This window comes from Taudactylus pleione, unplaced genomic scaffold (genome assembly GCF_031769625.1).
Source record: "Taudactylus pleione unplaced genomic scaffold, aTauple2 ptg000019l, whole genome shotgun sequence".
Taxonomy (NCBI): Eukaryota; Metazoa; Chordata; class Amphibia; order Anura; family Myobatrachidae; genus Taudactylus; species Taudactylus pleione.
Window position 1 is genome coordinate 36,337,874 of NW_028284421.1, and position 144,179 is coordinate 36,482,052.

At 43.3% G+C, this 144,179-nt stretch overlaps 1 protein-coding gene and 1 pseudogene across 1 annotated transcript; one reads left to right on the forward strand and one right to left on the reverse strand.

Moving 5' to 3' along the window:
- Nucleotides 1–36,327: 36,327 nt before the first annotated feature.
- LOC148540545 (TRPM8 channel-associated factor homolog) lies at nucleotides 36,328–108,333 on the reverse strand. Its single transcript, XM_088444296.1, has 8 exons — nucleotides 108,246–108,333; nucleotides 65,348–65,969; nucleotides 63,918–64,861; nucleotides 63,288–63,382; nucleotides 49,715–49,928; nucleotides 40,233–40,472; nucleotides 39,721–40,055; nucleotides 36,328–37,129 (listed from the first exon to the last, which is right to left on the reverse strand). The coding sequence occupies exons 2-8, from the start codon at nucleotides 65,962–65,964 to the stop codon at nucleotides 36,878–36,880; spliced, it is 2,697 nt and encodes an 898-aa protein (XP_088300422.1). The 5' UTR covers nucleotides 65,965–65,969; nucleotides 108,246–108,333; the 3' UTR covers nucleotides 36,328–36,877.
- Nucleotides 108,334–118,118: 9,785 nt separating this feature from the next.
- On the forward strand, nucleotides 118,119–118,237 carry LOC148540546 (5S ribosomal RNA; annotated as a pseudogene).
- Nucleotides 118,238–144,179: the final 25,942 nt, after the last annotated feature.

Consider the following 144,179-nt stretch of genomic DNA (forward strand, 5'->3'; position numbering starts at 1 on the left):
TGTGTGTGGGATGTGCTAGTCTCTAAGTGTGCCCAATGTAGCATGTGTGTGCGATGTGCTAGTCTGTAGGTGCGTCCAATGTAGCATGTGTGTGTGATGTGCTAGTCTGTAGGTGTGCCCAATATAGCATGTGTGTGGAATGTGCTAGTCTGTAGATGCGCCCAATGTAGCATGTGTGTGCGATGTGCTAGTCTCTAGGTGTGCCTAATGTAGCATGTGTGTGATGTTCTAGTCTGTAGGTGTGCCCAATGTAGCATGTGTGTGTGATGTGCTAGTCTCTAAGTGTGCCCAATGTAGCATGTGTGTGCGATGTGCTAGTCTGTAGGTGCGTCCAATGTAGCATGTGTGTGTGATGTGCTAGTCTGTAGGTGGGTCCAATGTAGCATATGTGTGTGATGTGCTAGTCTGTAGGTGTGCCCAATGTAGCATATGTGTGTGATGTGCTAATCTGTAGGTGTGCCCAATGTAGCATATGTGTGTGATGTGCTAGTCTGTAGGTGTGCCCAATGTAGCATATGTGTGTGATGTGCTAGTCTGTAGTGTGCCCAATGTAGCATATGTGTGTGATGTGCTAATCTGTAGGTGTGCCCAATGTAGCATATGTGTGTGATGTGCTAGTCTGTAGGTGTGCCCAATGTAGCATATGTGTGTGATGTGCTAGTCTGTAGGTGCGCCCAATGTAGCATGTGTGTACTGTATATCAGGTTACAGCCAAGACTGTTGCTATACCCTCCTCCAGCGCCAGAGATATTCTTTTTTTTTAATTGTTCTCAACTTCTTACATCTATATCTGTCTGTTAATAGTTATTATCGAGTCTCATCTTATTACTATTTTGTTTCCAAGTTTACAGATTGCCACAAAATATGCTTAGTTCTGAAAGGTCCTGTATGGCCAACTGTTGTATAGTAGATATAAGCAGTGGTTACCTTCACAATAATGGCTCTTGTATCTCTCTTTGCTGTGTAACCAAAGGTGTGCACATTCAGCACGGCACAGACATGAATTTGGAAGATCCTAGCATTGTATTCCGAGCCTTCACGGACTGTGAGTACTCACCACAGTTTATGGTCTTTATATTCAGTGTATACACTGCATTCCCTAAATATAATCCATAGTTGTAGTGTTGGTGCTCCGAAAACTTTTTTTTCACTAGTTTGTATCTGATTGTATCTGATTAGAGAGTACAAAAAGTGTTTTTAATATATATATTTTTTTACTTTATGATGGGATGTAGTTGGCATCCCAGTGCACACAATGCCAGCGGTCAGAATGCCGGCGCTGGAATCACAACAGCAGTCAGAATCCCGACTCCAGAATCCCGATGGCTTGCAATCCCGACAGTGAGTATTAGGGTAAGGGGGAAGCTTCCTCCACTCCCAGGCTTCTGACCACTGGCATTATCAGCACCGGGATCACATACCCAACCCTCTATTATTTATTAATATTTCCTGGAACCTCAAAATCCTAGGCCTTGCAGTTCTTCAATTAATATATTGTATCAGATGTCTTGTTATAATTTAAGTCATTAATATTTAGTAATACACCCTAATCTAGTATAACAAATGCATAAATTGAAATGTGCATGAGGCTATTTTTAGAATAGAAACCTCATATAAATCTATCTATAGCAGGTGGGTCAAACTAAAGCAATGTTGACTAAAAAAAAATATTCTGGAGCACAAAATCTAAAAAGAAAAATTAAACAAAAGCTCAAAGACATTCAAAGTGCAAAAGCAATGAGTTTGTTCCTAAGGAAGGAATAAAAGACTCAGGAAGCTGAGTTGTATGTGTTGGTTCAACCACAAGTCTCAGGTAGTCAAGTGGAATTGATAAGACCAATTTCCAAATAAGTAGAGGACACAGCATGCGTTTGCTTTAGCCACTGTGTCCCTAGGTAAGATATTATTTTGCTCTAATTATGTACTGCATTATTCACTGCCATATGTTTATTGCTTGGTGCACTTCGCACATGTAACTGTTTTATATGCTAATGCTTGTCCACTATGTGCAATGTATATGTCCATGTCTTAGTATGCTTTACAAGGCATATGTCCATGCCGCCTACCAATAATGAGCTGATTTTATTTTCTTCAGTACTCCTATTTTTTTTAACATAATTGTAATTTTATTTCTTTGTATACACAATTACCTTTGTATTATTGAGTCATGTTTTTCCCTTGAATTTTTTTCTCTGCATGCTTCACTAAATGAATTTATGATATTTGAGCTTCAAATGAGGCTGTTTCTCAATACATGCAGCACAGCTTTACTGTTTGTATACCTACCTATTATGAATACCCCTTAATTGCTATACCCAAAATGTCGCTATTTAGCGCTACAAGTAAGAAATAATTGTTTTTCAATCCAATTGTGGTTACAAAACACAAAACGTTATATTGCAATAAAAAAGAAAGTTACACGCTTAGATCTAACACAATTAGCGCAAAAAGCAAGTAATAACAAACATACAAACTGCTACATACGCGTGCGCACTAGCCCAGTATGCAGTATTTCAATCCTGAATCTGCAGTCACCTTTACCCAAGGATATAGAGAAAATGACTGACTACTGCCCCAGCTCACAAGCATATATTCGGTACATGTTTCAGAGACAACAAAGGCACGGAATAACAGATGCTCATTGGATCTTGCTTCAGGTCACTCTGTTCATTGGTTAGTTCATATGGTGTCATCAGAGCTATGGATCAGCTTTCCAACTGCTTCTTTGTGTAGGTTTCCCTCCGAAGAACTAATAAAAAAAACACTACATACAGAGATACATTCTAACCTTTAATTCATATCTTGCGAACGCATGCTGCGATCAACTTGCTGATAGAACCAAAGCTCTGCAAATAAACAGGGGTTTAGAATGGTACCAAACATGACATGTCTACTAGCTTCTATACCTTAAATATCATATACATACATTTCACAACATAATTATTCGCTAATAAAACCTCTAATATCACGTTTAATGTGAAGAAACCTTTTTATAAGTTATTGTATGTATAAGTGTGAGAATATTGTGTAATTTCGCTAGTTTGTGTTGCGCGTATGTGTGGGTTCTTGCGCACTTCAATGGTGCATGCGTATGTGTATGCATGCAAGTCTATGTGTGTGTGTTATGTAATTCCGTGTATTTGTGATGGATTAATATATATATTATCCATTTCTGACATATTTTAATAAGTTGCATAAACTATAGTCTAAGGTGTTATAAGTAGTAAGGTTTATATCTAAGCAGGGGGAGACCCACAGCTGTCTGCTGTTGCCACCTCGTCTGATATCTAATTCAAAGGTTTTCCTCTGCCTATTCAAAGTCTAAATGCCAGTTCCTTTTAACCAAAACAGTACCGAACAAAAAGGCACACAATTGGTAACGACCTGCAGGCCTCTGACAATGATTCCCAACCTTGCATTCAGGCTGTGCTACATTTTTAATTATTTGTCATAGGCATATTGTATTAGCATGCGGAGTCTCTCAAAACACTCACAGACATACACATCAAAACATGTCTTCCAACTAAACCTTGTAGTAATATAAACATATATTTGTGCGCATCGGAATTGCAATGACACAGATCAGCGTCCAAGCAATTTGTCATCAGACTATGGATGACTAAGGGCCTGATTCAGAGCCGTTCGCTATTTGTGGTCGTTCGTTCAAAAACAAGGGGTGGCTATTCAAATGATCCGTTCGCAAATTGCAGTCTGTTCTCACCTCTAAGTTTGAACGAGCGAGCAAAACATACGCTCGTTTTTTTGATAAAAACGCCCCCTGGCCGCACGCACCATACGTCATGTCCGCTATTTATTAGATTAATCGAGTACATCGTACAGCGTATGAACTGCTCGCTATTCTTGTGGTTGGTGTTTTCAACCGCTATTTTGCGAGCAGTTCTGAGTTAAAAAAAACCAAGTGACGTGGTCAATGACGCTGCTGTATTAATTATGCACTCCCTTAAAACGCCCGTTTTGACCTTTAAGCACGCCTGCGTTCGGATCTCCACTCCCCGTTTTCAAGCACCTTCCCCTGTTACCACCCACATATGCCTCATTCTGTCACTCAAAATAGCAGGCCCTCGCTATATTGCGTACCAACGATTTTCGGCCGCACTGACTGGTTCGCGCATGCGTACTAAAAACCGTACGCATGCGCAGATGTGCGAACATCGCTCGGAACGAGCGTACTGCCGCTAGCGAGTGGCTCTGAATGAGGGCCTAAATCATCAGATAACAATTGCAAGCGATCATATCCAATTATCTGACTTCGACACTATCTGATGTCTACATTAGAGATTATTTTCAGCATTAGCAACCAGATTAAGGGCCTGGGAGGCATATCTGTATTTTCTGTGACCCTGTCTTTCTTCTAATTATTGTTTCTTTCTATAGTACAGCTATATGTATCTTCTATTGTACTATGCCTTGATGAAGGTTCTATGTGGACCGAAACGTTGACAACTATTTCTACGCATGCTTCTGAATTATATATATATATATATATATATATATATATATATATATATATATGCAAAAGAGAAAGGGAGAGCACACATATCAGTAAACTGGTAACAGTTGACCAGCCCCGTGATAGACGCTATATGTCGTGGAGACAAAGGCGGATTGAGGAGGCTGAGTGACATGCCGTTATATTCAGTTTTAAATGTATGTGAGCTATGCTTTTTTGATTAAAGTGTTACCAGTTTACTGATATGTGCGCTCTCCCTTTCTCTTTTGCATAAACCCCATTTGTGCCTGTGGTTACGGACTTTTGGGATGGAGCTGCACTGACTACTAAAAAGACAATCCCATTTGGGACTGATATTATCATTGGATACACTGGACTTTTGTGCGCATGAAACTATATTCCTTATATATATATATATATATATATATAACACAATGAACAAAGTGGCACTCTCAGACTATTTTCTAGTGAAAAAAGTAGGACTTTACTGTATCAACGTTTCGGGGTCCAACCCCCGTCCTCAGGACACAATTAGTGAATGACAAAACAAACATTTTATACTTACAAGTGCGTGGACAATCCCTGCAGCACGCCATTCAGGTCCCCGGGGTGCAGCGTCCTACTTCCGGTTTCTGCGATGACATAATCCCGGAAGTGACGCATACCGGGTCCACCAAGTGGTACAGCTGATAGGGAAAACAGTGCATACGATCATAAAACAGTGTTAGATGTCCTGGAAAACCCGGACAACACAATAAAAATATAAATACTTTATAAAACGGCTTAATGTCTGCTAACAACATTGAATTATCTCCGTGAAGCTAATATTTCTATTTTATGCAATATTAGAAAAACATGATATAGTAAATCATGTATAGATATAAATAAATGTACACCATCCAGTGGTGAAAAATGATTATGCATCAAGAAAAAAGAACAGTTGTGAATGTATTACTGCACAAATTATTCTATAACAGATCCATATCACCAAAAACAAGGTTCATTAATCTCAGGAACATGATTTAACACCCAATTGATCAAAAATAATTTGACTCTGAATATGCAATATTGAAGTCATAGCCAAAAATAAATAATGTATTTTTAAGTTGAATATTTATAAAAAGCAATTTAGAATAAGGGCTTCATTCAAGCCATGTGGATTCACTGTATTCAGTGTAAATATCCAGTGGCTTTCTATTTGAAGTAATCTTTTAGCCCTATCTCCCCCTCTGATAGACCAAGGGACATGATCGATCATGCGGTATCTCAAAGTGGCCATAGGATGGTTGGCTTCCACAAAATGACGTGTTACGGCCTGCTCACTATTGCCTTGTAGCAACGCAGCCCTAATGGCTGCTCTGTGTTGTGCCATCCTTTCTTTGAATTGTCTCTCTGTCTTGCCCACGTAGTGTAACCCACATGGGCAAGACAGGAGATAGACCACAAACTTTGATGTACATGTTAACGAATGTTTTATCGAATATATTTTGCCTGTATACGGATGATGGAATTTGTCACCCGCAATCAAAAAACTGCAAGTGACACAACGTAAACATTTGTGGCAACCTACTTTCCTTGCCAAAAAATTAGTGTTTACCGGATTCTTATCAACTATATCAGTGCGTACCAATAAATCTTTTAAATTGGGTCCCCTAGTGTAGCTAGGCAAAAGGCGACTCTCTTTCAACACTTTAAGTTGAGGATCCGAAGTTACTATCGGCCAAAGATGTTTTGCTCGCTTAGTAACATCCCTACTTTTATTTATAAACCGATTCACGCATGTTGTATATTTCTCTTTAAGAGGGTTGCTAATTTTTTCTTGCAACAAAATGGATCTATCTATATTGACAGCCTTCGTTTTGGCATCCTCAATCAGCCTCAGTGGATACCCTCTTTCTAAGAATTTTTTACCCATATCATTTAACTGTTCTTCTCTAGTTTTAGGGTCATTGTTTATGCGGCATCAAGTTATGTTTGTCTATTAGCTGTTCCAAGGCATTTTGGGGTCCCATCCATAGAATAAGAAGATCATCTATGTAACGCCAGTATTTGAAAATGTGTTGACTGATCTCTAAAGAACTAAAAATAATTCCATTTCGACTTGATACATGAACGCATTAGCAAAAACCGGGGCTGCACATGAGCCCATGGGACACCCCGCTACCTGTAAATAAAATCCACCATCATAGACAAAATAGTTATGAGATAATGTAAATTCCAGTAAACTCATAAAAAATTCTATTTTGGGACCTTTATAAAACAAGTTGTCCATGATTAATGAACGAACAGCTATTAAGCCAGTTTGATGTGGGATGCAAGTATAGAGGCTCACCACATCTACACTGGCCAAGAGAAGATCATCAGGAACAAAATTAATCTGTGCCAAATCACGTAAAAGTGATGACGTATCTTTCAAATACGTGGAAGTATTGACTATGCATGGCTGTATATAAGCATCAATGAAAATAGCTAATGGCTCACATAACGAACCTCTGGCAGAAATTATTGGTCTGCCAGGGGGTCGTTCTGCGTTTTTATGAATTTTGGGAATGATATAAAACAATGGAGCTTTTGGATATTGTAATTGTAGGGCTTTCTGAATTTTTACCAAAATAATTCCTTGTGACACTGCATTCATTAATATAGCATCAAGTTCCTTCTGAAATTTTAATGTCGGGTCTTGATTCAACCTAGTATATGTATCTGTGTCTGACATTCATCTTTATACATATCAATATCTAACACTACCACACCCCCACCCTTTTCAGTCCCTCTTATTATTATGTCCCGACGTGTTCTTAATTTGTTAAGGGCCACATTTTCATTTTGAGACATATTTGTATAAACAGATGCCATCACATCTTGAGGAGCCTCTTCCAACATTCGGGAGAATGTTTTTATCGATGAATTGAATGATTGGGGATCAAAGGTGGAAGGAGGACCCAATTTTTTTATCTGCTCCGGAATTTCCAAAATAGCACTATCAGTCTGTATAGGCTGTTTGCTATAACATTCTTTTAACTTCAATTTCCGCTGTAACTTGTAATTATCAATTTTCCATTGGAATGGCTGATGTTTATGAGTAGGCACAAAGCTCAATCCCTTATTCAATACACTAATTTCGTCAGGTGTGAGGGAGATCTTTGAAAGGTTGAAAACTAAATTCGGTGCCCCTTTGGCAGCCTGTTTCCTCCTCTGCCTCTCCGACTGCCCACCGCACCTAGTGGGTTTAATCTTGACCCCGCACGTGTGTTGCGGGTGTCCACTTCTAAAGGGATAGATTGACTAGTGGAGGGGTGGATGATTGCATTATCGTTGTCACTAGCTGATGTACTGGAATAATCCAATCTTCTAATACCAGCTGAGTGTGATTTTCTCCGTCTTGGCCTCGACTCGCCAGAATAACGGTGTGCTGTGTGCAGCCAATTATAGACTCGATGTTGTGAGTAATCTTGCTGTACTTTAACATATTTCTCCTTTTTATAACGAATCAAATCATTGCGATAAGCATCTATCTGCATTATTAATCTGTCCATCCAATTTGTGCTAGAATCAGCTGACAGAGAATTTTTATGTTCTGTTTCAAAAGAGGTGATTTTTTTCTTTAATAATATTCAATTCTCTAGTTGACTCTACTATGACCAAGAGCATAAGGTCCATAGAACATTTATTGAGAATTGATATCCACTTTGTACAAAACGGGGCATTATATCTCCCAATCGTAGGTGTATTATGCACTCTGAACCCTCTTGGGATCTGCTTCATTCGATAGTATTCTGATAATGTCATCCCGTGATATAAAAAATCTACCTCCCGTTGCTTCATCTCAAGTAACTCACGAAAGAGGTGTTCATTAGTAACATTTTCTGCTGTCTCAAACACTGCCCCACTATATAAAATATTGGAGGCTTCAGAATCTGAGAAGCTAAAAGCCTCTTGAGTTTCACACTGTAACATGAACGTTGCTGACTCAACCATATCATTCTCTGTAGCCGACATATTATACACCTTGCTTGAAATCCAATGGACAATCAGGAGATCAATCCAAAAATATGGACAAAACAACAGTCCTTTATAATCAATGTATATCCACAATAATGTTAGCAGATAGCCTTAAAAACACAGTGCTGAATCAAGTGAATAAAAAGTGACTAAAGGGAAAAAAGACAACTGTCCTGTCCTTAGTAAGAAATTCTTTAGGTGCCTTGTCTGCTAGGAATGATTCATGGTGAATATGATCCAAACCTGCTGCATATATGATGTAGAAAACCTGCACTCACTGTTAGAAGAATCGTATCATCTTGCTGAGGTGCACCTCAGCAAGATGATACGATTCTTCTAACAGTGAGTGCCGGTTTTCTACATTATATATATATATATATATATATATATATATATATATATATATATATCAATCCAAAATGGTTCGGTACTCCAACAGGAAAAACAATGCTGCCCCGTGTCCTCCGCAACAATAGGTAAGTAACCGCAACAGACCTCCAGTGCTGCCATCTGCTAATGCTATGTATGTACTACATACATATATATATATATATATATATATATATATACATATATCTTGTCAAATGTCCAGCACTCCACATAAATGCAAAATAAACTACTTGCCTTGGTGCCTTCCTGGAAGTTCAATGGAACACCCACTTACATATAGGAAAGAAGAAAGGTGGCACTCACAGGTCTGGTGAAATGAAAGTATCAAACTGGACAACTGTGTCTGTCTTGTTCAACATTTCAGTCGCACATGACTTTTATCAAGAACACGTTCTTGATAAAAGTCATGTGCGACTGAAACGTTGAACAAGACAGACACAGTTGTCCAGTTTGATTCTTTCATTTCACCAGACCTGTGAGTGCCGCCTTTCTTCTTTCCTATATATATATATATATATATATACTGACTGTGTAATCAACATGACAATCACAAACACACACACATATATATATATATATATATTATATTAGACATTTATTAAATATATATACAGTATATATATATATATATATATATATATATATATATATATATATACTGTATATATATTTAATAAATGTCTAATATAATATATATATATATATATATATATATATGTGTGTGTGTTTGTGATTGTCATGTTGATTACACAGTCAGTGGGAGTCTTAATGTAGAACCACAGTACACTAAGGGGGATTGAGATACAAGGACAATTGATTGCATGTCTCACTCAGATTTTATATATAAAGAACGTTACAAGTGTTTCACACGGGGTGATAGCCGGTTACAGATCCCCGTGTCAGACGTGATCTTGTATGTCAATACAGTCTACATGCTCCAATATAGTGGGAAGTGTGTCCCGTGTAACAAAGCTGTATTAATATGAGTGTTTGTGAATTATATAAAAACAATTAATGCTACCGCTATGTTTATTGAATATGGGGAAATGGCAATGTGAAAAATACACATGCCGCTTCATAATTAGTGGACACCAAACATCACCTGTTGATAGAGAGGAAAAATATATTGTAATTTTGCCGCATAGACAGACACCCCAGTCCTCTATGCAAATAGAGAGAGAGGCATATAGAAGAAAAGTCATAATTCCCCAATAGATGCTTGTTTGTACTGCACAGAGAAACCGTTAAGATATGTGCGGTCCCCGACGCACTGCAATCTACAATGATATATAATTAATATGTTCCAGATTAACAGGAAAGTGCATCCTGAATACAGAATATTGTTTATTGATATTATTCTGGGATTACTGTATATGATTATAAGAGGGACTACTACAGCATTATATGGAGAGACACTAACTTATGTATTGTCCCAGATGAGAGGGTGCCCATAAGTGCAGTTACCATTGGGACTGCCTCAAAGTGTCAAAACTGAAGGGATACACATAACCTTACTGTATGAAAGTGCAAATAACTCACACGTGTACTGTGCTTGAAATGATGACCATGATATACATTGAAGTAGTCCTACTCAATTATCTGTAACCACAGTTTCAGACAAGAGGAAATAACATATTATTCTTCAAGTGAATGTATTTGCACTATTTGAATCTATTGTATGACTATGAACCTGAGTGTCTTACCTGAGAGAGTGATTAAGCAGATGACTTGATATAATAACAGTTACAGAATGTTTTCTTCTTTTCTTGAAACTCTGTAACAAGAGATCCAATGTGCAAACCCTCTGAATAATAGACACTTTATCATGTGTATCACATTTAGAAAGCAAATATTTCTCTATCAATGATAGAGATTCTTTCTGTGGGACATTGATAATATTCTTATCACTGAAAATACGTAATAATTCAGGTCAAGGGAGGAGCCCCGAGGGGTCAGGATTATTTTTAATACACATAATTTTCTCTCTATTTTTTACACAACACTTTTTTTATATTTCACTGTTTTGACATTAATATCTTTTAGGATTAATAATAATAAAGGTTATGTTTTAAATATTGTGCATCAACTAATGACATTTCTTTCCTTTTTGTTCTGTGACTTTAGATGTAGGCCCCAGACCGGTACCTTGCCTAGAGCCCAATGGGTCTAAATTCGGCTCTGCATTTAGTGCAAGTGAAGGCTCTAGACTCTTTTCTTGTAATTAAAGTATTTTATTTGAAATTAAATTACATTATGTATGAACTATTTACAAGCATTTTGAATGTTCGCACTGGGAGCCAGATGGTATAGAAACTTCCCTAGGGTCATGACTTCAAAATCCTCATCACCAGTCATCAGCAGGCTCTGAGTGAGGTAAATGCGCACCAGAGAGCATTTCATCCATGTTAAACTCTGTGCGCTGCTTATATATAACATCAATGTTATACTGTTGCAATGGATGTGAGCATATGCAATGTGAAGCGGATTCCTGAGTAGCATTATAATCAGTGTCTACCATCACAGGGCAGACATCAGGGACATGCAGGCAGGGGAGGCAGAGTCCTTGTCATTAATGATTAAAATTATACAAAGAAGATACTTATTCTGTGTCACAAGTATCTGCTTTATAGTATTTTAATACATTTTTATAGTGGAAATCGAGTCAAATTTGTTCGGGAGGCACTGAGGGAGCGGTGCCTCCTACTGAGAATAGTAAAGGAGTTGAAGCGGGGGGGCGGGGCCAAACTATGGGCAGTAAAAGCCCATTGAAAAAAGCAGGAGAAGCGGCACCTATACAAGTGCCTCATTGACAGGGATGTGTTTTCAGCCCACATGAAAGCATACCCCTGTCAGTCTAGACAGTGGATCCATCACTGGATCCGCTGTCATTACTGGGTGGGTAAAGAGCATATGCGGCGGAGGTGCGGATGTTGGCGGCAGGTCCCGACGGAGCTAGCTGACATTGTGCCTGCTTGCGGTCATCACACATACTGTATACACGACTGCCTCTTGCTGCTTAAACCATTTCTGCCTAGCAAATAAGTGCAAATACATGATTGAGCTATAGGCGAAATGTGCATTGGAATAGTGTACCAGGGGATCTCCCATACTCCAGACTGCTAAACTATGCCAGAAATTAATAGATAGCTTTAGTATTTGCCAAGCAGAAATGGTTTAAGCAGCAAGAGGCAGCTGTGTATATGTGTATATGTGCGATGACCACAAGCAGGCACAATGCATTAGGGGCTCTCTCACATCTCAAACTGTTAAACAATGCTAGAGATCAATGGTAGAGGCAGCCACTTATACATGTGGCGACTGCAAGTTAAATATTGTAGATGAATCAAATACTGGTATAGCGGCCAATCACCAACATAAAACTGTGCCCATGGCCATTAGTATCAAGGCTACAGTTAATTGACAAACGGACCCTGTGGAATTATTAAACAGGGATAAGTGTCATATCATTGAACATACCATTACTATGTGAAAGTGTGTATTATATATCCATTAATGAGTTTAATATGGGAAGCAAAAGAAGTTTCCCTATTAGAAACATGCACAAGTCAGAAATCAATTGTGCGCACACTTGATCAAACAAGATTTGTAACAACCTATGAAAAATCTACTGTTATAATTTTTTTCATGAGTGGCAATATAGTATATCAAACAGTGAACTTTAAGAGAATGTTCTGATAGTTTGTGTTCTCATGATAGAGTATGCAGCTGGAGGCAATATAAGCCTCATGAGCAATATAGAAGGGTGATTTATCAGCTGCTAATACGTATGAACAGACGAAGTCTGTAACAACTTAGCAAAAGATTCATTGTTACAAAATATACTGTTATAGGGCCCATACACCTACACGATCAGCATCTGATCCGATTCACATCGGATAACCCTGCAGTCCCGTCATCACCATTCCTCTTTTTTCTTAGCACAGGCTCTGTCGTAAGATCAATCCTGTGCCTCATGCGCTCATTAGGGAATAGGGACAAACAGTCATTCAAATGACTGTATTGCCACACGGTGGATTGCATTAAAAAAAAAGCCACGTTCTGAACACAATATGATGAAACATATGTGCTGCACATATGATCATAAGATACAATTGAAGAACCCACGGGAGCGTGCATCGGATGAAAAAATGCACGATTTCAACAAGACTGAACGTATGTCGAGTCGAAAATCGCGTGATCATCTACAAATCGCGTAGGTGTATGGGGACCTTTACTTTTGTCCACTCTGACTCACAGTGAATCATTCATGGATAAACACAGCAGTGATCCCGATAGCATGTAACACTGATACCCCTTTAACACGACCTAAAAATCCTGGGTTGATGCACACCAACCTGGGATTTTTGTAGATGCAATTTGATCCACCTGGGTCCAGGGACACGGGTATCCAACTCTGGTACTTTGCAGGCCTGGTCATGGGTCGTTCCAGTGACACCCTGCAGTGTAAACAGCAAAATCCGAGTCACAATGGCACAGACCGTTCCGTATCCCGCCCGATTGGCCGGCTTCAGTGGTGCTTTTAGATAACATAATCTCCAAGCATCCACTGCAATGCTGGAATAGCCGGGTCACTGCAGATCTAGCTCCGGTGTGGGCGGCGCCAACTCAGGAATATCCTGGGTCGGCGCTGCAGTCTGAAAGGGGTTAGTTTCAGGTCTGATAGGATTGGAATCCTGTTCCAACCCCCGGGTCAGACCCGGAACTTTGGTATAAAAGAGGTATTAATTACAACAGACAGTAACTCTACTGGGAGTAAAATCTCTGTTTTGAATAATAAAGATTTAAACCCTTATACAGTGAACCTCCTATTATTATACTGCATGGACATATGCACATGATGACATAGCCTGCCCTATTGGAATGATTCTACAAGGAATTAATACAGGATATAGTCATTCAAGTGCCCTTACCCACAGTGATTATACAACTGTTAGGTAAAGCAATTAATATTGCATGGCGCAGTGTTGAACTGCAAAGTGTTTGACATATAATATCCAGAGAGTTACTAAATAACAGAAGAGATTTTTTATGCGAATGTATAGAAGGCAGTGAGTGAAAGAGTATCAATTTAACCAGTAATACTATGGGAAACTTACTGCACATGTGAATCAGCAAAGAGGATATATAGGTTTGGGTATGAAACCCTATGAAATGGCCCGACAGAGGAGAATTCTGACTGAGCAGGTAAGTCCCCTAACCCTACCCTTCTCCCTCCCTTAGGGGTGCCTAACCCTAAAACTTCCAGGGTGGGGCATCACCCTAAGTCCCTACCTAAACCTAACCCTCCCCCCAGCATCCTAAGCCTAACCTTCTCGGCGGGAGGGGGGATGCCTAACCCTAACCTCTTCTTCCCCTAGACTAATCCTAACCCTTCCAGGGGGTGCCTAACCCTAAGTCCCCCCGGTGGTGCCTAAACTTAACCTCCCCTGTGGCTAAGTGCTAAGAGTAGCCGGATTTACCGGTGTCCATCAGCATTCCGGGGTTGGGATTAAGATTTTTGGCCAGGGGACCCGCACCGCTAGAAAGAGCCCGGTGCTGGTTATGGAAAATACAGGGTATCCGTACTCGTTTTGTCCCCTGTATTTCCACAACCAGGAATGGCTCAGAAAAAACCCTGAGCTGGTGCTTAAAATACAGGGGACCCCTACGCATTTATGCTTCTGTGGGACGGGGCACATAATTTTCTTTCTTTAAATGTTAACTTGCACCTTTTAATGCCAGTCGCATTAAAAGGTGTGAGTTTACACAGGAAATACTCACACACATTCGCAAAGTGTAATAGCCTTGAGCTCAAAAGTTTGCAGGCTATTACATTTGCGAGTCCCGGCACAAACTCGCACCTCCAAAAAAAGCCAGAAGGTGCAAGATGGATTTTTAACTAAAATTTGCACCCTATTACAATTGGCCCAGCGTGTTTAATAAAGTGATCAACATAATAATTGTGAAGATAAGACAATACACGGTTCGTATAGCAAAATATTTAATAACAAGAACGGCATATAGTACAGAATGAAGAGACAACAGATTTGTGATATATATTTATTCATCTATTAAATATCACATCTCTTATTACGTTTGATATAATAGGCACTTGTTGAATAATGTGACAACTCAAGGAGTCTGCATGAATGCGTGATAAGACTCCTGGTACATCTTTTTAAACCTCATTATTTTTTCATTCTATTTCTCAATTTTTAAATACTTTGCCATTTTCTTAACTCCTGGTGGGGATTTGTATTTTAACAAGTACTTAATAAAGGTTAATTTTTAGGCTTTAATATCACAATTATGTGACTAGTGCACCATAATACAGTGAAAGGGAATTTAGCCCCCTCCAACAGGTATCGCCACTCTTTAAGTGCCAGCTTAACTGCCAAAAGTTCTTGTTCTCCTATAGCATAGTTCTTTTCAGCTGGAGAAAACTTCTTGGAGAAGAAGCCACAAGGGTGTACTCGGTTATCCTCATACCGTTGAGATAGAACTGCTCCCTCCGCCTCCGATGATGCATCTGCCTCCAACAAAAAAGGTCTATCCACGTCTGGTTGTCTTAACACTGGAGCCATGATAAAAGCTTGTTTCAAAAGCTGGAAGGCTGTCTCAGCTTCAGGAGTCCATAGAGTAGGAGTAGCGCCTTTACGAGTCAATGCTGTGATGGGAGCCAACAGAGATGAAAATCCTTTGATAAAGTGTCTATAGTAATTGGAGAATCTGAGCAGTCTTTGGATGGCTTTCAATGTCTGGGGTCGGGGCCAATCTAGAATCGCCTGGACCTTTTTGGGATCCATCTCCAGGCTGGAGCCTTAGATGACATAACCAAGGAATGGCACACTGGGTTCATTGAAGACACATTTCCCTAGTTTACAATAGAGATGGTTCCTTCTCAAATGAGACAACACTTCCTTCACATGTTTATGGTGTTCTTCTAGAGAAGAGGAAAAAATCAGTATATTGTCCAGGTAAACAACTACAGAGACATACAACAAATCTCGTTGACGAAGCCTTGAAAGACAGCAGACAGCAGGATGCCGAAGGGCATCACAAGATATTCAAAGTGACCATCTCTGGTATTAAAAGTGGTTTTCCAGTCATCTCCCGCACGGATACGAATAAGGTTATAAGTCCCTCGTAGATCTAGTTTAGAGAAAATTATGGATCCCTTGACTCTGTCGAACAGCTCTGTAATCAACGGAAGAGGGTATCCATTCTTGATTGTTATGTCATTAAGGCCTCGATAATCTATACATGGCCTTAAAAGAATCCAGCACCAGCAGGGGACGTCGAGGGATGAATGAACCCTTTCTCTAAATTCTCCCGGATGTACTCGGACATTGCTTTGGTCTCTGGCAAGGATAGAGGATAGGTGCGACCTCAAGGAGATCTTATCAGGCAACAAATCGATGGGGCAATCCCATTCCCTCTGAGGAGGTAAGACATTAGCTTGTTGTTCAGAAAAAACATCACCAAACAGTTGATACTCCTTGGGGATAGCTGGGGGTACTAACGAGACTGTTTTCCTCACAGGTCATATCTTGGGAAGGCAGGACTTTTGACACTCCATTCCCCATAAAAGAATTTGCATAGAGCACCAGTCTATCCTGGGATTGTGCAGACGCAACCAGGGAAGTTTTAGATACACAGAATGCAGTGCTCCAATGCGGACTAATACTGGTTGTGTCTCCTTGGTGACAACTCCGTTAGCCAGAGGATGTCCATCTACAGCAGTCAGAGAAATAGAATGATCCAGGATAGAACAGGAAATTTGTAATTTATCAACAAGACTAGAGGTCATAAAGTTTCCGGCTGCTCCAGAATCCAGTAGAGCAGCGACGAAGGCAGGTTTAGGCTTAACATCTAAAGCCAAGGTCAGAACAAAATATTTAGAAGTTGGGGACGGACAGGTTACGCCTAACTTGATGTCCCCAGGGTCAGTTAGGAATGGGCGTTTCCCAGTTTGCGGGTACAGGAGACCACCAGGTGACCCGATTCTCTACCGTATAGGGCAAAGGTTTTTTGATATTCTTCTCTGGCGTTCCACTTTGGAGAGATGGGTATGATTCACCTGCATTGGCTCTTCATCTGTAGGAGGAGGAGGTGGATGGGTAGGGGAAGGAAGAGCGACTGACCTAGTATGGTCAGTTCTTTGCTTCTCGGCCTGACGTTCTCTGAAGTGTATATCGATCTTGTTACAGAGAGAAATCATATCATTGAGATTAGTAGGGAGGTCACGGGTGACCAAGTTATCCTTCAGTCGGTTGGAAAGCCCATGCCAGAAAGCAGAGGTGAGGGCTTCCTCATTCCACTTGAGCTCTGATGCCAAAATCTGAAACTGTATGACATATTGGCTGACAGGACGGGTACCTTGTTTCAGTGACATAATTCTAGATGAGGCTGATACAGTTCGCCCAGGTTCATCAAAAATCCTCCTGAATGATGTTATGAAATCTGTATAGTTGTCCAGCAGGGAATCTGAATGCTCCCAGAGTGGGGAAGCCCAATCCAAGGCTGGACCGGACAACAGAGACACAAAGTAGGCCACTTTGGTTCTAGCAGTGGGGAAGATAACAGGCTGTAGGGTGAAATGTATATCGCACTGATTCAGGAATCCGCGGCAGAGCCTGGGGATGCTGTCAAATTTGCTTGGCATAGGAAGGTGCAGCCGAGGAGATGCCCTGTAACTAGTATTGTCAGGTGTAGGAGTAGGGGTAACTATATTTGCATTAGAGGTAGACAAAGAAGTTTGCAGATTATCCTGTTGTTTAGACATCTCTTGAAGAAACTGAGCCATTTGATGCTGCATAGTTTCCAGGTTTTCCAAACGACCTGCAATACACCTAAATAAATCTGTTCTAGACTCCTGTCCCGTGGCCGGGTCCCTGGGGTCAGTGCAAACTGTGATGTTCTGGTTTTGTTGTGGGCCTGGGGTGGTTAGGAGCAAACACTGAAGCAGATTTAAAACAAAACGTGGAACTTTTAATAAGTGGTTTGGCAGACATGAACAATGGGAGAAAATAAAGCCCAGGGATGGCACTAAAGTGCAAATGGGAACTGAGGAGAAGCAATGAGTAAAAGTCCAGGTAATGGCAGATAGGAGCAGTCCAGTAATCCGGGTCTTGTGAGACTGTAATGAATTGCAGGTTGAAGTGAATTGCAGACTGAAGTGAATGGACAATTTCCAGGGGATTAGCAAGTGGAGGCAGGGTGCAGGGTAACAGCTGACACAGGTACTCAGGCAAGGGAGAGGCAATAGGAGGAGGCAGAGGATTCTGCAGGGTATTGAGCAGGTCAGGTAAGCAGGCTAAGTCAAAGATCCAACAGGCAGTAAGTGAGCACAGGAACTCTCTCTCAGCAGCGGCTGAGAAACATGTTGCACTGGCAATGAAAGAGAGCTATCAACTCCCTTAAATACCCAGTGCTCCACTGTGACAGGCCAGAGAGAGCATGTGACCCACCAGGATAGGGCGATTAGATGACATGGCTAGAGGCAATATGGCGGCACCCATGCTGGAGCGGACGTAAATACCGCCAGACCAAACAAGCCCAGAGTGACAACATGCCCGCACAGGATCACGCACAGCCAATGCTCCCCACCAGGCACCAGCACCACCGCCAGATGCCCCCCGCCACAGCGACCTCACAGGTAATACCCGCCAACCGCTATGCCGAGAAACCCTGGTCGTGACATGATCTATTATTCATTCAACACTAAGGGGGTTTTTACCATCCTTAAATGAGCTTAAAGGCTGCTGCCCCCCCAGGTGAAGATGCCAGAAGCCCTGGGGAGATGGCGGCCATGAAAAAGGGCTTAAAGGCCACCACCCCCAGATGAAGATGCTGTATAATAAACTTTTATTAACACATTAAGTGTCATATTTATTTTAATATTTTCTTTACAGGCAAACTACAGGTGCCAGTGGGCCTTTATTGTCCAGGCATGTAGGCACTTGTGGTTCTCCAAGTACCGACATGCTGGGGCAGGCTTGCAGGGACCTGTGGCCATCTGTAAAGAACAATATTATCACACCATGAACCCCGCAACCATCGCCACCAGGGGTGCGAGGCATAGCACTGGGATTTCAGCCTAGTTCTGATTGTTTGGGAGGGGGTACCCCCTTTTAATTTTTTGGGATCCCTGCTTTCTGAAGAATTCCAGACATGGGCTGCTAGCTTAGGGGTGGTTAATGCGATGGCAGGGGGACCCCACACTGAGTATACACCATGCTGCGGCATTCTCCCCCTGACTGGTTCAGCCTATTGCTGGTCACTGTTAAATAGGGGGAACCTTATGCTTTTTTTTATGCAGGGGTGTTAATCAGCCAGTGCCTCCCCAGCCATTGACCTCACTGCACGTCATTGGCAGCCATTCAGTAACTGTAGATGTAGAAGTTTGGGTAAATATCAGGGCTCTTGAAGCAAAAACTACTGGCTTCTTGTGCTGGAGGCAAACTTCACTGAGTCTATGCTGGCAGGCATCAGCTGATAACACAATCAGAAGGTAAACAGCAGTTCCCTTAAACTTGTGGGATAATTAAATATGTGAGGAAACTTTGGAGCTCAAGTTTGCCCTCTAGTGGTGGCATTTGACAGATAGTCCTTTTTTTCTTTGATGCCCTTGCCCATGAATAGGTGTTCAATGTAGAGCACCCCAGTGACTCTGAAATGGCATTTATCTGGATTTAGCTTAAGGTTAGTTGCATGTATCCTCTGAAGGATGTAACAGGGGCCCTTATCATGTTAGGCTCTTTTGGGCCATTCTCAGACTGTTATTTGAGAATGCATATGTTGACAGGAGAGAGAGTTGTGTCAGGCCCGGGTACTTTCGGGAAGGGGGGATACCAATGTAAGGAGGCTTGGCCATGCGACCTTACAATAAAATAAAAAGTTAAAATTTGCTGTTCTGCCTGCTCCAAATGGGGGCGCCATGTACTCTGGAGCTAGGGGGGGATCAGTGTGATCACTCTATACAACCAGAGGAGACTGCTGCTGCTGATCAACGGCAGCAGCCTCCCAGGACTGACTACAGACCAGCACACAGCAGCATGAATAGTACCCACTTCCCCCCTCAGTCTGTTGATTGCAGTTTCTAATGCAAGCTCTATTTCCGTAAGCAATTGTGTGTGTATATAGCTTCAAGGGGAGTGAGATGTGGAAGACATTTGATATCCTAAGCATGCCAGGAAGCTTCAGGCAGTATGCCACCAAGTTGACCACTTGGAGAATCTGAAATGGCCCAATGAACCTGGGAGCATATTTTCATCACCGGTACCTTCAATCACAGATGTTTGGTTGACAACCAAATAAACTCTCTTCCTCTTCCTGTACACAAACATCTTATACCTCAATGAGGCTCTGCACAAATTCTTCTTTACCTATTTCCAGATATTGAGGAACCGCTTCACTGTGTCATGGAGTGACACCGACCGAAGGGCTGGTAATTCCAGTATTACAGGGTGAAAACCATACTGGATGAAGAATGTAGAGTGACCTGATATCTCATGGGACAGATTGTTATGCGCAAATTCAGCCCATGGTAGCAAAGAGACCCAATCTCCTTGGTTGTCAGACACGTACATTCAAATGAATGACTCCAAATCCTTATTCACTTGCTCTGTTTGACCGTTACGCTGGAGATGGTAGGCTGATGAAAAGCTCAGGTCAACCCCAAAATTCTTGCACAATGTCTTCCAGAATTTTTAGGTAAATTGCACCCCATAATCTGAAATGATGTCCTTTTTTTTTTTTTTTTCAAAAACAATTTTTTATTTTTATTTTATATACTCACAAGTGCAAACATACATGTATATGTATATCTATACAAACATACAGATATATTACATAAATCCATATATTACACATATATACAGAACTGCAATCTGTGTAAACAAATACAGTTCAAGTGCAATGTCAAACAAATACATTTTGTCTGTAGGATATAGCTAGTCAAAAATGACTGTTAAACATAAGCACAGAGACAGAATATATAATTCAAATAGAACCATAATAACAGAAAACAAAAACAAATTATATATGTGTAAAGTAAAATAAAATAAACACATACACCCCCCTCCCCCTCGAACCCTGGTGCAGCTTGTTCCCTTTCCATTGATCGGACACTCCTACACTGGAGGAGATATCATTGTTCCTCTACAGGAAACAAAGAATCTTATCCCCTGACCCATAAATATAGGATTTAAAGGTCTAAATATACAACATCACTCCAAATTACGAAGTAGAGACCAATTCGTAGTCTCAAATAATCTCATTATATAATTTGTAGAATTCCCTGGAAAGACTGTCCGGCCCCGGGGCCCTAAAAGGCTTCAATCCCACAATAGTCTTAAGAATTTCTTCCTTAGTAATAGGAGCAAGCAAGGACTCAGCCTGTTCTTCAGAAATACCAGGAGTGGAAATATCTGTCCAAAAAGTAGCTTTTTGGAGTTCATCAATAGCACCTTGTGAGTAAAGAGAGGCATAGAAGTCTCTAAAAGCTTCATTTATATCTTTCCCTTTATAAATTAGAGTACCATCCGGCTTTTTCAAAGCAGAGACAGTGGAAGAGCGTGTGGTCCTCACTAAATTAGACAAAAGTCGACCCGATTTGTTCCCATGCTTATAAAATTGAAAATTAGTAGAGAAGGTATGTCGAGTCGACTGTTGTGCCAACACCTCTTCAAACTGAATCTTTGCCTGTATATAAGCGTCTTTATTACTAGGAGATGGGGAGGACTTAAAATTTACATAAGCGGCAGTTAATCTTTCCTGGGATTGCAGATATAAAGCTGAAATATGTTTCCTAAATTTGGAAACATAACAAATAATTTCTCCACGCAAAACAGACTTTGCCACCTGCCAAAACAATAAAGGATCAGAAACATGTTCCTGGTTATCATGAACATATTCCTGCACTTCGCTTCTATCATATTCCTGAATTTTATGGAGGAAGAAAGGTATGATGGGAAGTTCCACTGGCGACAAGATCCCACATCTACTGATGTTGCAATAGTGCACCATATAAGTGCATGATCAGATAAACATATAGGTGCAATCCCTGTATCTAATACTTTAGAAATTAAAAATTTGGTCGGCAAAATATAGTCGATACAGGGCAAGGTACCATGTGCTGCTGACATGCACGTGAAATCTCTATCAGTAGGATGATGCATCCTCCAACTATCCACTAAACCCAATTGAGAAATAAAAAATTGTAAACCTAATTTCGGAGGAGTGGGAATCCGTTTAGGGTTATGAGATTTATCCATGTCAGGTAGTACCGTTAAATTAAAATCCCCGCCCACCAATAACTGCGAATCAGTGAATGGGTATAACTTTGCTAACAATCTCCGGAAGAAAACTTTAGAATAAGCTGTGGGAGCATAAATGTTACAAAGCACCTGAGTCTCAGACAAAATAGATATATTGCTAATAACATATCGGCCTTCAGGGTAGGGGTGTGCACCGGCCACTTTTCGTGTTTTGTGTTTTGGTTTTGGATCTGGATCTTTCTTCGTGTTTTGGATCTGGATTGGTTTTGCCAAAACCACCCTTCCGTGTTTTGGGTTCTGGGTTTTGTGTTTTGGATCTGTATTTTTTTTTTAAAAAGCATAAAAACAGCTAAAATCACAGCATGTGTTGGTTTTTCTGCTCCTATGCTATTATTAACCTCAATAACCTTAATTTCCACTAATTTCCAGTCTATTCTGAACACCTCACACCTCACAATAGTGTTTTTATGTCCAAAAGGCTTCACCGAGGTAGCTGGATGACTATGCTAAGCGACACGAGTGGGCGGCACAAACACGTGACCCATCTAGGAGTGACACTGCAGTGGCAGACAGGATGGCAGTTTGAAAAACTAGGCCCCAAACTGTACATAATGCAAAGAAAAAAAAGAGGTGCAAGATGGAATTGTCCTTGGGCCCTCCCACCCACCCTTATGTTGTATAAACAGGACATGCACACTTTAACAAAGCAATCATTTCAGCGCCAGGGTCTGCCACACGACTGTGGCTGAAATGATTGGTTCGTTTGGGCCCCCACAAAAAAAAAAGGCTGGTCTCCCTGGAAGAGTTGATAATTAATTTTGATGAACATCATCTTCTCCACATTTTGTGGAAGCAACCTCCTACGCCTTTCGCTGACAAGGTTCCCGGCTGCACTAAACACTCTTTCGGAGTACACACTGGAGGGGGGGCAACTCAGGTAAAATAGAGCCAGTTTGTACAGGGGCCTCCAAATTGCCTCTTTTTCCTGCCAGTACAGGTACGGACTGTCTGACATACCTACTTGGATGCTGTCACCGATGTAATCCTCCACCATTCTGTCAATGGTGACAGTATCATATGTAGTGACAGTAGACATGTCAGAAATTGTTGCCAGGTCCTTCAGTCCGGACCAGATGTCCAAACTTGGTCCTGCCTGCCCTGCATCACCGCCAGCGGGTTGCTTAGGATACCTAAGTTTTTTCCTGGCAGCCCCAGTTGTAGGAGAAAATGAAGAAGGAGCTGTTGACGTGTCACGTTCCGCTTCAGCTGACAGTGTGTTCACCAGCAGGTCTTTGCACCTCTGCAGGCTTGTGTCGGCCGGAAAGAGAGACACCACATAGGCTTTAAACCTAGGATCGAGCACGGTGGCCAAAATGTAATGGTCTGATTTCAACAGATTAACCACCCTGGAATCCTGGCAAAGCGAATGAAGGGCTTCATCCACAAGTCCCACATGCCGAGCGGAATCGCTCCATCTTAGCTCCTCCTTCACTTTCTCCAGCTGCTTCTGCAAAAGCCTGATGAGGGGAATGACCTGACTCAAGCTGGCAGTGTCTGAACTGACTTCACGTGTGGCAAGTTCGAAGGGCTGGAGAACCTTGCACAACACGGAAATCATTCTCCACTGTGCTTGAGTCAGGTGCATACCCCCTCCTTTGCCTATGTCATGGATGTATAGGCTTGAATGGCCTTTTGCTGCTCCTCCATCCTCTGAAGCATATAGAGGGTTGAGTTCCACCGCGTCACAACCTCTTGCTTCAGGTGATGACGGGGCAGGTTCAAGAGTGTTTGCTGGTGCTCCAGTCTTCAGCACGCAGTCGCTGAATGGCGAAAGTGGCCAGAAATTTTTGGGGCCACCCAGAGCGTCTCCTGCACGCCCCTGTCGCTTTTCAGAAAATTCTGCACCACCAAGTTTATTGTGTGAGCAAAACATGGGACGTGCTGGAATTTGCCCAGATGTAATGCCCGCACAATATTGGTGGCGTTGTCAGATATCACAAATCCCCAGGAGAGTCTAAGTGGGGTAAGCCACTGGGCGATGATTTCCCTCAGTTTCTCTAAGAGGTTGTCGGCGGTGTGCCTCTTACTGAAACCGGTGATACACAGCGTAGCCTGCCTTGGAACGAGCTGGCGTTTCTGAGATGCTGCTACTGGTGACGCTGCTGCTGTTGCTGCGTAAGGTGATACATCTACCCAGTGGGCTGTCACAGTCATATAGTCCTTAGTCTGCCCTGTTCCACTTGTCCACATGTCCGTGGTTAAGTGGACATTGGGTACAACGGCATTTTTCAGGACACTGAGGACACTTTTTCTGACGTTTCTGTACAGTCTCGGTATCGCCTGCCTAGTAAAGTGGAATCTAGATGGGATTTGGAACCGGGGACACACTACCTCCATCAATTGTCTAAATCCCACTGCACTAATGGCGGATACCGGACACACGTCTAGCACCAACATAGCAGTCAAGGCCTCAGTTATACGTTTTGCTTCAGGATGACTGCTGTCGTACTTCATCCTCCTCGCTAAGGACTGTTGGAGGGTCAATTGTTTAGTAAAAGTAGTGGTGTTCCTACTTCCTCTCTGGGATGATGAACGACTCCCAGCAGCAGCAACAGCAGCAGCGGCAGCAGGAGGCGTAGCAATGCAGGATCCTCCGGAGGAATCCCGGATAGGAGAGTCAGTCATGCCAGTGACATGGCCTGCAGGACTACTTCCGATCCTGACTAAGGAGGAAATTGACGAGGAGGGAGTTGACGGTGTGGTTTGCAGGCGCTTGGATACAACAGGACAACGGGATTTAGGTGTCCCTGGACTGCTTACGGTCTTAGCCAAAGTTTCTGAACTTGACAGTAACTTTTTATGAACGCGCTGCAGGTGCCGTATAAGGGAGGATGTTCCTAGGTGGTTAACGTCCCTACCCCTACTTATTTCACCTTTACATATGGTACATATGGCAAGACAGTTGTTGTCCGGATTTGGATAGAAATATTGCCAGACCAAAGAGGTGGAATGTTTGGTCTTCTGCCCAGGCATGACCGTGATGGGCTTTTTCATCCCACGGACAACAACTGTCTCCCCCAGAGCCTGATTTAAACAAACCACATCACCATCAGAATCCTCCTCGCCAACTTCCTCCTCAGCGCCAGCTACACCAGTATCCTCATCCTGTTGTACTTCAACAGTGACATCTTCAATTTGCATATCAGCAAGTGCACTGTGGGTGCTCCTTTCAGCACTTGCAGGGGGCGTGCAAATGGTGGAAAGAGCCACCTCTTCCCGTCCAGTGCTAGGAAGGTCAGGCATCGCAACCACCACCACACTTGGACTCTCCTTGGGGATTTGTGATATCTTCTTAGAACGCACAGTTCTTCGCTGTGCTTTTGCCAGCTTAACTCGTTTGATTTTTTTAGTGGGAGGAGGGCTTCCATCGTCATGTGAAGCTGAACCACCCTTTAACGGTCAAGCCAGCCGGCCCTTTACTTATGACACAGGCGCACGCTTGGCACTACTTTGTTGATGCACGTGCGGCTACTGCGCACACAATTCACAAACACAGAAAATATTTTTTTATTTGGTTTGGACTGGAGTGTACTTTGGGGGTTACAGCACCCTTTAACGGTCAAGCCAGCCGGCCCTTTACTTATGACACAGGCGCACGCTTGGCACTACTTTGTTGATGCACGTGCGGCTACTGCGCACACAATTCACAAACACAGAAAATATTTTTTTATTTGGTTTGGACTGGAGTGTACTTTGGGGGTTACAGCACCCTTTAACGGTCAAGCCAGCCGGCCCTTTACTTATGACACAGGCGCACGCTTGGCACTACTTTGTTGATGCACGTGCGGCTACTGCGCACACAATTCACAAACACAGAAAATATTTTTTTATTTGGTTTGGACTGGAGTGTACTTTGGGGGTTACAGCACCCTTTAACGGTCAAGCCAGCTGGCCCTTTACTTATGACACAGGCGCACGCTTGGCACTACTTTGTTGATGCACGTGCGGCTACTGCGCACACAATTCACAAACACAGAAAATATTTTTTTATTTGGTTTGGACTGGAGTGTACTTTGGGGGTTACAGCACCCTTTAACGGTCAAGCCAGCCGGCCCTTTACTTATGACACAGGCGCACGCTTGGCACTACTTTGTTGATGCACGTGCGGCTACTGCGCACACAATTCACAAACACAGAAAATATTTTTTTATTTGGTTTGGACTGGAGTGTACTTTGGGGGTTACAGCACCCTTTAACGGTCAAGCCAGCCGGCCCTTTACTTATGACACAGGCGCACGCTTGGCACTACTTTGTTGATGCACGTGCGGCTACTGAGCACACAATTCACAAACACAGAAAAAATATTTTTTTTTATAGCACTTGGGGGGAGCACCCCTGACAGACAGAGCACCCCCTGGACAACACTACAGCACCCCTTTAGGACTGGGACATTGCACAGGACTTTGGAGTGGACACAGCCCCTATGGACAACTGACTGCACAACACAGTCCAGACAGCCCCTATGGACTTTGAAGTAGTGGACACAGCCCCTATTAACAACAGCATCACAGCACAACACAGCCAGCCCCTATAGACTTTGAAGTAGTGGACACAGCCCCTATGGACAACAGCAGCACAGCGCAGCACAGCACAGCACAACACTACTCTGCACTACACTACACTACACAGCCCAGCCAGCCCTAACTCCCACCCTCCCTCTTCACTGTCCACAGCCGAGTGAGAAAATGGCGCCGACACGGGTACCTTATATAGGATCCAAAACCCGCGAGACCCGGAAGGCGGGATGATGACGTTTTGCCTCGATTTCAGATCCGAGTCAGGCGGGAAAAGTCGAGCCTGACTCGGATCGGCCTCGGATCGGGGGGGCTCGGGGGGGTTCGGATTTCAGAAATCCGAACCCACTCACCCCTACTTCAGGGTCGACTATATTAGATTAATCCTGGGGAGATAAATCTTTCCTGACCAGTATTGCTACCCCTCTGGCCTTGGAGTTGTAAGACGCATGCGCCACCAATGTAAAACCCAGTGAAGACAATTTGACAACCTCGCTATCTGTCAGGTGCGTCTCCTGTAGTAATGCTATATCTATTTGCATTTTTTTAAGATACAAAAGTATTTTCTTCCATTTCACAGGAGAATTAATCCCCCCACATTCCAGGAACACAATTTAATTTCCGACATAATTCAAATTGGACAGGATATAAAGCTGAAAATTATACATATTTCACATCTAATAGTGAGCAGAAATAGACCATACACTGCACCAGGGCCTTCAACACAAACACGAAAAAATTGGGAAATAAAAAAAACTAATAAAAATAAAAACGGACAAAAAAGGAAAAAAGAAAATAAAAAACACAGAAATAGAAAACATGTAATTGAAAAAGAGAAGCATCGTCAATATCTAGTGGACATAGTAATAGAACATGACAAATATTGAGAACCAATAGACCAATATTAAATCAGAACAGCAAAATTATAAGAGAATACACTTCAAAAGAAGATAAAAGTTACAATCAATAATACATTTAAAACCAATATATTAGATTCACATAATGTAAAAGACATGTAAAAGTATATATATAAGCATATACCTATACGTGGACAGACGTATCTGTGAAGGCAATCTAGGTGCAATGAGCCAAAAACCCTCAATTGTGGACTATACAAAGAAAAATGGCATCCAAATAAATGAGGGATCGAATGCCGACCAACCATTTAAATATTAGGCAATAAAAGCAAGGCATATACATTACGTAACAATATACTCAAGTATTTTGATCCATATCGGAGGACGGTGCGGCGCCATCCTCTTCCTGAAGATAAGCCTGTGCATCAGCTACATTGGTGAAGTCTCTAGGACCTTGTGAAGTAAATACTAGTAGCCAAGCCGGATATAGAAGAGCAAATCGTTTACCAGCTTGAATAAGTTGAGAACAAACCGGAGACATTTCTCTGCGAGCTCTAGAGACCTCTGCAGAGTAGTCCTGGAAAATAGAGATACGCTTGCCATCCCAGGAAAGAGGGCCCTTCTTTTTGGCTGTAGACCAAATGAGTTCCTTATGGCGAAAATTTAGACACTTGAAGATGACTGCACGTGGCCTGGTGTTATGAGAGTCATGAAAAGGGCCTAAACGGTGTGCTCGTTTAATCTCCATGAGCTGTAATTCTTCTGAAATGCCAAGGAGCTCAGGAAGGTCAGATATTAGAATTTTAGCAATATCCGGACCCCTGATAGGCCTATAAGGCGTAGATTATTACGTCGCAACCTATTTTCAAGATCATCAACCTTGGAGAGCAACTGTTGCTGTGTGGTAGTAAGTGAGGACACTTGCTGTTTTAACTCCGCAATGTCATGAAAATTACCCCCGATACGATTTTCATTTTTAGAGATTTGATGAGACATAGAGGACAATTCAGATTTTATGTCCGCTACTGCGCCCATAAATTTGACAGCTTGTGTTTGTAATAATGGTCCAACAGTTTCTTGAATGGCACTGACCACCTCCGCATACGATAAAGGAACGGGGGATACCAGAGAGTCCGAAGCTGAAGGGGTGGCATTAGAATCAGGAGTCGTAGGAACGTTTTCAGTACGCTGCAAGTTGGTGTCCACACGTTTGGCTCCACTTTTACCCCGCTGATTTTTAGGAGCGGGCGTTGAAGCCACGTATTTATCCATTCTTCAGAATAAAGTGTCCAAACCGAGGATCTTCAAATCACTTTGGTCTTGCAATATATACTATGACCACTAGATGGCTTGTAATTCACATTATATCAAAGAACATATTCTTTATAATATTTAACCAAGTCCAGCAAAATTAGGATTCCGCATGGTTCAATATGAGGACTGCAATCACAGAGATCACACAGGAGAGTATTCCAAAATTAGTGACCTGACCAGCAGTGTCACCAATATAGTAAGCTGACAGGTGATGGTTCCTGTCACAACAAAATAAATCACTCCGGCTGTGAAGCATGAACCACGGGTTTGGGGGGAGGCAAGATGTTGATGCCTGAGTAGCAGGCTGAGTGAGGAGTCTGGCAGGATGACAGCTACAGCCCCAGGAGACAGAAGGGAAGCAGCAGAGCCCAGCAGAAGTCTGTGCCTGGTGAGCTGGATTAGACAGTCCCAGGCTATCAGTTCAGGGCAAATCAGAGGAGCAGGTCCAGCAGGGGGGAGGCTGAACAGCAGGGAGATGGTAGCCCGGTTATACTACAGGGAGCCCAGCCTGATCCTGAACGCAGGCCTGCATCCATGATGGCGGCTCCGGCCACGATTATTTTTACGGGCCCGCGGGAGTATGGGGTACCCCTCCTCAGATCTTCACACCACCAGCAGGGTCCCGAGGGCGGACCTGGGGGTCGTGATGATGTTCGGCCGCATCCGCGGCGCCGCTGATCCGCGAGGCTCTGAAATTGAGTCCCTGGCTTCTGGAGCTGGTGTAGGCCGCGACACTGTCAGAGCCTGGAATCGTTCCCGGAGCTCAGTGAGGCAAAGGGGCCCACTTACACAGCAATAACAGCCTCAGTGGGGTAACTTAGAAGGGGATCCTGAGGAGCTGCAAAAAATGCGTCTGCTTCACTTAGCAGCCAAGTCACGCCCCCCTGAAATTATGTCCTTAAGGAACCCATGTAACCTGAAGATCTCTTTTATGAAAGCCTCTTCTAGCCTTGAAGCTGAAGGTAGGTCTTTTTATGGGACGAAGTGAGCGGCCATGGAAAACCTGTCCACTACTACCCAGATGTTATTGCAACCTTGACAGAACAGCAGATTGGTTACAAAGTCCATGGAAATATGGGTAGAAGGATGGTCAGGCACTGGCAGTGGATGCATGGAATCTGATTGAAGTGGAATCTTGTGTTGAATGCAGGTTTAACTGGTTGCCACGAAATCCTTAACATCTTGACTGGCTGTTGGCCACCAGTACCCCCTAAAAAATAGTTCCAGGGTTCTTTTCATGCCCACATGACTGGTGAAGCACGAACCATGTGCCCATTGTAGCAGTTTTGCACAGAGCTCAGTTCCCTGGAGGATTTTTGACCTTGGTGGTTGCTGATACAAAGCAAGCCGGCTTCAGAAAGGGCTTTTCTTCTTGAACTTTGTCCTCCTCTGCGGAACTGAATGCCCGGAATAATGCATCTGCTTTGATGTTTTTGCTGCCTGGCCAGTAAGTGATCACCAGATTAAAGCGGTCAAAGAACAATGACCATCTAGATTGACAATAGTTCAGACAGTGAGCGGTCTTGAGGTGGTTCTTGTGGTCTATGTAAACCATCACAGGGACTTTTGCCTCCTCCAACAGATGTTGCCATTCCTGCAGGGCCAGCTTGATGGCTAACTTTCAGGAAAAAACCTACAAGAGTACCACTTTCCTTCCTTGTCCTTTTGCAAGAGCCCCGACCATAGAGGGGTCCACCTCCAGAAAGAAAGGCTGGTCACAATCAGGTTGCCTCAGAATGGGGGCTGAGGTGAAACACTGCTTCAAGCGGTCAAATGCCTCCTCTGCCTCAGGAGACCACACCTGGGTGTCTTGACCCTTCTTGGTGAGAGCGGTGATGGGTGCTGCAACAGAAGAATGATTCCTGAAGAACTGCCGATAAAAGTTACAGGAGCCCAGGTTATGTTGTATCGCCTTTTACCCCACCAGACGGGGCCAGTTGACAATGGCGGAAAGCTTCTCAGGGTCCATTTGGAGACTAGAGCCCAAAATTATGTACCTCAGGAACAGCAGCTCTTTTTGTTCGAAGGAGCACTTCTATAACTTTCAAAAGAACTGATGATCCCAAAGTCATAACAGTACTTTGCATACGTGCCGACAATGACTCACTATGTCCTTAGAGATGATCAGGATGTCATCCAGATACACCAGGTCTCGAAAGCTGTTATTCATGTACTTTACTTTTGGAAAACAGCAGGTGCATTGCTTAAACCAAAAGGCATGACCAAGTACTCATAATGACCATCCCGCGTGTTGAAGGCCGTCTCCCACTCATCCCCTTCACGGATCCTGATCATGTTATAGGCCCCACGGAGATCTAGTTTGGAAAAAATCTTCACCCTTTTTATACGGTCAAAGAGTTCCGACATTGGTGGTAGTGAATACTGATCCTTGACGGTGATGGCATTCAGACCCTGATAGTCCATACATGGTCTCAGCCCTCCATCTGTCTTCTTAACAAAAAATAGACCAGCTCCTGTGGGTGATTTAGACTGCCTGATGAACCAGCACTCAAGGTTCTCCTTGATGTATTCAGATACTACTTAGGCCTCAGCAACCAAAAGGGAAAATACTTTTCCATGAGAAGGCAGTAAATCTATAGAGCAGTCCCAGTCTCGATGAGCTGGGAGGTTTCAGTGACCTTCTTGCTTAATACATACCTGAAGGACCAGTATGAAGCTGAAAGAGAGTCCTCAGGGGAGATTAACACACCCTGGATTACACAATGTAGAGGTCTAACAGTTGGCTAGCACACCTGAAGGCACTGAGCTCCCGATGACGGGATTTGAGGTTTACTCCAATCTAATGTGGGTGTGCGCTTGCGTAGCTACGGAAGACCCAGGATAATCGAACTCTTGGCTGATGGGAGTATGTAGAAAGCTATCAACTCCCGATGGAAAATGCCTACTTGCATGGTAACTTCTGTTGTTCGGGAGTGGATGGTAGCCGTGGGAAGCTTATTCCCATCCAGTCCAATGACACAGAGTGGCATCTGTAACGGCACACTAAGAATTCCTAGCTGCTGAACCTTCTTCACTTTTTCTAATAGCAAGGTCACATCAATTGAAAACTGGGAAAACCCCTCTTTTGGGGTGTGATTAAATACACCTAACCAGACCACCCTTCAATCATTTAGGGTTTCTCATTTCCTGGATTCTTGGAACAGTTGGCAAGGTGGCTCGGTTTGAAACACAGTACAGACATAGCTTATTCTTGAATCTGCTTTCCATTTCCATAGCAGGGAGACAAGCCTTCCCAATCTGCATGGGCTCTTCTGGAGACTCAACTGGACCTGTGAAATGTGGAGTGAGCTTAAAGTTGAAGCACCAAGACTGTTTCCTCTCTCGTGCCTTCTTTCTGTGGTGAAGGTCTACCTGGATACACAATGATAAGAGGTCATCCAGAGATGCTGGTAATTCTCTGGACACAAGTACATCCTTAACCAACTAGGGCTTTGTTGTTCCACCCTAACTCTGAGGCCAGGGTTCGGAACTCCACAGCATATTGTCCAGCAGTTTGGTTGTCTTGCTTCAACTGCAGAATAGCCGCCCCTGCAGAGGATACTTGCCCGGGCTCATCGAAGACCTTCCGAAAGGCTGCTAGGAATTAAACACTTTTATTGACCAGTGGGTCACTCCTCTCCCATAACGGAAGAGCCCATGCCAATGTCTATTTGGATAACAGCGAAATTACATAAGCCACCTTTGTCCTCTCGGAAAGAAAATTTGCCACCTGGACCTCGAACAGAATCAAGCACTGATTCTGAAATCCTAAACAGTCTTTAGGATCCCATCATACTTCGAGGGATTCAGAATCCGTTGTGGTGCAGAAGCACCTGCAGTTTGAACAGCAACCACAGGAGATGATGTTGGTTGTACCAGAGGTTGCTGAGATACACCGACTCATTGCATAAGCTTTTGTAGGTGTAGGCACTGCATAATCCGGGCCTGGTCTTGTTCTTGCTTCTCGACTCTGGCTAGGAGATTCTCCAGCAGATCTCGAGGTGAAGGATTACCAGCGGCATCCATGCTTGGCGAGAGCATTCTGTCACAACTCAAGGATGGATAATGGATGCTAGCCCAAACTTCAGAGCCTAACGTGCTGGCAGTATTCACCGGGGACCCCCGCAAGGGGGTTTGGACTGTGTCCAACATGCAGGTCTGTGTCTGACACGCAGGTTGCAGTCCTCAGACTTGGTTCCCTTGTAAGGTGCTGATGTTCTGGACTAGAGGGGAGTACCAGCAGGCGTACCACGTAGTCGACAAGCCTAGATAGAACCAAGCGGACAAGATGGTACCAAGGAGCAGACGTAAACAGGTCTTGGAGGGAGCCAAGGTCGAACCTGGAATACCAAGCACAGTACCAGAATGGAGAAAGAGTCAGGTCACAAACAAGCCAAGACCAGCAACGAGAAAAACGTAATCACTGGGACGTTGGAGTAAGGTTTGGGAGCCTATATTATGGCACCTGCCTAGTGCCCAGGGACTCCCTTATATAGGGAAGAGTTTATTCTCGTGCCAAAATGTGAGTCACGTTTGGCGCGCCTGGCTCTTCAAATTCCTTTCAGGTTGGAGCGTGCACCCGTAGGGGGAGCCGCAGACGCCTGCACTACAGCCGCTGGGCAAGGAGGAGAGGAGACACCAGAAGCCGGGAACTAGCAGTGAGCACCAGGGACTCCCCGTCCACTGCCCTTTGCCAACCTGGACCCCGTTAAGTGACAGTTGGGTTCAGCCGCATTGTGACAAGCACATAGTGCATTGTTCAAAGTAGCAGCAGAGGCGCTTCTCAGCTGGGATCTTTTACCATCTGTCCCAAAAGCGCTTTCTGTATTTGCAGTTTAATGAGAAGACAGTATTCATGTGGAGTCGACTATTTATCAAAATAGCCGGATCAAGTCTGGTAACAAAGGACTCCTAAAATATTCTCTCCCTCTATGCAATGAACAATAATTTATTCCAGCCTTTATTATGCCTGATTGTGGAAATTTTATATAAAACCATTTACTTTTTTCCATATATCTCACAGTGGCACTAATAATTGTTTTATTGAAGGTGATATTATCTTATGAGATGTTTTAGATATGTGCACAGATTATAAAATATATTTCGATTAGATTGATGGAATAAAATTGTTTTATTATTTTTCTTTAACTGTGTCTTGGAATTTTATAGTATCTGCCAGGCTAAGTAAAATTATGTGATGAGCGCAGTACCATTTTTTAAATTGGTTTTGATCTTTTCGAGTGTGAGCCAACATAAGCTCCAAAAGGTAACTGCTGCTGATTGTAATAGGAATTTATATTTTAATGAGCGCATGAAGGAAGTAACTTGTTTCCTTGTTAGGTAGTTGGTGTATACAAATACCCCTTTTACACCGGAGCTAAAACCCGGGTTATTGCAGGGTTAACCCGGGCAGCTCCTTGGTGTAAAAGGGGTGAGGGTTGGATCGCCGGGTCGAGTGACCCGGCAATCCAAACCAGGTAAATAGCAGGGTTTAACACGGGAGTAACCCGTGAAACCCTGCTGTGTGTATGGCGCACTACGGGTCTTTATGAACTTCAGTGCGCCGCAAGCCGGCCGATTGGTCCGGCTTTAGTGGCGCTTGGAGATGACATCACCTGTTCCAACTCCGGGTCAGACCCGGAATTTTGGTGGAAAAGGGGTAAAATACTGCAACATCTGTTTTAGTTGATTACAGAATGCAATAAGATGAACTTTACAAATGAAGGGATGTTATGTGATGCTCAAAACTACATATAGATGTGTTTAATGTGACATAGCATATCTGTTGCGTAGACATGTGAAAGGTTAAATGTTTGGAAATTGTGACACCAAAGCAGAAGTGTGGTTAAATTAATGTTTCTTCTTTTTTTAAAATTCCTTTTCTTGTGCATTTTTAATAGATGTTGATGTTCAGAGGTCACTGCTCCTGCAGGCTGTCAGGACACAACTAGGAATAATTCAATGAAGCCTGACATCCATGAATGCTGCCATTAAAGTTCTCATTAAATAATTCAGTTACATTCTAATCCTGTTTTGTTTTGCTCTGTTTGTTTTGAGAAATGTGTAAATATTTAACTTTACTGGTTTTAGTAAAAAATTACCTTTGCCAATTTTCCTAATTTCTCGTAAATTTGTGTATTTAATTTGTCCTCAGTAATAGTCTTTTTATTAATTGTTTCAAACTCAAAAATCTTCTCTTTAATTTTGTTAAGCTCCCTGGTTGAGTCTTCTACGACAAGTAGGATCAAATCTCGGGAGCACTTGTTCAGACTGGCTGCCCAGTGTTTACAAAACTGTATATTGTGTCGACCAGTCATCTGAATATTTTATTAATAATAATAATATAACTGGCTATTGCACTTATTTAAGGTGATTTGATTGTTTTGTATATTGCCCTGAAGAAAATGTGCAAACATTGAAATGTCGACTTAGCAGGTGTCATTTTTTGCATTAATCCCTGAGTGCCGCTGATACTGTCTGTCTGTCTGTCTATCATGTATCTTTCATCTATCTACACACAAGTCAATGACTGGAAATGTCATTGTCATGCTGGCATATACTGTTCCCAGTCACATCCCAGGTATACATAACAACTTGCAAACAGAACGGCACTCAGGCATAACAAATGTGACAATGATGTCAAATGCTCAAGGCTAGAGTGTCCCATGCGTTTGTCAATGTAATACATATATCGAAGTAAACTGCACTACACTACACTACACTAGAACCACAATCATTTCTTGAAATATATGACATCTGTTTATATTGACAAAACATAACATACAGTAACATAACAATAAAAAAAAATATTATGCTTCCAAAATTTTAATAATGCACATAAAAGAAGTAATCTTTACTTGGTGGTATTAAAATAATTTTTTCATACAATTTTTTTCTTAAATTAAAAACATTCTATAAAATTAGTAACAGTGTAAGGCATGGCACAAACACCCACTATTACAGTATCTCTGCATATGGATTAGTGGAAGAAATGTTTATTAATGATGCACAATACAATAATTAAGGTGTTAGGTAGATGTTTGCGAAAGCAATGATTGTTGTTCATTATGTATTAAGTGTATTAGTTGGTTTTACTTAAATGGGTAATTGAACAAAGCAAATTTAGGGGTCAATTTACTAAGCCTTGGATGAAGATAAAGTAAACAAAGATAAAGTACCAGACAATCAGCTCCTAACTGCCATGTCACAGGATGTGTTTGAAAAATGACAGTTAGGAGGTGGTTGGCTGGTTCTATATGTCAGTTCACTTTATGTTCATCCAAGGCTTAGTAAATAGACCCCTCAGAATCTGTGAAAATGTAATAAGAGACCTAATGAGGTTTGTATATGGCAAATGAACACTCAGGTTAGTGTTTGTAACCTAACACTAAACCTCTCCTCCCGCACCCTAACCCTCCCCCTAGTGCCTAACCCCTAACCCTAAACTTAACCCTCCCCCTAACCTTAATACTTACCGTTGGGATGCCAGCGGTTGGGATTTTGGGCCCAGGATTCCGATTTCTGTCAGTATTCTGGCACCGGTATTCTAAACGCTGGAATCCTGATAGCTGGGATGGTAACTACATCCCAAAAAAGTAATAGGGTCACCCAATACGTATGTATTATGCCCACTCCCTGCAAGCTACAGCTCAGTTATAGAATAAATCCACCCAAACTGAAATATATTTGTTTAGGGTGGAGTTCAAAAAATTAATAAAAAATAAAAACTGTACTTTGCAGTTGGCTGGGCTTGCTGGTTAATGCCTCTCTCCACCTTAAACCACGTGTAAGTTTTTATCACATGAGTACGTTTTTATCACGAGTACATTTTTAAGAACTTCTAACTTAAAACCAAAGGAACAGAATTCTGACCATATACAATAAGCATAAGCTGTATCCACGGTATCTTCAGTATTTTAATAAATGACAGCATTGACCAAAGCACAAGAACAGGTGGATGTATACTGTAAATTGTTTAAATTCATGTTTTTACTTTGATTTAATATACTTCTTCATAGGATTTTCCTCCCATGCGGGCAGTGTGGACAATTTGTTGCCGGTTTTCTCATCAATGGGCCAGCCCCAGGCCTGGAAGAATGGGGCCAGGTTCTTATGGACAGCTTGAGAGAACTTCTCTGCCCAAAGATTCATCTTATCTTTATTGTTACTGCTGACATTTGACATTGTCTGGTATTCAGAAAATAGGCGTTTGAAGGGATCCCAGCCAAAGCCCTCTTGTAACTAAAAAACAAATGATATAACATTATACTGGATATACTTACATTTTACAAATACAGATAATTGATACAGGCACACATTAATGAATACATTGGTGGATTTGGCAAAACTCTATTTGCTCTGCTTAACTCAAAGCTTCCCAAACTCCGCCATTACATTGCAGGGTTTAAGGATATCCATGCTTGAGACTCGATGGGTAAATAAATTTAAATGAGGTACTAATTCAGTCACCTTTGTTCAAGCCTGGATATCCTTAAAACCCGGACTGTAATGGCAGAGTTTGGGAAACTCTGGCTTAACTCTTAAACTGAATATAAATAACCAAGTGCTGTTATTCTCTATAGCCACAAAGTAAAAATAGGAGGAAAAAATAAATTGAGCTTAATCAGCAGTAGATGCTGGAATTGAAAAAGAGGTAGTCACAGTGAGTGAGGGTAGTTGATACTAATAGGAGGATGGGATGATTAATGAATTCTAACTGTGAAAGGGAATATGTGGTGAGCAATGATGATGATGATGATGAATTTATGTTAATGATAGATAGAGAATGAGAGTTTAATTTATAATGTTGACGAGTGAGGATTAATGAAAAATGAGGTTGAAAGGGGATAATGGAGAATGATTATGATGTTAATGATTATGATGCTAATGTAGGCGAGTTCATGGTAGAGGACAATGGACTAATGATGTATGGTTGAATGTTCTTTAAAGAGAAATTGGATGCACAACTTAATGAAATCTGCTGTGCCTGCATATGACTTGGTTACACAATAATGGCAATACAGTTACAATCCATGAAGCATAGACAAATCTGTGTGCTGGGCTCATACGTAGCAGGTGCCTGATGTGCCATTGCTACAGAATGGCTGTACAGACCAGGATCATGCATCCTCTCACTAGAAATCTGCTTGGTGGAAGAGCTTGGAAGGCTGCAATCATTCCATTGACATAATGACTATGTTTCACCAATACTTATGCTGGGCATACACTACACAATTATCTGCCAGATATCTGTCCAATCTGGCTGGTTGGAATGAAAACCTGGTAATGACAGTTGATCATATGGTTTTAAACACTGGAAAACGGACAAAAAAACAATTGTTCAAAATGGTTAAATTCGTGTGTTTTAACCAATTTGTCTGAACAACAATTTTTGGCTATTTTCCAGTGTTTGTGAGCAAATGGTCGACTCTCATTTGCTCCCATACATTGCCAGGTTTTCATTTCAACCAGACAGATATCTGACAGATAATTGTATAGTGTATGCCCAGCATTAGCAACTTGCTCATGGTATTGGATATTTCATAATTTTCCTTAGTATTATTTGTGTGGTTTATGTGCAGCTACAAGTAGTATTGTATAAGCACATAATGGAGCTGATGCAGAGACGAATGCACACCTGTTTGCAGAGTATATTGCTTGAATTCACACTTTGCATGCCGCTAACATGTACGCACGGAAGTAAGGGTGATACAGAGTCGTGTGCATTTTGGTTGTACCGCTGCTTACGACAGAAGAAGCGGAATGGGTTGTAACAATGTTATGTTCCATGGCAGTACCACTCTTCCTCCAGTGGTGGTGCTCTCCCAGTGTTGATTCCTGCATTATCGTTTCTCACCAGTGATGCTGCACTTCTGCTAATGCTCCTAGCACCCCATGGTTTGTCTCTCTGCAGCTGGTGGCAATTGGTTAATGGGCTGTACCTGTTATTCCTGCTTATTACCCAGCTACTCTGAGCGCTCAGTGCCAGATCATAAGTTCAAGTTACCTGAATCTATCCTGTTCCTGGCTACCAGTTCAATTCCCGGGCTGTTTAGAGTCTGCAGTCCATTACAGCTTCATGCTTTCTCACAGGCCAATCTGCAGCCTTGCAATCCATGCTCCTCCAGTGAGCATCTGTAGCTGTTGTCATTAGCACTTCTAGTGCTTGTCATGTTACAGGACCTTGCCTCATTGCCATGGTTTACTGCATTTCAAGAATGCTACCTTGTATATTACATTGAAAGCTATCATTTTAAATTGCAATTCAAGTCAAGTCTGCTATCCTGTAATACTGCATTTCAAGTCAAGTCTGTTACCTTGTATATTAATTGCAAGCTATCTTGTAATACTGCATTTCAAGTCAAGTCAGCTACCTTTTATATTTCATTGCAACTCAAGTTTACTAACCTGTTATACTGTATTACAAGTTATTCCTGATCAACTATTAACCCCTGCATGCAGTATTATGTTATTCCTGGACTTCTCATATTGAGCCGTTCTGTATTCTCATTATCCTACAGTATGTAAATCCTGGGCTCTGTCTTACCCACAAGTGTATAATAAACCAGCTACTGTGTCACTCCGCTTCTGCACCACTGCTTTGAAATACATGCTTGTAAAGGGATCCAAGATGATTCATGACCAAGTGAGTCCTAACAAACAGGATGGACTCGCATAATTCAGGGAGTGTTCTTCACACAAATAAGGGCTATGCAGACCTAATCTAGCCATCCTCATTCTACAGTAAGAGTAACACTGATTACATATAATTGGTCATGAATAAGAGTGCATTCTTGTCTGGATATTATTCTATGGATCACTCTCTGTCATACCTGAAGATAAGTCTCAAGAGCAGTCCATACATTCCATTCTGCCAATTTAGCTCCATTCTTCAAATAATTTCTGATACGGGCATCTCTCGTTTTGAGCATTAACGCTTGGTGAGCTTTATCCCTGGGGATTCCAAGCACTGTTTCATGTACATATACAGACCATAGGTTGCAAGTGGCTTCTGTGGTGTTAGGAGGAAACTCCCAAACATGCTGCTGTTGATTGTGTCCAAGTTCATGTATAGGTCCCCAAATCCCATCTTTTATATTCTGAAGGACTGTTATTTCAGTTGCCGACTTTAGATGACACATGATTGGGTATCCAGCATGCATCCAACCTGTAGAAATACAGATATGTTATACATTAAACAATTATGTGACTGATTTTAGAAACAAAGAGCACTGTGTTTTTACATGTAGCATAATTAACCAGAAAGTACATTCAGACATGTAATTTGCTAGGAATACCACGTTATCTGATTTTAATGTTTTTACAAAACGCTTCTGCCTCTTACCAGCTGAGATCTGCACATCAGCCACAATTCTTTCATGGCGCAGAAATTTCTTAGGAATCATTGCAAGTTCAGCTACTGCCCCCATAATCTTATCCCACTGACACAACAGCTCTTCTGGATTCTCTAATGAGCGGACTACATCAGAGGGGACAGTAAAGATAATGTTTTCTGTTATTAGCTCAGCCCAGGGTGCTGGTAGATTACGAATTGTCTTCAACCAGGATGACAGACTGGTCTGGCCTGTGGAAAAATCAGATGAACTGTATTTTATACTTTACAATGGAGGTTTGTAAGCAGTGACAATTATAGTAATTTGTTGAGACAGGGAAATATTGGGGCCTTGAAACCTTAATGGACATCCATAACCATATAAAAACATAAAGCCACGGGCAGGGCAGGGAAAATAACAAGTAGAATTATGACTGCTATAAGAAATGTTGAGTTCTCCTACAATTTGACAAACAGGACCCATATCTGCCTTTCCCTTCATTCCAGCATTTCAAATGCAGAAACAATTCTAATGTCTAGTATACAAATCAAAGCTCTTTCTGGTGTCTAGTATACTAAGCAGAGACCATTCTGGTGTCTAGTATACAAAGCAGAGACCATTCTGGTGTCTAGTATACAAAGCAGAGACCAATATGGTATCTAGTATACAAAGCAGAGACCATTATGATGTCTAGTATAGAAAGCAGAGACCATTATGGTGTCTAGTATAGAAAGCAGAGACCATTCTGGTGTCTAGTATACAAATCAGAGACCAATATGGTGTCTAGTATACAAAGCATAGACCAATATGGTGTCTAGTATACAAAGCATAGACCAATATGGTGTCTAGTATAGAAAGCAGAGACCATTCTGGTGTCTAGTATACAAATCAGAGACCATTCTGGTGTCTAGTATACAAATCAGAGACCATTATGGTGTCTAGTATACAAAGCAGAGACCAATATGGTGTCTAGTATAGAATGCAGAGACCATTCTGGTGTCTAGTATAGAAAGCAGAGACCATTATGGTGTCTAGTATAGAAAGCAGAGACCAATATGGTGTCTAGTATACAAAGCAGAGACCAATATGGTGTCTAGTATACAAAGCAGAGACCATTATGGTGTCTAGTATACAAAGCAGAGACCAATATGGTGTCTAGTATACAAAGCAGAGACCAATCTGGTGTCTAGTATAGAAAGCAGAGACCATTCTGGTGTCTAGTATACAAATCAGAGACCAATATGGTGTCTAGTATACAAAGCAGAGACCAATATGGTGTCTAGTATACAAAGCAGAGACCATTATGGTGTCTAGTATACAAAGCAGAGACCATTATGGTGTCTAGTATAGAAAGCAGAGACCATATGGTGTCTAGTATACAAAGCAGAGACCAATATGGTGTCTAGTACACAAAGTAGAACCAAACGTTGCTTTCCGTAGTCTGACAGTTATTACAGCAACTACAGAAAATTAAGCCTATTCTGATGACTACTAAACAAAAAAAAAAGTTAATTCTGGTTAACAGTGTATAACATAAGTTTAACATAAAATACAGGAACTCCACATGATCTCAAAGTTGTTTACTGTAGGTCATGAAATCCAAAATTAATAAAAATAGTTCTACTTTTCTGATTATTTGGGTGCATTATAAGTTTCAATTATGGGAAAATAAGTATTGTGAGGTAGCCTGCATGTTTATGTATATGTATACAAAGTAAAGGACTTACAGTACGACAGGATGAAGAGAGAGAAGGGACAAAGGGCCTGATTCAGACCCGCTCGCAAGCGGGTCGATTGTTAGGCAGTGCGCACACGTGAGCCCCGGAGCGAGCGAGAAATCACTCGCTCCGGCGCTCGCAGCTAAAAGGGGCGGCTGTCGATGTTGATCGACAGCTCGCCCTGTTTGGTAGGCGGATTGGGGGGGGTGGCTTGCCAAACAGAGGCATTCCCGAAGGAGTGATGTCACACGAGTGTTGTCAGTGGTGAGCTCCCGGCTCTATTAGAGCCAGAAGCTCACTGGGGCTTGCGGGAACGAGACCCTACCACAGGTCTCGTCACAAGCCCGATGGTCGCGACCATCGCGACCATCACCTGGCCGCTCGCAAAAGCTGTGGGTGGTCACCAACAGCTATGCGAGTGGCCAGGAGGCCGGATTTAAAAAAACATGCGGCCACCCTGATTCAGAGCGAGCGCACGCTTTTTGCGTGCGGCTCTGAATCAGGCCCAAAGGGCGGGATGCATCAAAGGGAGCAATGCAGTCAAACCACGAAAATGCGGGTTTGAGCGTATTTCTCATATACACCAAGCAATGGAATGCGATGCACTCCGGGGCTTGGTTGCGAAGGGTAATGCCATCTTCCTGATGGCGTTACCCTGTAAACGCCTATGGGCTTCTATTGGAAGAGTGCTGTGAAAGGGATCCTATTGGATCCCTCCCAGCATTCCTGCGACGCGTCCCTCTGCGCATGCGCAGAAAGACGCCAAAGGGGATTATGGGCCATAGACTGAGGGAGCGGTCCTTTGCGGTGGTCGTCATGCATACCAGCATCGCTAACGCCGACATGCATGCAAAAGGTGGCGGGATGCATCGCATTCCAAATGTGATGCATGAAGCATCCCGCCCATCAAGAGAGAGAGGGAGGGGGACACGACAAAGAGAGAGATGGGAGGAATAAGGAAGATACTAGAAAATACTAGTGTGTATATATCCTGGTGTAGATTCGGCCACAGTAACACTTCAGTGTACACTTGGTGGAAATAGTCTAGAAGCAAAGCTGATTGTATATTAAGGAATGAGATACTGACTTCAGAAGCACTCAATCTGATGACAAGTTGGGATGAGTTGGGGGCATATGGAATAGTTCAGCATTTCTGCCAGCATATCATGCCCTTGTTCCTGGTGGTGGGGGGAGGTAGGGCAATTAGAAGGGTACCCTGTCTATTTTATTTGTACTGGGCCCCTCAATTTCACATGGTAGACTTATTTTTAGCTGCACTAGAGTGCTCTAAGAATATTGTCACTGTAAGGTTGTGCTAATTTAAAAAGGGTAGCACGAGCCATGCTTTACATATGATGCTAATTAATACAAAGGAGCAGTATCAGTTCATGCATACAATATAATGATACAAATATATCACCTTTGTCTTAGTGGACCTTATTATGAAGTGCATTTGGTCTGAATAACATTATAGTGTTCCGCTAGACTGTTTTAGCATTTTAAAAATGCTAAAGTGCTCCCTGCTGAACTAGCCTACCAGGTGCCGTCCCCACCCATGGGCCGCAGTGTCCCGCGAGGGGGAAAAGCTGTGGTGAAACGATCACCGCCAGGTGAATTGATACTGTGCATACGGCATCTATTCACACTACAGGGAGAGCTTGGAGGCTGCCCAGCATCTCCGTGAGTGCTGAGCACCCTCCCACAGGGATGTAAAGGTGGGTGTGTCTCAAACACATGCTCATTTTTGGGTGACCACGCCCCCTTTTTGGGCAGGTGGACACTGAAGAAGCTCGCAAAAGTGCCTTTTTGCACAATTTTTAAATAAGGACATAGTGGATGGTGCGCCTGACAAAGGGCCATGACCTCATGGGGGAGGCCAGGGAAGAGCTAAAGAGATAGGGAAGGACAGGAGACTCTGGGGATAAAAGAAGAGGAAGCTACAAGTGAGAATGATAATAAAATGAAAAATTGACAGGCCCAAACAGCGTCCCCAGGCCTGCGGTGCCCTGTGCCATGGCACTGGTTGCACTGCTCTAGTTACGGCCCTGATCAACTAACGATGTCTAGGGATGGGCATCGACTATCAATGGTTTGAAACCATCAATCGTCTATAGCCGATGGTCTTCGCAAGGCACAGCACTCAGCAATCAATAGCTAAACTTTCTGTTTTCTACAGATGGTTTAAAACTATTGACCATGGAACAGGGGAGGTGAGCTGGGAGGAGACCACCCAGTACAGTTAGAGGTAGCCGTCAGGAGGAGGCTGCCCTGCACAGGGCAGGGGAGAGGAGGAGAGATGGGGTAGAATAGTGGATACCGCCCATCTGGAGAGAACTAAGCTGACACATGACTTAACTAACATGTATTTTAAAGTAAGCTACAGCACTGCATAGGACACCATGGAACTGGGGAGAGGGGGGTGTAGACACATGAGAGCTGGAGGGGGATTCAGGCTTCCATGTGAGACCTGGAGGGGAACAGTGTTAACTGACTTACAAAAGAAAATAAGTGTCCAGTTATAATTATAATCTTGACAATCTTGATAAATAAAACTTTATTCACATACTAAGGGTCCAAAACCAACAATTAATTTACTAAATTTAAGACCAATAGCCATATTTCAAAGAATAATAAAGTCACATTAACCAAAAACGGGATGTAGTCATGATGTCAACATTGTTGAAATGTCAACATTGAAGATGTAGGTACATGCAGAATGTTTACTTGTTCACAATGTGAAATGTCGACATTCTGCACGGACCAGCAACGGAAGGTTAGGCTACGTGAGGGGAGGATAAGGGTTAGGCACTATGGGGATGGTTAGGCTTCAGCGAGGGGAGGTTATGGTTAGGTACTAAGGAGACGGTTAGGGCTAAGGGTTAGGGTTAGTCATTCATTGAGTGACATAGGATCAACCGGAAGTTATCCTAACATCACTGCTAAACCAAGAAGACACTGCTGGAGCCGCTGGACCCATCGTACCAAGTAAGTAACCGTTAGACAACTATGTAACGTTTTGTCAACATTTCATAAGTGTCATATAATGAATTTAGCAAACATGTTGACATTACATCTATATCGACATTCACATGATGTCAACATGATTAATGTCGACAAAAAATACCACACCCACCCAAAAGACATTGGGTCTCATTCAGACCTGGTCGCAAGCGCTGAGCGCTTGCAACCGGGTTGATGGTTAGCCCTTGCACACGCGCAGCGTCCGCACTGCGCGTGCGCAAGCCACGGAGCGAGGGAGAAACTCTCTCGCTCCGGAGCTCACTACAATAGGGCCGGCTGTCGATGTTGATCGACAGCTCGGCCCGTTCTATAGGTGGGGCGGGGTGGTGGTTTCAAAAAAGGAAGCATTCCTAATGAAAAGCTTGCTGCTTTGTGGGCGGCCGCACTGACATCAGCAGTGATGTCAGTGGAGAGCCTCCTGCTCGATCAGAGCAGGAAGCTCCCTGGGGCTTGCGGCTGCCGAGACCCAACCTTAGGGTCTCGTCGCAAGCCCCGATGGCCGCGATGGTCTTGACCATCACGACCATCACCCTGGTTGGTTGCTAAGTTGTGGGTAATGTTTTGCAAGACTGCGAAACCATCGGTACAATCGAGCTAAAAGCCATGCACACTATTGGGTCTCAGGCTGCGTAGGCCATCGCCATAGCAATTTTGCTTGCCCCTGCAACAGCGTTGTACCACAATGGCACACCTGCGTTCAATGCAGATCCTGGGCTTGCCCCTCCCAGAAAATGGAGCAGATATGCCCCCGTTTCCAGGAACGGCGCCTGCCCCCACACCGCCCCTTAAATTCCTCTGCCTGTCAGGCAGAGGTATACAAGACTAGCGTGCGTGTTAGCAGGACCCATTTTGCACACTCGCAGAATGGGTCCTGCGCATGTGCAGATTCCCGATAATCGGGTATCCGCATTCAGTGCTGAATTAGTCCCTGAAGCACTTCAGAGAGGGAGTCTTACATGGAAATGGGCAGTGCCGAACATCAGGCTCATTATGTCCTGGTACACTCCAAACTGGTTGGCCATGGTAAGAAGCCTGTAGGTGTCCCAATATTGTGATATATATTTATTGTTTTGTATAATGAAATGACTGATAAAATAAGAACTGTGCTTCAAAATGTAAGCAGCGCTAATAAAAAAAAGAACAATAGGTGGTAACAAAACTGATGAGCGCTGTATGAATAAAGGTCCAGTGTAGTGAATCATACGAGACCATACTGTGCAATAAAAAATATTATTATATAATATTGTCTGGTACTTAAGTCAGTATAAGCACTTAAAAAAGAGCACTTGTCCTAAACATATAACAATAATGTTTATGCTCTTTTAATAGATGTGGTGGTATAGACCAGTATGTAGTATGGTATCCTTGATAAAGTACTGTCTTTAGAGTACAAAACACGTTGGAGCAAAACACATTACTGCGGACATCCCGTTCTTCAAGCTCCTATAGCACCTGGGTACTTCCGGTTCCACTTCCGGCGTGGAACACAGAAGCCGAACCTGCCAGCAAGAAAAGGTAGCCTCAGCATTAGGAGAAACCATAAGATGCTGCTGAACACCGGAGGGACAATGTAGGGTAAGGGCTATTTCACACATGCCGTTTTTTTTTCAATGTAGTAATTTTAACAACGTATGTAAGTAGATGTGTCCTTTCAGACGACATGGACAAGGCACAGTCACCGAGTTACTCCCGGGAATATCCACAAGGATGGCTGCCGTGCCATGTCCGTGCCGTCATAGCAAGTCAATGAAGCACAATTTGCAATGCTTGCTTTTACAACCACTGGCTTTCCTGAGCTTGTACCCACAACTCCACCTGCTGCGCATGCCTACTACATTAAGATAACAAATCACAACATTAACAACAGCTCAAAGCCGTGGCATGTGAAAGGAACTGATTGCCGGCATAAAAATGTCCGGCTGTGGACAGTTTTTTGGCCAGCCAGTGAAAACCGGCGTGTGTGTGAAATAGCCCTATGAGTAGGGTCAGTACAGCCGTCCATCTCGGACTGCATGGTGCCGCAATATCCGGTCTTTGTACTTACCAAGCTCACCCTATACCACAACTGCTATTAAAAGAGCATAACATTTTTTTTGTGTGTTTAGGAAAGATTTCCTTATTTAGGTGTTAATACAGACTTAAGTACCTGGCAATATTACATATTAATATTTTTTATTACACAATACGTATGTTCGTAAATTATTCATTACACTGCATCCTTATTAACACATCGCTCATCAGTTTTGTTATCACCGCTTTTCTGTATTGCTGTGAAAACTGTGTACCTGCTTCACTCTGCCCAACTTATCCTTTACCCTTGCAAACGTCTGTTTTCAACAACTGCACCCATTTTGATAAACAAACTTATGTGCCCCAGCTCAGGGGCATATTAAGAGAGGACGGGGCACCCTCCTCTCTCTCCCCGGCGGCCGTCAGCAGACTGACGCGTCTGACCGCTGACCACAGCATCAGTATACTCTGCGCACTAGAGTGTACCCAGAGTCTACTGTGCATGTGCAGGTCGCTGGGCAAATGGTGCATCCACCATTTTCCCGGCGATTTCCTCACTGTGCATGCACAAAACACTGATAAACTGCCCGCGGTGGCCATTATCCATCATTTTGTGCAGAGCTGAGACACCCAACGCAGGACCTCGGAGAGGTATTAGTTAATATGGGTGCAGGGGATGCGGTGCAGGCCCCCCTTGGACCCAGGGGCCCATGTGCACCGCTCACCCTGCACCCATTATAGATATGCCCCTGCCCCAGCTAAAATCTTGGCACAATGAAGCAAAAGGCGAGGTCAAAGCTACATTTGTTCTAGAGTTTTCCCACATTGTAGATTACCATCACAGTTATTCTATTGTCCATCTGCTTATAATAAGTCATAAAAAAGCAACCTGTCCTCTATGGAAATCCAGGATTGTTCCTGACAGTCATTCAGTATTGTGCCCTATTCTCAGCTACAGGGCACCTACGTGTGGGGATAAAGCAGAAAGCTGGACTACTCACAAACAGAATCACTGCTTTTGACTATAATGAGTGCAGTATTTCACTGCTCTCGTCCATATTAGATGTCTGCAAATACTGGGAAATAAATTACTTTGTAGGCATGTACTGTACATGTGTGTGCACATATGTTTTAAAAAGAACAAGATACATTTGCACTGCATCTGTAACACCCCAGCAGATTGGGCAAAGTGAGTGGTTAGAATTCTCTACTCTTGGTTCTCTTTCTTACTTCAGAGAGGTAGGGAGGGGGTACAGGCATCAACAGGCATTAGTTTAGTTTCAAACACAAATCGTAATTTATTGAACAGACAATATCACACAATGGTTAGCAACTAGCATATGTCAATTTACAATATCCTTCTAATCCATGCACACTGAAGGTTTTATTTTGCTGGAACACTTTAACAGCAAGTGGAGAAACTGTGGAATTGTAGTGGGTCAGAAAAACAAGCACATAAAATCAGTATCATACAATATAAGCAAGAATATAGATATTACAACAATATATAAAACAATTTTCCCTATCTAGCTATATTTACAGTTTACAATAAGGTCTGAGCTCTTTCTTCAAGGTGGTGCACGTTAATGGGTGGTCTTTTGGCTCATTTAAATCCCACTTTGTGGAGAATATTATATATTTGCTCTGGGAAAATATACTGTTGGCTGTTGCCCGGGTTATTTTTGAGGAAGAAGCTGTCCGTTCCACTATAGCACTTTAACAGGGGTATTCAATATGAAACGTTAACTTCACTGTCAAAGTTAACGTTTCATATCGGAGTTTTTACCTGCGTTAAAGTATCGGGCGCGCTCCCGCTTATACCCGTATTCAATATAAAATTAACGAAAACAGGAAACTCCGAAGTTGGATTTGCGTAAAGTTACGAATTTTTCCTTAAAAAAATTCCCCTAAAGTTGTAAAAACATGGGGGAACACTATGGGTACCCCGTTTTAGCCTTTAATTGAAAGTCGGGGATTTAAATAGCCGCAGCAGGTGTTTTTTTCCAACATTGAAGAAGTGATGCAGAAGAGCACTTAGGTTATTTTTTTCATTTTTTTAAGTGGTTCCATTAAATTTTGGGTACATGAAAATGGGGACTAGCATGTTTTGATGTCCCTAAAGTAAGTTTTTCAAAATTCTGCATTTGTGCACCTGCCGCTATAATTCTATTCTAGAAAACATCTGCCGCATACTTGCAGAATAGCCCTGAACCTATTTCCCTATTGTTAAACATTTTTTTCCACCCCAATTTTTAAATTAATTTTTTGGGGTGTCCCTATTTTTTTTAAAACTTTTTTTGACACAGTTCTTTTTTAAATGTCATTCCCAATGTAAGCCTGCACCCCTAAACCCCAATTCTGCACTTTTTTTCGACACCTATTCAATGGTGAAAAGTTATCCCCGTTTTTTATCAAAGACTTTTCAAAACTGCGATAAATCTTTGAAATTGAATACGGTGTAAAAGCCAAACCTGCGATAATGACGTCAAAAGTGCAATATTAACGCAAAAACGATGTTATAGAAGAAACGCACCCGAAGGCCAGGAGATGCTGGGGATAAAAGAAGAGGAAGCTACAAGTGAGAATAATAAATAGAAAGTTGACAGGCCCGAACAGTGCCCCCTGCCCTGTGCCATGGCACTACCACAGGTCGCACTACCCTAGTTACCACCCTGAGCAGTATTGCATACATAACATAGGTTTTCCTGCATGTCTGTAAACATTAGCTTGAGCCAAATACTTACCATTTATAAAGGTTGGAGCTGGTTCTCCTCCATAGACCTTAACTGGAACGATACCTAGTTGGCTTTTCCCTTTGACAATAACATATAGAAGACCTCCCCAGATACAGGATATCACAACCTTCTCACTAAGAACATTCTTTTTGTGTACAACCACTGGGGCACGACACCAGTTCTCTGCTGCGCCCAGATCATCTGACTGACAGCCAACCTGCACCTGTAATTAACACCAAGCAGATACTGGAAGTGAAATTTAAATTACCTAGTTCACTACATTATAATAATGCTCATCAATATACAGTAAGTGAATGTTTCCTATTAAAGTGCAAATGTACAGTAACCCACACTGACCAGACATTTGATTTGATTGACACCTCATTCAATGTAATAGGGTTAATTGCTGACTGCTTATTGTCCCTGGCCCTCATTCAGAGCCGTTCGCTATTTGCGTTCGTTCGTTCAAAAACAAGGGGTGGCTATGCAAATGATCCGTTCGCACATTGCAGTCTGTTCACACCTCTAAGTCTGAACGAGCGAGCAAAACATACGCTCTTTTATTTCTTAAAAACGCCCCCTGGCCGCTCGCACCATACGTCATGTCCGCTATTTATTAGATTAATCGAGTACATCGAACAGGATATGAACTGCTCGCTATTCTTGTGGTTGGTTTTTTCAACCGCTATTTTGCGAGCAGTTCTGAGTTAAAAAAAACCAAGTCACGTGGTCATTGACGCTGCTATATTAATTATGCACACCCATAAAACGCCCGTTTTGACCTTTAAGCACGCCTGCGATCGGATCTCCACTCCCCGTTTTCAAGCACCTTCCCCTGTTACCACCCACATACGCCTCATTCTGTCACTCAAAATAGCAGGCACTCGCTATATTGCGTACAAATGATTTTCGGCCGCACTGACTGGTTCGCGCATGCGTACTAAAAACCGTACGCATGCGCAGATGTGCGAACATCGCTCGGAACGAGCGTACTGCCGATAGCGAGTGGCTCTGAATGAGGGCCCCTATTTGTTATTGCAGTTTTGCACTTGTTAGTACTGTGGGCCTGATTCATTATGGATCGCTATAGCTATCACAGCTTCATAATCGCACACAGGTTTGCTGCAAAAATATACTAATGATTGCAATCGCAATGCCGTCGCACTGCCTCCCGCTATCTCACTTCCGGAATACTTTGCAAACCATCATAAACATCAGTAACATTGAGTACCATCGGCCCCTCACGCGGAATTATAGCAGCTCTGACCTTACTTAGAAATTGCTAACTTCGTTGCACGCAGTGAGTACTCAAGCTGCGTAGGCAATTGCAATGGCTAATTTAGGCATGCCCATGCAAGAGCGTTCAAACGGTCAGGCACGCCTGTTTTTCTATGACCACACCCCCGTCACCACCCCCAAACGCTCACTGCCTGTCAGTCACTCTGCGATGGCTTCCCGTACTCTGTGTAATTGCAGTACGATCGCAGTGGTGCCTTCACAAATGCACACTGCGATGTATGCACAGTACGCCACAATCGGCCACCTGTGTATGCTTTCGCAATAGCGATCCATGATGAATCGGGCCCTGTGTGCATATTTCACCACAATTCACTTGATTGGATGTGATTGGTTTGAATTTTGTAGTCAGGAAGCCACCTGTGGAGTTTTTCCTATTAGCCTACTACAGGTGGGCTATATACAAGGTAATTAATAAATACAAACCGGTGCAGTTGTTTCAGAGGGTTTCTACATTTTTACTATGTTGGAAATTTAACAAGGGGGCAACACAGCACAAAATGACCACAAAAGCAGTGACCACAGCAAAAGTGTGCAATTTATCAAGCTCTGAAAAGCAAACATATAGGCAGCATTTCTACATTATTTATTCTTCTGTTACATGGGATTGTACAGTACATACAGTACACGGCCCGATAGCTGCCCATGTACATTAAAGAAAGCAAGGTCCGAAAGCAGTTAGCCATCACTTTTCTTTCTCCTATCGAAGCCCATATCCCAGCATTCCCAGTGATGAATTGTCCTAGAAAAAAACATTCCAAATCGCTGCAATATGCGACAATAATAAATATTTTTCAGGGCTTGAACGCAAATCTTAATAAACAGGCCACCAAGTCAGATAGTTAAATTTTTCTCCTGCCATAACTAACATGTTTTAAATGTGTTACTCTGGTCAATTAGCAAGGATGTGACAAGGTTATGTGAGCTGTAGAGCCTACCAGCTGGGTAGATGGCATGGCTCTTTAAACTCTGCATGAGATTTTGAAACAAACAGAATGGTAGGTTTTAAAAAGTCCTTGCACCCTATTTGAATGACAGATTCTGGGGATGTAATTGAGAGCTTCTCCAAACTTTCTGCCATCCTCCTAATATACAGATCATAATGGGGGAGATGTACGAAGCTCAGAGCGGTACCAGCGCACGGTATGTGCGCTGATACCACTTCTACCCGATGTATGATCGGGGGTTTGGCGATAAATTACAGGGGCGCATAGCGCCCCTGTCATTATTGGCACTGCTATCTACAAGATAGCAGCGCCTATAGCCTGGGCCAGGTATGAATGGTCAGATCGCCTGATCATTCGGCCCGCTGTAGCTGTTGCTATCGACAGCTACAGCCTGGCGCTGTCCTATCCTCACAGCAGGGACAGCGTTGTCCCTGCTGCGTCGGCTGCCGGCTCCAGGTTGCATGCGGGGATCTCAAGATACTCACGAGATCCCGCGCATGCTCAGTGCAGCCGGCCGGGTCTGAGACACAGCACATCAGCACTAGGCTGATGCACTGCGGTCTCTAGTGGGTAGCGCCGGAGGGGGGAGTTATCGCTCCCCGCTCCGGGCGATGAGATGTTTATAACGCTATGACGCTTCCTGCTTCGCCTCTTTACTGAGGCAAAGCAGAAAGCATTACCGATGAGATGTATAAAGATCTCATCGGCCGGAGCGGGGGAGCGATAACTCCCCCCCTCTGGTGCTACGCGATCGCATCATTTTGGCCCCACCCCTGCTACACACTGCCAATACGCTGCGGGGGTTTTACATGGAATTGGGGGGGATAGGAGGGGTCGGCGGCAGCCGGGAGCGGCACCCGATTTTTGGGAGGCTCCCTACCGGGAGGGTAGGCAAGTATGGTCCTGGCTGGCTCCACTGAGCATGCACGGGATCTCGCAAGTATCGCGAGATCCCCGCGTGCAACCTGGAGCCAGCAGCCGCTGCAGCAGGGACAGCACTGGCTGTAGCTGTCGATAGCGACAGCTACAGCGGGCCGAAAGGTCAGGCGATCTGACCATTCATACATGGCCCAGGCTATGGGTGCTGCTATCTTGTAGATTGCAGCGCCGATAATGACAGGGGCGCATAGCGCCCCTGTTAGTTACCGCCGAACCCCCGATCATACATTGGGTAGAAGCGCGCTGATACCGCTTCTGAGCTTCTTATATCTCCCCCCTTGTGTTCTATCTTTTATTTTTCTTATATTCCCTTTATTTATTTCAACAGGAAATAAAGTATATACAGTATTGCAGCATATCAAGTCCGCAAGATATTTAATAATTATAAAATCAGAAAAAAGCAGTATAGACTCTGCATAAAACTTTACCAAGTTTACAACCATAAACTCATATCTTCTGTAATTTTATACTTTTTTTTCATGCTGTTTTTGCTTTATACCTTGTATATCACCTTGGTTAATTTTTTACCTGTTAAGTCTAAAATGTAATAAGTTTGTAAAGGTTGCTCTAAGGAATACATAAGCCTGTTAGTAGTGCTTTTAGGATGTATTAACTCTTTGAATGCAAGTGTTAACCCTTTTAACTATGAAAATAGCTGCAATTGAGACTAATGATATCAGAAATGTCCTGGGTGGTTTCTGGGAGTTAGACTATTCAGAGGCATGAAAAAGGTATATGTCTTATGGGCATGATATGGGATGCCGCGGGCATTTCACTGAAGTGACTTCTTACACAGGTACTCAATTGCTCAGATGGAAAATCTGCAACTGCCATAGGGCTAGTGCAAATTTCGATGGTGCGCCCGAACATGGCATCTAAAGATGCACTAGGCAGTATTACTGCGTCTACAGATGCTGAAAGTGGGTGTCTCAGTCCTTGCAAATTCTTACGAATGCTTGTACACCAGGAGAAGGGCTGATACTAAAATTAGTATATAGTCGCAGACACGAAAAAAGCACTAAAGTGGTCACAGCAGTGTGCGACTCAGAATCAGGCCCAGATTGTGCCCAGTTGTTTGGCAAAGCATCAGGGTCCTATTGACCTTATCCAATGGGTAGTGACAGCATTATTTGTGCATGGAAGTAAGAGAATTGTGTTGAGGGAGTGATTCAGTAAAGCCAGGTACAAATTGGACCAATGTCGGAGCGATATGCTGTTTCATAACGACATATCGCCTACATCCGTCATTGTGTACTCATGATTGTACGTTCCCATGGTTGCTAGTGTTGGTCGCCAGGTTTGATGTGCTGCATATCAAACCTAGCGATATAGCTAGCGCCCAGTGCATTGTCTGAACGAATGGCAGTCGCTCCAGTATGTACCCAGCCTTATATCTATAACCTGTGGAACAGGGGAGTGCAACATTCAGAAACTGAAATCGAGCATGACCCTTACAGTGACTCCCAAGTCATTGGCGAGGTGAGCCCGTCCTGACAAAACCCATATTACCAAACCATCCCAATTTTTGGTTGGCAAAAAAGACTTATTTACTGAACTCAAAAACTAAACCCAAATAACTATCATTGTGAATAACAAAGAATATTGGGCCTGATTCAGAGCCGCTCGTAAGCGGCCGCTCGTTCGTTCCGAGCGATGTTTGCACAACTGCGCATGCGTACAGATCGTAATACGCATGCGCGAACCAGTCAGTGCGGCCGAAAATCGTTTGTTCGCTAAATAGCGAATGCCTGCTATTTTGAGTGACAGGAGGAGGCGTATGTGGGTGGTAACAGGGGAAGGTGCTTGAAAACGGGGAGTGGAGATCAGAACGCAGGCGTGCTTAAAGGTCAAAACGGGCGTTTTATGGGTGTGCATAATTAATACAGCAGCGTCATTGACCACGTCACTGGGTTATTTTATAGTCAGAACTGCTCTCAAGATTGCGGTAGGAAAAACCAACCACAAGAATAGCGAGCAGTTCATACGCTGGTCGATGTACTCAATTAATCTAATAAATAGCGGACATGACGTAGGATGTGAGCGGCCAGGGGGCGTAGTTTACCAAAAAACGACCGCAAGTTTTGTACGCTCGTTCAGACCTAGAGGCGTGAACAGACCGCAAAGAGCGAAAGGTTCATTTGAATAGCCACCCCTATTTTCTGAACGAGCGAGCGCAAATAGCGTCCGGCTCTGAATGAGGGCCATAATTATGAAATTCAGTAGCCAAATAATGGCTGCACTCACCTCTCACATTACAGTCAGACATCTTACACGTGGAGCTATCTGCTCCTGCAAAGCAAGTTTGCAAATTCTAACTATGTGAAGCTAATTGTAAATGTCAGTATAAAGTAACCATTGCAGCTGAGCAGATCTATGTAGTGTGTGGCTGCAGGGGATTGGATGTGTGGCTGCAGGGGATTGGATGTGTGGCTGCAGGGGATTGGATGTGTAGCTGCACACTATATGGGCCTGATTCAGTTTAGAAGGGAATTGCAAAGCTGCATGTCCTTGCAATTATGCTAATGCAGCAGGAGGTGTCAAGCTGCATTGTATAACGCAGCATCGGATAATCTGCGAGAACATCGGCCGGCTAAGTGACCCATGTAGTCATGCAAGCTGGCCGCTGCAGATGAGAGAAAGAGGCCAGGAAATCTCCATCACCCGACGGAGGTCCTGGCCTCTTCCCTCCCCCCAACAGCGTCAACACCCACCGTTTCGGGAAACGGAGGCTGTCATCGCCCCTCCCGCCACAAACAGCAGCAGATTGTCAATCACTGACAGTCTTCTGCTACTCTGCGTGTGAACACGCAGGACCCGTACTGCACATGCTCAGTACGGTCAGGTGCCTGCGCAGATTCATGACCTTCAGGAATCTGCATCCAGCAGTGCACTGCTGAATCAGGTCCTATGTACATCAGTTGCAAAGGTTTTAAACTGATTACAATAGTTTCATATAGTATAGTTATAATTCACAGCCTTCTTATGCAGGAGCAAATAGCTCATGTGTAAGTCATCTGAGTGCAATACGAGTAGTGATGGGTATGAGTCCCTTGCAGTGGCAGATTCAATGGGGGGGGGCACCCAGGCACGATAGCTGCACTGGCCCGGCAGCCATCAGGGAGAGGCTGCTGCTGTCAGCCCTACCAGGCCGTGCAGCTACTAGGTCTGCCAGCGCCGCAGCCAATAAAGTTTTTTTTTCTTTGTTAAAGACCCGGCGCGCATAACGTCACGCGCACCCCGCTGAAAGAGAGGAGCACTGGAGCCGCTTCCCGGGAGCCCGGAACAGCAATGCGGACTTGCGAAGGTCCCGATCGCAGTAGCTGGTTCGCGCACTGCAATGCATGCGCAGTACGTAACAATTGGCCAATTGTGTGCGTATTAGCATTTGCAATACAAGTTGTATCAGTCCCAGACGCAGGACTGCACATAAATGCATATATATGTTGATGATGACGGTAACCAGCACTATCTGTCCATTTTTAATTAAGCTAAATGTGGATTCAGAGCTATAGCTGGTAGTTGCTTTGGTTTTGTGGTAATATTTTTGATTGCATTATATATTTACTTACTTTCACACATGGAAGATTTTACCTTCTGCAGTACATTCATTTGTTTGCTATCAAATTAAATGTTACAGAGCTTTCCATGTGCTTATGACCTTGTTATGTGTAAGTGTAACTGGATGTAAGTATTCCCTACATACAGTAAACCAGAACGTGTGACTGGTGCAGAGAAGAACATATATGGGCGTAATACACTAGTTTTATATGTAGTTTTTTTAGAGATGATATTTGGATGCATATGAGCCCACCTCAGCATGAGCCCCTTTGTGCCTACAGGCTCTATAGAGGTAGATTCAGCACTGCCACACGTTTTTGTCCAGCTTTAAAGATTTTTGTTTGCATCCATCAGCCAACAGTTAGGGAATATTGAATAGAGAAATGTAAAAAAAAAAAAAACATTGACCAGGGACAGCCCCCGGAGAAACTGTCTACCTGCAATAAAAAATATTCACATAATTAAAAATAAAAAAATATAAACAATTAAATAATGTATTTAAATAATAAAGCAAATAAAGCATGACCCTCTAAGGGGTAAATTTACTAAGATGGGAGTTCTATTATGAAGTGATGTTGCCCATAGCAACCAATCAGATTCTACTTCTCATTTATCTAGCACCTTCTAGTAGTTAATACCTGGGATCTGATTGGTTGCTATGGGCAACATCACTTCTTAATAGAACTCCCATCTTAGTAAATTTACCCCTAAGGGTCCTATTCTTTAGGTAATCTTTCTCCAGATGGGGAAGTTTTCACTGACAAAAGGGCTTTTCTCCCTTTCATGTATAGGCCCATTGATCTATTAATGATCCAGTTCTTCAAAGCACATTGCACAGGTATCTGTATGTTTACATAAGGTTAGTCTTCTAAAGAGGGTCGGTGCAGAAGTTACCCTTCGCAGCCAATCAGCTTCTAGCTATCATTTTATAGAATGTAAGTATATCACCTAATTCAAGTAAACAAAAAATCAGGAAAATGTGCTCAATGTACTATGGAAACATTAATGGAAGGATTAAGTAAAGTGAAACATTTATGTACTAATTTTGCAAACTGGTTTCTTTTTGCATTGACTATATTACCAAGAACTCTGTTGGTGATTCTGCACTGCTATCAGTGATCACATATACTGAAATTCTCCATTGAACTATTACTTTTAATGTACTAGTATTACACATATGATCACAGTAAAAATAAAATACTATCGCAAATATTGATGTTTGCAGTATAACTGATTTGATATCATATTTCTATTATCACTGATAGTGATGAAAATTAGTTGTTAATTGAGAAAAGATGCAGAGGCGGCCCTAAGCAATTTCATGCCCACTAGCAAATAATCCCACCACCAAGCTTAGTGTTTATACATGGACACTAAAAATAACACATTGGTTAATGGCTTTATGTTTTATTGTTAAAGAAACACGTACTAAATGCACAAAATATACAACTAACCAGGCATCCTCCTCTGTTACGGCCAATGACTCAGAGGTGAACAGCGTAAATTGAATCAGTCAGACTCTTCATTCTGCTGCCTGCTGCGGGCCCAGGTTAGTGCAATGTACCGGCTGCACCGCTGCTAGTTCCGCCTCAGAGCCAGCACCTTTCTCCCCGTCTCCCAGCACAGCACCCAGCAGTACAGATCACAGATGTAGCCAACACCCATCACCCCTCTCCCACATAGCAATCCTCATCCAGCACCCCTCACCCAGCACGGCACCCATCATACAGAACCCTTTGCCCTCTCCCAGCACAGCACCCCTCATGCAGCAGCACAGATCACAGCCACACCCAATACCCATCACCCCTTACCCGGCCAGCACACAGCACCCCTCACAGCAGTCAGCTCAGCACCCCTCACTACATGCTTAGCTGACTTTAATCAAAACATTTTTATAACACAGTCACTTACTTTTTAAAACTGGCTGGCCGGCTGCCTGTGTGTCCACCAGGGGTGTTTCTAGAGAGGAGGGGGCACGTGTGCAGTCTCCGACACGGGCCCCCTCCTCTCCGCCCGGCGGCGCACGATGCTGTGCCCGGTCAGTGCCAGATTTATAGACTCTGGGCATTAGTGTGCCCTGAGTCTATAATGTATGCACAGGTGGCGGCGGCCATTTTCCCTGTACTGCGCATGCACAAACAACGGGAAAATGGACACCGCGGCCATTTTCCAGTCGTTTTACAGCACCGGACCCCCGCGCCGACGTGGGACTCCGGAGAGGTAAGCAATATTATGGGTGCAGGGTGTGCGGTGTGGGACCCCCCTGGATCCAGGGGCCGTGTTCCCCGCACACCCTGCACCCATTATTGATACGCCCCTGGTGTCCACCCCTGCTGTTTTGCAGCTCCTGCTGAATCCTCCTCACTGTGCTTTGTGGGGGTGGCACTGGCAGGCTGCAGTGGTCAGCCTGCTGGACTCCACAAAGGCCCATGGGAGAAGGAGCTGCTGCAGCTGGGCATGCGCAGCAGCCCTCCACCAGAGACAAGCAGTAATTTTTGTTGATGCCCAGTGCCCATTTCCCCCTTTGTGTAAAGTCTGCTGCAGCGTCCCTGGACCTGCTTGCTCCCGCAGCGGCAGCCTGCCATTACTGGCTGTGAGCTGTCTGCTGCAGCTGCTGCCCATTCGATCATGGCCGCCTAACCACTAATAGAGCCCCGCCATCCAGGTGCCCTGCCCCTGCAACCACCGCTGACTTTTCCGTCGCTGCCTGCCCACTCACTGTTTGCAGCTGCCAGGCCCGGTAGCAGCAAACAGTGGCCACTGCGCAGCAGCAGTAGCAGATGCAACAGCCGGCAGCAGGTGCTCCGTGCCTCAGTGCCTGCCCCAACCTCTGCTGGCCCAAGGCATTGCTTAGTTTGCCTATGCCTAGAGCCGACTCTGCTAAGATGGACACCACAAATTTACCTAGCAGTGACTTATAATAAATAAACAGTTATCATTATTAATTGATAACTCAATTGTCTAATTATACCTTCTATATTAGAGATGTTCGTAGACAATGGAGTTTATAAATTTGCGTATATTTTTAGGTGTACCAACTTTATGTTTATTGCTGAACTGTGCTTTTATTTATTACTTCTGCAGATATAAATAGATGTCCTGGATTACTCAGAAGTGATATTAATACTATTGCTAATTATATCTTGCTGTTCTTATAACTGTTTAGCAGTTGTGCTGATACATATTATTATTATCCTTTATTTATTATATGGCGCCACAAGTGTTCCGTAGCGCCTTACATAGTACATTGAACTAATACGTGAACAAGAGACAAGTAACTTACAGTACATTACAGTTCAGGACAAGGACACGATTTATATAAATTGCTGCAATAGCGATTAAAGCACTCACAATAAGCAGCCGGGAGTTGGCAGTCAGAGGTGGAGAGTCTGATGGGGAGAGGGAGAACATTCCAAAGGTAGGGAGCAGTACGGGCAAAATCTTGGATGCGGGAGTGGGAGGAAGTAATCAGTTGGCAAGAGAGGCGGCATGCATTTGTTGAGCGAAGTGGACGGGCAGGAGTGTGAAGGGAGAGAAGGTCAGAAATGTATGCGGGAGAGGATTTAGTGAGGGCTTTGTAGGCGAGTGTAAGAACCTTGAATTGGCATCTGAAGGGGAAGGGGAGCCAGTGTAGGACTTGCAGGAGAGGGGAAGCAGATGTAGAACGTCTGGAGAGGAAGATGAGCTGAGCAGCAGCATTGAGAACAGATTGTAGTGGAGAGAGGTGGGAGACTGGGAGGCCAGCTAGGAGAAGGTTACAGTAGTCCAATTTTTAGATGACCAGTGAGTGGATGAGGGTTTTAGTGGCATCCTGGGTGAGGAAAGGTCTAATCATGGAGATATTTTTTAGGTGGAAACAGCAGGAATGCGAGAGGTGCTGGATGTGTGGTTTAAAGGAGGAGGAGTCTAGGATAACTCCAAGACAGCGCACTTTGGGGCTAGAGGAGATAGTTGTGCCATCAATGGATAATGAAATTGTGGGAAGTGATGTAGTGAACCTATATTGGCAGAAGTATCATAATATAAAGTAGAAATGTATCTCTTTTAGGTAACAAATTTCATTACTAAATCCTAGATTATGGGGCAGATATAGATGTATTAATCGCATAATGGATGCAAAAATTATTACTACTTTTTGATCATGATACAAAATAAAAGACTGTTTAACTGAATGTGGGTCATAGTGAATTCAAATTTGAAAAGTGTATGTTCCTGCGATAAGTAGATAAGACTAGATATCGCCTCATCATAATGTTGGGCATACACTGTCATATAAAATAAAAAATAAATAAAAGCTTGAACCCATGATATATTGTGGCCATACACTGTGAGATATGTAACAGTGTATGGCCACATAATATCTGGGTTCCTCCACTGGGGAGGAGATATTTCCCCTCTCCTTTCCTGTGAAGGAACAGAGGAAATGTCGGGCTAGGCCGGGAGACCGGAGACCGGCATCCCGATCGAAGGGATGCCGGACGCGGACAGCCGCGGGGGGGGGGGGTTAGGTTTAGGGCTCCCGGGGGGGACTTAGGGATAGGCACCCCCCAGGAGGTTAGGGTCAGGCTAGGGGAAGGGGGGTTTAGGGTTAGGCACCCCCGGGAGGGAGGTTAGGGTTAGGCACCCCCCCTGTGGGTCTTAGGTTTAGGTGGCGGGGAAGGGGGGGTTAGGTTTAAGCACTTGGGGGGTAGGATAGGGTTAGGCACCCCGAAGGGAGGGTTAGGGTTAGGGGTTAGAATAGGTTAGTTTATACTTACGATTCCGACGTTCGGGATTTCCACCTGTGTCGGGCTGCCGCTGCCAGGATTTGAACCATGCGGCCGGCGGTAACTCATAACGAATCTGTTCAAATAACACTGAGATGCCCACTTTCTGTAACACACCGACCAGTGACTCTTGACATGCCACCATTGGTGCACATTTCAGTGCACCACTAACACTTGCACTAGCCTTACTGCAGGTGCAGTTTCTCCTTATGAACACGGCCAACTCAGCTGATTTCACTGACACGCCAGTGACACTTCCATTACACTCCCATTAGACTGACATTTTTTGCATTTACTTCAGGCCAACTCCCAGTCACTGCCCAGAAACATCAATGGGATTGCTGCTCGATTTCTGATACCGTCTGAGCCGATCGCAATAGCACCTTTGAGCTTACACTCAGAGTAACTCACACGCCGTCTGGGTTTTCAGAATTTTGTGCGTTGTCAGAATTTTGTGCGCATGCACAGTAGCAAATGATCGCTCAACTACGTGAACATTCTGCATTGCGTGCAGTTTGCGTCCAACTTAGAATCAGGCCCAATGTGTAAATACTTTATCAGAACACTGTACACTGTGTAAATGATTACAATGAGTGTTATATCTAGCTAAACACTTAATGGTTTTCTGGAAATAATTTTACATGTTTTTAGGGTATCCGGATGGTAGGACTACACTAAAAAGGTAGACCATCGACCAGGTTAAAAGGTGGACAGTTAATTTGTCAACAGTGACTTAGGGCAACAGGGTTAAAAGGTCGAAATTCAAATGGTCGACAAAAAAAGGTCGACACTTGTTTTTCATGATTTTTAGGATAAGGGTGAGGCTAAAAAAACATTCTTTCTTGTGTCAACCATTTGAATGTCGATCTTTTAACCCTGTTGACCTAAGTCATTCTTAACCAATTATCTGTTGACCCATTAACCCGTGTCGTCCTTCTGACTGTCGACCTTTTGGTGTCGACCTATTGACTGCCTAACTTTTCTTAATGCAGACATATCAATCCACACCCGTTTTTAATGTAGTAACTTAAATACATAATTCATGTAAAGAAAGGGCTTTATAGTAGTAATTGATATCTTCAATCTTACTTATATCTATTCCCATTCAAATCATTTTTTTAGCATCTTATATTAAAATTATTCTAGCTTTCTAGCCACTATTTTGTACATGAAATGTGAAATAGTTTTAGTTACCTAGTGGAACAAAATAAAATGCACTACTTTATTGGGATTCCATTATAGCCTATTGTTAATTGTTTGTGTGTGATCTGTGAGTACAATTAAACTGATATTTGGTAAACCTGAAAACACTCCTGCAGCTATCCTGGGGGACTGCTTGTCCCACTAACTCAGTGCTGTTTTTCATTTGTATCTCCTTTACCTATACCTCCCAACATTTAAAATGTAGTAATTAAATACCTGCACACTTTCCACCATATTTGCCAACATGGCTGTGTCTCAGCAGGCCTTGGTGAACAAACTAACATGGCACACTGCTCATTATTCAGATCAAAAATAGCACAAAACATACAATTTACAGAATTACATATGACACTGTTTATAAGAGAGAATACAGACAGATATAGAGATAAAAGAGTACAGAGAGATATTGTATGGGCCATAAAGTCAACTGTTTCTTCTAAAGAGGGGCAGATCAGAGGTATCCAGGCACGTATTTATAATGGCTGCAGGGTGGGCGGGGTACACGGGCCACACCGCACACCCTGCACCATATAGTCTTATACTTATCTGTCCATAGTAACCAGTGCTGCTCTGTAGCACATCAAAAATTACTAGGAAAATAGTGGAGAAAATTTTCCTGGAGACCCACGCATGCGCAGTAGATTCTAGCACTAAGCCAGAATCTACTGCACTGAAGCACCACCAGAGAGAGGATGGGGCCCGCACTGAGTCTGCACATGGGCCCAATCCTCTCTTAAAATGCCCTTGGAGGTATCAATTATTAAAGAGAGCAACGATCCAAACCATTATAAGAAACGGAAACACCCCCCTCATGGCATGCAACACACCTTAAGAGAAAATGCAAAAGAACAGATGAGTACTTCGGAAGATTACCTGGAGACCTTTCCCCATAGCGGAAGCTGGAAACACAAGTGTTGCTGTTGTCCTGGGAGGACGGTAGAGTCCAGTACTTCTCCATGCATCACCACCTGGGCAAAGTATCGGTGTCACTATATTTCTCAATAATCACTCTGAACAACCAACACGATTAAATGATTTCTAATGTAGCTTTCTCTGTACCAGAACAGAATTCTATGGGAAGTTGTATAACATACATGAAGACATGTATTTGTAATAGTACTGCACTTGTGGACTGTAGTGTTTTGTGTCCTCTGAAACAAATGACCTAAAGTGATCTAACTTAAGGGGCCCATACATCTGCAACAGATTGCTGCTGTGCCCCATTTGCCGACGTCAAGGCTGGGGAATCGGTGATATTCAACATGTTGAAAAATCTCGATTCAGACCCGAATTTTAAACATGTTGAATTTCTCTAATCAGCCGACAGATCGCCAATCATCAATATTCGTGGATTATAGGTTTTGGTTTGTGGATCCATAGATCAGGTCGTTGTCGCAGTTCCAGTGTATGGGCCCCATTAGTCATAACATAGAAATATGGTTTTATGCTGTTATTCATAGATCTTTTAGATTGTTCTTCAAATATTTAAAAAATACACTATACCCAGATTTGTTGCATCAATCTGCACTGTGACAGGGGATTTATGCAAATCAACACTGTCATCCAGAAGATCCAGACAGCTGACGTCTTGGGCCAGGCACATCATGAAAGCCTCTTTTGAGCAGCTTTTCACTTGACACTTATCCTTAATGTTTGGTATACTGCATCCCTGTACAAGGTGCACCAGCTCTTGCTGTAGCAATGATATGAGAGGGCTGGCTGGCAGCTTCATAATACATGAGACATCTTGTCTGAGTTTTGACAACCAAGAGCTCAGAGGGGGCTTCAGTTCTGTTCCACTCCTCAGGTCACTCAGAAGCTGGTAAATTGCTCTGGAGAAACGATATGTGTTAGTAGCTGCCTGAGGATCCACAGCCTTATAAATTCCTCCTCCAATCGTCCTCGGCAGAATGGTAATCCCAAACTTGTTGAGAATTTTATTTCCTGGGTATTGAGAAAGTACATCTGGATTGGAGTAGGACCAGTACCAGGAATGGCCAGCAATGAGCAGACCTCCTCCTTCTGCCACAAACTGCTGGATTTGTTCTGCCTCCCTGTCACTGTAAGACTTACAGCAATATACACTGAGGCCAGGAACCAAGTTTGATGCTACACAAGATAGTCCTTCATTTTGCAAAATATGTAAGAGACCTCCCAGTTCCTTATTAACCCCAATCTTGCCCTTTCTACCCATGTCTAGCCACGAAATAGTATTCACAGTGAAGGTCTTAAGCTCAGGTTTAGACAAATAGGCTTCATGAGACTCCACAACAACCCGGCCTCTGCCATAGTAGGCAGCTCCAATAAAGCATTTATAATCATTGGTCATCCCAAGCGGAAAAGTCAAAGGTCCATGCAGCAGAAGTTCTGAGGGAACACACTGACCACTGATGTCCAGATTGGTAATGCCTTGCAGAAGAAGCTTTAAGTCTACTGAGAAATCCACACTGTAGAAAAGAACATAGTTACAAACATCAGCACTGTAAAAAAATCACCAATACATAGTCAATACATCTTCAGGAGAGATACGTGTAACCTTTGATTCTACCTAAGATAACATAAGTTGACATATAATTGATATTTGATGCTGCCTGGTGAAGAGTGTTGTCCAAATGCACTGACTTCTCATACTACACTGTGCTACCATTAAACAGCACAACTATATTCAGGTGGCATGATTGGTGCATAATCGCTCCAGTTGTCTAAATAAGTAAAACACACACACACACACACACACATATATATATATATATATGTTTTGTTTTTTTATTATAAATTTTGCCATCATTTTATCATATGAAATGAAGGTTTTAAATTTAGTAGTTTTCTGAACCATATACATGTTTTCATGGTAGAGTTATTTTTATTTAGAATGATGACATTAATAGCTTTATTGCATTGGACATAAGTACATTATAAACTGTGCTACTTACTCATTGTAGAATGGACTCCATGGCATTTTATCACTAACATTAAAGTTTCCTTTTTCTCCATAATTGCTGGTAAAATACACCCCAGCGACAGATGTAATTTTGTTGCCAGGAAATTGGTACAAAACATTATCTTCTTTGTGGTTATAGGACCACTGCCAAGCTTGGGCTCCAATAAGCAGACCTCCACCCTCCTTCAAAAAAGAGACAATCTCCTGTGCCTGACTGTCGTTATAACCAGCTGTACAGATTACTCCTACATCTTTTTTCAGACCAGTCATCATCTCAACCTTGTGCCCAGAGGTAGAGAGGGTCTGTGCAAGGAGACTTAGGCTGCTATCAACACCAATTACTGCTTCTGGGGATGGTGTCAGCCAGGATATTGCATTCTTCAGGAAAGTCATTAGTTGTGGTTGACTCAAATATGATTCGTGGGACATGACCACTACCCGGCCCTTCCCGTACTTAGAGGCGGCAATGAGGACATGCTTTTCAGGACTCACAAGCACTGGGAATGCATTGTCACCAGTCAGGAGCAGTTTGCAAGGCACATTGCTTCCAGATAAATCCAGACTAGAGAGACCATGAACAAGAGAGCAGTAATCTTCATTTGCTGCCATATTTCCTGAAAATAACAAAAATAAAATAGTAAGTGATAGGATAAAAGGAAATGAGAGATTAATGAAATCATAAATTACATGCCTGGCTTATAAACATGTCATCCTACATACAGGTGGTGCAACCAAACTATCATACAATGCTAAATACAATATATTGACATATATATAGAGAGAGAGCGTGAGAGAGAGAGGAACAAAGAACAGCAGCACTCAGAGGCTTCAAATCTTTATGATAATGCATCACATAAATAGACTAACATTTCGGGGCTTACATGACCCTGGTGGATACACCAAGAGTGGATACACCAAACCCCCATCAATTTTCAACTGTAAAGGGAAAAACTCAGGTTCATTTTTTGCATGGATTGGGAGGAGGCGTTGGTTGACAAGGAGAGGAATGTCTCTTCCTTTTTTGATATTTAAGAAAGTTTTATCGCAACCTTACCAACATCAATGTAATACTAGATTTATCATAGTATGCGCATGACCTAGTAGTATGAGACTCAAATTCTTTTGGGTGATCCCTACCTTGTTTTTCCTGATGGGTGAGTGCCAGACACTCTTTTTCTTTCTTTTTTTTAATTGAGTATATCTTTTGTACTCATACTCGAATATTGTATATCTCCCTGTTTCATATTCAAGCCTTGAGCTACATATATGCCTTTTATATTGTATATCCGGTACTTAACTGTTCTCTAAAGTCTCTTCTATTTTATTTGTATTTCTGGTCTGACTTGATGTTTTGTGTGCAGAGTAGGGTCCTATGGGTGCGCTATGTTTTGTCTATTTTATATAATTTATCATTAAACATGATGTTTACTAAGCTTGATTAATATGTCTCTGTTTTGCTAATTTATCAACGGTGTATTTACTTCAATAAAAAAAAAATATATATATATATATTTATATAATCCAAAAAGATAGGTTGGCACACACAAAATAGATGGTATCCAGCTGTCTGTGGTGTTAACCCAATGTTTCTTAATGAGTAACTTATATAACATCCATATTATAGAAAACAGAGTGCACTCTTTAGAAACTTGGCGATAGAGAGTTGAATTTATTTCTCCCAAGGATAAAATCATTAGTACAGGTTGATGTTTTGGTCACAGAGAGTGACATTCATCAGGACATATCCCATGACAAGACAAGAGCAGAAGTGTACACCATAGTACCCAGTGCTTACTGAAATACCTATGTCAATTACCAAGCAAATTGGTCCTATCTCCCTGGCTCACGGAGATCGGAAAGGACATCACAAATATAAAGTAACTAAATATACTACCAAATATGGCTTCTTGCACTTAATACATAAGTTGGTAAAGTGTCCAATATCAGTATAACACATAATTCACAATGAGAACACTAGATCTAATAGAACATACTGTATTCTGGCATGTCTAGTCACAACTTCCGGGTTGCATTACATCGCAACCAGAATCTTCACCCGATGGAGTAAATGGAAGTTACTCTGGCCTTCAGTGACATTTTTAAGTTTCACAGTTAGTAATGGTATATCATATATTGTACTGAACATACAAAGTGGCCAGTGTTAGGTGAAAAAAGTGCCATATGTTTAACTCAAATAGTAAATACAGAGCCGATATTGGACTTAATATTGATCGTGACCCATTTTCAGTTTACATTCCACCGCAATCCTGGAGGTGTCACATGCGTTCCACCAGCGTCAACTAACTTATATAAAGAGAACAATATATGCAGATATAAAAATTGCAAAAGCCAAGAAAAACCATATCTATAGTGACTCATAAGGCATTGTATTAAGAGGGCAATAGTAAACATTAAATCTTATAACAACAAATATATATATATATATTAACCCCAAAGTTGAATGAGTATCACCTGCTCAACAATTTCATGTTCAAGGAGGGCCAAGCCACAAAGTAGCATAACAAAGGTAAGACATCTATGGGCAAAAATATATTATGAAAGAATAATATTATATATAATGAAAAAATATATGAATGTAATAATAGCAACAACCATCAAAATCAGTGTTCCGGCCAAGGGTCAAATTAATGGACACAGTGGGCCCAAGGGGCCTCAATGAGTATAATCTATGTATCCATTTTGACTCCCACTTTAAGAGAAGCAAACCACTGTCCTCACCTCTCTTCAAAGGGGGTATACAATCTATCAACATATATTTGAAGGCCGAAACTTGATGTCCCATCCATAGAAAATGTACTGCAACAAGTTTGTGTGCATTGGTTTTAGCATACACCAAGCATATATCGCACCAATGCTGTATCACAAAAAGTACTAATCGCCTTTCCCACATACATTAGGCCACATGGGCACTGCAAAAAATATATAATGTGGTCCATATGGCATGTTAGACGGTGGTTCAGTGTGGTTCAGTGTTTCAGTGCGCAGATGCAGGAAGGAGTGACCAGTAATGAGTGCCCTGCAGGTAGTACACCCTAAACAGCAGTAGCACCCATTTGGTTTCATCAAGTATTTTTTAATCGATCCCTTGATACCAAGCATCATTCTCCCAGATAATGTTCATACCCTGAAATAACTCCCTTACCCTGGTGAGGCATTGCTTAATAATTCCAGTCTTGTAGCCCTATGTCTGGAGCCTCCGTTTGATTACCTCAATCTACATTTCAGCCACAGAGCCGTAACTAGACTTTTTGGTGGCCTGTGCCAGATAGAGCATTGGTGCCCCCCCCCCCCTCCAACATTTTTAAATAGGGACATAAGATTCTGCGCTTAAAAAAAAGGGCCATGGCCTCATAGGGAAGGGCCAGGGAAGAGATATGGGAGGCCAGGAGATGCTGAGGATAAAAGAAGAGGAAGCTACAATAGAGAATGATAAACAGGAAAATTGACAGGCCAAAACAGCACCCCCTGCCCTGCAGTGCCATATCCACTTTGGAATTGTTCCTCAGCACTCTGGTAGGCTATTTTTCAGTGCATTTGGGTGATGGCTTATTGCCAGAAGGAGTGTATTACAAGCCTTTAGTTATTTATAAAAAGAACAAGTCCCTTAAAACATGGCTGGCAGCCAGTTTTGTGAGACCTATAGAAAAACCAAATTCATCTATAAACAATTGGTTACCAAACAGACCCAAAGGTTTTTTTAAATGTGGTAAATCCAGGTGCACAACTTGTCGTTATGTTTCTAATAACACTAAGTCGATATATTGTATTGATGAAGATAGACAACATGAGATTGAAATGTTCATCAATTGTGACTCTAAATTTACTATATACTGTATATGCTAAAATATGATTGTAAGTTTACGTTGGTCGGACAACAAGGTCCTTGAAACTTCGCTTCATGGAACATTGTCGGAACATTATTAATAAATACCAAAAACATAGGGGCATATTCAATAGGCTGAGAGACTAGCAAAAAAAACGCACCTGCGAGCTTTTTCCTGCAGGTGCGGGTTATTTGCTATTCTATTAGGTGCATGTTTTTTTATTAAACACGCGTCAGGAGGTTTTTTTCCACGCACCTACTGAGCAAGCGTGATTTTTACTAAAATTGTTGATTTTCGGTTAAATCACCGACACTTGCTCTGACACCCCCGCAGTGCCCCCCCCCCCGAGGACTAATTAAGCAATTGGAAGTATCCAATTAGCGTCGGCAGCCAGCTCTACTGCAGCAGTGGTGAGTATGTCAGTGTGTGTGGTGTATGTGTGTATAAGTGTGTGTGTGTTCCACTGTCACTGTGCCCCCGCAGTGCTAGTGTGGCCCCCGGAATGGGCGCTGGGAGAAATACATCTCCCAGCAGCCCTTGCTACTCCCTCCAGCCCCTGGGACTCCCAGCAGCCCCCTCTCCAGTAAGAAGAGAGAGGGGAGGCCGACGGGAGCTGCGGAAACTACTGGAGACCCCCGGTAAGGTAAGTGGCATTTTTTTTCAGTAATAAATATGCGCCGCGCGTGTTTCAGAACTTAAAACCCCGCGACCAGTATTTTTGGAATTGAATACCGCGGGTATCGGGAGCGCGCATACCCGCGGTATTTCTGAATTGGCCGCAAGGTTTTTACCTCGCTAAACCTCGCGCCCAATTGGATATGCCCCATAGTGTCTCTAGACACTTTAATGATGTTCATGGGGTGAATCTGGATTGCTTAAAATTGACAGGAATCGATACCCCCCAATGTGAAAGGAGGGTTGAGATTCCAGAAACTGTGTAAACAAGAGATCCTCTGGATGTTTAGGCTCAGCTCTCTTCATCCAGAGGGTCTCAATGAGAGTAAAGAACTAAATTCTACTTTGTGACTTGCTCTCATCCATGCAACACAGTCAGTGGGTTTATTTCACTAATTCATTTTTATTATTTCTTTATTTTCCCACCTATCTTCATAATGTCGACATCAGTTTGGAGATACATTTGACTGTATGTAGTCTCACAGTGGGTTTAATCTAATTGATTTTTCTTCTAAAAAGTGTATGTATATATACATATTAGGGGTGAACGGGTTCGGATTTCTGAAATCCGAACCCCCCCGATCCGAGGCCGATCCCAGTCAGGCTCGACTTTTCCCGCCTGACTCGGATCTGAAATCAAGGCAAAACGTCATCATTTTCTCACTCGGCTGTGGACAGTGAAGAGGGAGGGTGGGAGTTAGGGCTGGCTGGGCTGTGTAGTGTAGTGTAGTGTTGTGCTGTGCTGCGCTGTGCAGTCAGTTGTCCATAGGGGCTGTGTCCACTCATCCAAAGTCCATAGGGGCTGGCTGGACTGTGTTGTGCAGTCAGTTGTCCATAGGGGCTGTGTCCACTCCAAAGTCCTGTGCAGTGTCCCAGTGGTAAAGGGGTGCTGTAGTGTTGTCCAGAGAGTGCTCTGTCCATCAGGGGTGCTCCCCCCAAGTGCAAACAAAAAATATATTTTTTCTGTGTTTGTGAATTGTGTGCACTGTAGCCGCACGTGCATCAACAAAGTAGTGCCAAGCGTGCGCCTGTGTCATAAGTAAAGGGCCGGCTGGCTTGACAATTAAAGGGTGCTGTAACCCCCAAAGTGCACTCCAAACAAAATAAAAAATATTTTCTGTGTTTGTGAATTGTGTGCACTGTGGCTGCACGTGCATCAACAAAGGAGCAGCGCCAAGCGTGCGCCTGTGTCCCATTAGTAAAGGGCCGGCTGGCTTGTCCATTAAAGGGTGCTGTAACCCCCCAAAGGGCACTCCAAACAAAATAAAAAAATATTTTCTGTGTTTGTGAATTGTGTGCACTGTGGCTGAACGTGCATCAACAAAGGAGCAGCGCCAAGCGTGCGCCTGTGTCCCATAAGTAAAGGGCCGGCTGGCTCATTTCTTAAAGGGTGGTGTAACCCACAAAGTGCACTAGTCTCCAACAAAAATATAAAATAATTTTCTGTGTTTGTGTGCGCCTTAGCCGCACGTATATATCAATATAACATAAATGGAGGACCAAACTTTCTCCGATAAAAATAAAATAGGGAAAGATCAAGAACCATTTCCTCCTAGTGCTGTTGCTGCTGCTGGGAGTTATTCATCATCCCAGAGAGGAAGTAGGAACACCACTACTTTTACTAAACAATTGACCCTCCAACAGTCCCTAGCGAGGAGGATGAAGTACGACAGCAGTCATCCTGAAGCAAAACGTATAACTGAGGCCTTGACTGCTATGTTGGTGTTAGACGTGCGTCCGGTATCCGCCATTAGTGCAGTGGGATTTAGACAATTGATGGAGGTAGTGTGTCCCCGGTTCCAAATCCTGTCTAGATTCCACTTGCATCCTCAAAGCAGCAGCGTCAAGCGTGCGCCTGTCTGTTAAAGGGTGGTGTAACCCTGAAAGTGTGCTCCACAAACAATAAAAAAATTCTTTTTTTTTCTGTCTGTGTGAATTGTGTGGGCTGTAGCTGCACCTGCATCCTCAAAGCAGCAGCGACAAGTGTGCGTCTGTCTGTTAAAGGGTGGTGTAACCCCCAAAGTGCGCTCCACAAAAAATAAAAATTTCTTCTTTTTTTTCCTGTCTTTGTGAAATGTGTGGGCTGTAGTCGCACCTGCATCCTCAAAGTAGCAGCGACAAGCGTGCGTCTGTCTGTTAAAGGGTGGTGTAACCCTCAAAGTGCGCTCCAACCAAAATAAAATAATCTTTTTTTCTGTGTTTGTGTGTGAAATGTATGCGCAGTAGCCGCACCTGCATTCTCAAAGCAGCAGCGACAAGCATGCGTCTGTCTGTTAAAGGGTGGTGTAACCTTCAAAGTGCGCTCCACAAAAAATAAAAAATTCTTCTTTTTTTCTGTCTTTGTGAATGGTGTGCACTGTAGCTGCACATGCATCAACAAAGGAGCAGCGCCAAGCATGCGCCTGTGTCCCATAAGTCTGTTAAAGGGTAGTGTAACCCCCAAAGTGCTCCAAAAAATCAAAAACAATATTTTTTCTCTGTTTGTGACTTGTGTGCGATGTAGCCACACGTGCATCAACACAGTAGCAGTGCCAAGCGTGCGCCTGTGTCATAAGTCAAGGGCCGGTTTGGACATCTGGTCCAGACTGATGGACGTGCCAACAATTTCTGACAAGTCTACTGTCACTGCATATGATACTGTCCTCAAAGCAGCAGCAACAAGCGTGCGTCTGTCTGTTAAAGGGTGGTGTAACCCTCAAAGTGCGCTCCACAAACAATAAAAATATTATTCTTTTTTTTTCTGTCTTTGTGAATTGTGTGGGCTGTAGTCGCACCTGCATCCTCAAAGCAGCAGCGACAAGCGTGCATCTGTCTGTTAAAGGGTGGTGTAACCCTGAAAGTGCGCTCCACAAAAAATAAAAAATTCTTCTTTTTTTTCTGTCTTTGTGAAATGTGTGGGCTGTAGTCGCACCTGCATCCTCAAAGCAGCAGCGACAAGCGTGCGTCTGTCTGTTAAAGGGTGGTGTAACCCTGAAAGTGCGCTCCACAAAAAATAAAAAATTCTTCTTTTTTTTCTGTCTTTGTGAAATGTGCGGGCTGCAGCCGCACCTGCATCCTCAAAGCAGCAGCGACAAGCGTGCATCTGTCTGTTAAAGGGTGGTGTAACCCCCAAAGTGCACTCCAACCAAAATAAAATAATCTTCTTTTTTTCTGTGTTCGTGTGTGAAATGTATGCGCAGTAGCCGCAGCTGCATCCTCAAAGCAGCAGCGACAAGCATGCGTCTGTCTGGTAAAGGGTGGTGTAACCCTCAAAGTGCGCTCCACAAACAATAAAAAAAAAAATTTTTTCTCTCTTTGTGAATTGTGTGGGCTGTAGCCGCACCTGCATCCTCAAAGCAGCAGCGACAAGCGTGCGTCTGTCTGTTAAAGGGTAGTGTAACCCCCAAAGTGCGCTCCACAAACAATAAAAAATTCTTCTTTTTTTTCTGTCTTTGTGAAATGTGTGGGCTGCAGCCGCACCTGCATCCTCAAAGCAGCAGCGACAAGCGTGCGTCTGTCTGTCTGTTAAAGGGTGGTGTAACCCTGAAAGTGTGCTCCACAAACAATAAAAAAATTAATTTTTTTTCTGTCTGTGTGAATTGTGTGGGCTGTAGCTGCACCTGCATCCTCAAAGCAGCAGCGACAAGTGTGCGTCTGTCTGTTAAAGGGTGGTGTAACCCCCAAAGTGCGCTCCACAAAAAATAAAAATTTCTTCTTTTTTTTCCTGTCTTTGTGAAATGTGTGGGCTGTAGCCGCACCTGCATCCTCAAAGTAGCAGCGACAAGCGTGCGTCTGTCTGTTAAAGGGTGGTGTAACCCTCAAAGTGCGCTCCAACCAAAATAAAATAATCTTTTTTTCTGTGTTTGTGTGTGAAATGTATGCACAGTAGCCACACCTGCATTCTCAAAGCAGCAGTGACAAGCATGCGTCTGTCTGTTAAAGGGTGGTGTAACCTTCAAAGTGCGCTCCACAAAAAATAAAAAATTATTTTTTTTTCTGTCTTTGTGAATTGTGTGCACTGTAGCTGCACATGCATCAACAAAGGAGCAGCGCCAAGCATGCGCCTGTGTCCCATAAGTCTGTTAAAGGGTGGTGTAACCCCCAAAGTGCTCCAAAAAATCAAAAACAATATTTTTTCTCTGTTTGTGACTTGTGTGCGATGTAGCCACACGTGCATCAACACAGTAGCAGTGCCAAGCGTGCACCTGTGTCATAAGTCAAGGGCCGGTTTGGACATCTGGTCTGGACTGATGGACGTGCCAACAATTTCTGACAAGTCTACTGTCACTGCATATGATACTGTCCTCAAAGCAGCAGCAACAAGCGTGCGTCTGTCTGTTAAAGGGTGGTGTAACCCTCAAAGTGCGCTCCACAAACAATAAAAATATTATTCTTTTTTTTTCTGTCTTTGTGAATTGTGTGGGCTGTAGTCGCACCTGCATCCTCAAAGCAGCAGCGACAAGCGTGCATCTGTCTGTTAAAGGGTGGTGTAACCCTGAAAGTGCGCTCCACAAAAAATAAAAAATTCTTCTTTTTTTTCTGTCTTTGTGAAATGTGCGGGCTGCAGCCGCACCTGCATCCTCAAAGCAGCAGCGACAAGCGTGCATCTGTCTGTTAAAGGGTGGTGTAACCCCCAAAGTGCACTCCAACCAAAATAAAATAATCTTCTTTTTTTCTGTGTTCGTGTGTGAAATGTATGCGCAGTAGCCGCAGCTGCATCCTCAAAGCAGCAGCGACAAGCGTGCGTCTGTCTGGTAAAGGGTGGTGTAACCCTCAAAGTGCGCTCCACAAACAATAAAAAAAAATTTTTTTTTCCTGTCTTTGTGAAATGTGTGGGCTGTAGCCGCACCTCCATCCTCAAAGCAGCAGTGACATGCGTGCGTCTGTCTGTTAAAGGGTGGTGTAACCCCCAAAGTGCGCTCCAACCAAAATAAAATAATCTTCTTTTTTTCTGTGTTTGTGTGTGAAATGTATGCGCAGTAGCCGCACCTGCATCCACAAAGCAGCAGCGAAAAGCGTGCGTCTGTCTGTTAAAGGGTGGTGTAACCCTCAAAGTGCGCTCCACAAAAAATAAAAAACTCTCTTTTTTTCTGTCTTTGTGAATTGTGTGGGCTGTAGCCGCACCTGCATCCTCAAAGCAGCAGCGACAAGCGTGCGTCTGTCTGTTAAAGGATTACATCGGTGACAGCATCCAAGTAGGCATGTCAGACAGTCCGTACATGTACTGGCAGGAAAAAGAGGCAATTTGGAGGCCCCTGTACAAACTGGCTCTATTTTACATGAGTTGCCCCCCCCTCCAGTGTGTACTCCGAAAGAGTGTTTAGTGCAGCCGGGAACCTTGTCAGTGAAAGGCGTAGGAGGTTGCTTCCACAAAATGTGGAGAAGATGATGTTCATAAAAATAAATTTTCAACTCTTCCAGGGAGACCAGCCTCCAGAACGTACAGAGGGACCTGTGGTTGTGGATTCCAGCGGGGGCGAATTAATACTCTGTGAGGATGAGGATGTACACAACACTGAAGAGGGTGAGGAATCGGTGGATGAGGAGGATGAGGACGACATCTTGCCTCCGTAGAGCCAGTTTGTGCAGGGACAGATTAATTGCCAGCTTGTTTTGTGGGGGCCCAAACGAACCAATCATTTCAGCCACAGTCGTGTGGCAGACCCTGGCGCTGTAATGATTGGTTTGTTAAAGTGTGCATGTCCTGTTTATACAACATAAGGGTGGGTGGGAGGGCCCAAGGACAATTCCATCTTGCACCTCTTTTTTTTCTTTGCATTATGTACTGTTTGGGGCCTAGTTTTTCAAACTGCCATCCTGTCTGCCACTGCAGTGTCACTCCTAGATGGACCATGTGTTTGTGCCGCCCACTCGTGTCGCTTAGCATAGTCATCCAGCTACCTCGCTGCAACCTTTTGGATATAAAAACACTATTGTGAGGTGTGAGGTGTTCAGAATAGACTGGAAATGAGTGGAAATTAAGGTTATTGAGGTTAATAATAGCATAGGAGCAGAAAAACCCACAAATTCTGTGATTTTAGCTGTTTTTATGCTTGTTTTAAAAAAAAAAAATACAGATCCAAAACACAAAACCCAGAACCCAAAACACGGAAGGGTGGTTTTGGCAAAACCAATCCAGATCCAAAACACGAAGAAAGATCCAGATCCAAAACACGAAAAGTGGCCGGTGCACACCCCTAATACATATATATATTATTATTTATTAACAGTTATTTATATAGTGCACACACATTCCGCAGTGCTTTACAGAGAATATTTGGGCATTCACAATAGTCCCTGCCCCAGTGGAGCTTACAATCTATATTCCCTACCACATGCTCACACACTAGGGTTAATTTTGTTGGGAGCCAATTAGCCTACCAGTATATTTTTGGAGTGTGGGAGGAAACCGGAGTACCCGGAGGAAACCCACGCACGCACAGGGAGAATATAAAAACTCCACACAGTTAGGGCCAAGGCGGGCATCGAACTCATGACCTCAGTACTTTGAGGCAGTAATGCTAACCATTACACTGTCTGTGCTGCCCAAATATATATATATAATTTTTTTTTATTCTAGTATTACTTATGATTACTGTTCATATTATTTTTTCAATATAAAAGATGCCCTATTAACACAGCCTCTTATAACTCATGACAACAATAAGTTATTTTTGAAAACAGTATATGATTAATTTGTTATAGTATATATTCTTTAAATTTATTTTAATGATTGGTGCATTTCCCTCTATGTTATATTGCCTTCTATTTTTAACAGCAGATCATTTTGATATTAGACATTGTTGCGATATATGGGCCTGATTCAGACCCGGTCGCGAGCGCTGATCGCTCGCAACCGGGTCGATGGTGGCCCAGAGTGCAAGCGCACGACGGAGCCGGCTCCGTCGTGCGCATGCGCGAGACCAGGATAGCGACGGGCAATCTGTCGCTCCGGGTCTCGCACCAAAGGGGGCGTGCTGTCGATGTTGAGTGACAGCACGCCCCCTTTGGTGGGCGGGCCGGGGGGGTGGCTGCCCAGATGGAGGCATTCCCAAGAGAACGCCTACCGTCTGGGGCGGCTCCACTGACATCCCAAGTGATGTCAGTGGGAGAGCTTTTGGCTCTAACAGAGCCGAAAGCTCTCTGGGGCTTGCGGCCATGAGACCCTACCACAAGGGTCTCGTCGCAAGCCCGATGGTCGCGATGGTCTTGACCATTGCAACCATCATCCTGGCCGCTCGCATAAAAAAAAAAAGACGCCCTGATTCAGTGCGAGCGCTCTGTCAGAGCGTCCGGCTCTAAATCAGAGCCTCTGTTTCTTATTCTTACGCTTTGGATACAAATGACCTATTTGGCTACAGCTGAAATACTGTATATCTACCTGATAGTCATCCTAATTAAATCAGTTTAATTTAAATTTCAATCCTCTGAAACAAGCAGCATATACCTCTGACGAAGCCGTGGGAGGAGCCATGGTGAAATGCATCAGTACAACCACAATGTCGCTCTCCTGTGCCAGCAGAGTGTCTGGATACCTTGCCCACATATTCTGTACCTCTGAGTCCAATTACAGTGTCACCCTCCTGTGCCAGCGGTGCATCTGATAACTTGCTCGCGTACTCAGTACATCATCATTCAGAATCCTCGCTAGTGCTTCTTTCAGAGGTACACTCGCTTGGGCCTTATCGGTGTTATCTCCCTCCATTTCCCACCTGTATCGGATAGCTGACCAAAGGGCCATGACCTGCTTGCTGGGTGCAGCTTAAACCTATATCTTGGAGGGGTCACTGGTGAACACCTCCCAGCAGGTTAGACTCCGCATCTTTGGTTCGGTCTCGCCAACATCCGATACTTGTGGATGAGGAGGTTGTACATTCAGGCCCCTCGCCTCCAATTTCTTCCTCAACCCCAGACCTCAGCTTTCAGCTCCTCAGGAAGAGATCCTCCTGAGTCAATCGTAACAGTTTGTACAGGCCCAATGGAAACTTCAGGATCCCAGAGCGCAGGGGTGTTGCAAGATCTCACCTCTCACATGGATAATCAGGAGACAGCGCAACATCAAGTGGCTCAATATTTACAAAAGCTCTCTGGACAACTACTTTCCTTCCAATCAACCTTGGCCACATCACTTCCTCCACCCACCATGTCTGCTCCTTCGAATCCTCCAGTCTATCCTCCAGTTCTAGTGACACAGAGCTAAACTACAGATGCCGTCCCCTGAACGCTTTGAACGCTTTGATGGAAACCCAAGATGTTGCCATGGTTTAATCAGCCAATGTGAGATTCAGTTTGAATGCCTGCCACAGAATTTCCCGATATCTAGGTCAAAAGTGGCTTATATTATTTCACTGCTGACTGGAACCGCTTTGGATTGGGTCTCCCCATTATGGCAATGAGTAGATCCTCTAGTGTCTAACTATGAGAACTTTATTTCCTCTTTCAAGAGAATCTTTGACGAGCAGGGCCACACTGCCTCGGCTTCTTCTGACCTCCTTCGAGTCCAACAAGGGACCTGTACTGTGGGACAGTACGTGGTCCAATTTCAAACCATTTCTTCTGAATTAAAATGTAACGAAGAGACCCTCAAGGCTGCCTTTTTACATGGTCTTTCAGAAAAGATGAAAGATGAGTTAGCCTTTCGGGATCTTCCAAAGTTCTTCTCCAAAGTAATCTCTCTGTGCATTAAGATTGACTTACGCCATAGAGAACGATTGGCTAGTAGAGGATGAGAGGATCGTTTTAGGGATCGGTTATTATTAGATGCACATTCCTCTTTTCCGGCAATGAGTAAAGAAGAACCTATGCAGGTTAATAAATCCTGGCTAACCACGGCTGAGCAAACCCATCGGTTCCAGAACAAGCTCCTCCTCTACTGTGCAGCTCCGGACCACTTTCTCAAGAATTGCCCTCTTCTTGCGGGAAATGCGAGACCCTAACTAATTCTGGGAGTGTCCAGTTGGGGGTAGTGATTAAGCCATCCCATTTAATGGATAGTCTGTTATCGGTGTCCCTTTCCCACAAATCGAGGCCAAAAGAGTTGAAAGTCTTGGTGGATTCCAAAGCTGCTGGAAATGTTATTTCAGAATCCCTGACATGTACCCTGGGTATACCAGTCACTCCTCCACCTAGCAAGCTGACCCTATCAAGGGTAGACAGCAATGTCATTCTGGGAGATTCCATTTCTTCTGTTCCTCCGAGTAGGATGCCTCCATCAAGAAATGTTAGAATTCTTATTCCTACATAAAACTTCTTACAAACTAGATTTAGGTCTGCCTTGGCTTAAAAGTCATAACCCTATACTGAATTGGTCTAATATGCAAATCCTTGCTTGGGGTCTGGACTGTTTTCATCAATGTCTGTCCCGTGTGCTTCCTGTATGTACCCATCAAGTTTCTACTGGACCTGCTTTTAAGACTCCTACTCCAGATCAATTGAAAGTCCTCCTAGATGCTCATCTGCCAGAACCATATCAGGATTTTGCTGATGTTTTTAATGAACAGACTGTGGATAAATTACCTCCTTATCGCTCTTGGGACTGTGGAATTGATCTCATTCCTGGGAAAATGCCTCCTCGTGGCTGAATTTACCCTCTTTCAGTCCTGGAAACAGCAGCCATGTCCGCCTACATTAAAGAAGCCAAAGGGTATAGACCATCCTCTGCTGGGGCTGGATTCCTCTTTGTTGAGAAGAAGGACGGTGGACTCAGACCCTGCATAGATTACTCGTGGACTTAATCTAATTACAATCAAGAACCGATACCCGCTGCCACTCATTTTAGAACTTTTCGACAAGGTTCCTGAAGCTCACTTTTTCACAAAATTGGATCTTCGCAGGGTCTACAACGTAATCCGCATCAAGGCGGGGGATGAGTGTAAAACCGCATTCAACACCCAAGATGGCTACTTTGAATACTTGGTAATGCCTTTTGGGTTATGTAACGCACCAGCGGTGTTCCAAGGTTACATGAAATAAAGTTTCAGGGACATCCTTTACAGGTTCATTGTGGTCTATCTAGATGACATTTTAATTATCTTCAAGGATCTGCAGTCACACCGATTTCATGTACGGGAGGTTTTATCCCATCTTCCTGACCACTGTCTGTATGGAAAGATTTCCAAATGTCTCTTCGAGCAATCCTCCGTGCCATTTCTGGGGCACATCATCTCTGGAGATTCTCTACACATGGATCCAGACAAACTGAGTGCCATCCGGGACTGGCCTCAACCTAACTCCCTGAAAGCTACCCAGCGATTCTTAGGGTCTTCTAATTATTATAGACCATTTATTTAGAACTTCTCCACTCTAGTTGCTCCCATCACAGCTCACACTAAGAAGGGTACCAATCCTTCCCGTTGGTCCCCTTCGGCAGTAATGGTGTTTCAAAATCTAAAAACCGCATTCTCCATGGCACCAATCCTTCGCCAACCACAACTTGAAAAACTCCATTCTGGAAGTTGTTGCCTCTTCGGTGGGGGTGGGAGCTGTGCTGTCTCAAACTGCTGAGGATAAGAAGACTCACCCATGTGGGATCTTCTTGGGAACATTTTCTCTGGCTGAGGAAAATTATGCCATCTGTTACTAGCTTTGCGCTTGGCATTAGAAGAGTGGCGACACCTTCTAGAGGGTGCAAGATTCCCTGTCACCATTGTTACAGATCATAAAAATTTGGTATACCTCCCAGACAGCTCATCTATTTAAACGCCAGACAAGCTCGTTGTATCCTCTTCTTCTCTAGGTTTGACCAAGCTTCAGTTCCACCCTGGAGTCCTGAACAAGAAAGCTGATGCCCTGTCTCGGTCTTTTCTATCTGCACAAGAGGAAGAGGATCAACCTCAATTTCGCCCAATCCTGGACCCTGTCATCTTTGCTCCCACTCAACTCCTGTCTCCCCCACCAGGCAAAATCCTTGTTGCTCCACAACTGCATAAAAGCTTACTGACATGGGCCCATGCCTCCCTTTTTTCTGGACATTCAGGCATTCTTAAGACTTACAAATTTTTGCAGCGATATTACTGGTGGCCTACCATGAATAAAGACATTCAAGAGTTCATCATGTCCTGTGTCAAGTGTGCTCAGCATTAAGTCACTCGCAATAAAGTCGTGGACCCATTACGTCCTTTGCCTATTCCAGTTGCTCCATGGACACACCTCTCTATGGATTTTATTACAGAATTACCACCATCCAAAGGATATAACACCATTTGAGTGGTTGTCGATCGATTCTCAAAGAGGGCCCATTTTATTGCCCTAGTCAGTCTTCTTTCTGCTCCACAATTGGCAAAGAAATTCATCCAGGATATCTTCAGGCTACATGGTTTGACCAAAGAGATATTTTCCAATTGAGGGGTACAATTCATAGCCAAGTTTTGGAGAGCACTGTGTGCGTCCTGTAGAATTAAGTTAAAGTTCTCTTCCGCCTATCACCCACAAACGAATGGTCAAACAGAGAGGGTGAATCAAGAGCTGGAAATATTTATCAGACTTTTTGTATCCTCTTCACAGGATGACTGGCTCAATATTTTACCTTTGGAGGAGTTTTTGCATAACTTCAGATATCATTCTTCTTCTGATTCCACTCCATTTTTTGCAGTCTATGGTAAACATCCAAGAGTGCCTGATTTTCGAGAATTACCATCCATGGAAGTTCCAGTCGTAACTAACTTGGTAGACTCATTTACAGACTTATGGAAAAATATTAATTGTTCCTTGAAGAAAGCCTCAAGCAGTTACAAAAAATTTGCTGATAGGAAACGTCTTGCGGTTTCCCTTCTGAGAGTCGGAGATAGGGTATGGTTATCATCTAAGAACATTAGTTTAAAAGTGCCAAGCATGAAGTTCGCCCCACGTTTCATTGGACCATACCACTTTCTCAAGGTAATAAACCCTGTGGTGTGTAAACTAGAACTTTCACCCCAGCTGAATATCTAAAATACCTTCCATATCTCTCTGTTACGTCCTTTGATTCTTAATAAATTTCAACATTCTTCACCTAAAACACCTCAAGTGCAAACTCAACAGGGTGTCGAGTTTGAGACTGAGAGAATCCTTGATTGTCGACATCGATCTAAGTGCCTTCAGTATCTTATTGACTGGAAAGGATACGGACCTGAAGAACGAGCATCTATTAAGGCCTCTGACGTCCATGCTCCTCAACTTGTTAGAGCTTTTCAAAAAAGATTTCCTGAAAGCCTTGTGGGTGTCTGGAGTCCACCATGCAAGGGGCAGTACTGTCAAGTTTTGGCCTAGAATCAGCCAGTACTCACCACAGTGCCGACTTCCCATGTGGTCAGACTTCAGGTGCAGCGATTAGTGACGCACTGAGGATTATGCCTTAGGTGCACTGGTACATCCATGTGCTGCTCCATGACTTGGTTACCGAGGTTGCTGTCATGGGCACAGCCATGACAGTCTTCATCACCTTACTGACCCTTCATCCAATGGTAGCCTGGTTATTGTCAGCTGATGCTGTCCTCCAATGGTCTCCTACCTTGGGGTATATTACTGGGCTCTGGACAACAGGAAGTTGCCTGTATAATGTCGTTACTACTAGTGTTTGCTTGCCGTCATTTCGTTCCAGGTTCCCTTACTGCTCTACTCACCAGTCATTTCTAGTCACTCTCCTGTGCCAGCGGTGCATCTGGATACCTTGCCTGCGTAATCTGTACATCCTCTGAGTACAACCACAGTGTCACTCCCCTGTGCCAGTGGTGCATCTGATACATTGCCAGTGTACTCTGTATATACTTCAAATATAACCACAGTGTCACTCCTGTGCCAACGGTGCATCTGGATACCTTGCCCGCGTACTCTGTACCTCCTTCAAGTACAATTACAGTGTCAATCTCCTGTGCCAGTGGTGCATCTGATACCTTGCCAGTGTACTCTGTACAACATAATTCAGAATCCTCGCTGTTGCTTCTTTCAGAAGTACACTCGCTTGGGCCTTATCAGTGTTATCTCCCTCCATTTCCCACCTGTATCGGATAACTAACCAAAGGGCCATGACCTGCTTGCTGGGTGCAGCATAAACCCATATCCCGCTTGGAAGGGTCACTGGTGAACACCTCCCAGCAGATTAGACTCCGTGCCTTTGGTCAGGTCTCGCCAACATCCGATACTTGTGGATGAAGTTGTACATCCAGGCCCCGCACCTCTGATTTCTTCCTCAACCCCAGACCTCAGCTTTCAGCTCCGCAGTAGATCATCCTGAGTCAGTTGTGACATCAGGTCCGGAGCGGGACTTCCACATGGCTCACCTAGACCACCATAGTATACCACCAGCCACGGCTCCGTCTGCACGTGAGCCATAACAACAGAGGCGGAGAATGGTGGCTTACATCCACCACACCCAGAATATCATCTTGTGGTAACATCATTCCACTGCACGACTCCACATATGGTAAGAGTTGACTATGCACTTGCAGTTACAACTTCTATTAGATTTTTAGCCTAATGGCTCACTGATTTGCCACCTAACCAGCCTAATCTATTGGGATACTCAATTACCATTGGGATAATTATTTTAGGAGTCCTCCTATGGAGGGCAGAACTTAAGGACTCCAGCTTATACAGACTCGCTCCTTTGTTGGTAATAATATTGACCATTTATATGCAATGACCTTATGTGACTCTAATATAATTTTATTGTTGAAATTAGTATAATATATAAATCTCCTGCTATATTTTATTTCTATTCATGTATGTAATATTATCAGTTTTAATGTGTGAAATTAAAACTAATTTTTTATCTTCATCTATATTTTTATACTAAGTGTCTGCACTCTGCTTTTCTCTATTTCTCTTACCCTGGTGAGGCATTGCATAATAATTCCAGTCTTGTAGCCCTGTGTCTGGAACCTCCGTTTGATTTCCTCAATCTTCACCTCAGCCATATCCACTTTGGAATTGTTCCTCAGCACTCTCCAAAATTGGGAGACTGGTAGGCTATTTTTCAGTGCATTTGGGTGATGGCTTGTTGCCAGAAGGAGGGTATTATGGTCAGTGGGTTTGCGAAAAAGTATGTGTGCCAACCTCCCATCCTTCTTAAAGTCCATAATACCCAAAAAAAATTCTGCAGCAGATTTACAGAACCGTTACATCATATTGGACTGTCCAGCCCATTGTGAGCATTCAACATCTCATAGAAGCAGACTTCATCATTGCACCAAACAATAAAAATATTGTCAATAAAACGTATATAATAAATTATGTTATGCCCATAATGTGCCATGATGTGACATCTCTCATAGTGATCCATATATATATTGGTGTGTGCAGTTGCCAAATTGGATCCCATGGTTGTTCCAGTCAGTTGTATATAAAAATTAGCTTGATACAGAAAATGATTAAACTCTACTACCTTTTGAAGTAAAGACACCACAACATCAGTGGGTGGACCGTGTAGGGCTCCTCAATTAATGAATGACATACCGCTTCTACACCCTCACCATGTGGTATTATGGTGTAAAGCAAGCAAACATTCAACGTTATTAATAAACAATCCTCAGGTAAATCAATTCATATTTTTATACCTTTAATAAAACTGCTAGTATCCTTGATGTAGCTATCAATCTGTTTAACACATGACTGCAAATAAAAATCAACCAGTTTTGCCAATGGCTGCAAAACAGACTCCCGGGCTGAGATAATCGGGTGCCCAGGAGGATCAACCAAAGTTTTATAGACCTTTGGAAGAGTGTACAAAATTGGACAGATCGGAAATTTACCCAAAGTTTTAACAATCTGACTGTTCGTGAGCACCATCACAATCAGTTGGTCAACCTCCTTCTAAATTCTCATTGTTGGATTACTGGACACTCTTCTATAGGTCAATGGATAACTTAATTGTTTTTCAATCTCATGGTCATAAGCCACTGCATCTTGGAGCACAACAGAGCCCCATTTACTATTGAATGATACTTACAAAGAGTTGACAGATTCCCTATCCTGTCTATTAAGGTTATCAAACTTTTGTTTGTGGTTTACATTCCCTAGTTTAACTTCATCATCTACTGTACCATTCTAAGGAAAGTTTTAAGACTAGAGATGTTTGAAAGAGGATCAAAATGACTTCCTCGGTCTGGTCCTGTTAGTAAAAACTATATATTATAATTTATTTGCAGATAAAAAATTTTATAAAACAAAAGTGTGTGTATAGTAAATAAAAATAAAGAAAGGGAACAGATAAATACAATAGTTAGGAACAATCCTCAATGTCACACCCAAGTGTTCAAAATATAACAGTATAATGGACAACCGATATACACAAAGAAAGAAAGTAGAAAGGGTAAAGAAGGGACAGAGGAATAGAAAAGGAAAGGAGGAAGAGAAATGAAGGGAGGAATAGAGATCCAGGGCAGACAAAAGAACTACACAGGTCGGGCTTAGGATACTGGTGACTGTTAGAGAGGAGTACCCACCAATGTTATCTCCTGCCCAGACAGCTACATTTACCAAGATGGCCACTGCAAATCCTTACTGCGCATGTGAGACCCTGCATTTTTGTGCCATTTTAGAGTGTAACTGTGTGAAGTACTGAATAGACGTGTAGCACATATTCTCCCAGTCAGGTAATGCTGCAGATATCTCCGCTACTGCTGTTTCTGGTGACATAATCACTTCCTATGTATTACATTGTGTACAGATGACAACTGCTGCTATCCTAAATAAACCTCCAAACTTGCTGATAAACTTCCTGGCCTAAACTCCTTTTCACATTCTACAGGTGCCTATTGCTCTACACCAATAGGACATATCAACAGGTTATAGGCCCAGGCACCACAGGCGCCAAATAATCCTGCCTGTGAAGCATACAGTAAGTCCTGCATTTGGATTAGCATGCAGCATGCACTATGCAGCATCAGCAGCAGTCAGAATTAGCTTCATGAAATTGAGAGGCTCAGAGAATTATGCAACATGGAAGTTTGCTATGGAGGTGCAGCTCAAGTGTGAGAAGCTGTGGAAGACCACATCAAAACCAGTTGACAATCCTTATCATGATAAAGTAGATAGAGTCATGGGAAACATAGGCTTAAGTGTTGATAAACACATTTACTCCATAATTCAAGGGGAATTTGTAAGCATATGACATGTGGATAGCCCTGCACACAGCATATGAAGACAGAGGCCTTATGAGAGGAATAAATTTGAGATGTACACAGGACCTCATTCAGAGCCACTTGCAAAATGCGAGCACTCGCTCTGAATGAGGGCAGCAGGCTTCACATTTAAAATCCGGCCTCCTGGCCGCTCGCTAAGCTGTAGGTGACCACCCACAGCTTTAGCGAGTGACCAAGTTGATGGTCGCGATGGTCGAGACCATCGCGACCATCGGGGTTTGTGACGAGACCCTTGTGTCAGGGCCTCGTCTGCCGCAAGCCCCAGTGAGCTTTCGGCTCTAATAGAGCAGGAAGCTCACCACTGACATCACGAGTGATGTTTTTGGGGCTGCCCCCAAACGGCAGGCTTTCCTTCGGGAATGCCTCCGTTTGGCCAGCCACCCCCCCACCCCACCTACAAAACGGTGCAAACTGTCGATCACCATCGACAGCTGCCCCTTTTGTAGTGAGCCTCGGAGCAAGAGAATTTCTCTCTCGCTCCAGGGCTTGTGCATGCGAAGTGCGGCCGCTGCACATGTGCATGGCGTCAACATCTACCCGCTTGCGAGCGGGTCTGAATGAGGTCCACTGGACGGTACCAAATTGAGTGAATGCAGATCCATGAATGACTATATTGATAAGATTATGTCCATATCTTAGCAACTAACATCTGTGGGAGTCCAAGTCAATGACCAGGAAGTCACTATGGCGATGGTACAGTACCCAATGTCTGAATTTGATTTCTTAGTAATAGCTTTAGAATCTAACATGACTAAGCTATCAACAGAGATCCTAAGGACAAAACTGCTGCAGATTCAAGAACACATGCCAGTTGAAGTAAATGCTGGGAATAGTATGCTGTTCGTTTACGAACTTGATTGGAACAATGATACCCTAGTACAGTAGCTGCATTTGGACAGAGTTTTTTGGAACATATTAAGGATAAATTAGCATCCAGGGATTTACCATCATTATTGGATGATTTGATTTCTCTATGCGTCAAAGTGGACCTCCGCCATAGAGAGAGAACGCAGGAAAGAGATCAAGCGAGATGCTTTAATTTCACACTTGCACCTCATTTCACAGCTCTTGTCACAACTCTACCCATGCATCTTGGAAGATCACGGCTACGAGCCAAGGAAAGATAGAGGAGAGTGATGAACAAGCTGTGTCTACATTGTGGGGATTCGGGCCATCTTCTCTTTAACTATTCTAAGCGTTCAGGAAATGGGATAGTCAGATTAGGTACAATTCTTCACACCTCGAAGGAGAAAAAATCATCTCAATTCACCATTGAGGTACACTTAATATTGAAAAGGTCATCCGAATCACTTAAGGTTTTTCTTGACTTTGGTGTCAATGGTAATTTCATTACGGCCAGAACAGTTCAAGAATATGGAATTTCCTGTGAGCCCCTGTAGGTTCCTCTCTGCGTAATTGGGGTTAATGGCAATAAGATTCCTACGGCTACTATTTGTTACCAAGACCAAAAGATGACCCTGCAAACTGGTGCTCTTCATAAGGAACAGATTTCCTTTTACGTACTCCCTACAGCCGAGAGTCCAATCACCCTGGGCCTTCCATGGTCCTACCCTGAATTGTGACAAGCCTCAAATTCAGTCTTGGGCTTTCTGCTGTCATCCAAACTTTCTACCAAAGATCAGTCTTCCAAATAAAGTCATCCTAAGATCAATCCTTGTGCAAGACACGTCACTACCAGTGCAATTTTCAGACTTTGGTGACGTATTTAGCAAAAAGGCAGCAGAGACCCTTTTCTGTCTTTCAAGAATGGGATTGCCCAATCGATTTTCTGCCTGGAAAACACCTCCTCAAGTATGTCCTCTTTTGATACCAGAAACCCAGGTAGTTACTGAATACATAAAAGAGAACCTGGAACATGGGTTCATCAAATAGTCCAAAAAAGGGCTGGCCTTTTTTTTTATCAAAAAGAAAGATGGAGGTCTCAAACCTTGTATAGACCATCAGGGCCTAAATGCCATCACCATTAAGGACCGATACCCTTTAACATTAATCTTTGCTCTCTTGAATAGGATCAAAGGAGTGGAGGTTTTTACCAAACTTATTCTATGTGGAGCTTATAACCTAACCAGGATCAAGTCAGGAGAGAAGTGGAAGACAGCCTTCAACACTTGCAATGGCCATTTTGAGTATTTGCTTATGCCATTCAGATTAAGAAATGCCTTAGCAGTCCAAAAATACATTAATCATATTTTTCTGGACCTTTTGTAGCAATACGTTTATCTGGATGATATTCTGATATTTTGTAAAGATTTAACCAGCTATCATAAGCATATATGTGAAGTTTTTTCTCATCTTCAAGCAAAGCAGCTCTACTGTAAGATGGAAAAATGCACCCTCAAGCAGAAAGAGATAAAATTCCTGGGATATGCCATCTCTGGTTCCAGTCTTAAGATGGATCCTGAGAAGCTTGTTGCTAACTGGCCTCAAATGACTGGATTGAAAGCTATACAGAATTTTCTGGGGTTCTGTAATTTCTACAGACCATTTATTGAAAATTACTCTTCCATCGCAGCTCCCATCTCTGGACTCACCAAAAATGGGCAAGATACTATGGTTTGCCTACTGAAGCGGAAGACGCATTCTGCCAGTTAAAACAATGTTTCATCTCAGCACCCATCCTCAGACAATAAGACTGTGACCATCTTCCTGGAAGTTGATGCCTCTACAATTGGGAATGGGGCTGTCCTTTCACAAAAGGATGCAGCGAGGAAGTGGTATTCTTATGGCTTCTATTCTCTCAAGTTTTCAGCCCCAGAGAGAAACTACACTGTAGGAGACAAAGAATTACTATCCATCAAGCTGGCCCTAGAAGAGTGGCAGAACTTAATTAAAATTTATTGTATCTCAAGACAACTCACGGTTTAAATTATCATCATTATTCTTTGATCATTTAAACCTAGTTATCACCTTCCATCCAGGTAATAGGAACACCAAGGTTGATGCGTTGTCTTGGCAATCCAGTATCTCGGAGGAAGAAGATAGTCTTAAAGATAAGCCAATCCTAATTAAAGTCTGATTTGTTACTATAACCACAATAACCAACCAAGTTAAAATTCCTCCCAGGAAAACATTTGTAATACCGGAGTTATACACCAAGTTACTCCAGTGGGCATACATGTCATGTTTCTCCTACCATTCAGGAGTGAAGAAGACACTGGAACTAGTCTAGGATATTTGTGGCCAATGATCCGCCGTGATGTCAGAAATTGTGGCAGCCTGCTCTACTTGTGCTTAGCACAAGGTTCCACCTCAAGCTCCATCAGGTCTCTTACAACTACTGTCGGTGCCCGATTGTCCATGGACCCATATCTCCATGAACTTTGTTGTGGATTTATCTTCCTGTCAAGGTTTTAAATCTATCTGGTTAGTGGTGGACAAGTTTATTACAGCCACCCATTTCATTTCATTAAAGGGTCTACCATCAGCTCCCAAGCTGGCTGATGTATTCATAAAGAAGTTCTTAAGTGTGCATGGGTTTCCCAAGGACATTGTTACTGACCAAGTGGTACGGTTTACTTAAATTCTGGAAAGCGCTATGAAAATGTTTTAACATCAACCTGAGTTTTACTCAGCTTACCACCCTCAGAGTAATGGTCAAACCGAACACGTCAATCAGGATCTAGATATGGGTATTCTCCATTCTTTTTCCAACATGGCTTTCAACCTAGAGCACATGTTCTCAAGCTCGGTCCTCAGGACGCCAAACAGTGCATGTTTTCCAGGTCTCCTCACAGAATCACTGTCAGGACTGCGACTATTTCAGTACATAAAGATAGACTACTTTTGCCAAAGTTCCATTGTGATCATTGGAGGAGCTATCGTGCTTGCTGGCATGCTTCTCATTCAGGGGATAGAGTGTTAAAGTGATCATCTGTTTCCCAGGTGTCGTCAGGTTGTGGGATTCCTAGATTGCTCATTATTTCAAACCTGATTCCATTTGGGTTACATGTTCTAAAACTTCCTATGGATCATAGACCTCTAGTATAAAGCCTGTTACTAACTGTGTCTCATTGTCTGTGCAATGTTGCTTTCAGGTCTTTTCTTGGACTCCTGCCAAATCCCCGTTGTGCCTGTCGATTGCTGTGGACTTTGTTGTATTCCAGATGAACTTCTGATGTTAGTCACCCGCTGCACTACAGGGCCCAGCATTCCTACTGCCTAAGTATTGCTGAGTGCTCCATCACTGCTGTTTCACCATTTTGCTGCACTATTTACTTTGCCTGTTGTCTTTCCATTCCTGTGGATATTGAACTCATCCTTGTTACAGTTGTCAACTGCACCATTACAGTGTCATCTCTGCATCCTGGGGCTCAACCCCGCTCTGAACCCTAGCCACACTACGGGGCCCAACCCTGCTACAATCTTCTCCGCATCACGGGGCTCAACCTCGCTACAATCTTCTCCGCATCCCGTGGCCCAACCCCGCTACAATCTTCTTTGCATCACGGGGCTCAACCCGCTACAATCTTCTCTGCATCCCGGGGCTCAACCCCGCTATGATCTTCTCCGCATCACGGGGCTCAACCCCGCTATAATCTTCTCCGCATCACAGTATTCAACCCCGCTACAATCTTCTCCGCGTCACGGGGCTCAACCCCGCTATGATCCTCTCTGCATCACGGGGCTCATCCCCGCTCCGAACTCTAGCCACATCGCAGGGCTCAACCCTGTCCTGGAATCTCATCGTCTAACAGGGCTTAACACTGCTCCGACTTCACTACTCCACAAGGCTCAAGTTTGCTTCATCTCTCACTGCACCGCAGGGCTCGGTCCTGTCCCGGAACTATATTATTCTGCAGGGCCCGCTCTGCTCCGGATTTCTATTACTACAGGGTTCTACCCTGGCAAAGGTCCTTAATGTCATCCCGAGGTGTTGGCCTCATTCTGGACTCTGGGTTCCCTACCACGTTAGTTCTTATATGGTAAAGACTACTTATATATATTTGGGGATTCTCTCCTATACGTATTATTGCATATGTGAACCTCTGTGCTGTTTGAGACTTTATTTGAGACCTTGCTGTTTATAATTCTTATGTGAATAAATTCTATTATACTTTTATCCTGTGCTTGAGTTTCATGGAAAGGTCATTCCTAAGACCACCCCAGTTTATTGTGCCTAGTAGGCCTGCCTCCGTCCAGGAGTCTCAAGTGTCTGCAGCCGTGACAATCACAAGTGAAATAATTAGCTCCACCTGTGGATCTCTTAAAATGTGTCAGTGAGTAATGAATACACATGTGGACCTGCCAGGAGACCTAGAAAAAGTGAACTGTGTGGGGTCCAGAGGTCCGAGTTTGAGAACCACTGTCCTAGAGTGCCTTTACTTCCTGCTTGCCAGTCAGTATATCTACCAGCCATCAGTTATACAGTAAAATGTTTTATCCACATTTGAGATGAATTAAAAAAAAAGAAAATTTAGTAAAGCCTCTGCTCAGTAAAAGTTCTTCACCAACAGAAAGAGGAGGAAAGCCACGCTACTACAACCTGGTGACAAGGTATGGCTTTCGACATCTGCAATTAAAAGTTCCTGCTATGAAGTTTGCGCCAAGATATAATGGTCCTATATAAATTATTAATCCAGTGGCTTTCCAATTAAAACTTCCAGATACACTCAGATTATATAATGTGTTCCATGTCTCGCTCATCAAATCCTTTATCATTAACCAATATTTAAAGCTTTGCAACCCACTTTCTCCATTCCAGTCGATCATATAGAAGAATATAAGATGAAGCAAATCTGGGATTCTAGAATTTCTCAAGGATCTGTCCAATATCTGATTGCTGGCTTAAGGCATCAGATGTCCAGGCTCCTCAGCTTCTACACAAGTTTCACCAAACATTTCTGGGAAAACCATTTTTGGGGTGTTTGGTGCCCATCCCTAGAAAGAATAGTAATGTTGCAGTACACTGGAGCCAGGAACTTACTTACTGGGTTCAGTAACACTAGTCTCCCCAGGTGGTCAGGTTCCCTCAGTACTGCCAGGACATATATCTCTGTTCTTGTGTATAAATATATTGTCACATTTCACGGGTGGACATTAGATGCTTGCCCGGACTTCAGAATTGGCTAATACCCAGTACAGAGGCGCGCAGTCTACCGTAATTCACCAGGGACCCCCGCAAGGTTGTTTGGACTGAGCTGCACCCGACACTCTGACTAGGTTCCCTAGTACGGGTGCTGGTGTGCACTGGAGTGTAACTGGAAAATCACTGTGAGGTGTAGTCGACAAGCCGGGTAAGAACCAGACAGATGTAACAGTACCAGGGATTGGACTGAATCAGGTCACTAATTTAGCCAAAGTCAAACAGGTTCACCAAACCAAAGGATCAGACGGAGTCAGGTCACTGGAAATATGCTGAGGTCAGTAACAGATGTTAGGATACACAAGAGTCAAACCCTGGAGATAGGTAAGTCTTTCCTCTGGCACTGTCTGGTGGGAGTCCTTATGTAGTGCTGCGGCGGCATAGCAATCGCAATGAGTTAGCATACTATTGCAGTTGAACTGTGTACGTAATCGCTATTGCAATCGCAATAGCGATCCTTACTGAGTCAGGCCCAGAGTCCTATATTTAAAGAGCAATAATGTCTTTATGATAGATCAGATACACCTCTAATGCTACCAAAATAGTAAATGAGGAAGCGCTGGCTGAATAACAGCCATTCTCAGCCAACCAGCGGCCTGTTACCATGGTAGCAGCCGCTGATTGACTGGCAGCCTTAAAATTGACAGAACACACGTGTTCTGTCATTTGCGGGTAGAAGCACTATATGTGTATACGCATATAGGACTTCTCTGTCCAGATGGATTGGGAGCTGTGCTTCTTTTCTTATACCCCTAGGATGCCTACATGGATAAGTTGACCGATTAGCAGGGACAAGGTGAGAATAGCGTGAGTGTGTGTATTTAAAGTTTTACTTTACTGCGGTGTGTGTACTATCTTTTTTCAATATTTTCTTTACAGGTGGACTACAGGTGCCAGTGGGCCTTTAATGCCCATGCTTGCTTTTACTTGTTGTTCTCCAAGTACCGACAAGCGGGGTAGGCTTGCTGGGACTTTCCCCTGTAAAAGACAATATTTTGAATTCTAATTTTTACCACTTATTAACCCCACACACCCCACCACCAGGGGTGTGAGGAATAGCCCCAGGCTATCAGCCTGGGCTTGGGGTGTCCCCAGGAGGGGAGACACTTTATAGAGGGGGTCCCCACTTCCCCAGGAATCTCCGGCCTCGGCTGACTAGTAGGGGGTGCTGAATGCTTTGGCAGGGGCACCCAGTGAAATGTGTCCCCCTGCTGTAGCATTACACTCCCTCTAGAAATAGCCCAGTGCTGGTTGTGTAAAATACAGGGAATCCCTATGTAATTTTTCCCCTGTATTTTCACAACCAGGACCAGCTCAGGTGCTGGTTGTGCTTTGGGGAGAGGAAACTCCACTCATTTGTTTTTCCAATTTTTAACACTATATTTCATTTTACACACACAGAAGGACTGCACAGATCACATTGGTCTGTGCAGGCTTCTGCAAACACGCTGTGAGGCTGTTAAAATTGACTGAAAAGAATGTTATTGAGATTAATAATACTAGGAAAAATACTTTAAAAACAAAAACAGATCCAAAAACAAAATATGCAGGGGGTGGTTGTGGACTATGAAATAGAACCAAACCACGGGGGTCTGCACACATCTCTAAAATATATATATATATATATATATATATATATATATATATATAAAAAAAATATATATATATATATATATATATATTTTGGTAGCATTGGAGGTGTATTTAATCTATCATACAGATATAATTATTTGGCAAAAAAAAAGTGGGAGAAGTTATTTTCAAAATCCACTGAAAAAAAAGCTCAGGAGGTAAAGTGAGACATTTATAATCTTTCAGTGCTACATGTGTAATTGGGAAAAACTTGCATCATGTCATATTATGAAACAATTGCAAATGCATTTGTGAATGTGCTCTGACATGTAAAAGAACCTAATAATGAGACTTCCGGCTCCGGCTGCATGGAGGAGTGAAGAGCTCCGTGCGGCTCCCTTCCACTGCCGGCTTTACATATACTGTATATCACGACCGTTATAAGGTCTCCAACACAGGTCCTACCTACTCCAGCCGCTTACTGGGAGCTCTCCCCACACGGACATATCCGTGACCGGCAATCCCTCTTTGAAAGTGCAGTAGCAGCACCAACAAAAACGCCGAGCTGAAAACAACATGGCGCCAGACGCGGACTGACAGGCAGCCACCCCCGCTAAGAAGGCTGCAGCTGGCTCTGCTTCCGCAGACCTACCACAGGTACGCCGAGACCCAGACATACCTGTGTCATATAATGAAGTGGTGGAGCCAATCCAATCCACAATATCCCCTTTATTAAAACGAGCTGTAGCAGACATCACCACTCAGATACAGCATCTGACTCACAGAGTTTCAGAGAATGAAAACCGATAGGTTCCATCTGCCATGATCTATCTAATGCACAGTGCACAATCCAGAAATTAAGAAATGACAACTACCAACTCTGAAACAAGGTCGACGACCTTGAAAACAGGTCTTGCAGAAATAACACCAGATTAGTAGGTCTACCTGAAAGCATTAAAGGCCCCTCCCTATATCAGTTCCTGTGCACCACACTTCCATCTTTATTGGGAATAGAGGAGGAATGCCGTGACTTGATAATAGAACGGGCTCATAGAGTTGGTCCAGCCCCAAAACCCTCTGATGGTCGCCCTTGTGTAACACTTTTTCATTGCATGAACTACCAACCTAAATTGGCGTTTTGGAATGCTTCCCGTAAAGCCAAATCTATAATATGGGAAGGAAAGAGGTTATTCCTTTTCCAGGATTTCTCAGTGGAATTAACAAGAGACAGAAAAGCCTTTTCCCCCATTTGCTCCGTCCTTGTCGGGGAAAAAAGGAAATTTGTGCTCATATATCCTGCGAGGCTTCGCATATTTCGGGATGATTCACATGTGGACTTTACCAATCCGGATGACGCACAAGCATACCTCTGGTGAAGAAGATCAAGCGGGCGTTTCTGATATTACTGACCCCCCGTCTTCTCCACATTGAACTGACACCAGAACCACTAATGTATTAATTACAGAAGATTCAGGTTTCTTCCACTGAATCCAGTGAAGGGTCAAATTTGTGCCTACTTGCTGATCCTGCTGTCCTTAATGGACCTGAAATATATAACCTCGACAGGGTCTCGTATACGCTACATATATATGTAGTTACCAATAATTATCAAATTATTTTCTATCGCTATCTTTGTTATAAGTGCGAAATTTCTGTATTGTTTATACTTTGTCTCATAGTATAACATGTTGTAGAAGGTGTTTACTACGTCTAGTATTATTTACCGTTACCTTTACTCGGCCAGAGTGTTTGGGAGCAATACCCGGATAAGTTTTCTAATGCTAAACTTATTGATTTTCTTGATGTTCATACACCGGAAGTTGTATAATGTACAAAATATTTTCACTCTCAAACAATTTGAGAGCTTTATGTTTTTATTGTATTCTCCCTCCCCTTTGTCTTTATTCTAACCTGTCCTGTGACATTCTTCCCTTCATATTTCTTCCCCTCCCCCCCTGCTTCTCGCATATGGTATGTCTCATATGACAGGTTATTATATAGCAGATTTTCAACACAATATATTGATTGATGTCTCAGTTAAAGATTTGGTACACTAAATATTGGTCGCATTAACACTCCTTGTAAAAGGAGAAAACTGCTCCTCTATTTATCCAAGCTTGACTTAGACATCGCTTTTATCCAAGAAACTCACCTAATTCCCTTGGAAATGAACAAACTGCAGATGCTGGGCTGGATGATTACAGCAGGTGCATCCTTTAACTCTAAAGCATGTGGGGTTGTCATTCTTGCTAAAAAAAACTCTTCAGATAACAACCTCTTTGATAGATGCAGACCTGGAAGGTAAATACGTCATAGCTAATATTTCTTACCATAATGATTCTTATATTCTATGTAACGTATATATGCCCCAAATAATTATTTCAAAAGCTAATGACCAAGTTAGTCCCCTCTATTGACCTCCCTCTAATTGTATGTGGGGACTTTAAACTAATATCCTCCCCTCTTCTAGACAAATCTCACCACACAACACGGTCTAGTGCCACTCTGAAGTTAGGAATACCTTGGTTTTCAGATAGGTTGAGATTGGTAGATACTTGGAGAGCATTGCACCCCACTGAGAAAGAGTTCACCTGCCACTCCTCGGCACACAATTCCTTCTCTAGGATAGATTACATATTCATGTCTAATGCTCTAGTCCCTAAGATCTCAGATTTGGCAATAGAACCAATAACCTTATCAGACCATGCCTTGGTTTGGGTCTCCCTTCATACTGCCACTGGAAAAGGCTCTTATTCCTCCTGGAAATTCCCCTCTCACTTAGCCCACTCTACTAAATTTAAATCCCGGGTTGAGACAATCTGGGAACAATACAAATATAATAATAATAATTCTCAACATGCCATCACCTCCTCTTTTGCCAACCAGCCAAAACGGTCATCCGTGGAGCTATAATCTCCTACGTCTATCTATCCATAGAAAATATGCTGCCTCCTACATCAAAACGCAGTCTGCCCTCTCTGAGGCTTTCCAAAGTTTCAAACCAAACCCATCCCTCACTAATAAAAAGAAATATCTCACCGAAAAAACTTGCTTTGATGAATTTCTGAAAGATATAGGTGATCGCTATCTGTTTTACCTTAACCACAAATTCCATAAATTCGGTAATAAAACTGGACGTCTCCTGACCATCTTATTGACAGGAACACAAACCCCTATGGTGGTTCACCCACTTAAAAATCCAGATGGTTCATTTACCTCAGCCAATTCCCAAATTACTACTAAGATGCGTAATTTTTATGAAAATCTATATTCCCATACATCATCTTCACCTGAACAAGAGAATTCACCACAGACACACATTCATGATTCTCAGATTTGGCAAAATATCACATACCCCCAGCTCTCCCCAGAAATCAATCAATCACTCATCGCTCCAATATCCTCTACAGAAGTTATTAAAACAATCAAAAATCTTAAACCTGCTAATGCACCTAGCCCTTATGGCCTTGGGGTAGATTTCTCCAAAATGTTATCAACTAGGATAACTGATACTTTGGTATCAGTTTATAATGATATCATTACATCCAAATCCCTTCCGCTATACTATAATATGGCCACCATAAAAGTATTACCTAAACCTGGCCGCGATTTGTCCCTACCGGGTTTGTATAGGCCCATTTCACTCCTAAATTTGTATTATAAAATTGTAACAAAAACATTATCTGATAGACTAAAACTCTTCTTACCTAATATAATCCACAAAGACCAGTCAAACTTGTAAGAGAAAGATATTTTTCCCAAGCGCCAGTGATGGTGTGTGATTAACTCCCCTCCTTGTGTACAATGGCAGCACACCCACTGGAAGTATTGCCAAACCTCCAACAAAAACAAAGATTAAAAATAAGAATAGTAGGCGGCGCCCATGAACACAATTCAAGGATTGTAATATAAATTAATCTTTAATGTTAGCTCATATACCAGAGTTTAAAATAAACATGCAAAACATGAATAAAACTCCCGGGAGTATAGAATTGTATACACAGTATCTCTCAGGATCAAATGTTATAATGTAAAAAAATATAAACAAATACAATAAAATTATTAATTCTCCAGTATTTCTCAGCTTGTAAATATAGATCTCAGTTCCAATGCATCCACATGAACAAATGTTGAGCCTGGTATTGAAAATGCCCAATTAGCAACAGTGTGTCTGAGAGCTGGGAGAAAGCTACTGGTGCAGCATTAGATGATTTGAATGAACGGCCCAGATAACTAAATGGCTAGCAGTGTTCCACAACGTGTTTCAGTATATGATTCAGATGCAGAGCTGTGTTAAGTTGCGCTATGAGGAACATGCACTGCTCCACTGTACTGACTCCCCTTGTGTCCGTCCCGCCGCTTCAGCGGCATTCAATTGCTGATATAGGCAGCTCCGGCAAGATGAGCCTGATGATGGTGTTCGGCAAGGCTGTCCCCCCAATGGGAGCCCCGTTCGTAGCCCTCCTAGCGTGTCGCTGTCCAGGGGGCTGCGCGGGTCACATGGGGCATCAGCTGCTGTGAACATACAAGTCGGAGGAATATGCGGCAGTCTGTGGCAGTATGTCCAAGGGGTGTGAGTGGTCAGCAGCTGGGCTCAGCTCACAAAGAAAGTCCATTTCCTCAACGCGTTTCTGAGCACCAGGGCTGCTTTTTCAAGAGGCGGAAGTGTAGGTCTGAGAGTCAGGGCTAGACTAAATAGCTGGGACAATTAGTTTCATTGTTGGTCTCCAGATGTTCTTACTTAGGCAAATTCTGTAGTTCACATGTAATAAGTGAGGATGTTTTTTTCATTCAAAGCAGAGTGATTACACATAGTGTATACCCAATCCTTTTTCTACAACCATAAATATTTCTAAATCTGGTTAAAAGACACATATGAATAAGTATAGTATATGTTATAGAAATACATTCTTTATATTCTAAGAACAACAATAAAATATTAAAATAAAAAGAATACAATCAGTTAAGCATAGGAACATGCATGAGCGTGCTAGATATGACAACATTATTTATACCAAGAATCTAATATGGTCATAGAGTCTACAAAATGAAACTCTATGATAGACAGGATGATCTAAATAACCCTTAGTGGCCATAAATTAGACAGAATGACTAAAATGGAGAACAGTAGTCACGGAAAGGGATCCCATGTTGCGACACATAATCCTAACTCGTATCAAGGAGTCACTACTCTCATCTCAAATAGACAAACACAACACAATATAAAGTAGAGGTACCGATATGATTACATCTGAAGAAACCTTTTATCACCTCACCGGTGATGGTACTCTGTTTGGAACCAGATTTCTTGCTCAGGGGGTTGATAAAGAAACTGGTTGCTAGTATACTCTTAAGATTCCTGGCTCTCTTAAAAACTACTTTAGGTTTCTTCTCTAAACTTCTGGCTAGCCCCTGGATCAGTAAATAATAATTTATAATTGGTCTTAACTATATTGGTGATTTTGTTAGCCGCTATGTTGTATTTTCCCTATTTAGATATAGATTATCCGTAACCTCTACTTTATATTGATGTGATGTTGTGTTTGTCTATTTGAGATGAGAGTAGTGACTCCTTGATACGAGTTAGGATTATATGTCACAACATGGGATCCCTTTCCGTGACTACTGTTCTCCATTTTAGTCATTCTGTCTAATTTATGGCCACTAAGGGTTATTTAGATCATCCTGTCTATCATAGAGTTTCATTTTGTAGACTCTATGACCATATTAGATTCTTGGTATAAATAATGTTGTCATATCTAGCACGCTCATGCATGTTCCTATGCTTAACTGATTGTATTCTTTTTTAATTTAATATTTTATTGTTGTTCTTAGAATATAAAGAATGTATTTCTATAACATATACTATACTTATTCATATGTGTCTTTTAACCAAATTTAGAAATATTTATGGTTGTAGAAAAAGGATTGGGAATACACTATGTGTCAACACTCTGCTTTGATTGAAAAAACCATCCTCACTTGTTACATGTGAACTAGAGAATTTGCCTAAGTAAGAACATCTGGAGACCAACAATTAAACTAATTGTCCCAGCTATTTAGTCTAGCCCTGACCCCCAGACCTACACTTCCGCCTCTTGAAAAAGCAGCCCTGGTGCTGAGAAATGCGTTGAGGAAACAGACTTTCTCTGTGAGCTGAGCCCAGCCGCTGACCACTCACACCCCTTGGACATACTGCCACAGACTGCCGCATATTCCTCCGACTTGTATGTTCACAGCAGCTGATGCCTCATGTGACCCGCGCAGCCCCCTGGACAGCAACACGATAGGAGGGCTACGAACGGGGCTCCCATTGGGGGGACAGCCTTGCCGAACACCATCATCAGGCTCATCTTGCCGGAGCTGCCTATATCAGCAATTGAATGCCGCTGAAGCGGCGGGACGGACACAAGGGGAGTCAGTACAGTGGAGCAGTGCATGTTCCTCATAGCGCAACTTAACACAGCTCTGCATCTGAATCATATACGGAAACACGTTGTGGAACACGGCTAGCCATTTAGTTATCTGGGCCGTTCATTCAAATCATCTAATGCTGCACCAGTAGCTTTCTCCCAGCTCTCAGACACACTGTTGCTAATTGGGCATTTTCAATACCAGGCTCAACATTTGTTCATGTGGATGCATTGGAACTGAGATCTATATTTACAAGCTGAGAAATACTGGAGAATTAATAATTTTATTGTATTTGTTTGTATTTTTTTTACATTATAACATTTGATCCTAAGAGATACTGTGTATACAATTCTATACTCCCGGGAGTTTTATTCATGTTTTGCATGTTTATTTTAAACTCTGGTATATGAGCTTACATTAAAGATTAATTTATATTACAATCCTTGAATTGTGTTCATGGGCACCATCTACTATTCTTGTTTACAAAGACCAGTCAGGCTTTATATGCGGACGCGACTCAGTGGCAAATGTTCGAAAAGCGATTGGGATAATTCAACATCTTCATCAAACCCAAAACCCTAATTCTAACTTCATTATCTTCCTTGATGCCGAAAAGGCATTCGACCTAGTATTATGGCCACATCTATATCATACATTACATAATTTCGGATTCCCACAACACTTCATTGATATCCTCAGAACGCTTTATAGCGGAGCCCTATCGAAAATAATTTGCAATGGATATAAGTCTACTCCGTTCTCCATACAGAAGGGCACTAGGCAGGGTTGTCCCTTATCGCCTCTCCTTTTCGCCCTAGCGATAGAACCCCTAGCCATTGCCATTCGCTCATACGCACCAATAGCTGGTATAGTGGTCGGTGATTTCACACTAAAGGCCGCTCTATTCGCAGACGACATGCTGCTCTTTGAGTCAAATCCATCTACCACTATTGAAGCAATTATGCACCTGTTGGATTCCTTTGACTCTTTTTCTGGATACAAAATAAATGTTGACAAATCAGAAATATTACCTATTATGGGATCCTTAACTCCTATGAATCAATCTCTATTATTCCAACAACTCAAACTTAATATTTCTAATATCAAATATCTAGGAGTTGAAATACCTATCTCAACTCTATAAACTAAACTTTACAGCAATAATCTCTAAAATATCTTTATTATTAGACAGTTGAAATCTTCTTCCTTTATTGCTTCTGGGTAGAGTCGCGGTAGTCAAAAGTGTGATCTTTCCTAAAATATTCTACATAATGCAGATGATCCCTATTGCCCTATCTAACAAATATGTTACCCATATACAAAACAGGATTTCACGATTCCTCTGGCAAGGCAAGTACCCCAGAATTGCCATTTCCAAACTAAAATTGATGAGATCAAAAGGAGGATTAGGAATATCAGACTTCACGGCTTATTCACTATCTATTTTCTTCCAATACATTAGTGATTGGCTCCTAGAACAAACAACCTACACTGAGTTACCTTTGGATTATGCCTTCTTTGACCCATTTTCCCCTGGAGCACTTCTACACAACAAACCTGCAGATATACCACCTCATATTCTCAACAATGTCATCTTTAAAGACACATATTATTCATGGATATACTTAAATAAGAAATTTGATAGGAATTACCTTAATACTCCCCTAATCCCGCTTTGGGGAAACCCTGCATTTCCCCCTTCTCTAAGTAATAACAGGTTCAAAATTTGGTCCAAGAAAGGTCTCAGTAATACCTCGAAAGTATTTGAACCGGGAGGACTGGTGATGCCTTTCTCTAATCTACAAAACACATATGGTATCCCCGACCAAAATTTCTTCATGTATTTGCAAATGAGACACTATATACAAATGCTGCCCCAGGCTATTCCCTCTCAAGTACGAACAGATAGAATGGTTTCACTTCTTAGACACATTTCTAGATCCCCATATAAGACGAAAATGTTGTATACCACGTTGATTAATATCTCTTCCTCACTTTTTTGGGATAAAACATGTGCCCAACGGAGTCAGGATTATGCTTCTGTTCCTACAGCTGAAGATTATTTACACACTATGACAGTACTTTGCGGATCCTCCTATTTGCAAGAGGTTCATGTTAGAGTTATCTACAAAGCTTACACATGGTGGTCTCAGAAACAGGTCAATGGAAAAAATGTCATATGCACAATGCCCGTTTCCTACACTGTTTCTGGGACTGCTACAAAATCAGAAAGTTCTGGATAAAAGTATTAGGCTATATCAATTCCTGCTTTGATTTAACCTTACATCTTGATTGTCTAGCATGTCTCTGCTTAAATTTCAAAAAATGGGAGCTTGGAAATATGAAGAAACGATTGGTCCCCCTCCTAATGATCTTCCTTACCATAGCTAAAAAATAATTCTCAAACACTGGATAGTCTCTTCATTCCCCTCTCTTGTTGAAGTTCAACAAAAAATACTCCAAATTGTGTATTTTGATAGACGGTCTGCCACACCAGATATCAAAAATTGAGTAATCAAGTTCTATAACAAAAGGGGATCCTATATAGACACCCTACCCTCTCAGACACGATATCATATATTTACAGTTTTTCAATCCACTGATTGATTTCTACATAAAAGACTGTTGATGGAAACATGATTTATGATTTAATTGAAAGCTACCTTTTGACACATTTAACCACATACTGTACTTCCTGTCTAACTTGCATGCTCCCTCTAAATATATAATTGTAATATCCGCAAATTTTGCCTGATAGACGTTCACAGTCTTTGGAATCTCTCCACATAAGCTCCACTCTCCCTCGTGTTCTATCTCCTAGTATTGTCTTGTCTACTTTTATTTCTCCCCCCATTTTTTTTTTTAAATTGTGGGTATCATAGACTACTCTGTATAGGAATTCTCTTGAATTCACAACCTCAAAATTCAATGTGTTACGATATCTATTTGTCTTATCAGATTCAGTTGTATTGATAATGCAAAAGTATCTGACAACCTATATCTGTATGACTTTACCCATCTTGCTGTATACTTTATTGCTTGAAAACTTTCAATGAAAAGTTTAAACAAAAAAAAAAGAAAGAACCTAATACTCAGAGAGCATACATAGTCTTTAAAAAATAAAGCAACTACAATCTGGTTGGTAATGTATTTTTGTCAGATATAAAGTGGATAAAAAGATGTGTGTAGTGGTTGAGAAGGGGGAAATTAAAATATAGGTATGGGTGTCAGTGGCGAAACACAGAGCCGGCCCTAACCAATTTGGTGCCCTAGGCAAGATTTTGTCTGGTGCCCCCAGCAAATAATCCCAGGCTCTCCCCTAACAGCACCCCTCTCTCCTCACAGCACACTGCTGTAACTAAAGAAAAAAGGGACAGAGTTTAGGGGAAAGTCCTTTATACCCCCAACACAGAATGCATTCTATAGGGCACATTTTCCGCTCACAGCACCACAGGCTCTCCCTTCACAGTTCCCCTCTCCCAGCACAGTACCCCTCACCCAACACAGTATTTCTCACCCTGGACCCCTCTTCTAACACAGCACCCCCATTGGAGTCATCCTGGACTCTTCCCTCTCCTTCAAACCACAAATTCAGAACCTTTCACAGTCCTGTCTTTTCCATCTCAGGAATATTTCCAAGATCAGACCCTTTCTCACCCAGGATGCCACCAAAACACTCATACATTCACTGGTCATCTCCAGATTGGACTACTGTAACCTCCTCCTAACTGGCCTCCCCAATTTCCATCTCTCTCCTCTCCAGTCTGTCCTCAATGCTGTTGCTTGGCTCATTTTCCTCTCCAAATGCTCTACATCTGCCTCCCCTCTCCTACAAGCCCTCCACTGGTTCCCCTTCCTTTTCAGAATCCAATTCAAGGTTCTCACACTCACTTACAAAGCCCTCATCCATTCCTCTCCAATTTACATCTCTGATCTCATCTCCCTTCACTCTTCTGTCCGCCCTCTTCATTCACTTAATAAACGACGCCTTTCATGCCAATTGATGACTTTCCCCCACTCCCACCTCCAAGATTTTACCCATGCTGCTCCCCACCTTTGGAACTCCCTCCCTCTAACCATCAGACTCTGCACCTCTCTACAATCATTCAAACAAGCTCTTAAGACCCACTACTTCATTAAAGCCTTCCAGCTCTCATCCCAACTAGCTGCTACATCTTCCTTCCTCCCCGCCTACCCCATCTGTGTCACTCCTGTTTGTCTGCCCCTCCCTTTTAGAATGTAAGCTCTTTCGAGCAGGGCCCTCTACCGTCTTGTGCTTCTCCCTACTGTATTTTCATTTATCTCTTACTCGCCACTAGGGCAACTAACACTTGGCTGCTTATGTGGGTGTAAAGGTTGCTAATATATAGCTATGTTTATTATCCATGTCCGTGTCCTGTATTGTATTGTATTGTAAGTCGCTGGTTACTTGTTTATGTACTTTGTAAGGTGCTGCAGAACAATTGTGGCACCATATAAATGATAATAATAATAATAACTAGCACCCCCCATAGCACAGATTAGAGCACAGCGCCCCTCACCCTGCACTCCTCTCCCAGCACAGCACCATGCTCATAGCAGTGTCATATGAACCTGGGCTCCCACTACCAATAGGTCTTCCTCTCCCTCCAATAACAGAGCCAACACTCCCAGGGTCAGCCCTAGAAAAAAAATTTTGGTAAGAAAATATATTAACTGGCACCACTAGGTGTGTTGTCGCGCGTTCCTAAGGTGCTCACCCTAAAAAATTTAGGGGGCATGATCTTGTGAGTAAAGCCGGACCCACGAGCCATTTTTGTCATGCTGGATGCATGCCCAGCACTCAAGGAGCTGCTGGGCATGCTCCCAGTCCCTCTCTCCAGTTACCCATTCTTTCTCACATGCACACACATCAGTCACCCATTCTCTCTCACACACAGCAGTCACCCAATTCTCTCACACACACACATCAATCACCCATTGTCTCACACTCACATCAGTCACCCATTCTTTCTCACATGCACACACATCAGTCACCCATTCTCTCTCTCACACATCAGTCACCCATACTCTCTCACCCACAGCAGTCACCCAATTCTCTCTCACATGCACACACATCAGTCACCCATTCTCTCTCACACATATCAGTCATCCATTCTCTCTCACACACAGCAGTCACCCATTCTCTCTCACACACAGCAGTCACCCATTCTCTCTCTCACACATCAGTCACCCATTCTCTCTCACACACAGCAGTCACCCATTCTCTCTCTCACACAGCAGTCACCCATTCTCTCTCATACACAGCAGTCCCCAATTCTCTCTCACACACAGCAGTCACCCATTCTCTCTCTCACACATCAGTCACCCAATTCTCTCTCACATGCACACACATCAGTCACCCATTCTCTCTCACACATATCAGTCACCCATTCTCTCTCACACACAGCAGTCACCCAATTCTCTCTCACACACAGCAGTCACCCATTCTCTCTCACACACAGCAGTCACCCATTCTCTCTCTCACACATATCAGTCACCCATTCTCTCTCACACACAGCAGTCACCCATTCTCTCTCACACACAGCAGTCACCCATTCTCTCTCTCACACATCAGTCACCCATTCTCTCTCACACACAGCAGTCACCCATTCTCTCTCTCACACAGCAGTCACCCATTCTCTCTCATACACAGCAGTCCCCAATTCTCTCTCACACACAGCAGTCACCCATTCTCTCTCTCGCACATCAGTCACCCAATTCTCTCTCACATGCACACACATCAGTCACCCATTCTCTCTCACACATATCAGTCACCCATTCTCTCTCACACACAGCAGTCACCCAATTCTCTCTCACACACAGCAGTCACCCATTCTCTCTCACACACAGCAGTCACCCATTCTCTCTCTCACACATATCAGTCACCCATTCTCTCTCACACACAGCAGTCACCCAATTCTCTCTCACATGCACACACATCAGTCACCCATTCTCTCTCACACATATCACCCATTCTCTCTCACACACAGCAGTCACCCATTCTCTCTCACACACAGCAGTCACCCATTCTCTCTCTCACACATCAGTCACCTATTCTCTCTCACACACAGCAGTCACCCATTCTCTCTCTCACACATCAGTCACCCATTCTCTCTCACACAGCAGTCACCCATTCTCTCTCTCACACATCAGTCACCCATTCTCTCTCACACACAGCAGTCACCCAATTCTCTCTCACATGCACACACATCAGTCACCCATTCTCTCTCACACATATCAGTCACCCATTCTCTCTCACACACATCAGTCACCCATTCTCTCTCACACATATCAGTCACCCATTGTCTCACACACACATCAATCACCCATTGTCTCACACTCACATCAGTCACCCATTGTCTCTCACACACAGCAGTCACCCATTGTCTCACACTCACATCAGTCACCCATTCTCTCTCACACACAGCAGTCACCCATTCTTTCACACACATCTGTCACCCATTCTCTCTCTCACACACAGCAGTCACCCATTCTATCACACACACAGCAGTCACAGATTGTCTCACACACAGCAGTCACCCATTCTTTCACACACATCTGTCACCCATTCTCTCTCTCACACACAGCAGTCACCCATTCTATCACACACACAGCAGTCACAGATTGTCTCACACACAGCAGTCAGACATTGTCACAGAGGGGTAATATATAACAGTAAAAGCACACCATTATAAGCCCAGTGCCTGTAAGAGTCCAGCCCCAGCACTGTTTGCGCGCTGCGCTGCCACGTGGTGGCATGATGTCACATCACTCCCTACAAGGGGCCCAGTGCAAGTGCTTTTCAAGTGCAGTGCAGCTGTGTCACAGTGACAGTCTGCCCACGGCCCACCTTGTTGTGTTACATAATAAATTAGCATGGTCGCAGCCAGCGGTCCCTCCTCGGCTGCATACCATGCATAATTACAGAACCGGCCCTTGACACTCCCCATGTGTCTCTGCCTCATGTGTCCCCCCAATAGCACTGTCATCAACCCTAAGCTCCCACACCCCCATGCATAGTTGCCAAGTCCACTTATAACAAGCGGAATTGGGCTTCTTTTTTTTGCAATTTGCTTCTTTTTTTGCTAGCTTGTTGCTTGTTTTTGGGCTTATTTTTTTAAGGTTGCTTGTTTTTGGGCTTATTTTTTTGTCTGCATTGCAGAGGCACCCCAAGAGGTAAGTGTGTGTGTGTCTGTCTGATTTGCACTGGAGTGACTGAGGGAGGGGGGAAGGTTGTGTCTGGGGAATAGAGGGCAGTAGTCAGTGGACAGGGTGAAGTTGGAGGGGGCAGGGAAAAAGGAGAGGAAAACTAGATGATAGAATTGAGGCAGGTACATGGGGGCGGGTTAACATTACTGTGGCTGTTAAAAATAGGGGATAATGGAATTAGACAGGTGACAGGAATGAAGGAGGTAAAGAAGAGGGGTGAGAGAAATGCGGAGAAGAAGAGTCGGGTAAGGAAATGTGGGTACACACTAGACGATATGTCGCCTGATCCTGTTGATTAGGCTGACATATTGTCCAAATCGGCCAGTGTGTACCCACTATGCGTGACCCTGCGCACTCCTGCGGGTCGTCTATCGGGGTCATTCCGTCGGCCTGCATGTAGGGCCGATGGAACGACCCAGATGCCGATGCTGGCATAGTGGATGAAGCCAGTGCCCAACATGTCGGACGTTTGGTCACCACATCATGCAGTATGTATGGACTGCCCGATATATATTGCGTGGTCGGGCGTCACATTGCTGGGTACACACATCGGCAAGTGTAAGAATATGGAGGCTGGTGTAGAGGGAGAAAAGCAATATAGGCAGATAAGGCTGTGCATACACTAAAATACACTAAAATATTTAGGTCAGAGAAGAGGGGTAATAAAGGAAGTTAAGCAGGTAAAGAGTCAGGACAAAGAGGCACCCCCATAAATTGGGCTTTTTAGGATTGGATTGGGCTTGTTTTTTTACATATAGGTTGCTTGTTTTCCATTTCAGAGTTGGCAACACTGCCCCCATGTCTCTGCCACCACCTCCTCCCCATAACAGTGTCATCAGCCCTTTGAGCTCCCGCTCCCCATATGTATCTGCCTCCCACCCCCTTAGCATTGCCATCAGCCCCCTGAGCCCCTACTTCCCATCTGTATCTGCCTCCCCCTCACCCAGCTCTTACCTTAATCCTAAATGGCTGGGGCAGGGCAGGGTCTTGCAGCTCCACGAGCGTTGCCTGGCTTATCTTGCAGCTGCTCACAGTGTGTTCCCATTCCCAGTAGCAGAAAGTGAAAGTAAAACACTCTCTACCTGTGTGAGTCACCGCTCTGTGTCGTCCTGCTGCAGCATCCTGACCTCTCCTGATGGCTGGCAGGGGATATGTGTGTATTGCACGGAAAGTAGCCCCCTAAAAGGGCTGACTTATCTCCCCGCTGAGTCACAAACACCACTGGATGGGACTTGAATGGTTTCTCAAGAATTTTTATCCTGCATATATGATCTATACATAATACATTTAAATAAACACATTAGACCCGCATCCAGTGTCTGTCCTCTATCCCTACATTAACATCTGACCTATTTCTGCAAGACACAGTAGTTTACACCCCTACACAGAGTGCGAGTACCATATAGCAAACTTAGTTATACACCTGTAAACCCCCCCATTTTCTTCTCACCCCCAACCTCCCTTTCTTGCATAACATCAGACCTATGCGCATGTGATATATCCTCCATATACTGCTACTGTATTTAACTTAGAAATTAAAAATAATTACACTACAACTTCATCTTTGCATTAACAGTCCATCTACCCTGCAATTGTGTAGCAAACACCCCATGAACAAACACACATAGTATTAACTCATCCATAGCCCATACTCCTAGTGTTATAATATTTATTCTCATTATCTGGGTCCAATTATTTGTGGTAGCTTGGGGAGTGCTACTGTGCAGTCTCCATGTGTGCTCCTACAGGGAGGCTTCAATCTATAGCCAAGATGGCCATCATTTGGTATTGTACGCATGCGCCGTGCCATCTTGCATTCTGTTAGAATCTCCAGCTCCATGCTGAGAGTCTGGTACATGCTTAACACGGAGTACAGCTATAAATCCAGATTACAACTAAATAAACTGCACCACTGGTTAAGTATTGGGCCTTGTGATTTGGGAGTATCGCTAGTGTGTACTATTACTCTGCCATACCACCAACAGTACACACACATTTCAGTATTATCTCCCCTTAAGAAATGCTCTCTGCCCTTATCTGGTGCACCATGAGCTGCTGAATACAATCCTAACAGTAGGGGTGTGGCAATTTTGGAGAGGCCATTGGACCTTGAAACATAATACATTTAAATAAACACATTAGACCCGCATCCAGTGTCTGTCCTCTATCCCTACATTAACATCTGACCTATTTCTGCAAGACACAGTAGTTTACACCCCTACACAGAGTGCGAGTACCATATAGCAAACTTAGTTATACACCTGTAAACCCCACCATTTTCTTCTCACCCCCAACCTCCCTTTCTTGCATAACATCAGACCTACGCGCATGTGATATATCCTCCATATACTGCTACTGTATTTAACTTAGAAATTAAAAATAATTACACTACAACTTCATCTTTGCATTAACAGTCCATCTACCCTGCAATTGTGTAGCAAACACCCCATGAACAAACACACATAGTATAACTCTTCCATAGCCCATACTCCTAGTGTTATAATATTTATTCTCATTATCTGGGTCCAATTATTTGTGGTAGCTTGGGGAGTGCTACTGTGCAGTCTCCATGTGTGCTCCTACAGGGAGGCTTCAATCTATAACCAAGATGGCCATCATTTGGTATTGTACGCATGCGCCATGCCATCTTGCATTCTGTTAGAATCTCCAGCTCCATGCTGAGAGTCTGGTACATGCTTAACACGGAGTACAGCTATAAATCCAGATTACAACTAAATAAACTGCACCACTGGTTAAGTATTGGGCCTTGTGATTTGGGAGTATCGCTAGTGTGTACTATTACTCTGCCATACCACCAACAGTACACACACATTTCAGTATTATCTCCCCTTAAGAAATGCTCTCTGCACTTATCTGGTGCACCATGAGCTGCTGAATACAATCCTAACAGTAGGGGTGTGGCAATTTTGGAGAGGCCATTGGACCTTGAAACTCTAGGTAACTTCCATAGCCCAGTTGTTTCCTTGTCAACTCCATTGACCCCTGGGAGTGTCTTGTCTGATCGGAGGAAGGAGGACCCCATGTCTTGGTGGAAATGCTCACTGTGCTCGTCACTCACTGCACCGCAGTTGTCAGGGAAGAAGTCCAGATGAGAGTCGAGACAGTGGATTATGAGTGACATGTTGCAGCCTAATGTGGCAGCTCTTCTGTTGCCATGCACAATGCCTTTAACAGCTTCCCAAGCCACTTTCTTATTAACCTGCAGGACTCAGTCGAAGTTTTCATCCTTAAAAAGTTGATGAATTTCAATTTAAAATAATGATAGCAGCAGGGACGTTCCCTGTCCGGGGCACCCTCCTCTCTCCTCGGAGTTTGTCACATCATCACAAACAACAAAAATTGGCAGTAATGTTAACACATTTACGTGGTGCCCTGGCTATTAACCTAAATTATAATCACAAAACCGAAACATCATTCATAACCTTCACTTGATGTAATTCCCTAGGTTTTAACAATATAACCCTACATCATCATAAATGGGCTAACAGAGTTTTAAATGTCAAATTCGTTCTTCACATCCAGAAGCCAAATAGAAGTAACTATTTTCACATTGGAAACATTTTGACTGTTGTGCAGTGTTATGGGATACTAGTACATCATCGTTATTTCTGCCACCTGATTGTCCTCCACTTATTACAATTTACAGGCTACATTTGCATTTGAAAAAAGTAGTTGGATATTCCAAAACATGGACCATGTCTGCAAATCCTGGTAATGGAAAACTCAGTAGTGTTGCACAAAGGAGAATTAAGAAACGGAAGCAAGCTTCAGAAAGTGAACTATGGGCCTGATTCAGAGCCGCTCGCTATTTGCGGTCGTTCGTTTTATAAAAAGGGGTGGCTATTCAAATGAACCGTTCGCACTTTGCGGTCTGTTCACGCCTCTAAGTCTGAACGAGCGAGCAAAACTTGCGGTTGTGATTTTGAAAAAAACGCCCCCTTGCCGCTCGCACCATACGTCATGTTCGCTATTTATTAGATTAATCGAGTACATCGTACAGCGTATGAACTGCTCGCTATTCTTGTGGTTGGTTTTTTCAACCGCTATTTTGCGAGCAGTTCTGAGTTAAAAACAACCAAGTGACATGGTCAATGATGCTGCTGGATTAATTATGCACTCCCTTAAAACGCCCATTTTGACCTTTAAGCACGCCTGCGTTCTGTTCTCCACTCCCCGTTTTCAAGCACCTTCCCCTGTTACCACCCACATACGCCTCCTTCTGTCACTCAAAGTAGTAGGCATTCGCTATTTTGCGAGCACATGATTTTCGGCCGCACTGACTGGTTCACGCATGCGTATAACGATCCATACGCATGCGCAGTTGGGCAAACATCGCTTGGAGCGAACGAGCGGCCGCTTACGAGCGGCTCTGAATCAGGCCCTCTATCACAAGATTCTGAAGAGTATCAGAAAGAGCAGAATGAGGGAGAGATTCAGAAAGATACAGATGAGTCTACTACAGAACAGCTACTTGAAGGGTCCGCAGTAGCAACTGAAGGACAGAATGATGCTGAAACACTTCCTGAAACAGAAACAGAAAGTGGAAATATTACTACAGCAGAGAGTTTACCACCGACTGCTGACAGAGCTCATTTTGGAGCAAAAACTTTGAAGTCTTTTGAAAAGCAATTTTGTTGTTCAAAGTGGCTTGTATCGGCCAAAGGGCCCTTTCCCAAAACAGAAAGAGGCTCTAGCAAAGGTTTAAATTTCAGCGAATACTTTGACACATGCCACACAAAGTCTGGCTTAAGTTTACAAAGAATATGGCTCTCATATAGTCAGTGCCAGATTAAGGTCCACATGGGCCTGGAGCTGAAATTTATGAAGGGCCTAATGTGTGCCGCTGCGACAAGCTCTGTGGCGGTGTGACTAATGATGTGGGGGCATGCATAGTGTGTGGATGTGGTCTACACAGTGTGTGTGACTATCTTCATGGAGGGCATAGGTGGCATCTACCTTCACCCACTTAATAGTGGAAGTATAACAAGAAAAAAAAATTGTGAAAGAGTGTGAACTGTATGGTCTACCTTTCCTTGACTGCTACAATAGTTTAGATTAATAAGAAAAGAAAAAATATCTAAATTGTTCACTGATATTGGCATACTTCTACAAGTGTCCATCCCATATTCCTAACTACTGCAGTAAATTAATAAATGAACTGATTATTTAGCTGTTGTTTTAAAAAAAATAATGGCAGTGATGGACCATGGTGACATTGGTTAACTTTTACCATCCTGGTAGATTTGAGGTTATTACCTTGCTGCGGACATAATCAAAATATTGGTGATGTGGTGGCCCATAAAAATATCTCTTCCTGCAAGGTGGTAGAAAATACAAATGTATCTATCATGCAAGAAAGGGTGTGTGAGGTGTCTCTGGTGCATATTTGGAGATGGGGAACACTTTTGTACATGCGCACTCCGAAAAAATTCAAAAAATTCAAAATCAATTACACTATTACGTGCAGGAGCAGTTATAGGAGAGACAGAGGAATTATATATATATATATATATATATATATATATTATATAATAAAAACATGTATATATAATATATATAGCAGAGAGCATTACAGTGACCGCCATATATTAGAGAGCAACACCATAACATCCATATAATATAGAGTGCAATACACTGCCATATCATACAGAGAACATCGCAGTGACTGCCGTGTAATATAGGGAGCATCACAGTGACCACCAGATAATGCAGAAAATATTGCAGTGGCCATCATATAATACAGAGTGCTTTACAGTGAACAACATATAATGTAGATAACATTGCAGTAACTGCCATATAATATAGAACATCAGAGCGTGCCATATACAGTAATACACCAAGCATCCAATATACAGAGCATCGCAGTAAGTGCCATATAATAGAGAGAGTGTCGAAGTGACAGCCATATACTGTAATTCAGAGAGCATTAAGCAACCATCATTTAATACAGAGAGTAGTATGTGCCATATAATAAAGACCATCAGTGCCCACCATATAATAATATAATACACTAAGCATCCACGTGGCCACCATATACTACAAAGAACATTGCAATGAGTGCCATATAATACGGAGAACTCCAAAAATACCACAAAATACAGAAGACGTCACACCCACAGACTAAAATGGGATTAATTAGATAGCAAGCTGCTGGCAGTTCTATGGGCATGATCATGGTCAGATGGTATTGCACAGCCACAAGGAAGCAGCTGTGCAATGCCATATAGCAAATATTTAAATACTGCTGGAGGTGTCTATAGGAAGCAGACGCCACCTGACAGCAATACAGATCTGAGTACAGCATCCGTAGAATTTGCCTCGTATCACCATTGCAACCATCGGTCTCGATGGTGGCAGCAAGTAAGATTCAGGAAATCTGCATCCACCAACACAGACCCTGACCTCGGCATTCCTGGAAAATGGGGGCGAAACGCCCCCGTTTCCAGAAATGCTGCTCAGGCATGCCCACTCTCCACCTTCCCAAATGCCGCAGCATTTCACTCAGATCTCTTGGGGGATCTGTGAGCGATATCGCAGAACCTGTTCTGCACATGTGCAGAATGGATCCTGTGCATCCGCAGTTTTCTGATAATTGAAAAACTGTGTGGGATCCCTCATCTGCATCTAACCATGAATCAGGCCCTATATCTATTATACAGCACATCCCTGCATCCTCCTATCTCCCCCATCCTTCACTCCTACCTCCCTCCATACAAGGGGCGTATCTTTAATGGGTGCACACGGACACCCTGCACCCATAAAACTTACCTCTCCGGAGTCCCACATCGGCTCCGGTGTCTGTGCCTGTAAAAACGATTGAAAAATGGCCGCCGTGGCCATTTTCCCAGTGACCTGTGTATGCACTATAGACTCTGGGCACATTCTAGTGCCCAGAGTCTATAAGTGCGGCACTGGCTGCGCACCGCTCAGTGTGCAGCCGGCCGTCGGACAGAGAGGAGGGGGCCCGTGTCGGAGACTGCACATGGGCCCTCTCCTCTCTAGAAACGCCCCTGCTTTGTACTGTGTGCACCGCAGCCAGCGCGTCAACACAGATATACACTCCTATAGTGAAGCAGAGCCAGAGCAGGAGGCCAACAAAGCTGCCTGAAGGTGATGCAGCAGCCAGGGGCGCCAAGGGGGGGAGGGGGGTACTAAATACCCAGGTACGACACCCTGCCCCTCCTTCCTCTCAGCTGAGCAGCCCAGCACACGCTGTTGTGTGCTGGGCTGCAAAGGGAGATTGCTTGCCGCTGCAGCAGTCTCCTCTGCCTGTGGGATGCGCGCTGGGCTGAGGGGCTCACTGCGTCCCCAACGCGCAGCACCAACAATGTTTTTTTCTCTTCTTTTTTCTTAATGGGGCATGGCCATGCCTACTGCTATTAGGTCACACTCCTTTCACCCGGGCCGACTCTTGGCAACCCTGGCAGCAGCTGCATATATATATATATATATATATATATATTTATATAAATAATATATATATATATATATATATATGAACATACATTATACACACAGTATATACTGTACATATATGTACACATATATACCCATACATACAAACACACACACACATATACAATTATACATACATAAACACATACATTACAGATGGCAGACATTGAACTGACCTGGTTATGCATACTGTTTTCGGCTGGTGACAACTCTCTTCCATCCTGTGCAAGTCAGCTCAGCCTCTGCGTTCCACCCTAATCTCATTTTCAGGGCCAGCTCCCAAGCCAGTTTCCAGGGATGGCTGGTGAAGGGTGGGGGTGAAAGGGCAGGGCTTCTGCGGGGATTCCAGCTTCTAGTGAACCAGGGAACACAGGCTGGGTTGCTTAAGCAGGACCTGGGGGCGGAGCATCGGGGGCGGAGCTTTGAACTGCACAGGTTGTGGACGGCCAAGACTTGGTTGCTTAAGCAGGACCTGGGGGCGGGGCTTCGGGGGCAAGGGGGCGGAGCTTTGGACTGCACAAGTTGTGGATGGCCCAGGCTTGGTTGCTTAAGCAAGACCTGGGGGCGGAGCTTCGGGGACAAGGGGGCGGAGCTTTGACTGCAAGGAGGATAGTTGGGTGGCTAGGGGCGGGGCTTTAGATTGTCTGGGGTCGGAGCTTCAGCCGGACGATGTGGAGAGGGGGGGGTGAATGATCCGGCCGGCCTTAAGAAGTACGGATTCTCACATTGCAATGCAGACAGTGTGTTATCAGATCCAGTACAGTCAGTGCAGGTACTTTTAACAGGGATTTTTTTTTAGAAAAAAAAATCCCTGCCTGCAGGGGGTACTGTGGGCCTATTTTCATGGTGGGCTTGGAGCTGCAGCTCCACCCGCCCTATTAGTAATCCGGCCCTGCATATAGTCCAATTGCTGACAAATGCTACTACACAAAATAAACCAATAGACAAAAGAAGACTCTTTTTGGGGGCACTACTTAAGTAAGATAGATGATCTAATTAAACATTAACTTTTAATAAATGACACTTAAAAAATCGAGAACTAGACACACAAATATACACAGTACAAAACATACATATATAAACCTTATTCAATAAGGAGAATATTATCCAGGAAAAATATATCCTATACAAGGTCCGATAACCCTGAAGTGTTAATAGTTTGTGATCAATCCATGCAAATATTTGGTGTGTCACCTTTGTCAATGATATAAACAAAATTGATACAAGGCTTCTTGTTAATATGCTCCTATATAAAGATGAAAAAGAAGGGATGGAAACAAAATTTCTTTGAGGACAGAAATACTACAATACCAAAAAAGGTATCTTTCTCTCATATAAGCACAAACTCTTTAAAGATGTATCTTTTATCTATACCTGTGTCAGTAATATTCAAATTTACGACAACTTGTATCAATACATATCACACATTGAAATTGAACAGTATAACACATTGAAACAGTATAACAAATTGAATCGTATGGTAAGAAAAGAGAGGCTACCCGCAAATAATAATGAGATACAGTTTGCAACTTATCTTATGTTGATTTTCTGTTAAACACTACATCCACTATTGCATTCCAATCGTCAGTGCCTGTGTGCATGGAGTATACAGACTCCGGAGGCCACAACAGCGTCAGTGAGGGATCTCACCTCACGCTATAACCCAGACTCAGGGCCTGATTCAGAGCCGGATGCTCTGACCAGAGCGCTCGCTCTGAATCAGGGCCCTCCTACCTAAAAATGGAGCGGCCTCTTGGACGCTCGCATAGCTGTGGGTTACCACCCACAGCTTATGCGAGCATCCCTGATGATGGTCGCGATGGTCAAGACCATCGTGACCATCGGGCTTGCGACGAGACCCTGCGGTAGGGTCTCGTGGTCGCAAGCCCTGGAGTGATTTTGGCTCTATCAGAGCCAAAATCACTCCCACTGACATCACTAGTGATGTCAGTGGGGCTGGACCAAGACGGTAGGCGTTCCCATGGGAACGCCTCCGTCTGGCAGCCACACCCCTGGCACGCCCACCAAAGGGTCACCATCGACAGCACGCCCCCTTTGGTGCGAGACCCGGAGCGACAGCTTGGCTGTCGCTATGCGGGTCTCGCGCATGCGCACGACGGAGCCCCCTCCGTCGTGCGCATGCGCATTAGGGCACCATCGACCCGCTTGCGAGCGTTCTACGCTTGCGAGCGGGTCTGAATTAGGCCCTAAGTCTGGTCATTCCACCAGGCTACTCCGTTACGAGTAAGATGCATTCAGGCATGTACATAAGTCACAGGCATCGGGGGACGCGGCAGTGGCAGCGGGAATGTCCCTCCACGCTATAAGAAGGTGCCTGGCCATTTCAGCCCGTCCGTCCCATTAGTGGCCAGATTATGTATGTTTCGCCAGGGCTTGATCACACCTGAGTGAAGACCATCATGGGGAACCTATACCAAGTTTTAATTAGCCGCTAATCACTGTCATCTGTTCTGATGACCATCGTTGTTCTATCAATAAAGACAGCAGCCACAGCAGTCTCCTAAGCCTGTGGGAGGGGAGCGATCACACTGATCGCGCCCCCCTGGCTATGAGCAGGGCTGAGGGGGCCCAGTGTGCCCCCCCTCCCCAGCGCGCAGCACCGCTTTGCGGCGCTGCTAATCTTTTTTTTTTACGCCCCCTATTACCTGGGCCCGCCGTGACTCTGAGCGGGCCTGCATATAATTAATAAGTATTGACCCCTAGGCTGAAGCTGCACATAAGTAGAATAGATCTATAGCAGATATAAATAATAATAATGAACAAATAAATATGGACTGTCAGTTTAGATATACACAGGTCGTAACATGTGATTGCGATATGAAGTATATAGGCATGACAACGAGGATGCTTAAAGAACGCATATTAGAGCATGTTGGGAATGTAAGAAATGCTGCCTCAGATATTAGCAAATTTAAACAACTGACTGTGGTAGCAAAGCATTTCTATCACAAACACAAAGGAGACCTTAAAAATCTTAAAGCCTTTGGTCTGGAACAAGTATGGCTCGGGATAAGGGGAGGAGACATCACAAAAGAACTTTTGAGACATGAGAGTTTCTGGACCTTTAGATTGGGAGCACTCTCCCCGGGGGGACTTAATGAATATATCAATTACAGTCCCTTTTTATGATATTGTTATATGTCAGCATTTATTTTTCATGGAATTATTATGGATAGCAGTTCTATCTGATCCTAGAAATGCAAACTATAGTTGCTTTATAATTTTTATATATATCTTTATATAACCAAATTTGACTTACATGATATCTGTAAGTGCGAGTATTAATACCTATACTCTGCACCATGCCATAGATTAGGAAATGCAGGACATACCTACAGCCATTCCACACTGGTCATGCCCAATCTCGTCGGATTTTGGAAGCTATGCAGTGATGGGCCTGGTTAGTACTTGGATGGGAGACCACCTGGAAGTACCAGGTGCTATAAGGATAGATGCATATGACCAGCTTCATTAAGTGCAGGATACTGGAGGCACAATTTTGGCATGGATGACTGCTCATATCATATGTTACACACTTGAGGCACATATAGTATGGGGATATAGGACGTTTATTATGATATTTGTTTTATATTCTTTCATATTGTTTTTCCTATTAGGGATTGAAACGCTGTACATTTAAGCCATGTTATAGGATTGTGTTAGTCATACGATATCCGGATCATTTCAACTATTTACAGGTTATACAAAATATATTTTTACTTGGCTATTAACGCTATCTGCTTATATACTGTTTGCCGACAACCTATGCAGTGGGTTTTACTTTTGCATTAATAGGACATGTTTTGTCCTCTTGTCTATTGATTATCTGACGATTTTGAGACTACTATCCAATTAATATGTATCCCTTTTATTTCTTTGATTTAATCAAATGATATATCCACAAAAGATCTGCTTATCCAGTGGTAGGGATACCATAGGAACTAATATGCCTACGAATGATGTTTGTTTTCTTTGTTTTTCCTTCTAAATTGTTATTGTTATTTGTATTAATATATTTTTATTTATTTGATTTCATTTTATTTACTGTATCTGGTCATTGATAATGGAATTATATTAAGTTTGAGGTTGGGTATATTAAGTGATTATATGATAGTATTTCTATTTGGTACTTATATGGCAGCCAATATTTCTTGTAAGTTCTGTACCTTTAAACTGATATTCTGTCCTATTGAGGTAGTATGCAAAGCTGACTATTCTTGAAAATCTACTGAGTAAGCAAAAGGAGTCCACAAAATATTTAAGTGGGTCTACCCAAAACGAGATTGTTGACATTCTTGGCAATCGTGTGAAGCAGCAAATCATAGATAAAATAGCACATGCTTCTTATGTCTCTGTTATTATGGACACAACAATGGACATTTCAAAGACAGACCAATTGAGCATGATATTTCATTATGTTGCAATTGAGAAGAATGATGACGGCATACCAGTCACTCTGAGAGTTAATTAATCTTTTGTGGGATACAGTGAAGTTAAAAGTAAAAAAGCAGATGATCTGGCAGCTATACTGGAAGAAATTGAAAACATCACAGAACTTCGGAAGTTAAGAGGGCAAGAAAACGATGGGGCAGCCAAAATGAGTGGGCATATGGTGGAGCCCAGACTCTGATGATACAGAAGGCACCAAAAGCTCAGGATATTCATTGTTGTGCTCATGCTTTAAATCTTATTTATTAACTTATTTATTAACAGTTTCTTATATAGCGCAGCATATTCCGTTGCGCTTTACAATTGTAAGCATTAATAGAACAAAACTGGATAATAACAGACAGATATATAGGTAGGAAGGCCTTGCTCGCAAGCTTACAATCTATAGGGAAATAGGCATTGATACACAAGGATAGGTGCTATATATTGCATTTTGGTCCAGCCAGAATGGACAGTTTCTTGGTTGGCTGCATGATCCAGTCACACAGGAATGTCGACCAAATGTCATGAGGATGTGAGAGAAAGACGATGTGTGAGATTGTGTGTGGACTGTAGAAGGGGATGTAATTAATGATACAGTGAAGCATGTACAGGATTTGAGGCATTTTTTTTTATCTGCTTGAAAGACTATACATCTTCAGTGCTATCAGTAGGTGGAATCGTCTACAAAAGGAAGGCAACGGCTCAGTTACTCTCAAGCAACTTTGCCCTACTCGCTGGTCATCAGGAATTAAGCCTCATTAGCTCTTTGGACTAGATTTGTTGATGTCATGAAGCTGTTGACCATCTTGTCATTCACCAGGAAGAATGGTGAGAAAAAATGTAAAGCAACATCACTTAAGAAATATTTTGAGTGTTTCTCCTCAGTTGTAACAGTGATTGTGCTGTCCAAGTTTATTGGACCACTGGATATTATATCCAAGTCAATGCAGTCACAGTCAAGTGATCTAAATACTGCTGTTGTGCTACTGCAGTCATTTGTGCAGGATATGTTTGAATTACGCAACAATTGGGAAACTACAGTGTCCTTGGCAAAGGAGTTAGCAAGTAGTTGGGGCATAGAATGCATGTTCTTTCCATCAAAACGGATTCGCCAAGTCAAAAGTTTCCATGATGTTCTCTCAAGGGATTCTAGACTACAGTCTGCTGAGAAACGCTTTCAAGTGTAAGATTTTAATGCACTTATCGACATCACCATTAATCAATTGGAAACCAGGTTTCAGGAAATGCAGAAGTCTTACAAACTGTTTATGTGCATACAGCCAAAGATTCTTGAGGAACTGATCAGGCTCTCAAATGTTCTTACCAACCAGTATTCTGAAGAAATTTCTGATGAACTTACCGACCAGTTAGTGCTATTTAAATTGCAACTCAGTGTAAAACTTAATTGCAAATTCTTTGTTAGAATTAATGTTGAGTTCATGTTGGTCAGTCATCCAACATATAGCAGTTTTTCAGAAGTGATCACCACAATCCTGTTGTATTTAACACTTCCTATCATGGTTGCATTAGTAGATAGAAGCTCCTCGAAATAGAACCTCATTAAAATATACTTGCGTAGCACGATGTCTGAAACTCAATTGAGCTACCTTGCAATTTGGAATTGGTATTTAATGCCGGCACCAGATCAAATACCAACAGCGGGAGCCCGACGGGTTGGAATCCTGACAGCATCAGGTAAGTAGTCTAACCCTCCCCTCTCCTGCTCCTAACCATAACCCTTCATTAGGGGTGCCTAACCCTAACCTCCCCTCGTTAGTGCCTAAACCTAATCCCCCTACCCGCACCCTAAACCTAACCCTCCTGGGGGTGTGCCTAACCCTAACCCCCCCTAGAGGTGCCTAACCCTAACCCCCCTTTTCCCTACTCTAACCCTCCCAGTGGGGTGTCTAACCCTAAGTCCCCCCAGGGGTCCCTAATGCTAACCCTCCCCCCCCACGGCTACACGTTAAGACATTCAACTTACCTTCATTCGGTAAGCCAGGTGTCGGGATTTAGTAGTGGGGCTAATGATATGCGTCAGGATTTCAATGGCAATCTGTAGTCCCATGTCAGGAAGTAGATGTTGGGATATCAATGGGCGGGATAGTGCCCGCCGATATTCTAACTACATCCCTTGCAATTTTCTCAATAGAGAACAAGGGATTGAACAGTGTGGACAATGAAAAACAAATACCTGTTTTCCATCAAAAACCCAGGTCCGACCTGGTTCCAACCCAGGTCAGACACTGTTTACACAGCACCATCGATATGGGTTATTCTCAGGTCAGCCCCGTTCACACTGAACCCGAGTCTGCCCTGCTAAACTTGTGAGGTAACAAAAAGTGGGAGGTGACTGCTTCACAACCACCAATCAGCTAATTTTAGGCATGACCCAGGATAACCTGGGTTGCACGGTTTACACTACACCATTACCCAGGTCCATCCTGGGTCTGTCCCTGGTAGTTGCCTGGGTTGGATTATTTTTCAGGGACCCTTTTACACTGAGCTGAGCTGGTAGACCCAGCAATAATCCAGTTTTTAGCTGGTGTAAAAGGGGTATAACTGACATTTTTGCAGATTCAAAGGCCCATCAAATCATAGTTACCTACCCTCCCGATTCCTGCGGGAGACTCCCGGTTCCCTGTACAGTCTCCCGCTGCCCCGGAAAATTACAAAAATCCCCCGGATTAACAGACCAATGAGAGCAAGGCAGCTTCCAGCCTATCACAAGGCTACATTCATTACTGCTCTGTGCTCTTCTCAGCACGTCTTCCAGCAGCAGCAGTGTTGCACAATGACCTGGCCCCTGGGTGCTGCTGCTGCATTCCGTGTGAGTGCTGCTCGTGGAGTGAGCAGCTCTGCCCATCAGCGCACTGAGTGCCAGTGCCCACCTCCAGCGCACTGCCTTTTCATGCCTTTTAGTACCTGGAAAAGACTAAGCTCTGCAGCATTCCTAGATGAGAGGTGAGTGACTTCCTACTGTTGCACATCGTGCAGTCATGGGGTGGTGGTGGTGGTCCTGAACCATCTCTCAGGCTTGCTCAATGAAACTCCCCTATAGTCTGCTACATAGCAGCAGGGGATGCCCATGGCACTAATGCTTGTACCTGCTGTGGGAGGCTGATGCTCAGCATACTGTTAGGTCTATGACAGTCTGTATTTTATCAAATGTTGGCTGTTCTTGGAACATACTGTGTACATGACTTGTGACATGATTTGTTGGTGTCATATAAAGCATGCTGTATAATCGATTTAAATCAGGTTTCCTGATGTTTCTCCTAAGTTTGCTATAATATGGTTGATTTAAAATTATTTTGTAGCTTATTAGCATATATGGTATGTTCCCACCTATACATATGTTTTTTTCTGTTAATACTTTTGTACACCACACAAGTGGTGGAGGACTGTGTGTGTGTATGTACGAGTATATGTATGTGTGTGTGTGTGTGTGTGTGTGTGTGTGTGTGTATATGTATGTGTAATATGCTTAAAAAAACCTGAATGGCAATAGATACGTTCATTGGGGAAGCATGGCACGCCCCCTCGTGCGACCCATACTACTACTGACTATCATCTCCCTAAAACTCATTTTCAAAAGTAGGCAAGTATGCATCAAATACCTTTCTGAGCAACTCTACAGTTCTGGTTTATTTATATTTTGTTTGTGTTGTGAGGACTTTAAACTGACTCAATTTATTCACAAGAAAGTGATCATAGATAGTCCAGCCACATTATTATTACCATCTCCTACATTTGACGTCGGCAGCCCATAGCCCATGAAGTACGTCACGTGCCGTGTGCTGGCTTGGTGGGTATATAAATGTGCAATCGGCCGTCTGCACACATATCACTCATTGCTGTCATGGGTAAAAGGGCCGATTAACAGAGTTGCAAAAAGGGATGATGTTTTCTGCTTCATTGAACGAGTGGACGTTGGCATGAAACGAGAAACATGGCAGAACAAACACCCTGCAACCATTGCTGGAAGAACACAAGCTGGTGGTGGCAGCGTTATGGTCTGGGGCAGTGGACTCCATCCTTAATTGGATGTCTTACAGAGCCACATTTTATTTTTGAAAGCTAAAATCTGGCTAATAATATAACAATTGTCATAGAAAAACAACAATGCATTTATTAACGCAGTGATAAAGCTACTAAGCTTTGGATGGAGATAAAGTGAATCGAGATAAAGGGGCGTATTCAATTAGGTGCGAAAAGTCGACTTCTTTTCGCATGCCGGAATTTTCGCCGTCATTGCTGGTTTTCCATGCGGAAAAGTATCATGTGCGTCCCCGCTTTTCCCTGTATTCAATTAGAAATCATCGAAACGGCACCCGGCGAATTCGGACCTGGCGAAAAGTACTGTAAAAAATCGTGAAAACAGTTTGTACCCCCCAAAAAGCTGCACTAACATAGTGGATCACTATAGGGGTGTTCTAGTACCCCTAATAAAGCTATTCTGGATACTTTAGTTCTCTCAGTTGCTTGCTATTAGCGTCTTTACATAAGTGGTGAAGAATGGCATTAAGCAATATTTTTTCATCAAATTAACTAGTCCCTGCAAATTTGGGGTAAATGAAAATGGGTGCTAGCAAATTTAAAAGTTGCTAATGTGAAGTTTAAAAAAAACGTAAAAAAACCACCTTCCGCAAGCACATGGAATCCCCAAAACACGTAGAACATACTTGGGGACTCCCCTGAAGTCAATTTCGCTAGTTTTTAAGTTTGTCCTCCAAACTTTGGTCTTTTTCGCCCCCAAAATGAAAGTGCTTTTTTGGGATGTTCTTAAGGTTTTTTAAAACTTTTTTTTGACACAGTTTACCTTTGGGGGGCTGTCACAAGGGTACTGGGTGGTTTCCAGATATTTGCACCCCTAAACCCCAATTCTGCACTTTTTTTTAACTGCTATTCAAAGGCAAAACTTTTCCGCCAGGTACATTGCATTGAGTTTCCGCAACGGCGAAAAGTCTTCACAATTGAATACGGGGATAAGTTTCTGCTGGCGAAATTATGTCAACCGCAAAACTTTTTAGCAGAAAATGGCTTTTCGCACCTAACTGAATATGGCCCAAAGTGCCAGCCTATAAGCTCCTAACTGCAATTTTTCAAACACAGCCTGTGACATGGTAGTTGGGAGCTGATTAGCTGGGACTTTATCTCCCATACCCCCTTTTCAATGTGCCCAATCTGTACCTCTGATGCTTATTGAAAGCTGTCAGCGGGAAGCAGGGTGCTGCTGGATGTATTATGCTGGTGGGGCAGTGGATGGTCTGGTCCCACACTCCCACTAAACAGTGCCCGGTCAGTGCTTCCCTTAACGCGGTCAGCGGCAAGCCTGCTGGCAGTGTCTTTCATGCAGTGACAGCTGCCACGCCACTGCATGTCCTATGCGAGGTTAGAGCCGTAAGTCGAGCTACCCCACCATGCTACCACCTTCGTCGTTGTTGTAAGGCAAGCTACCCAGATTGCGGCCGATTGGCGACCGTTGGTCTGGGGATTGTTTTCATGGCATTATCTGGGCCCACTCATCCATGTGGAAGGCACCCTCAACCGATTTGGTTATGAATCCATCCTTGCAGAGCACATACACCCATACATGCTGATTGTCTTCCCTGAGGTGGATGGGATCTTCCAGCAATACAATGCGATACATGGCTAGAAATGTCCGACAGTGGTTGGACGAGCACGACCAAGACTTCCAAGTATTTCCCTGGCCCCCTTAATTCCCCAATTGAGCATCTGTGGGACCACCTCCAGCAGTTGGGATGCACTGCAGTTGGCATGGCTCCAGATACCTGTGCCAACCTACAACATCGATGGTCATTGATGGTCAATGTTTGCCGACCATTGATAGTTTCTTGCGATGTTAGTGTTTTTACCATTTGATGGCAGCATTCCGTTTATATTTAAATGGGGGAAGGGGATATTGGGAGAACTTCTGCACTAGTTGGTATCTGTAAAAATTCATATCTAACCCCAAATTATTACTTATGACGTATAATATGTCTTGTTCATGCTGGGGGTGCTGCCAATGACAATAAATGTGGTTTATACAAAGAAAAAAAGGGAAAAGGATTGTGTCTTTGTTTGGCGCACTACAGAGGTTGATATGTAAAATATAACCTTTATTTCATTAATTAAAACTGTTTACCGTACCAGTGAAATACTAAAAGTAATAATTCATATTGAAGATAACAAAAAGTAATACAATTGATGTCATCTTGCTCTCAATTGTATATTTATTACCAGTTATTTATATAGCTCACACATATTCCGCACGCTTTACAGAGAATATTTTGCCATTCACATCAGTCCCTGCCCCAGTGGAGCTTACAACCTATATTCCCTATCACATGCACACACACAATAGGGGTAATTTTGTTGGGAGCCAATTAACCTACCAGGTTATTTCTGGAGTGTGGGAGGAAACCCATGCAAGCACAGGGAGAATATACAAACTCCACACAGGTAGGCCTGTAGTGAGTATCAAACCCACAACCTCAGTGCTGTGAGGCAATAATGCTAACCATTATGCTATAATATTGTAGGCAGGGGCGTCCTAAGAGAGGAGGGGGCCCGTGTGCACTCCCCGTGCGGGGCCCCCTCCTCTCTCCCCAGTGCCGGCAGCCGACTGACGTGGCTAGCCAGCCACCGGAGCCTTAGTAGACTCCGGGCACTAGAGTGTGCCCGGAGTCTACTGCGCATGCGCAGAATACTGGAAAATGGCCACGGCGGCCATTTTTCTGGCGTTCTGCGCATGCGCAGTAGATTCCAGGCACACTCTAGTGCCCGGAGTCTACTGCACATGCGCAAAAAAACAGAAAAATGTCCATGGCGGCCATTTTACGGTGTTCTGAGCAGCGCAGACACCCGACGTGGGACCACAGACAGGTAAGTCTAAAATAATATGGGTGCAGTGTGTGCAGTGCGGGCCCCTCCTGTGCCCCGCACACACTGTACCCATTATAGACATGCCACTGATTGTAGGTAAATATTGCCTTATATTGTGGCATGAGGGCATTCCCTATTATTGAGGAAAGCACTTGCACACAATTAAAGGGGGATTCATTAATTGTTACCACAATTGTATCTCAATTCAGTAACTACTTATATTATTAGCAGTAAACTGAACAAATGATCAGGTTACTAACATATAAATATGATACTGAAAATAAAGTAACTGGCCCTATATATTATGGACTAAGGCAATTGGCACTCATTTATATAATTTAAATTATTCTGGTTTATCATGCAACCTTAAGCTGGCCACACACTAGACCAGGAGTTCCCAACCACAGTCCTCAAGGCATACTAACAGTCCAGATTTTGAGGACAGCCATACTGGAGCACAGGTGACTTAATTAGTACCTCAGTTATTTTGATTTAACCATCTGTGCTCAAGTCTGGATATCACCAAAACCAGGACTGTTAGTGTGCCTTGAGGACCGAGGTTGGGAATCACTGCACTAGACCAACTTACATCCAATCAGCCAACTAGTTGATTGGTTGGAATGAAACTCTGGTAAGGTATGACAGCAAATGACAATCAGCAATTTGCTCCCAAACGCCTGAAAATGAACAAAATCTGTTGTTTGAACAAATTGTTTAGATCAAACATTTAACAAACTTGTCTGACGACCATTTTCATCTGTTTTCTGGCATTTAGGAGCAAATTGCTGATCATCATGTAGTCCCATTCCTTACCAGATTTTCATTCCAACCAATCAACTAGTTGGAAGAAAGTTGGTCTAGTGTGTGGCCAGCTTTATTCTTAAATAATGTTCTTTTAGATATTAGGATTCCAATAAACTGTTTATTAGCAGTTTTAACTGCCTTACACTGTTGTGCAGAGATTGGTATTTATTTACAGACCTTAAGTACTTATGTCCACTTAGTACCACTGTGTTTTTTCAATAGCCTCAAAGGTCTGAGGAAAATTAGAAGAAAATCTGCACTATCCTATAATAAATTAGCTAGGATTTATAATTAGTACAGGTATATTGAGCAGACAATAAATGCACATGTCCGCTCAGTACTCAAATATTTTCCATATTTGGTATTGGGTAGATGTAAAGGAATCGGTATGAAATAAAGCCGGCCGCATGGTTCGATTCCCGGCAGCGCCTGGCCGACAAAAGCAGAGTTCCCGGCAGCAGAAGCCCGACAGCGCTGGAAATCCTGATCGTCGCTAAGGTAAGTATAAACTAACCTAACATAACCCCCTAACCCTCCTTAGGGGTGCCTAACCTAACCTCCCCTTCAAGTGCCTAAACCTAATCCCCCCTCTAAGTGCCTAACCCTAACCCCCACCCTTCCCCGCTACCTAAATCTAAGTCCCCCGGGGGGTGCCTAACCCTAACCTCCCCCCGGGGTTGTCTAACCCTAACCCTCCCTCCCCCTAGCCTAACCCTAACCCCCCCAGGGGGGTGCCTATCCCTAAGTCCCCCCGGGTGCCCTAAACCTAACCCTCCCCCCCTTGCGGCTGTTCGCTCGCGGCGCCCGGCATCCCTTCGATCGGGATGCTGGGCGCTGGTCTCCCGGCGTCAGGGATATGACAGGCATCTACATCTAGACGCCCGGCATTTCACCCTCGCCGGGATATGACAGTCGGGAAGCCGGCTGTCGGTATTAAGGCAGCCAGTTTCCCAATTGTATACCGATGTAAAGATACTTTATACTTACAATTAGTTATAGTAAAAACCAATTGTGGTTGATGTACTAAGTTAATTAAAGACATAAGTATCTCTGCAGCAGTTTGGCTTTTAAAATAGAAACAAATTGCATGCATCAATTGTCAAAGAGACACAATGTATGTTTGTAGAGAATTAGCTTGAATTCACAAATTCTCCACACTACAAACAGCATTTAGGGGGCATATTCAATTATGTGCGAAAAGTCCCGTACTTTTCGCATGCCGGACTTTACACAGACATCGTTGGTTTTCCCTGCGGAAAAGTATTGTGCTCGTCTCAGCTTACCCCGTATTCAATTACAAGTCAGCGAAAATGGAACTCGGCGAATTCAAAACCAGCGAAAAGTCCTGTCAGATTTGGGGAAATCAGCCTGGCACCCCCCAAACGATGCACTGACATTGGGGATCACTATAGATACCCCCGAATAGGCGTGCTGAAGGTATTTGGGTACTTAGATTATCTCAGTAGCTGCTAATTAGTGTCTTTGCAGAAGTGGTGAAGAATAGCATTTAGCAGTTTTTTTGCAGAAAATAAGTTGTCCCAGCAAATTTGGGGTACATGAAAAAAAAACTTAAAAAATCCACCTGCCGCAAACACCTGCAATCTTAAAAACACCTGGGGCATACTTGGGGACCCCCCTGGAGTCTATTACGCCAGTTTTTAAGTTTGTCCCCCAACTTTGTTTTTTTTTTCGACTCCAAAATGAAAGTACTTTATTGGGTTGTTCTTAAGGTTTTTGTTTTAACTTTTTTGACACAGTTTACCTTTGGGGGGGCTCCCCCAAGGGTGCAGGGTGGTTTCCACAAGTTTGCACCCCAAAACCCCAAATCTGCACTTTTTTCCACCAGCTTTCCTAAGCAAATCTTTTTCGCCTATTCCAATGCATTGACTTTCCGCACCGGCGAAAAGTCTTTGGAATTGAACACGGGGAAAAGTTTTCACCTGGCGAAATGACGTCACCATCGAAACTTTTCCGCACCTAATTGAATACCTCCCTTGGTTTGTTAGGTAAAAGCATACTACATGCCATGTTTTCAGGAAAGTGGATTCTGCAATTATAGCTGATTAGCTTGTGTTCTCAATTACACCTCACCAACACAATCAGTATAATACTATAATGTGGATGTACATGAAAATTGCTGCAGGGAGTATTCACTGTGACTAGGAATATGCACTTTCATATACAGTAGATAAAGCTTAGTTAGAAAATCAGTTTGTATGGATATTATTTAATAAGCTGTAGGTTAACAATTGTTCAACCAAATTCTAACACGCAGGGTCTGTCTGCATATTTCACTAGTTCTCAGAGCCTGAGTGATGTTAGTATCAGTTTCAGCAATTCCTCTGCACACTCTGACATGGCTCACAGACATCCCCTATTCATTATTACATTATAGTTTTGTTACTTTGCATCATCTTGTATTTAATTTCTTTGTAGCATATTAACAGAGGAGCATGCTGACTGCTGCCAACATACATTTCACTACATTTGTTTTCTCAAAGCAACCAGAATGCACTGACTAGAATGGCTTTATTGGTGCTGAACAGCCTATCACCGCGTTCTTATGAGTCACATGACTCTGTGGACCAATGGTCTACTGGTATTATCTCTATGCAAGAATCACAGTCTTTCTGTTGTCTTCCTGGTTACCCATGTGACTTCTCATAGCCAAGTAGGAGGTGTGTGTGATGTCAGAGTACTCTCCACCATGATATTACCATATGTAAGCAAACACAGGATGTATTAATAATCGCAGGTATCTCATACTGAATTATATGTAAACACATCTTATCATATTAAATCATATTAAATTGAGATTATGTAAAATTGTGTTATGTGTTAGGTTATTTTATGGGTTAATAATCGCAGATACCAAACACATCTAGTCTTGTTAAATTATAAATGTGTGGTATTGTAATACATACTGAGTTATTATATGAACATAAGAATGTACATTAATATATCATAACAATTATAACTCATCCATTGATATGGAGTCCATTATATACAGTATATGCATAATATAATTATATTTATTATATTTATTTGAATATATGCAATATTTAAACAGTGTGCTACTTTACTTCATTTCTATTTGTGCATATATGCTGATTTCATACATATATATACACCATACTTGCCTACTCTCCCGGGACTGTCGGGAGCCTCCCAAAAATCAGGTGCCGCTTCTGGCACCCTACAAGAGGAGGCAAGGCCCCTGCATTGTGTGTCGGACCCCCGCGCCTGCATGTGAAAGTGGGCGATGACACGATTCGCAATGAATCGCGTCATCGTAGCCCCGCCTCCTGCTTTGTAATTCAGGCAATATCGGCATTATAAAGCGGGGGGCTGGGGACGCATTGACACAATCACACGGACACCCCCTGCTCCGCCCACTACAGCCGTCTCCACCCTCCCTGCTGCACCGACCTGGCAGCCCCCTCTAGAGGCTAATTTCGGAGGACTTGCCTACTCTTGCGGGGTGCCGGGAGCGGCACCCAATTTTCGGGATATATAGTATAGATATATATGAAGAGAATCTCTGCTTGATAGTGTATATTTGTGTAAAGGGGTATTGATTAATATTCTGATCATATAAATATATAGTAGCCATAAAATAGATAAAATAAGAAAGATGGCAAAGATTGGAGTTGTAGTCATATCCCTAGGTCTATAATATATGGTGTTGGACTTATGTAGATTACTCTATGTGTGGTGGAAATTTTAAGTGAGTGTTCAAACTTGGGAAAAGTGCGTTTAAAAGTGTTTTGATGCCTCCAAATGAAATGTGACAACATGTGAAGAATTAATCCTGAATAAGATACATACATGATGGATAGATGATATTATCCTAAGGATACTAGTGTCTAATGAAGGCTGAAGAGACGACATTGATATGTTACAGTGCTCATTAATGTGATGTCAAAAATACAAACCAACATATAAAAAATGTGTGGTATCAAAGTGTAAAGGCACACATCCACTAGCCGATTAAATTGAACGATAACGAAATCGTTATCATTCAATAATTGTTTGAAAATCGTTTGCACATCGTTTAAAACAACCAGCGATGCGCGCTCCCGCTGGTCGTTTAGACATCTATCATCGGGCAAATATGTTGTACAACATGACGGTAACGTCAGGTTCAGCACGTTTGCAGATGATTTATGTGCCTGCACTGAACGACTGCTCGTTCAGCGTAGGCACATCACAGACTGACAAAGACTGCACGATTACAATGTTGTAATTGTGCAGTCGTTTTGATGTCTTTTAGTGGATGTGTGCCTAGAAGACCGGCAAATGATTTGCAAACGGTTTATGAACGATAACGATATCATTATCGTTCAATCGCTCAATTTAATCGTCTACTAGATGTGTCCCTTAATTAGTGAACAATCCCTAGCAATGCAAAAGTGTGAGACATACTGAGAGTATAAATATAAGGAAAAAGGTAAAGATAAAAAGTGGGAAAGAGCATGGGTTTGGCCGTGGAGTAGAGCTATCCGCATTATCCAAGCTGCTGCTACTGTACAGTACAAGTTCTACAGCTATTGTAAATTATTTATTAACATTTATACAGTTTTAGCATCTTGCATTATGCTTTATAACGGTAGGGTAACAAAACTGGGTATTAAGAGACAGATAGAGAGGCAAGTGAGCCCCACTGGTAAGATTACTATCGATAGGTAAATAATCTATTTGCTTTACATATTATGCAGCTGAAAGACTGACAGACAACCGTATCAAGTGCATGCACAATGCAGGGCAGGTGTGGATTTTTTGGGGTCTATTCATTATGTTAATTATTGGGGTCCGGACGCCCGTAATTAACATACTAACTCAACGCGAGCGCCAGAGCAATTCATCAATGCTACGGCACGGAGACAGCTGATCAGAAAATCAGCTGTCTCCCCGAAGTGATTCACTGCTCCTTTTGGAGCAGTGACACTAGTGCGCATGTGTGACCTACAGGTCACGCATGTGCACAATAGCCCTGGTGTCCGGCAGAAGGAGATGGACAGGGGTGGAGGGATCCCAAAGGATCCCTCTTCGCAACCTGGGATTCCTTCCCATAGGGAAGGAGCGAGTTGTGGGAGAAAACACCATCAGAAGATTGCGAATGCTCCCGCAGTCAAGCTCTGAAAATATTGTATTTTCAGTGCTTGATGAATTCTGTCCCCATAATACTGTATGAGGACAGCGGGCCATTCCACAAGAGGAAGGTAAGCAGGAGATATCTGTGATATCTCCTGAATTACATTTTTGATGGATGGCCCGGACACTTAATTCCTACAATTGCAGGTGAAATGCTTTTGTAGAAATTAAGTGATGATAAATAGACCCCTTAGACATCAATTGTATGGTTATAAAACATTTTCAATCAGCTTCAATCCAATCTTTCTACTGAAAAAATGTGGTCAATCCTCTGAGAACAGCCGTTTTCAGAGCATTGCTGCAGTTTTTAGTATTATATATACCAATTGCCAAGGGGGTACTGCCACAGATATCAGAGCAGTCCCCATAGCTGTTTTTCTGGCAATTAGGAATATTAATTTTCATGGAAATTTTTGTTAAACAAACCACTACAGCTAATTGAAGTGTGTTAATTGTAACCATGTGATCATAGATAGACAGTTAAAAGGTCGACAATGTCTAGATAGACACCAGATGTTAGACAGGCAAAAGGTCAACAGGGACAAAAGTAAAGTAAAGGTAGTCATGGAAGAAGGTCGACAGGTACAATTGGTCTACAGGGTCAAAAGGACGACATGAAAATGGTTGATGCACTATTTTTTAGGATTAGGGTTAGGCACTTACCGAAGGATTAGGGTCAGGCACTTGCCCCGACATTTAGAGTTTGGCACTTACCCCAACGGTTAGGGTTAAGCACCAGGAGGGTTGGGGTTAAGCACTAGAAGGGACGGTTAGGATCAGGCATCTACCCCGATGGCTAGGGTTAGGCAGCAGGAGGGAAGGTTAGGCACCAAGGGGTTGGTTAGAGTGAAGATTTGGGTTGGTAAACAAAAACAATCATGCCTTGACAATTTGTGTCAACCATTTGGTGTTAACCTTTTGACCCTGTCGACCATTTGTACCTGTTGATCTTCCATGTTGACATTTACGGTGTCAACCTTTTTTCCTTGTCGACCTATTGCCTGTCTAACATCTGCTGTCTATCTAGACATTGTCAACCTTTTAATTGTCTATCTTTTATACCATAACTAATTGAACAATCCTGGAATGCTACACTTTACATACACTGCAAATGTTTTATTACTCCATGCAATCACTATATCAAAGGTTCCCAAACTCCGCCATTACAGTCCAGGTTTCAAGGATATCCATGCTTGAGTCCACATGGGTAAATCAAGTTGACTAAGGTACTAATTATGTCACCTTTGCTCCAGCATGGATATCCTGAAAACGTGAACTGCAATGTCGGAGTTTGGGAACCTCTGACTTATATTTTGAATTACTAAATAGTTCAGAAAAAATCAGATTGTCACAGAACTGCAACTGCTGTTTTGGACTCTCCACCCCCCCAAAAAAAGAAGTTTTCTACCATTCATACAGTGTTGTAAAACAAGAGACAGTAACTGATCATGAACCAGAACAGCAAACAAAGAATGAGGAAACCGGTTGTTTCAATGCTGATTAACTACTAGAAACAAGTATTTCTGGTTTAATGAGCCCTTTGAAATTATGTCATAAGAGGATGTTTGTAATAAGACTTGAATTTGCTTATATGCTTTCTTTGCAATGAAAAAAGATATGGAAATCTCCTTTCCTGTAGTTAAAATCATGCAATTGTATGATTTAATAGAGGCTGCCTAACTGCAGGCAATGATACTTGTCTACTCTCCAGGACTTTAAGGAAGTCCTCATGGCCTCCCTGAGAAGAAGGCTACCCTACAGCATCCTGCCCACTTCTTAATGAATTGGATTGAACAAGGGCGCAATGATTGGCCCCACCCCCTCTTCATGTTCCCATGATTCACAGCATTGCGCCATGGGGCCTAATGTTGCCCTCCATCTGCATATCACTTCCGGCACTCTCCCAAAGGGATAAATGAAAAGGTGGCACTTTGCTGGGTCCCACCCACTTCTTCAGTGAGCTGGGTGGAAAGTGTGTGTCATGTCACAATTCTCTACAAATGGCATGAACCCATATTGGCGCTGTGGTGACCCTAATTGCATAGCTACACATCCAACACCTATCCTCGGGACCAAAAAGTAGAAAAGTATAGATTACAAGATGAAACAGGTTATTGATATCCCTCAGACATTTGCTGCTGTTGCCCATCTGAATCTGGGCACTATGCACAATGTATTGCACAACTTCACAAGAAAATTGCATTAACTTCAAGAACATGTACAAAGCTCATTTTTGTTGTCAGTACCATTTCCAGAATGTCCTGTGTCTTTCCTCATAGATGCCAGTTAGTCCTATCTGACTCCTGGTCAAACCTGTTCCCCAACATCAATTTGTACAGCTCCCTTTCTCTACTGTCCACAGAGGTATTTTACTTTCTATGAGACACTTATTAAAAACGGAGGTAGAAAGAAGGGGTTGAAACAGAAGAGAACATTGAGGTCCAAGGACCATTAATGGATGCTCTCTATGTGTAAACAAACCCACTGTTTCATACAGAACATAAAAACATTTTTACATTTACTTTACTGCACACAACACAGATTTAAAAAAAAAAGTGGTTGGTGTAGTACGTCATACCTCATACCTGCTGCCTTCTGGGACCTTCTTTCTGGGCACAGAGAACTCAAGTGTGTAGCGCAGGTAACATGATGTGATCAGTCACATCATCATGGCAATGCCACAACCACTGCTCTAAAGAAGTGGGTTATATCTAGGTGGATTCCCTGATTCTCCCACAGAAGGCAAATATGGTGTACCTTTAATGATCTAGTTCAGCCCTTCATTTTAATGTATTTCATTAGCAGAATGAAAAATTATACTTGTACAATAACCTATAGCAAGCAGTAAGGAATATATTCATGCTATCTTGTTGTCCCACGCTATAGAATCTGTGGCACCTATAAATAAACATTTATGCTGATGATCTAACTACAGATTGTAAGATCAGCAGGGTTGGTGAATTGGTCAGTGAGGTCATCAGTTCTATTCCCGTTCATGGCCAATTTTTGTATGTTCTCCTTGTGCTTGTGTGGGATAACTCCCACACTCCAAAACCATACTGGTAGGTTATGTGGCTGCTGACAAAAATGGGTACTATAGTGTTATATAAAATGATCTGGGGCACTGTAATGTGGCACAATATGAAGTGGAAGCAGTACAGTGTAACATAAAATTAACTGGGGGCACTGTGATGTGGCATAATTTGAACTGGAAGGCAGGTAATGTGGCACAATATGCACTGGAGACCCTATAGTGTGGCATTATATGAAAAGAGGGCACTGTAATATGGCATAATAAGAACTAGGGTCACTGGATGTCATAATATGACTTGGGGGTACTGTGTTGCATAATGTGATCTGGCATCCCTACAATGTGACATTAGCACATTACTATGGTTCATAAAAAGAAGCCGGGACACTATTATGGGGCAGAAATTAACAACTGCTGCAAAGAGGTGTCTCTCTAGCAGCATTTGAACAGGGGCCCCTTCAAAATGTTGCTATGGGGCCCACAAAGGTTTGGCTATGCCCCCCAGACCATGTCCCTAATTGTAAAGTGCAACGGAATATGCAGGCACTATATAATAAATGTAAATAAACATCTCTAATAAACTAATTTCCCCGGCGTAGTTATTGGTGTATATACATGTGTACACCTTTATATAGACCAATAAGTGCGCTGGGGAACTTCTTTTATTATATTGTCTAGCACCAATAAAGCCAGAGGAAGCCTTTGTTCATGAACTGATCCCCTGAGGCAGCATTTACATTATAATACATTAATAAAACTAGGGAGCAGCACAGATTTTGTTTACTCTAATAAATATATCTGTATCTTACTTGACAATGTTGGTTTAAAACTACTTTCTTTATTTTGCACTTTGTTATTAAATATCTAACACCCAAAGTTTTCTCAGTGGTTATCTGTAAAATGAAAATACTAATAATGACTACTATCAGCACCCAAGCTGAAAAGCTCCAATATAAACCCTTTTACTTCCTAATGTGTTTCTCTATGATTAACGTGTGGTTTATGCTGCATCTCACTGAAAACAGAGATCTGTGTTATGTAACAACTTTCCCTTCTGCTTTAAGAAGGAATAGAGCATAACAATCTACGTGGTCTTACAATCACATGTGATGATGTGCACACAAGAGAGAGAGAGAGAGAGAGAGAGAGAGGAAAGTAATATGTAATCACAGTGTTATTTGTCATTTGTCTTATCATACATACATTGGCTGTCACAGCAGCAGCAGCCTCGACTGTGAATATGACGGTACAATCTCTAGTTCAGAAATGTTCTGTCTACATACGGTCACACAGAGAGGGTGTGGCATTCCAACTAGTAATCAGTACTGCATAAGAAGTGCATAGAGCAAAGGGAGGGTCATGAGGGGAATGATGAGGAATAGCTGGAGGGGTAGGAGAATAATACTTGCGTACTTTTGAAAAAGCATTTCAGGGGACAGTGTGAAAGTAACACCTATGAGCACGGCGGTAAAGTGGGCGTGTACTGCTACATCTGAGAGGCGTGTTATAAAATTGATTTACATCCAAATGTAAACGAGCCCCAAAGCAGTTAGTAAAATCTAGTTGTTGTTGAAAACACACTGATACTTTTCAGGGCTAGCTCAGGTAGTATGTTTTACAAGGGGTTCCATAGAAGTGTCCAAGAGAAACCTTATATGCAGGGGCGTATCTACAATGAGTGCGGGGTACACGGGCCCCCGGGCCCACACCGCACACCCTGCACCCATATGTAATTATACTTACCTCTCTGTCGATTCCCGAAGTGCTGCTCTGCTGTCAGAGAGGAGAGAGCCCAAACGGAGGCTAAACACAGGCCCCCTCCTCTCTTAAAACACCCCTGCTTGTATGAAAATGCATGTAGCCATAGGGATTATTGTGCCTTGTAACTAATGCAGGAAAATGGTACTGAGTATCTCATTTGATGTACATAGATCTGATTTATTTTTATTTCTAAGTATATAACCGCTACATAATGGGGATAAGGTACAATCAGGGAGATTGCTAGACTCTTCAGGCAGACAGGGAGATTGCTACTATTTCAGCAAGTCTCCCTGAGAATCAGGTAGAGTTGGCAAGTATGAAGATAATTAATTATTAAATGGTTGCTCATCAGGGGTGACACCAGCCACGGTACAGGCCCGCCCTAGTCAGATAGTGTAGTGCAGAGGCGGCTCCGTTGTGCGCATGCGTGAGACCCGAATAACGACGGCCAAGCCGTCGTTAAGGGTCTCGCACCAAAGGGGTCGTGCTGTCGATGGTGATTGACAGCACGCTCCCTTTGGTGGGCGTGCCGGGGGCGTGGCTGCCCAGACGGAGGCGTTCCCATGGGAACGCCTACCGTCTGGGGCCGGCCCCACTGACATCACTAGTGATATCAGTGGGAGTGCTTTTGGCTCTGATAGAGCCAAAAGCACTCCAGGGCTTGCGGCAGACGAGACCCTACCACAAGGGTCTCGTCGCAAGCCCGATGGTCGTGATGGCCTTTTGGTAGGGTCATTTTGGCCGCTCGCTATAGCTGTGGGTGGTCACCCACAGCTATGCGAGCGGCCGGGAGGCCGCTCCAAAAAGTAAGAGGGATGGCCCTGATTCAGAGCGAGCGCTCTGTCAGAGCGTCTGAATCAGGGCCTGAGTACGGTCCGCACTACACTGTTACACACACATTGCTCTGATTCAGGGCCTGAGTACGGTCCGCACTACACTGTTACACACACATTGCTGCCGGTGTTGGGTAGTACACTCGTACTACCCGGCGGCGATGTGTGTGTTTCAGCAGCCAATGAGAGTCAGACGGACTCTCATTGGCTACTGCGCCCACTGCCAGAGCCGTGCTGGAGCTCACTCATGAGCTCCGCCTTACGGCTCCTGCAATGGTTGATGGTTCATGACGTCTTTCCCATAGTACCAAGTGGGACCCAGCGGGAGGAAAGAGGAGCAGACAGCGGTGGGTGCTCGAGGATTCAGGTAAGTCAAGTCAGTGTTATGTGTGTGTGTGTCTGTCTGTCTGTTTGTGTTTTATGCACTACGGAAGGCATTGTATAAGGGGCAACTCATAGAGGGCATCACTACTGGGGGCCTTCATAAAGGGGACCACTACTGGGGGCACTGTATAAGGGGCACAGCATAGGGGGGATCACTACTGGGGGCTCTGCATAGGGGGGATCACTACTGGGGGCACTGTATAAGGGGCACTACTGGGGGCCTTCATAAGGGGGACCACTACTGAGGCACTGTATAAGGGGCACAGCATAGGGGGATCACTACTGGGGGCTCTGCATAGGGGATCACTACTGGGGGCACTGTATAAGGCGCAATGCTGGGGGCCTGCATAAGGGGCACCACTAATGGGGGCACTGTATAAGGGGCACTACTGGGGGCTTGCATAAGGGGGACCACTACTGGGGGTACGGTATAAAGGGCACTACTAGGGGCTTGCATAAGAGGGACCACTACTGGGGGCACTGCATACTGGGGGTAGTGTCATGACGTCTCTCCCATAGTTCAGAGGAGCAGCCGGGCGGACAAGACGGCGGCAGATGCAGGAGAGGGGATTAAGGTAAGTGGTTTTTTTTGTACAAGCGGCACTACAGGGGCATTATATGGGGGCACTACTACAGGGGCATTACTACAGGGGCACTATATGGGGGCACTACTACAGGGGCATTATATGGGGGCAATACTACAGGGGCATAACTATGGAGGCACTACTACAGGGGCATAACTATGGGGGCACTACTACAGGGGCATAACTATGGGGGCACTACTACAGGGGCATAACTATGGGGGCACTACTATATGATTTCTTTCCTTTCAAATCAAGGAGGTAACGTCGGCGTATCTAAATATATTTTGGAGTAAAAGGTAAAAAAGTTCCCTGACCCCTGGTATAAGGGGCATTACTGGGAGCCTGAATGAGGGGGGCCACTACTGGGGGCACTGCATAGGGGGGACTGTAGAAGGGGCACTGCATAGGGGGGACTGTAGCAGGGGCACTGCATAGGGGGCACTGTATAAAGGGCGCTACTGGGGCACTGTATAAGGGCAGGACCACAACTAGGGGAGGACTAAGGGGGCACGTGATCCAGGTGCCGGATTTGAGGGGGTGCCGGGGAGAGGCTGCCAGGAGGCTAGGTCGCTGCTCTTGTGGGTTTGGAGCCACATCCCGGCCATGAGAGACACAGAGACTCCGTCAGTCTAATGTGGTGCCAGTCCCAAGCCAGTCAGTGCTCGTGGACCGGCAGCCAATCAGCATTGCAAGAGGGGCACTACTACTCGGGGCATTAAGGTACATATGGAATGGTAAGGAATGTTCCCAGGATGACGAGAAAGGGGTTTGTGTATTGTTGACACGTCCCATTTTTCAGTGGTCGCACCCCTTGTGGCATGTGACCACGCCCATTTTTAGGTTTCTGGCTCCATTTTTCAATTTGCCACGGGCTCGAAATACCCTAGTTACTCCACCGTCAGGGGTAGATACTGTCAGGGGCATGTTTATAATGGGTGCAGGGTGTGTGCGACCAAAATTGGGGGCGTGGCCTCATTACCATAGGCCACACCCCGTAAGTGCCGTTATTTGGAGGGGTGCCTGTACGGCAAGCCTCCAAATAACGTCAGGCTGGGGGTAAAGCACAGCCCTCCGTCACTGGCTGGGCTTCTCCCAGCCCTCTCCCATCAACGAATGGATGCCACGCGCATTCGTACTGTATCCATTCACTCTCCGGGGTCCCCAACAGCTGCAGCGGTGGGGGTCCCCAACCTCCTGATTTGACCACCCGCGGGCCACGTGTGGAACAGCGAGACAGTACTGTCCCACTGAAATCGGGATGTTGGAGAGGGGTGCCCCCTCTAAGGGTGGCGCCCCTTTTCGATCGCACTGGTCGAGCACCCCTAGAGCCAGCCCTGATAGTATAACTAGTTGTGTTTATAACGCTGGATATAACTTGACATACGGTTTCATCATTATCATAATATGTAAAGAAGAAGAATTCCTGCAGTTTGGCCTCAGATAGACTATGACACATTGGAGCCGATTCAATGAAGCTGTTGATAGGGCAGGGGGGGAGCTCCCGGAGCTATTCAATTCAGCGCATTGTTAAGTTCGACTAGTCTGACTTAGACTAGTCGAACTTAACAACATCATTCTCCGACTAAAGTGCCGGCCACGAGGCTGTTAGCGTTGCGCTAAGCAGGAAAACAGACTTGCGGCAGGCACTTTAGTGGGATTTCTCCTCGCACCATCATGAGGGTGTGAGAAGAAATCCTTTAGTCACCCTAACAGCGCACTGAATTGAATAGCTTTGGGAGCTCCCTCCCGGCGCTATCAACAACGCGCTTAATTGAATCGGACCCCTTGTGCATTCTGAAAGTACATGCAAAAATAATGTTACAAAGAAAAGTACTTGTGTGTGAATTCTGAGTGCACAGATGCGACATAAACGCATAGACATCCCCTGTTAGCAGGATCCCTTGTAGGTAAGTGATGGCTGGTGTAAAGATACACAATGATGATCCTGTTTGGCTGCTTGCATGTTAACCCCTCTATAAGAATTATTTAATTAGCATTCTGGCTGCAATATGCCAAGCTGACACTGTCTGTTACTATTGCTTATTTATTATTTGCAATCAGCCTATTGCAGGAAAGAAGATTCCCATTATATTTTCAAAGAGATAGACGAGATGTGGAGTTATTTGTATTATTTGTATGTAATTAAATTTTACATGGAAAATTTGACTTGCATTTATTAATAACTTTCCTGACACTATTCTCTTTTATTTATTTATTTATTTATTTATTTATTTAATAAAGTTATTTATATAGCACACACACACATATTCTGCTTTACACAGCACTCCCTGCCCCAGTGGAACTTACAATTCATGGGCCTGTTTCAGAGGAACTTGCTATTTGCGAATGCTCGCTCTGAATCAGGGCGGATTTTTTTAATTAAAAATCCGCCTCCAGGCCACTCGCATAGCTGTGGGTGATCACCCACAGCTTTTGCGAGTGGCCTGGCGATGGTCGTGATTATCGCGACCATCGGGCTTGCAACGAGACCCTTGTGGTAGGGTCTCGGTTCCCGCAAGCCCGGGTGAACTTCCTGCTCTAATAGAGCAGGAAGTTCACTACTGACATCACGAATGATGTCAGTAGGGCCGCCCACAAACGGCAGGCGTTCCTTCGGGAATGCCTCCGTTTGTCCAGCCACCCCCCCTCTCCGCCTACAAAACGGGGTGAGCTGTCGATCAACATCGACAGGCGCTCCGTTTTGTAGCGAGCCCCGAAGCGAGTGAAGTTCTCACTCGCTCCGGGGCTCTCGCACGCCGACCATCGACCCGCTTGCGAGCGCTATTCGCTCGCTCGCGAGTCTGAATCAGGCCCTATATTCTCTATCACATGGACACACATACACACCAGGGTTAATTTGTTTGTCAGAAGTCCATTAAGCTACCAGTAGGTTTTTGGATTGTTTGAGGAAATCAGAGCACCATGCAAACATGGAGAGGACATACAAACTCCACACAGATGTGGTCAAGAATTTGAACTAAAGACCTCAATGCTGTTAGGTATGAGGAATGCTAACCACTATTGTAACCGTGCTGCCCACATATGTACATGATACTTGTGTATATGGCTCTTCATTATATTATTTTTTACAAATAGGGTAATGTTACTTTAATATTTACAGCTAACACTGAGACTGATGCTGAGATTATTGCAAATCGGCCATAGATGCACGGAAGTAAATGCACGTAATTGCCCATATGCAGAGCTATATACATATTGTGGTACACCTGCCCCTATTTGTAGGCTTGATGTGATACTCATCATCATCAGTGAGCACTTACACCAGCCTATATATGGTCATATTATATGCCTGGAAACTCTGCCTAGCCCACAGTTCTGTTGACACTCACTGAATGTTGCCTGCATGAGAACACCCTGTTACAGTTCAGTTAAACCTGAAATGTGCACAAATCTGCATCACCCACACTTGCATATGCTTACAGAGCATGTGCAGAGCGAAAACATGCAAGATACAGATACAGATACCTCCTTGTTTTGTTTTCGTGTTTTGGTTTTGGTTTTAGATCTGTATTTTTTCTTAAAAAATAAAAAAAACAGCTAAAATCACATAAAATAGGCCTTTTTTGTTCTTACAGTATTAATAACCTCAATAACATTTATTTCCACTCGTTTCCAGTCAATTTTGACCACCTCACAGCTCACAAGGGCACCAGGAAGCGTGCTTTCCAAAAATAAATAAACAATTGACATAAATAATGCTTTGCAGATCTTCTAAAGGCATTTCCCAACCTGTAGAAGTACATAAAAAAAACATTGGCCCTCATTCAGAGCCGTTCGCTATTTGCGGTCGTTCGTTTAAAAACAAGGGGTGGCTATTCAAATGATCCGTACGCACATTGCAGTCTGTTCACACCTCTAAGTCTGAACGAATGAGCAAAACATACGCTCGTTTATTTGTTAAAAACGCCCCCTGGCCGCTCGCACCATACGTCATGTCCGCTATTTATTAGATTAATCGAGTACATCGACCAGCGTATGAACTGCTCGCTATTCTTGTGGTTGGTGTTTGCTACCACAAATTTGCGAGCAGTTCTGGCTCTAAAATAACCCAGTGACGTGGTCATTGACGCTGCTGTTTTAAATATACACACCCCTAAAACGCCCGTTTTGACCTTTAAGCACGCCTGCGTTCGGATCTCCACTCCCCATTTTCAAGCACCTTCCCCTGTTACCACCCACATACGCCTCATTCTGTCACTCAAAATAGCAGGCACTCGCTATATAGCGTACAAACGATTTTCGGCCGCACTGACTGGTTCGCGCATGCGTATAACGATCCGTACGCATGCGCAGATGTGCAAACATCCCTCGGAACGAGCGTACTGCCGCTAACGAGCGGCTCTGAATGAGGGCCATAGTTAGTTAGTGGCCTTCAAACTGCCATTGTTCCCACTGTCCACCTAACTATATGAGATATATTGTGAACAAGCGGAACAGAGCAGCAAATGCAACATTTCAGACCTAAGGTTTAAGTATTACGTTATGTCTTTCTTGAGCGCCTGCTTGCTGGGAGTTGATTTTTTTCATCCCAGAAGGGGACCAGGAAGCGTGCTTTCCAAAATGAAATAGACACTTGACTTAAATAATCCTTTGTAAACCTTCTGTTCTGTAACGGAATTTTCCAATCTGTACAGGGACATTGGTGTATGTTGCTGTTAAGGGATCAGACTGGTTATCAGTGGACACATTAGTTGTTGTTATTCTGGGTTGCCATCTCCTTAAGGGTGTTTATTTTACCAACAGACAGAGACTACCTACCTATCAGCTCAGACATAGATACTTCCTGAGGAACAGTGCTCTTTTCTCTGGAGGGAAGCCAAATAGGTGGGAGCCCCTGTACTTCCAACATCTGAAGATCTTATCTCTCCACATCATCTATGATAGAAGAAAAAAATGTCATTGGGACATCTAGCTCCTTTTTCTGTACCCTGCTTACCCTTTTTGGACAGGAAGTCCAGCATGGATGGTTTGAAAGAAGAAGGCCTAGCAACAGATGGGGATGGTCATGATCAAGACCTGGTCCCCCCAGTGGGTGTAGTCTGGGAGGTATTGGTTGGCATGCAGGCAGCGGAATAACAAAGGCCTCCATTTTGTCTGTGCTTACTATTCCGTATTTCAGTTTACGATTCAGGTAGGAATAAAGTGGGCTACAGAACACAGTGACAGAATCACTGTATGTCTTAGTGCATTCAGGCCAAATACGATCCATGAATTCCCAAACAGATTCTGGACAGATGAATCCTTTGCTTGTAATAATCTTTGGTCATTCATGGCAAAGGTGTGTTTTATAGCCAGACACTTTGAAGGCTGTAACTTTGAACTGCTTTATAGAAAAATGTGAATGGAACCCACATTGCAGAACATGATGGAGAAATCCCTTGAAGTTCAGCACCTAGAGCAGGCGTTCCCAACCACGGCCCTCAAGGCACGCTAACAGTCCAGGTTTTAAGGATAGCCATACTTGAGCACAGGTGTCTTAATTAGTACCTCAGTTATT

What these genes read in the sequence shown, in the direction of transcription:
- LOC148540545 (XM_088444296.1), bottom strand. Translation starts at nt 65,964, where the DNA reads ATGGCAGCAAATGAAGATTACTGCTCTCTTGTTCATGGTCTCTCTAGT. An exon ending in GATTGATGCAACAAATCTGG is followed by an intron (nt 63,383 to 63,917) that starts GTATAGTGTATT and finishes TACTTTGCCCAG; the next exon opens with GTGGTGATGCATGGAGAAGT. An exon ending in AGCTCCAACCTTTATAAATG is followed by an intron (nt 40,473 to 49,714) that starts GTAAGTATTTGG and finishes ATTTTTCCACAG; the next exon opens with GCCAGACCAGTCTGTCATCC.